Raw genomic sequence first — 144179 nt, forward strand, 5'->3', positions numbered from 1 at the left:
CCCCCCGGCCTCTCACGTGTTCCCCCCCCCCCCCCGTACTTTCAAATTCTGCATCGCCCAGTCAGATATCCTGGTGAAAACTCTGTCATGATATCCATCCAAATTCAACAAAACTCTATGGTTGGATACTGGTTATAGCGTGAGATTTCATATCTGTACTTTGTTGTCTCTTTGATTTTCATTTTGTTGGTTTCACATTTTCAACCATCATGAGATAACCGATGATAATCTAGCAGGGTACATCAGGATTTGAAATGTTTTCACTTGTTCTGTATTTTTGTAAATTTTATAAATACATGTATTGGTATTTAACTTTTCTCAGTGTTGGGAGATCAGTCAAAATTTCTGATTTAGAAATTGGAGGGTACTCAATTTTATCATGGTTGGCAGGGGGTGAGCGTTTCCCATGAAAATCCTACGACCTCCCCAAAGGCCGTAAATAATGACTGCTTCCAAAGTAAGTTTATCGACCATCATTTGCAGGGACATGGTAAGGGAGGATCAGCACTTCACAGGACAAGTTTACCATCCAACAGAAAATCGACATACTAGATTTGGACAGACATTGTGTACAAGGACGTCAATAGATTGAGTGATACCATATGATTTGTTCCTTAAAGGCCTGTGTCGGCGTCAGATTGTCTTGCAAGGAAAATTACTTACTAGATTACAATTTCAATGGAAAACAAAAGGCTTTGACACTCCATAATCCTCTTACATACTAGAACAAACTTGATCCCTGGGATCAAGTCCCTGGCCTTTAATGACACTGGATTGAAGTATAGAAATCTCCGTATCAAGTGACCTTACTCATCGTACACCAACGCGTTACCTACAGAACGACATGCTTTTATTGGTTAAAGTCATGCGTAACACCGTCCATATCTTGGCTATATTTGACAAGGTACAGCCCGAGGTAGAGTAGCAAGTGTTCTGTCAGGCTGAACGCCCCCATGCGGTCACATTGTTGTGTTGAAAACTGCACACATCCATAATACAGTTATATTTACAACTTTCACTTTATTCTCACTGCATGTTGTTGCTTGTAGGATAAAAAGACATTCTCTTCCTGCCATCCTTAATTAAAAAATTACGACTGCTCATTTTCTTTGACGAAGATCTGAGCAAACACAAGCGAGTGGGAAAGAGTTCGCATCACATTTTTATTGGTCAAGTATACACAAATTAATGAAAGTCTTGCAGGCACCAAAAAAAGCGAAAGTAATTTTCACTTAAAAAGTTTTCCTCCTAAAGAACAATGACATAGCACATAGAAAAAGACGTGGGGACATTTTCATGGGACACGGGTAGCAATGGCAGAAATGGAACCCGCTTTGTTGTGACGTAGTCGTTTAGAGGTTTTCTATGAGATCTCTCTCTCCCTCTTTAAACCTCTGCGTATCACTGAATGATTCGCGACCGTTTGAATCTAGCAAAGAACGATTGCTTTCCAGAGATCCCCCTTATTCTGAAGCTATTCCCTTGAAATCGTGATTATAACGAAGAAACAAGGTATTGTTTTTCAAACAGTTGTATGGTCTAACTGCTTATAATCAGACAGGTTCATGATACACCTTGATGTGGTGACATTGCTTTGTTTCAGATTCTATTAAACAAGTTTCCAGGGAGCAAATCGCTCTCGTTGTTACCCGTCGTCATTCAAAGGGCATTTTGAATCGCAACCTGGCTGAGTGAGCTTTTGCGGGCGGCCCTTGAGTTTAAGATAGCTGAACAGCAGTAGATTATCCCGGCTACATTTCGTATCAATAACATGAGCTTCATAGGCACGGATAAAATCCAGTGAAGCTGAATAGCTCTTTAATATATCAAAGTTAGCAGTTTAAGTAGCCCGAGAATCCTGCACTTTTATGACTGTCAAAATTGTGCGGATAAATTTGACCATGAAAAAGATACACAGAAATTAATAAAATGCAATGCCACTCATTTGAATTCCTTGACCAATTCAAACAATTTCTTGACCATAGCTACTTCTTTCACTCATTTCCACGATTAGAGCCTCAAGAGTCACATACGGTATGTTGAAAATTTATTTGAAGTGAATGACACTCAGATCCCTGAGTTTTTTCTCGTGAGTCACAAATTATTAAACAAATTGTTATGTAAGACATCTTTTACTTATAGATTTCTTCAAAATTGGGGATTTTTTTTAGTAATGGTGAAAATATTTATTTTTAGTGGCGGTTTTCTGAAGTTTATCAGCATTGATGGGTTTAATTTCTGATGAATAATGTTAACAACGGTAGTACAAGTCACCTGCGTTGGTACTGGTTGAAACAATCGAGTACAGTTCATAGGTTAGGAAAATAACTTTCTTTAAAGAATCTGTACTTTGCTCTCTTCGATTCACTGTGATACGATTTATAATCTCGAAATTATGTTAAGACTATCAAAGAGTCAATGTTAAAATAGTAATGGCGAAGACCAGTTTAATGTTAGCAACTTGTAAACCGTTCTCATTAGCGATGAAAGACATAATATACTGAGGAAGAATATTTTGTCTCCATGAAATTATGTTTACTCACCTTAAAATCCCAAAGAATTCGGTAGGTGACTTAGTAGTCAGCTCGGAACGGAACACTTTATTCGACTGTAGAGTTTCTGGGTTTGGACCTTTTTTATTAGGAAACGTTTGTGGCACTTCTGATAAACGAGGTTATATACAACTTAAATAATTTATCACGATGTGGATAAGGAACTGGTCAGTTTCTTCGGCCTGGGGGCGGTGGATTCATGGGGTCTCCCTGTTTGTGACTTTGGTGATGGGGGTCATCATGTTTTTGAAATGCCCAATAGGGGGGGTCAGTGTGTTTTTTAATTTTAACACGGCTTATAATTGCGTAAAATGCATTGTGCAAGCCACAATTTTCATCATTCAGTTGCATTTTTCAGTTCGCGCGCGCCCTTCGGGCGCATAACTTTAATAAAAATAAGACATATTTTTCAGACCCCCGTGATAGTGCAAAACTTTAATATATCAGACATATATATCTGAGATATCTGTATGTTTAAATTTTTTCGGCGCGCTCTCTGTACATAAACCTTCCCATCTATCAATGAGGGTAAACTGAAAGCTATTGTCTCTTTGATTTTTTTAATTTCTGATCTCTTTTGTATCAAATTACTTTAAACCTTGAATAATGTTGAATATATGTAAGGGTTTGAAGCTTCAAAGATTAAAATATATGTCAATGAAGATATTATTGATACGGAGTGACACGTAAGTGAGGGCAATTGCTGTTGTGCCCATGAAAATTGGGAGGGTTACTATTTTTATGCGAACGCTTTTTTCGCATAGCGTCATTGTGAGAACCGCCACCTCTCATCCTGTAATTTCCAGCCAGTACCTAACAGGAAATAAAGGCGTCGTCTATTCTATCAACAGTCAATCAAACCAGCCATATACATAGATGCCTTAATAGGAAACAAAGACATCGGCTGATTTAGAAGAGCCAACCGAACACTGCCATGGCAAACAATTACTTCAAGGGAAGTAATGACCTCATATTGTTCTGAAGAGCCAACTGAACGCAATTATTCTAAACGATTCCTTAAAAGGTGATCTTAAAGGTGTTTTCTTCTACAAATGGGCGTACCACTAGATCCAGAGACATGTCAGACTAAGTTTGTTGGTAAAACGAGAAGTATGGTTGAGTAAGTTTCTGAGCACTTTGAAACTCTGCCCTGAATGTTCTTGAATTGAGCTTCTCTCGCATAAAATTGATATGAGACAAATCTGACTTGCTCATTCACAGGCATAAGTATAGTATTTCATAATGCAAGCATTGTGGCGTTTACGAGTGTCGACATATGTTGTGAGCTCAGACAACTATTCAGTTGACGAAGTTGTTGGTCAGGAATCAAGGATAACTAAACATTCATGACTTCCTTATCCTCAGTGACGATGGATATGAATAGAATCCCAAAAGCGGAATCATAGTCAATCATGAGTATTGTCAGTAATAATTTCTGTGATAGGTAGGTTTGAATTTCAATAAATATATTTTACTAAATCACGAGCTAACCAATGTCATTATACATGCCTAAAAACTGCTGCATGAATGCAAACCGAATATGGTTTAAGGGAAACCCTCACCATGGAATTTATGTTCACATAATTGATAAAAAAAATCATATAAAGCACATTTCGATTATCTTTTCAGTTCAAGCACGGTTTTCAAGGCGTTCCTAACAACGGGAACAAGCAATGAGATTGAGAATCCAATTCAGACAAGTAGATAGAAATAAAGTTTCCATGTTGCAAATTCGACTAGCAGTCAAGCTAACCAGTCGAACGCAATTGACCGCAATCGATATTTTGGTGACAAATTCTAGCTTTCGAAAGAACATTCCCAGATAGTGATAAAATCCGATGCCCTAATAGGAAACAAAGACATAGTCTGTTTTTGAAAAACCAACCGCACACTACAATGGCAAATAATGTCTTAATGAAAGCAAAATATCACTTGTTTGAAGAACCAATCAAGCAAATGATACCAAACGGTACTCCTATAAAAGCCTGGTTCTTCGAAGAAATGGGCATACCATTATAAACACAAAAACATGCCAGAATAATTTCAAAAGTTCAGGTTAGACTTCAATAAATATTGGATATGAAAAATCAATAGGGTCATTCAGTCCAGATGGTCATAATGTTTGAGTTAATATACGGACACTTTAAAATACTACCGTAAATGTGTTGGCGCTGCTGTTATTAAAGACTGATCACTACGGGAAAATGACCTACCTATCGTTATGTACAGAGCCACCACCGTTATCAGCTGCGTTATTGCTTTTGTCAATAGCAACATATTTTCTACATGGTTGAGCCCAGAAAGAGAAGTTTAGATATCAGGTTTTATATAAAAAATGAAAGTATAGGAGTCAATGTGGTGAAATGTAAAAATAAATACTGTTGTGTTTGTTTTTGTCAGAACTGCTTCGATCGGCAGTTTGTCGAACCATTGAAATCTAAATTTTACTATAACCCAAACGGGATTCGAACCCCCACACACTCACGGCAACATCGCCTAGCTGATGGTAAATACAGCTGCAAAATGCCCCAAACTGAGTACAGCTGCAAACTGAGTACAGCCAATATCGCGCAAGGCATGTTGATGTCGCTGAATTCCGGGTGTACAAATATTAAAAAGTGAATAAATTACGTAAACATTCAACGATCAAAAACAACACAATTGAAGCACATATCTCAAGATAATATGTGTAATTATTTATATTAAAAGCGCCATCAGTAAGCACAATGAAGCGAGCGATGTGGACGGACCTGTAAAGAATTGCAGGTGATGAAAAAGCCAGTGTTATCAAAAGATATATTCGGCTTGTAAGTCGCTGACGTAAGTCTGTACAACGTAAAATTTAAAAGGGGGACTTCAAAAAATTAATACCGTACAATTATAGTGCAATACATCAAGATTTTAGGTGTAATTTTTGTATCAATAGTTAAAGAAATAATAATCTTCAAGCGAGTGATCTGCACGGACCAACGAATGGTCAAAGACGGTAAAATGCCATTGTTTTCTATGAGGCATGGTTGTGATAACATACGTCACCAAACCACGACAATAACATGACTATTTGAATAAAAACTAGCCCAAAAAGAAAATAAATGGAAAAACACCAGTGTATTACATTATCTGAAGACGATAGATATAACATTTACATCCGTAGCCTTAATGCAATGAATGTCTTGGAGCAAGCCATCAGTCCGATACCGGCGAAGAGTTTACTGCTAGTAAAATGCCACTGTTTTCTATGGGGCTCTAGTTATGTGCTATGCCGAACAACGACAAACTGCAGTACAAAAGTAAAATAACAATATTTTAAGCACATGATTGTAGTAGGATGTCTCAAGATCTCAAGAGTGAATTTTCTTGTAAAATATTTATGAATGAAACAAAAAAATTAAGCGGGCGATCCCCAATGTACCGGCGGGTCCACCACCCCGCCCCCTCCAAAATCATAGTTTTCTGTGGGCAATTTTCGTGATATTCATCTACACTTGCAATACTTAAAACACTCCGGTTTGTTTTTCGAATCTTCCCCACAGAACGGAAGGAAAAAGACACTCAGTCAGATGTTAATCATAACCAAAAAACCGGCCTACTTTTCTTGTACTAAGTGGTTTCCGGGCTTAAGAAGCAGTGTTGCTGTACACGATCACTATATAATCGCCTCCCTTTGTCAGAAGGATATTTATTGAATATAAATAATTTATTTCACGTCTGCGTAAAATACTTATATGAACGTTTTTCTTTTATATTATGTATATAGTAAGTTAGCTTACACCGGCTACGCCGAGAACAAATAACAGCCCCCAAACTCCGTTGTGGATAAGGGACTGAATTAAGTTGCTCGTTCTAAGAGCCGAGTGTTGTCCCGGGTATTTTCTTATTCGAGCATTGTGGCACTGATGAGTGTCGGCATGTAATGTGGGCTCAGACAACTACTCTGGTTGACGAGGTTGTCGGCTACCTCGGGATCAAATCAAGTATAAATAAGCTGTAAGCATCATGACTTTTTCATCCTCGGCGACGATCGATTTGCGCATGTCATGGAGGTAGGACAGACAGTAAGATCGCTCGTGCAATGTTGTTCTTGTTTTCACGAACAAGTGTCTTCATATAATTGAAAACCTTTGGATATACATTTTGAAGCACTGTTTGACAACACCAACTAGTAAACGATGCAGAAGAAACCAGCGAAGAAGCATGAAATAACTAAACTGAGTACAGGTAGCGACCACAGTTCCGGGCCACAGCAAACAAAGATGGCTGACGCTGGAGACTTTTATCCGCATAGCCCGACGGAAAACAAAGACATTCAAACTCAGCTATCTGGAATTCTTCGAACTCTGTCAACTCTGGAAATATAAACTGAACAGATTGAACACAGCTTAGTTAAGGTACAAAGGTCAGTTGATTTTGTCAACATATTTTCCCGAAAACTTTAGCAAGCAACTGGCCGACTTTCTATCAAACGCCGATCACCTGAAAGCTGAAAACATAAGCTTACAAGGACAAATTACTAACAGAGAGAAAGAGTTACACAGTACCCATGAAGAATTACAAGAACAACAGCAATATGACCGCCAAAACAATATCGAAATTCACGGTATTCTTCAGCAAAATGATGAAAACACGGATGATATTGTTGTCAAAATTGCAGCGACTGTAGTGTCGATGTCACTAAAAACGACATAGTCATTAGTCACTGTTTGTCAAGACGCCAAAATCACAACAGGGAACAGTCTTCGCCACCACCACCTATCATCTTTAGATTTGTCAGGAGATCTACAAGAAATCAACTCTACTATGCTCTGTGTTATGGACTCCAACTCACAAGATCACATTATCAAGTACGATTGTTCTTCATACACTGTCGACGAGTTTAATCAAGGTAAAAATCAAAATGACAAACTTTCAATTATCTCACTATTCTATTTAAATATTAGATTTCTTCGTAAGCGTTTTGATGACTGTCTTGATTTGCTGAATGTATTACACCACAATTTTTCCGTAATTACATTGTCAGAAACTTGGTTGAACAGAAATGTAAATCAGTCGCTTTTTCAATTGCCATCATATCAGCTGTACACATGTAGTCGAAAATGTGGTCAGGGTGGAGGTGTGGCAATGTACACCCATTTCTCACTTGCTTACTCACAAATGGTTAATTTGCATATTGCAAGCTGTGAGTCGCTGCGCAACTCGTCAAAGTAAGAACACAACACTCGAATATGACGCGGTATGCCCAAATGTCGTGAAATAACCCCTAAGTATAAACTTGAATTTATGAGAATCCTGAAAAGAGCAGGATCACCTGCTGACACGTTGGCTGGAAATATGACTAAATACAGACAGACGTTTTCCTTTATTTATAGTAAATACAGGCAAATAGAGAGATTTTTTTGCCATGTAAAAATAGTGCATCTACAGGCAAACACTTGCTGAATTTGTCTTTATTTATCATAAACATATAACTGTATCTACCTGCATTTGAATTCGCAGAAAATACAGAAAAAACGAAAGGTCAATCATACAGACTGCATTTTAGCCTTTTCACGCACGCATTGAAAACAAACACCTAGAATACATGATGGCTTCAGGGGGACATATGGGAAATCTGTTAGACATTACTTGATTATGAACTAATAGAAACTATTTTTCAATGCGACAATTTAGCAGTTGCAAGACATCAACATCAACTGCGCAGGGAAACTCATCGGGTTTACTAAGCCTACATATTTCACTGAAAAAATAGGTTCCCAGCCAGGACGAATATATACCTCCTTTCAGTGTTATCTCAATTCCCGTATTCTAAGCTTCTCACCAAGCTTCAACTTGACCGGTAACCATCGATGGACCTGACCTGTCTTATTTTGTTCTTCACTGCAGCTTATATTTTTGTGAACTTAAACTTACCAACCAGTTGCTTGACTTGATATAACTTTGCTAGAGTGTTGGTGGGTAGTTACCGGGATAATTAGCTGAGCAGCAGTGTGTTCTCAATGTCATGTATTTACAATTAAGGAAATGACGTTATTAAAACTTTATTCGATATTCCCATACAAATGTTATCATAGAAAGTCACTACAAAATTGATGCCTTCTTTTATCGACAAGAGTATGCGCTATTGTTTTTCGTTATGAACTTTGCACAGGTAAAACAGTCTAACATGTAAAAATAGAAAGAAAGATTTCCTGATTTGGACACAACAGTAAAGCAGGTAGACGTATTTGTCATTAGCGAATATATGCTACGGCGCCTCCTTTTTCTTATTACACTGTATGAACTTAGTACTAAATCTCTCGCACGCCACTAAATCGTGATTCCACGGTCGAATAATAAAGTATTATTAGTTTTGAAATAGAAATAAAAACAGTAATGCAACGACCACGTATTCTTAACAGTCCCTTTTTGGATTTTGTAAATGCTATAATTTTGTCACAATTTGAGGTATTTCTCCTGTCTTTAAAACCGGAAAAATAGCCAGTATAGTTCGAGATCGTGTTTACTAGAGGGACGGGTGGGTCGATATTCGCCTGACTACTGACCCGATTAAGAAGTTCGGGAGTGAACTTCTTCGCTGTTCTTTGTTTGTTACCTTTACGAGATGTGATGGCCACTCCATGTCAGCTTCTTGACACTTCTTCCACGGTAAGTTCAGTCACAGTCGCCATATCAGCAAAACTGCTTGGACAATCATTTTGTTGAAATCATGCCCCTGTGGAAATTATGCAGGCCAGTGTACTGACGTCTGTACTTTGCATCACCACATTGCGAAACCGTACAGTCTAACTCTTCATCATAACACACTAACGGTAGAGAGAACTTAACTCTACAGTGGAGCGACTTGACGTACGAGTGCATTTTTACCAGTTTTGAGCATTTGCTATGTAAAGGAACTACTTTGCCTGATACGTCTTCACAAAAAGTGTAGCACTTTTTAAAAATCGACGTAACTAAACACGACAAGGACGCATTTATGTAGTTTACGCTTGCCGTTGCCAGTCAAGCTATGTGAAACATGCCGTGCTGAATCTGTCAGTAGGTCGTTGTATATTTTCGCAGCTAGCTGCAAGTACCAACTTTTGCGTACTGTAAACCTCAGAATTGCAGAAATTGACGATGGCTTTGCCAAAATATATATTGTATATTATATATTGAAACATTGACTGGGAAATCGATCTGAAAGTCACCGTACACATAAGAATGTAAGCCGTTTGCACCATTATTCAGCATGAATGCATATTTTTAGGATCTCTTTGCGCTAGAAGCTCACGCGAAACTCAAATTTGCTTGATTGCCAATAAGATAAGTAAGATTATGATACAAGATTTTTTCCCTAGCGCATAGGATAGTCATCTCTTTTGCGTAAAGTTGCGAATTAAAAACACAAAAAACGTGGCAGTATTTTTTGGCCAGTTGTTACCTTCAAACATCGGTGAATTAAGATTGTCAGTATCAAGCTGTTCAATAAATACAGAAAAATCTTCTAGAGGCTTCGAAATCACAAGGTACGGCGCCCTGTCAAAAATCAAAGACGCCAGAGTCAAGAGCGCTTGGCCGAATCCCCACTTTTAAAAAAGATTGATTCAATAACCGAGCTAAGCAGTTACAATTTTCTGACATTGAAGTTGTTGACAAACTGTTGATTCCCTACGGTTCAAAAAGCTCTCCTTGAACCTTCAATACAATGCGCTTACTCATTTTAACAGGTGGCTGACGAAGTCATAAGCCACTATTCAGAATTCAATGCAAATGACTTAGACTGTTAAACTGTGAAGAAATCAGTATTGTAGAAAAATAGCATGAAAGATTTATGTCCTAAAGATACAATCCCGTACATTCCATATTCATGGCGCCAAGGCAGGTCGAACTCGCTTCTACTCAGCAATAATCCTAACCATCTTGTCTAATGTCTGACAATATTGACGGTGTCGGTCACGATGTTTTCCTGCAGATGTATCCATTGTTGTTCATAAAAAAAATTCTGCTTTTTTGGGGGGCTTCTCGATTGCTTCGTTGAACCTGACCCTTCATGTCTGTTCTCCGCAGTAGCAGACTTCATTTAAACGTAAACTAGCCAACTAATGGCTTTGCTTAAATTAACTATACTCGCGTGAAGGCAGGCATTTACATTTACTCGGAGGATTTGCCGAGGGTTAATTCATTGATCGATCAACGACAATGAACACAACAGTGTGTGCTCAAGCATACATGTATTTCTTTACAATGGCAATGAAATAACGTCCTTCAAGAGTTCGTCGAGTATCAAATACATTGTCAACATAGACAGTCACTATACAATTGCGACTTATTTTTATCGACAACGGTATGCTCATTTGTTTTCTTAACGAAATTCGCATAAATCAAACAGTCTAGCCTGTAGCATTCAGAAGTAGAAAGAGCGGTATCCTAATTTGTATAAGATAGCTGAGTATGTCAACAAATACGATAGCATTTGAGTGCGCACAGCTCTAAACAACGATGCGCCCTTCATCGCCACACCGTTTGAAAAATTACTACTATGTCTCTCGTATCCAAGCAAACAGTAGTCCATGGACCAATACCAAAATTATGGTCAGTAAGAATACGAAAAGATAGGTTAAAACAATAATACGATGACTATATAAATTTCAGATGTTATGTTTTCATATGAATATATTTAAGTGTTGCAATTTTTTGTCACAATTTAGGCTGTTTGTTTCTCCTTCAGCCCAAATGAACGACCGTTATAGTTCAAAAGAGAGTGTTCACTAGAGTGACGGGATGTTCAATATTCACATGACTACTGTGTCGATTAAGAAATACCGGTGTAAATCTCTTCACTGTTTTTGTTTTACATTTTGGAGGTTTGATCACCATTCCATGTCAGTTTCTTGACACTTTTTCAATGAAGAGTTCAGTCAAGGTCACCATATCAGCAAAACTGTATATGGGCAATACTTTGTTCAAATCCGACAATTTTAGTAAATGACATATATCTCTGATATATTAATTTACTGCGCCTAAAGGGTGCGCCAAAAATATTAAAAATCCAGATATCTCTGAGATGTATACATATCCGATATATGAAAGTCATGCAGCTGAATAGCAAGCTAAAAATATTGTTGATATTTTAAAGAAATGCGCCCGAAGGGCGCGTCCAAGACTTTTTAACATACAGGTATCTCAGGTATATATGTCTGACATATAAAGCTTTGCACTAGGACGGGGCTCTGATAAATATGTCTTATTATTATTAAATTTACACGCTTGAACGGCGCTCCAAAAAATGCAACTAAATGATGAAATTTGTGGCTGGGAAAATACATTTTTCGTAAGTTGAAATTGAAAAACACACTGACCCTCCCATTAATATTGGGCATTTCAAAAACACGGTGACCCCCCTATCACCAAAGTCAAAAACAGGGTGACCCCCCCCCCCTGAATACACCAACCCCCCAGGCGGAAGAAACTGACCAGCCCCTTAGGTCAGAATTTGAAAGGAACAATCAAGTTCACCAAAGTTAAAATTCTCAAGTCTATCTCAATGTCATCACCCGTGTGTAATTGGTTTTGTAAGTTGTTCCAAAATGGATGCACCAGTTGTTGGGAGAAAAAGATGTTTACTTTTGCCGGTAGGATTTCTTAGTTGATGCATGTATGTTGAAATCACTCAATGTATCTGGTGTATGGACAAATGTAAACATCGGTTGCATGTTTTGTATTTTAGTCTATGTCATCTATTCTTCATAAAAAAAAACAAGAAAAGTCAGCCTTGTGCATTTAAAAGATAACATATTTGTCAACAATTAAACTGCCTTGGCGGTTGATTGTCTTAAAAATTGTAACTAAAGTTTAAATCAGCCTGTAACTATTCAATTTGATCTTACATATTCACCCTGATTAGATAGTTTTTTTATTTTTTATATATAATGTCTTTATTTAGCAATTAGAGTTCGATACAGTGTTCTACAAGGAACATTACAAGTCAGATTTGTGCATGTAAAAGATAAGATATATTTATCAACAAATAAACTGCCTTGCCGGTTGATAGTCTTAAAAGCATCACTAAAGGAGAAAGCGGGCTAGAAACTAATCAAATTGATATTACATATTCAAAGTGATCAGATCGTTATTATTATTTTTTTAAAATATAATCATGTTTTTATTTGGCAATAAGAGTTCGGTACAATGTTCAAAAAGAAACATTAAAACTGTAATGGTCCCGAAACTGCATAACAGATGTCGAAAATTCTACAGAGCAGAATAAAAGGAATAAGGTCTAAAGACAAAAGGTTTTTCCAAAATTCAAATAAATCTGTTTTTAGCTCACGTGTGTAAACACGTGGGCTAATGTCATAGCGATGTCTGTCTGTCTGTCCGTGTGTGTGTGTGTGTATGTTAGTGTGTGTGTGTGTGTCTGTCTGTCTGTCTGTCTGTCTGTTTACACGATAACTCAAAAACGCCTGAACGGATTCAAGTCAGATTTGGTACACAGGTACCATATGCTACTTGCAAGAAGTGATTAGATTTTGGATAGTGTGGCTTGCATATTAATGAAGTTATGCAATATTGTTTTTTTCCGTACAATGGTTTCCCTATGGAGACGGTAATGACAGTGTAGACATATATCAAGAAATACTGCACCAAATTTTATGAAATTTTTCACAGATGACAGTCTCAGAACATTATGATGATACTGTGAGTGTCATGTCAATTATCTTCTCATTTGCATATTTAATGAACTTTTGTTATTAGTGAGATAACTCTGAAATTTCTGCACGAAACTTGATGATACTTGCAACAAATATTGATCTGATATATATCTAATTATACTTAGAAGCATTTGGCAGTGTCAAGTTAAAAAATAGCTCATTTGCATATTTTATGAAGTTTTGTAATTAGTGATATAACTCCGATATAACTTCACCAAATGTGATGAAATCTGCTGCAGATACTGATCTGACTGATATCTAACTGTAGTGTAAAGCATTTAGTAGTGTAAAATTAATTAAGGGTTCATTTGCATATTTAATGAACTTTGTAATTAGTGATATTACTCCAAAATTACAGCGTTAAATTTGATGAAACTTGCTACAGATGTTGATCTGATAAATATCCAATTGTACTGAGAAGCATTGACCAGTGTCAAGTTAATAATTAGCTCATTTGCATATTTCATGAAGTTTTATAATTAGTCATATAACTCCGAAATAACTGCATCAAATGTGATGAAAACTGCTGCATATACTGATCTGACAGATATCTAACTGTGTTGTAAAGCATTTAGTAGTGTAAAGTTAATTAAGGGTTCATTTGTATATTTAATAAACTTTGTAATTAGGTATATAACTCTGAAATTACGGCACCAAATTTTGTGAAACGTTCTACAGAAATTGATTTGATAATATTTAATTGTGCTATGAATCATTGAACAGTGTCAAGTTAATTTAGGTTTATTTGCATATTTAATGAACTTTGTAATTAGTGACATTACTCTAAAATTACAGCACTAAATTAAATAAAACGTGCTACAAATGTTGATCTGATGGATATCTAGTTGTCCCATGAAGCATTGAGCAGTGTCAAGTTAATTAACAGCTCATTTGCATATTAAATAAAGTTTTGTAATTAGTGATTAAACTCTGAGAGTACTGTGCGAAGTTGAAAAAACCTGCTACATATAGTGATAACATATATCTTTTGTTCTGTGAAGGGTACTACTATTAATGAACCTGTTGTAAAACACGTGAGCATATTCAGTTCATATCTGGTTTGTTAATACTTTGGATAGCGTAGGTACAAAGCAGATACTTGTAAAATAAACTAAAGCAAACTTTTGATCTGGAGCTACAATAAAGAAAAACACAATATTCTGTTATTGTGTTAATGAAATCTATGAATCGAAATATTGGCAAGTTAAGGAGGGACTTGTAACCTAAAGCAATAAATAGCTTGATAGGTAATATTGAAAAAACTTCTTGTTTACCAAATAAACCGAAGAACGGTACCAAAAGTTTCCAATTCTTTGAAAATTCAGAAACAAATGCTCACACGTCGTCTCAGAATCCTTACGGAGAGAACACTTGTCCAGGGTAAAAGCTTCACACCATTTGGAAGAATACTGTAAAAAATCATGAAATTGAATTAAGATAACTTCCTATAGGTTGAGATGGAGATTTTTTGATTATCCAAAATAGATTTCCTGACCAGTGAAGCGAAGTGTAAGTCTTAAAATGACGAGTTCACATGTCTTCACAATATCGATGTATGAATCGTTTGGCAAGGAAACTGCTATAAAAATTTGGATGGTAAAGTAATCACTCTTTGTGAAAGAGAAAAACATTTTCCTTTTACATACACAAAGTCATATTGCCTACGCATCTGATAAAGTTGGGTGTCTTTCAGAATACGTTTCCGTTGTTTCGGAATGAGATTGCAAAGCCTTCTCCATTCCACAAACCAAGTAGTCTTGATATTCAGTTTTCCTGACAGCACTGCAGGTGAGAGAAAGTCGCCATGGTCATCAACAAGGTCATTTAGATGATATTCAAACTAATCCAGTGTGGATAAAAATAGTACTACCTTTGTTAGAAATGTTGATATTTCCCAAAAGGATTTTTTGAGGATACCTAAATGACTAGCTTTTGGCGTATTACAGCAACTGCCACCTTCTTTGTGCCAAACATGATAAATTAATCGATAAAATAGTGGTTTTGCGTCGAAATATATGGAAAACTGGAAGAGTTTCTAAGGATGAAATGGAAAATTAGAAAATCAGATCCATAAAAGCATAGCCATCTAAATGGCAAAAGCTTTCAAACGGGTAGTCGTTGAATCGCACAGTGTACGAATCTATGAAGCACAGAATCCATAAAGGGGGACAAAAATGTCGGGCATCTTTAGACCTTCACGATCATAAGTTTCAATTAGTATGTGGGCCTTTTTATTCTGTCAGACCCATTATTCCATAACAACTTAAAATTGCTCGATTGACCGGTGACTTATTTCTTTGATATTTCATACATATGTCGGGGGACAATGAATGCGATATGTTCAGGAACCACATGTCAAACCAGGCATCACATTATGATCGTAAGTTCTCAAGGATCAGCCGATTACCACATATCAAAATATTGCTGAAGTTTGGATACGTGAATATTAGCGAATTAGAAGACAGAAACTAGTGTTGTTAATATTTAACCAGTGCAGTTGACACACTGTTTTACAAATAAAGCGTAGAAATATCTTTATGCTGTCTTTTAACGACATTTTTGGGTACAGATCTAATAATTGGTCCCAAGCCTTGCCTCTTTTATTCCTAAAAAATATCAAATATGATATTCTTGAAGTTCTCGTTCAAATTGCAAAAAATGAGAATTGCTGCACACTTTATCTGTGTATTAGTGGTAGATACATGGTCAACAGTTAATTAGTATTTGTAAAAATAAAGTCAACATTACTAATAAATGCTAACGGGCAACAAAAGTCTAAACATTGGTCAGATTGCCTTGGAAAAATAGCTAATATACCATATTGTACACAAAGTATTGCACGGAACCTTCCATTTCCACAAGCAGCCTTTCATTAACAAGTTGCAGGATATATTCACATATCGATTAGAGTGTTTCATCTCTATGGACAGCTAACCTTTCAGCTTGGTCAGATTATTAATCACTAACTCTTTCATCTGTGGATTGAAATATGGCAATTTTGTATGTAAAATTGCTTAGAAATTTTGTTTTGGAAGGTTTTTCTTTCTTTAAGCTTATATTCTTATTGTACATTTATGCAATTTCGTACGTCGGAGTCAAATAATGGCTTCTATACAAATCCCTGCTTTGATGCTGTTATATTTGGCTAAAGGGTTTTAAAACAGATATACATTATCTGATGCCACAATTGCCACAAATAGGTATGTGGTTGGAAGTTTTCCCATTTGTCTATGATACTGCAGTGATTTTTTAAATGTGTGGCAATTTGGGTCAGACTATAATCATATAGGTGTGGCATCATCGTTGACAGTGGAAGCCCTAAAGAATATCCATTATCACATGTTAAAAACTATCTATTGTTGATTGACCAATTAGAGTGCTCAATTCAGGGTGTCTTATTTACTCGTAAAGCCTTGGTCACCAAATTCCAGAAACGAATGACAGCGCCATAGAAAAGTACTGTCCAATCAAAAGTGAACATGTCATATTCTGTAGACATCTGGTACGTTTTAATATTCAAATTTGGTAACATAGCGGAAACCAGCTGCAACACAAAATCTGCTGTGGTACAAACATAAACTAATGTGCCCTAGGGCATTTAAACTAATGTGCCCTAGGGCATTTATAGGATGTTCCATTACATTGGAAGGCTATTTCACAAATAAAAGTTTTAATTCATATCCTAAACATGTTACATTGACAAAGGGGACGGTTGACGTAAACACATTGAAAACGAAAATATATCAGTTAGGGGCGATAGTTTTTAAGTCGGATAAAACCCTCGTACTCGGGCTCTTCTGGTATATAAAGTCCAACCCTACGATAAAATGTCGAGGCCGCAGGCCGAGACATTTTATCGTTGGGTTGGACTTCATATACCAGAAGAGCCCTCGTACTCGGGCTTTATCCGATACTTACATTAGTCTTCGATTGAGCAACCAAAGACCGTAGAGAGACAAAATATTGTCTTTGCATTATAAGAGGCCTGGGGACATCTTTACCTTTGTATGGCAGATTGTATCACTAATTATGATGAACTCTAGTGCATGGTATTGTATACATGTGTGTAGTCATCAGTTGCAACAGTTGCCAACTATACGTTTCGTACTTCAATGGACGGTGCATCAAAATTTGTTCAAATGCACTTGACTATGAATATCACAAGCTAAGGTCCATAAAAGCTATTAATATCGTGTATACACTCACCCTTGCTTGCCTCATATAACCATAGACAGTCGAGAAACAGGATGGGAAGCTGCGGTATTGCCTTTGAACGAACTATGCTGGAATAAATTACGTTGGATTTGCATAAGCTTACCTTTTTATAAACAAATCCAATTACCATTTAACTGTCGTACAGTTTCGCAAACATGCTTGCAGTGTGTCCTAAATACACTTTTTTCGGAGAAGAGAATAATCCCATTCAGAAGGAAAGCAATGTTTCTTTGTCGCATCTAGGAATAAATCAATCTTTAGGATAAGGGAATCCGACTTCACTCGGAAAACAACTTCATGCTGAATCCGACTTCACTCGGAAAGACAACTTCATGCTGAAAATAAATTCATGAAGTTTTTTTCACTACGAACTACCGAATGTCCAGCAGCGGCTATCGCCCAGCTGATAATTATGCAAAATCGATTCACACGTTCTTATTATTGCAAAAGAGATCGCTCGTTGCTTCTTCACAGTTCTTTTGTTCTTTGCGGTAGCTTCCCATCCTCTTTCTCAACTGTCTATGATGTAACCAAATATGAGCAAATTGTCATTGACGCTTATATTTGCCAGTTGCGAGCATTTTCCCGATTTATCTCCGCAAAAATGTTTAACACTTTTTAAACCAGATATGAACTGAAAATGCTCACGTGTTTCATTATATTGCAGTTATGTGTAAATTTTAACCTCTGCCACATGTTTGCAACTTCATTTAAAGTGTTATGATCAACATAATGAATAATATTCACCACAGATTAATTCTAAATCCAAGTATATATCCCCAATCAGGAAAGTTCATTAAAATATGCAAATTAGGAATTGGCTGAAGTAAAAATGTTAAATGACTTTCAATAATATCGTATCATATTATCTTTCACGTAAAAAGAAATTCATCAACTTTGGTCTATTCAAGACAGATAAATATCCTAAATTAGGAAAATTCATTAATTTGCAAATAAGGAATTGGCTAAAGTAAAAATGCTTAATGACTTTCAATGTTGTATCATAGTATCTTTAAAGCCGCAATAGCTGCGAATGTGTTAAAACCGATCTCAAAATATCCTGTTTTCCAAAAATTTTCTTTGAATAAGACCCATTAAAGACTCAAAAAGTGTTTACACTGCCATAAGTGTGGAAAATGGCGTGTAAATTCAAACGTTTTACCATCGTTTTAGATTTTCCGCCATTTTGTGTTGTCCATTCAGGTAAATGGCATCATGCATGTTTCTGGTATGATCATGATGTGTATGAGCAAGAAATACTGTTATTTGTACTTTTCACGTGAGGGCGCCATTTTATGGGTGCGGCACCCGTTTATTATTCAGCCTGTTAAAACATGTAGGCATGGTCCAAATCAGCGAGCAGTGATACCTGTATACACAACCTTCAGTCAGCACATCTACACGAACCAACTTAGGTTTGAAAGTAAAATCATGAAAATAATGCATAGAATTAGCAGCTATTGGGGCTTTAATGTACATGGCAAGTTGCGTCAAATTTGGTTTAGTCAATAAAGATAAATATATCTCATAAGGATAGTTCATTAAATATGCAAATTAGGAATTGGCTGAAGTAAAAAAGTTTAATGACTTTCAGTAGTGTTGTTTTAGTATCTTCAATATATGTAGCAAGATTCATCTACTTCAGTCGTGTCGATTCAGATATATATCCCTAATTAGTGAAGTTTATTAAATATGTAAATAAGGAATTGGCTGAAGTGAAACTGCTTAATGATTTTCAAGAATGGTATATAAGTTTCATCAACTTTGGCCAAGTCAATTCAGATATATATATCGAACGAGGAAAGTTTATTAAATATGCAAAAAAAGTATTTAGCTGAAGCAAAAATGCTTAATGACTTTCAAAAATGTTATATCATAGTATCTTTAATGTACATAGCAAGTTTCATAAATTTTGGTCAAGTCAAGTCAAATAAATATCCCTAGTTTCAAACGTTCATTAAATATGCAAATTAAGAGTTTGATGAAGTAAAAATGCTTAATGACTTTCAATAATGTTAACTCGTAGTATCTTCAATATACATAGCAAGTTTTGTCAATTTTGATTAAGTCAAATCAGATATATATCCCTAATAAGGAAAGTTCATTAAATATGCAAATTATCCTTATCTTTTATGTCACCCCTTAATATCTTTCAGAGCTGATATATCTTGGTGTGATCGACATTTGTAGCGAATCTCATCAAATTGTGGGCAGTCGTTGTCAATATAATATGCGTTTTTATAATCATTAATTATGCTAATGAGCAAAAAGTAAGCAAAAAAGTAAGCAAAAAAAGTAGGCAAAAACTTATCAGTTCTTGACATTTGTAAACTGAATCTATGTACCAGGTTCGATTCTGATCTGATGAGCCGTTTTTGAGATATTGAGTACACAGACAGACAGACAGACATCGCTGCGAGATATGCTCACATGTGTCAACCCGTGAGCAAAAAATGAGCTGAACACGATCATGACGTAAATATGAAGTTTACACTCGCTATTGCCAGTTGTAGATTGTCGTTGTATGTTTTCGCTGAATGAAGTCACTTAAGCGTACACCAACATTGCACATAGTCCGCCCATTTCACTCTTGCGTTAGTCCCGCCCACATAAGTCACGTAAGATATCGTAGACACCTCAACCTTGCAGATATTGTGTTCATTCGTTCGTTAGATTGTGTCCCGCCGACCTAACAGCCACAAAGGATGTCGTTAGGGCTCGTGAAAAACTGGAATCACATGCATTCATTCGTATGGTCAAATTATCATCAATCACCATGGTTTATCTCTAATATATTGCTTTCAGTTGAAACATTGACTGCCTATTACCAATCTGTGTACAGAGAATCAGGTTGAACAGGTGAAGGATCAGCACAGGCACGAAAAACTTGTGGCATTAGCAAGCAGTAACAATTGGTGATTTTAATTTCACTTTGCGCTATAAGTTCGAGGAAAACGCAAATTTACCCAGTTGCGACAAAACTTACTGTAGGAGTATCTGTTTTGCGAAAGGTTGAAATCACAAACTTATAAAACGTGACGTTGTATCATCGTAAGTCTGGCCATTCGTGACCTTCGAGAGTCCGCTAATTAAGAAAGTTGTCGGTATCAATCTGTATAATAGAGCAAATGCAGTTGTTGACACACTGTTGAATCGCTAAGAATGAGACATTCTCCTTGAAACTTCAATGCAATAGGCTTGCTCAGTTTAACAGACAGAGACGAAGGTAAAAAGTCACTATCGACAATTCATAGTAACGGATAAGAGACTGATAAATTTTAAAGAATTCAGTAAAGTAAAAGAAAATCTAGCATAAACATTTTTATCATAAAACGTGCCCATACATTCCATAATCTAACGTCACAAAAAATGCAGTCTGTGCCACCACGAGAAATTCATACTCCTCAGATATCCAGAAATGTGCTCCGTCAACAATAGAAACGAATTAGTATCGACCTGCAGACACAGGAATTTCTCCTGTGCAGTCACTAATTATGCAACCTTTTGCAACAAATAGGTGATAAAAAAAACAAAACAAAAGAAATTGTTCCCTGCTTAACAACATATGCAATCAGCAGCCCAAACGTTTCAGTCGGTCGAGGCTATCCGATGAGTGTAGGCGGCTCTGCAGCCTATACGTAACAAATTTGTAGTGGAAATGTAATTTTTTAGATTACTCTGATCAACTCAGTTGTGTATTTAGCTCTACTCTAGTATTGAGCTCTCTACTCCAGCTGATCTTGAACTAAACATATATATATATATATATATATATATATATATATATATTATATATATATATATATATATATAATAGTTATCAGTTTAAACATTGACTGCATAACAATCTATGTACAAAGGACCAGGTTGAACGGGTGTCGTGGGCCCGTATATGTAGGAAAAACGTCTCTGGCATCAGCAAGAAGTAAGAAATTGTACTTTTAGAATTACCTTGCGCTTGAAGTTCAAGTAAAAGACAAACTCGCTTGTTTGCAAATAAGTCGGATATGTGTTTTTTAAACTGACTGTAAAGTCATCTGGTTTGCTAAAATTTGCAATCATACACTTATAAAATAAGGTGGCACATTATCGTAAGTCTGGCCACTCGTGACCTTCGAAAATCGCTGTATTGAGAGAGTTGCCATTATCATGTTTGTAACAAAACTAAGTCAGTTATTAACACAGTCTGTGGATCCGCTAAGGTTTGAAAAGTTCTACTTGAACATTCAATACAATGTGTTGAGGTGGCTGACAAGGTCGAAAGTTACCATCGACAATTCATAATAAACGGCTAAAAGACTGTTAAATTTTTAAAAGAACATTGTGGCAGTAGTGTAGAAAAAAAAACTAGCATATAAGATATGTGTCTTTAAAAATACATTGCCATGTTTTCAAAACATTCATGGTGCCAAATTATGTCAAACTCCATCGCTTCTATTCAAAAGGAATCATCTAACGTTTAAACCCCCGTGCGGACTGAATCCAAAAAATCTAGCAACATATTTATATAATGTTTGCAATTTCAAAAGACGACAAAAACGCCTCATAATCTTCTTAAGACTTCAGTTAATCGCGATCCCGGGTCTTTAAGCTTTTCGAACCGGAGTTTAATGTCTGACAATGTTGACGATGGTGTTTGCTTGTAGATATTGTCATTGTTGTTCACTTTAAAACAGTATTTTTTTCTTTTTCATTGATCGAAGTTTCTTTTTTCGTATTGTGTATTGTACATTTAGAATTTAGCTTGTTATAATTTTGGGGGAAGAAAGTTATGACTTGGCACCTACGAACACAATTTAAGAAATACCGGCTATTAGTTTTGGTTAGATTCTTTCTCAATCAGTAATGAAAAGTAAGGACATACTCGTCAGCAGTGAATGAATCATCGTTTTCTTTTCAAACTTGGTTAAAATATCTGTTTTTTGAAGGAGAAAGACAAAGGACAACAGGCAACACGGAGATGTGATGGCAATAAAAACAGAACAACGCAACACTGTGTGAAGGCGCTATTGATTAACATATATTTTTAGAAATGACCATCTAATTATTTCATAATCACAATTCAGCAAAAATAGAGGTATAGTATATTAGTTGCCACGTTCTGGTAATGTATGTAGGAACCTAAAAGAATCCATTTACACAAACACTCATACATTTACCACATACACAGAGCTTGTCATTTAGTAAATGTCAATTGGGCTAAGCATTGATAATAATGCACTTTGAAATAAGTAAAACAACAAATCAAATGACTCATAATCAAAGTTAAATATTACCAAGTCCATCGTGACATATAAACGAAATATGGGTAACATCATGAAGAGCAATTTTGCATCTGTTGACAGTGGGACTGTGTATATCGACAAACGGGTAATGCACTTTGAGTTGATTGAGTGTTGCAACATGACAAGCTACTATTAAAATATTTTAACGTTCTTTTGTCAATATCGCTAGTGTAGGTGCCTTCTAATGGAAATAGTAAAACATTCTGTACGTTATTGGCACATATTTATATAATTTTATTAATTTTGAGATATAATTATCGACTGACTAAATTCCAATTGTGCCGAGTACATTTTGCCACTTGTAAGCATTTCCCTGTATAATGAAACAACTTTGCCCGATTTGTCTTAACAAAAACTATTAGGGTTTTATTAAAAAAGGTAATCATGTAACTGAACAAGACCCTGACGTAAACATCAAGTTTACACTTGCCGTTGCCGGGGAGATTTGTGAAACATGTCATTCCTTCTGTGTTAGTCTTTGCACATTTTTGCTTAAAGTAGTTACTTTAAGTTGGCGTACTGCTAAGCATTGCAGCTAGTTCGTCCTTTTCTATACTCCTTCGTTCCCGCCGACATAACACTGATAACAGTCACATAAGATCTCGTAGGGGAAAATGAAAAACTGAAACGTAATACTTTCTTTCGTATGGTCAAATTCCCCTTAAATCACCAAGATTTATCCCAAATATATTGTTATCAGTTTAAAACAATTAATTGTCAAACCGATCGGTGTACAGAAAATCAAGTTCAACTGGTGCAAGGAACCGTACACATAAGAATAGAAGCTATTGGCATCAGCAAGAAGTACTTGTTGGTGTTTTAGGATCATCCTGCCGTTAAAGTCTGACCAAAATACGAGTTTTTTATTGCAAATAATAATAATGTTCTTGAGTGTCATACAAAGTCTGAACTCATTGTAAAGCCATCTGTTTTGCAAAAAGTCGAAATCAGAAACCAATAAAACGTGGCAGTATATTAAAGTAAGTCTGGCCAGCTGTGACCTTCGAAAGTCGGTGAATCAAAACAGTTGTCGGTATCAATGTACTCCTCGACACACTGTTGAATCGCTAAGGTCTTAGACAAAGTTCTCCTTGGAACTTTCAATACAACGTGCTAACTCACTTCAACATGATGGTGACGAAGGTCAAATGTCACCATCAAATATTCATATCAAACGGCTAAGAGACTGTCATATTCTTAAAAAAACGCACTGGTGTAGAAAACATAGTATGAAAGATTCATGTCCTAATAAAACATTCCAATGCATTCCAAACATGTCTTGCACCAAATTTGGTCAAACTCGTGTGTATGCACAAGCAATGATCCGAACCATTTTGTCTAATATCTAAAAATATTGACGAGGTCTTTGCTTGTAGATATAGATATTGTTGTTCACTTTAAAACAACGAATTTCTGTTTTTCGGCAGACGTTAATTTAGATTTCTGTTTTTCCCAGACCGAAGTTAAGTTTTTTTCATATTCTGTTACGCATGTTTAAGAAATTATCCGCAATGCAAGTAATTTAGTCGGTTATGAATTTTGGCATAACGAATAAACTGGGGACGTACGAACACAACAGCTACCAGCTATTACCTTTGAATAGATTTTTCCTGCTGTGGCAATCAAATAAACGGAAATATTCGTCAGCAGCGAATAAACCGTCGATTTTTTTAAACGTACACCTTTCGTGAAATGTGTCAAAAGCATTGGGTCTATCTAAATTTGTAGATAGACATCGAGAACAGTAGTACCGGTGGATGTGTTATAATCTCGACAAGCTTGTTTCTGTGCTGGAAAAAGTTAGAATGCTGTTGAATTGCTAAAATTCAAAAAGTTCTCCTTGAATATTCAATGCAATGTACCGACTCCATTTGACAGGTGGTTGAAAGTCACCATTAACAATTCGTAGCAAATTGTTAAGAGGCTGTTGAATTGCAAAGGACATAGTAATGTAGAAAAATAGCATGAAAGAGTTATGTTCTCAAAAAACGTTCCCATGCATTCCAAACATTTCTTGCGCCAAATTCGGTCGGATTCGCGTCTACTCATTGGCAATGATCCTTACCATTAATGTCTACTGTCTGACAATATCGACGTCGTCGGTGCTTGCTTCTCATTGTTGTTCACTTTAGATCTATGCTTTTCTTTACGGAAATTTTGTTTTTACATTGAGTATTTAGAAAATCACTCGAAACGCAAAGAATTGTTATAAATTTTAAGCATAGGCGGAAGAAAAGTATGACTTGGAAATAACGAACGCAATTTTTCAGCTGCCAGCTATTGCTTTTGATCAAAGTTTTTCGCCATCAGTAATCAAAACAAATTACATATTCGTAGGACATATCCGTAGCAAACGAATCACCAGTTCTTTGGAAAAACGATTAAAATGTCTGTATTGTTGAAGAAGAAAGACGGCAGTCATTGATCCAATAAATACAGAACAGCGCCGAACGATGTAAAGGACACATGTGCGTTTTATTAACATATATCAGAGATGCCAAAACTATTAATTTTATAATCACCATTTAGCAAAAACAGTAGTGTATATAGTATATCAGTTGCCACATAATATAATCCATCCACACAAATGCTCATACATTGAAACAATTAAAAAAGTTATTTGGTGACACATGCTCAGACTTTGTCATTTAGGGATTGTCAAATTCTATACGTATTGGTAATAATGCACCTGAAATCAGTGAAACAACATATCAAACGACTTATAAGCCAAATTTGAATATAAACAAGTTAAGCGAGACATATTAACAAAATATGAGTATCATCGTCAGGGCACTTTCGCACCTGTTGACAATAGAACTATGTTTATATGACAAGCTACCAGCAATATATGTTTAACTATAATTTGTCAATTTCGTTGGTAGAACGCCTTCTAGTAGAAATAGGAAAGTGTACTGTACGTTAGTATAGACACATAGAACACGATTGGAACTAATTTGGAATAATTGGATGGTGAAGTCATTTCTGTTTAACCTGTAAATGTAAGTTCATCTGCTCTTCTTAAGTTATGCACTTTGTTTTATGAGTAATTTGTAATATCACAACATTCAGCCATTGGGCACCAAACACCTTTGAGAAATTTGAAAAAAAACCCCAAAAAACCATGAAGATCCAATTATCCAAAATTAGTTGCAATCGTGTTATTGTAATATCATGTTATTAATTTAGAGATATAATTATTGACAGACTACATTTTGATCGTACCGAATACATTATTGCCAGTCGCGAGCATTCTCTCTTAGTCCGACGCCTGGAGGGGCCCATCATGCACCATCCCATCCCCCGATAAACCTCTACATGGGGATAAACCTCTACATGGGTATTTTTGTTGTTGTTTAAGGTTCCAAGACAAGAAATTGACCATTTTAAACTAACAATTCTCTAGTGTTTAATAAGCTCAGAACCCCCATAAATTGTATATTTTCGGAAAGCCTAGATATAGGGAAACATTTTGGTTACCATAGTGTCACCATTGTTTACATAACTATCATGTGACAGGTAATTTGCATAACCTTTCAAAAATCGGTTTTCCCTATGTTTTGTTTTGATTGTGATATGTGGCCGAAATTTGTGTGAGTGCATGTTATCCAACAGGTCTTCAAAAGTGTGTCTCAGAATTTTTTAAACCTTCTTAAACAGTTTTTATGCCAGAAAAACTTCCAGAGCAGTGAATTTTACCCTAGTTGATTTCTTTAAAATTGTGCTCCAAAAAAAGCTAAGCAAGATGTAAAAAATCTGAGACACACTTTGAAAGAGCGTTGTGACAGCTTGCATTCCAGCAAGTTTGAGTCAGATATTTTGAAGTATTGAGACAAAACATAGGGAAAACCGATTTTTGAAAGGTTATGCAAATTATCTTGTCACGTGATAGTTATGTAAACAATGGTGACACTGTGGTTACCAAAATGTTCCCATATATGTAGGCTTTCAGAAATGTATACTTTACGGGGGTTCTGAGTTTATTAACCGTTAGGGAATTGTTAGATTAAAAGGGTCACATTTCTTGTCTTGGAACCTTAAGACATGCTGAACAAGAACAAATATGTTAACATTGGATATTTTGGTATGCATTCCCTCTCTAGGTTGGTTTTGATTTGCATGTACCGCGAAATATGGTGATTCGGGAAAAAAGGTTAGGGTAGGGAGAAGTATGCAACTAATGGTTTTGACGTACACCCTCCCTCTCTCTAAACCTCAATTTCACTGAGGAGGCTCACGACACAACCGCACCATTCGCCAAAACACGCAACTCTTGCAAAAAAAGGGCGACAAAGCAAACATTAATTTGACTAAATTCGGGATGCAATGGTGAGAACACCCTCCCTCTACTCCCTTCTGGCGCAATTAAGTACCTCTGGTTCTGGCCAAGCTTTAAAGTCTCCATATAAAGGGGTAAACAACGCAATCCAATGAATGTAAACAAACCTTAGCAACAACAAACAACTACTTTCCAAGAACGTAATCTGCACTTGGCAAGCGCGTTCCTACAGGAACGCTTGACTTGCGTGCCAAGAGTATGAAAATAATACCGCTTGATCTCTTTTTAAAAGTCTCTGTGTTTTTACTGTAACAAAAAGGCGTGCCCGCAAACATTCTCGAACCGACAGTGTCAGATCATGGACCCTCATCAGCTCTTCCACTATCGCTGCCTGGCTTGTTCGATATGAAATCGTAGTCCTATTACATATTTTGGATAGCCCAGGAGGGCACAGAGAAAGCATGGCGCTTGTAGTTTTTTCAGTAAAATAGAGAGATAATTGTTCCACACACCTGCTATTAATTATGTTGGGATGTTGGAAATTGCTTTGTGGTTATATGACCACTCGATTTAATAACAGCGAACAGATACGAAGTTAGCTGCAAAACGACCGCGAGTCAAGGATTATCCCCCTTGAACTGCTACCCATGCCATTCAAAGAGTGAGGTATGAAGAGAAGATACAAATAATTTACGAGAGAGAAGTATCCGCAACAGTACTATAGCAAAAACGTACATACCAAAACACAAAAATTACAGTATTGATTGAAAGTGATGCTTGCAGTATCACCAAGACAAGGAAGGTATAGAAAATATTTCAGATACTTCTTTTCAGAATTATTTTATAGAACAATATTTACAAAGTATATTTATACAAATAGACATTCATCAACGGTATATATTACCTTCGGGAGAAAATGACCATATGACTACGTGGAATGTCTTCTTTTTAAAGCTGCGCATTAGTTCATCGCATACCAATATAATCACGATATACCACTATAGCAAAACTTGCAATTGTAGTGACGAGAGAGAACTGCCGCATGGTAAATACCCTATTTTGACATTAATTTTCTTCGTAAGCACACTGCAATTAGTAAATTAAATCCATAAATCTGTCTGATTAGTTTCATTGGAAGGAAACCACAGTTATAACATTTTCTTCTGGTTAAAATACTAAATGACCAGAAAAAAATCGATTTAGAGTCATCAAATTCTATGACATCAATTTTTTTTTACTAAAATATACATTTTAGAAAGGCCAGTATCGAAGTTTTGTTTTAAAAATGTAATGTATATAACATTTTAAGCCAGTTTACTTCATCAGGGGAGAACGTTGTACTCCGTACCCCTAGCTTTTCCTTACCGCATACTATACGTGCAACTCAAAATTGACTCCAAAGAAATGTATATTACCGAATATCTCATGTTAACACTTATTTTTTGTTTAATATGTAGAATTAAATAATCGAACAACAAAGAAATGTGCTTCATGAAAAGTAAATCACAATTGTTACATGGTATTTTGGTACAAAAATTAAAATTGTCAAAAAATTCATTTTAAAGTCGTCCTCCTCTATGTACACAAATTTAGTTCGCTAAAGTTGGTGATTACCATAAAGAACAGAGTGTGAGCTTTGCAAAAATTAAAAAGTTATGTTATTTCATGCTAGTTTACTTAATCTAGGAGAGGATATAGAACCCCCTATCCCTCCAATTTTTCTTTAACTCTTTGTGAAAAGGAGCTGTACATGTCACTGAACACGACAATCACGTAAATATCAAGTTGATACCTGCCATTGCCGATAGAGTTATGTGGATCATGTCATGATCTATGTGATAATCGTGTATGTTCGCTAAAATTAGTAACTGTTACGTTAAGTTGGCGTAAAGCTCAACATTGCAGCTAGTACACTTTTTCCCCTCCGTTCCCGCCGACTTACCGTCACGTAAGATCTCGAGGGGGCACATGAACAACAGAAACGCAATCCTTTCCTTCGCAGGGTCAACCCAATTATCTTTTTTGCCAGAATACAGATTAATAGTATAGACTTAGACGATCTGTGTTCAGGGAATCAGGTAGACCTTCTGAAAGAGACAGTACATGTAAGACATGGCACCAGCAAGAAGTATAAATTTATGTTTTTTAGGATGACTTTGCGCTAAAATTTAAGAAAAAGACAAATTCGCTCAAACGGAAATAAGAAGTCTGGAATGTTATCCAATGTTTAAACTCATTGCAAAGCCATCTGTTTTGCGAAAACTTGAAATCAAAAACTTATGAAACGTGGCAATATATTAAAGTAAGTCTGGCCAGTCATAACATTCGAAAGTCGGTCAATTAAGACAAATTCGGTATCAGAAAGTGCACTAGTTCTAACCAAAGACACTTGTTGACACACAACTGTTTAATCGCTAATGTCTAGACAGTTCTCCTTAATCGTTCAGTACAATGTGCTGACTCAGTTCAACATATTGCTGACGAAGGTCAAACGTTACAATAGCAAACGGCTTAGAGACTGTCAAATTCTAAAGAAATAGTAGTGCGAAAAAACAGCACAGCAGATTTGTGTCTTTAAAATCATTCCCATGCATTCCGAACATTTCTGGTACCGAATTTTGTATCTAATGTCTAACAATATTTACGAGGTCGGTGTATGCTTGTAGATATGGTGATTGTTGTTCACTTTAAAACATTAAATTTCTGTTTTATCTCGACCGAAGTTTATTTAGATTTTTGCATTGAATAGCAAATCAATCATCTGGTATTTAGAAAGCGATTAAAACATCATTCCAGGACCACGGCCACACAAAAATTGACCAGTTTGGGATTACTACAACGTGGAGACGGGAATTGTTTCTTTGATACTATTTGTGATTTGCAAACGCAAGCGATCGATAGTGGAGTCCGCTTATGTCAACTCACACAAAAGTAATTTTAAGTCTCTGTTTTGGTGCTCAATGCACCGTCTCGAGTTCGAAAGGTGGATATGGGCTAGCATACAGCACTTTAACAAGTTGCTGTTGGTCCACGGCTGTGCTGTTTTAGACGGAATTCCAGCCTTTTACGGGCTAATTTTGACTTTTATGACTTTTCGGCTCTGCCACAACTATGGAACTTCTATAGAAAAACGTCCAACCCGCCCGCAAGCACGCTGTGCGCTAGTTTTTTCAACGCAATTTCCAACAGTTTACATCAAACTCATATTGTCAACACTTATCGACAGCTTGGTTATTAGGACCCAACACGACCAGAAATCACATCAAAATTCAACAAAACATTACCTTTTTTTCTAACTTTACCCGAAATGACTACAGCAGACCACCATTTATCTGGCGTAAAACCTCAGTCCCTCTATCTATACACAGAGGGACTATGGGTAGAAGGACTGTGGTAAAATTGTCATTGCAAATAAGAAGTCTGGAATGTTATGCAATGTTTAAACTCTTCGCAAAGCCATCTGTTTTGCGAAACGTTGAAATCAAAAAGTTATAAAACGTGGCAGTATATTAAAGTAAGTCTGGCCAGTCATAACATTCGAAAGTCGGTCAATTAAGACAAATTCGGTATCAGAAAGTGCACTAGTTCTAACCAAAGACACTTGTTGACACACAACTGTTGAATCGCTAATGTCTAGACAGCTCTCTTTAATCGTTCAGTACAATGTGCTGACTCAGTTCAACATATTGCTGACGATGGTCAAACGTTACAATAGCAAACGGCTTAGAGACTGTCGAATTCTAAAGAAAAATAGTGCGGAAAAAACAGCACAGCAGATTTGTGTCTTAAAAAACCTTCCCATGCATTCCGAACATTTCTGGTACCGAATTTTGTATCTAATGTCTAACAATATTTACGAGGTCGGTGTATGCTTGTAGATATGGTGATTGTTGTTCACTTTAAAACAGTAAATTTCTGTTTTATCTCGACCGAAGTTTATTTAAATTTCTGCATTTTATTCTTGACCGAAGTTAATATTGTCATATTCTGTATGGCATGCTTATGAAATTATTTGCAATGTAACGAGTTGAGACGGTAATAAATTTTGGTAAAAGGGAATAGATTCTTGATTCTGGACTTACGAACACAATTTGATAGCAAACAGCTATTGCTTAGCGCTTTTTGAAGATTTTGTTTCCCTTAGGCAATCAAAAGTAAGGTTATGTTCGTCAATAGCAACGGAATCATCAATTTTTGGAAAGCGATTAAAACGTCAGTATTGTTGACGAACGAACGGAAAAGACATCAGGCATTATGGAGCGATGATGGAAATAATGGAAATAGAAATCAAACCACGTAACACAGTGTGAAGAACAGGGGTGCAATCGATTGGCATATTTCAGAAATGCCCGAAATATTATTTATAATTTCCATTCAGCATAAATAGAGGCATAGTCTCCTAGTTGCTACCCTCTGGTAATGTTACTCGGCACACAGTAAAATTCATTTCCACAACCACTCACAGATGAAAACAATTTAAAAATTACTTTGTCGATGCACCATTATTATGGCGTACAACTTTACATTGCAGATAGTGCGCTCGCATCCCGTCTACGTTAGATCCCGTCGCCATAGCAGTCACGTTAGATCTTGTAGGCTCTCATGAAAAATAAACAATAACATCCTTTTTCGTGTTGTCAAAATACCCTACAATCTTTATGGTTTTTCTCAAATATATTGTTACCAAATTAAACATTAGCTGCCAAACCGATCTTTGTACAGGGACTAAGGCTGGACTGTGGAGGGGACCGTACACGTAAGAATAGAAAGCCTTGGCATCAGCAAAAAATACGAATTAGTGTTTTAGCATCAACTCACGCTAAATGTTTGAAGAACAATAAATTTGCTTGGTTGCAAATAAGAGATGTTTGGGAAGTCATACAATATTGTTGTCATTAAACTTACTGTGAAGCCATCTGTTCTGAGAAAGGTAGAAATCAGAAACTGATTAACGTGGCAGTATATTATCGTTAGTCTGGCCAGTCGTGTGACCTTCGAAAGTTGGTGAATTATAAAAACATGTTCGGTATCATGATTTGGAAAACTACTAACTAAGCGCTAAGGTTCAGAATGTTCTCCTTGGACCTTCAATACAGTGCCCTGACTCAGTTTATCAGGTGACTGACGAAGGTCGAAAGTCACCATCGAAAATTCATAGCAAACAACTAGAAGACTGTCAACTTCTAAAGAACGCAGTAGTGTGGAAAAAATAGCATGACATATTGATGCCCTTCAAAAAGCATTCCCATGCATTCCGAATGTTTCTGTCACCTAACTAGGTCACACTGGCATCTATTCATAAGCAGTGGTGCTAGACATTTTGTCTAATGTCTACCAATTTTGAATAGGTCGATGTTTGCTTGTAAATGTAGTCATTGTTGTTTACCTTAAAGCAATATATTTTAACAGGTGGTCGACGAAGGTCGAAAGTCACCATCGAAAATTCATAGCAAACAAGTAGAAGACTGTCAAATATCAAAGAACGCAGTAGTGTGGAAAAAATAGCATGACATATTGATGCCCTTCAAAAAGCATTCCCATGCATTCCGAATATTTCTGTCACCTAACTAGGTCACACTGGCATCTATTCATAAGCAGTGGTGCTAGACATTTTGTCTAATGTCTACCAATTTTGAATAGGTCGATGTTTGCTTGTAAATATAGTCATTGTTGTTTACCTTAAAGCAATACATTTCTTTATTTTCTTGACCGAAGTTTATCTATATTTCAGGGATTTTTCTTGACCGCAGTTTTTATTTTATCATGTTCGGTATAGCATGTTGGAGATATTATTCACAGTGCAAAGAATTTAGTTGATTATAGATTTTGGCACAAGGGAATACAATTTTGACGCGGTATTTACGAACAAAACTTGACAACTACCAGCTATTATGCTTTTCAATAGATTTTTTCTCCTTTTCTAATCAACAGTAAGGACATATTCGTTAACAGCAAACCAATAATCAGGTATTTGGAAAGCGATTAAAACGTCATTCCAGGCCCAAGCCCACACAAAAAATTGACCTGTTTGGGATTACTACAACGGGGAGACAGGAACAATTTTTATTAGGGGCCCAAGCCTACCGGCTGGGCCCCTATTGGTTTTATAGGAGTTCAATATTTAGGGGCCCAAGCCTACCGGCTGGGCCCCTATTGGTTTTATAGGAGTTCAATATTTAGGGGCCCAAGCCTACCGGCTGGGCCCCTATTGTTTTCGTAGGAATTCAACTTTCTTCTTCTTCTTCTTTTTCTTCCGCTCTTTTTTTGTCGACCTAGAACTCAAACACCGCTTACCGCAAACTTCTGAAACTTGCAGGGCTAATAGGTACCTATGAGATCTCGTGCACCTGGGTATACAAATTTTGATTGGTCACGTGACCTGGCGGCCATATTGGATTTTCCAAAAATCTAAAAATGGCTTCTCCAGATAACCTAGGGGTCTAGTCGATTTGAAATTTTTTGTATAGCAAGCATGGCCTAAGGTCTTAAAAATTTGCCAATAAAATCGCATGCGGTCACGTGACCTTGGCCGCCATTTTGGATTTTTGAAAAATACCAATTTAATCTTTAAAAATCTTCTTCTCCAGAACCAAAACACCGATTCGACTAAAATTTCACATGTAACATCTTAAGTGTGATCTCTTTCAAGTTTGCGAAAGGCGTTTTGATCGGTCACGTGGTTTGGCCGCCATATTGGATTTTGCGAAAATTGTGATTTAATCTTTAAAAATCTTCTTCTCCAGAACCAACACACCGATTCTACTGAAATTTGATAAGTAACATCTTAAGTGTGATCTCTTTCAAGTTTGCGGAAGGCGTTTTGATCGGTCACGTGGTCTGGCCGCCATATTGGATTTTTGCGAAAATCATGATTTAATCTTTAAAAATCTTCTTCTCCAGAACCAACTCACCGATTTGACTTAAATTTGACATGTAACATCTTAAGTGTTGTCTCTTTCAAGTTTGCGAAAGGCGTTTTGATCGGTCACGTGGTTTGGCCGCCATATTGGATTTTGCAAAAATCGTGATTAAATCTTTAAAAATTCTTCTCAAGAACCAACACACCGATTCGACTGAAATTTCACATGTAACATAAAAAGTGTGATCTCTTTCAAGTTTGCGAAAGGTGTTGTGATCGGTCACGTGGTTTGGCCGCCATATTTGATTTTAGGAAAATCATGATTTAATCTTTAAAAATTTTCCTCCCAACAACCAACACACCGATTGAGCTGAAATTTTATGTGTAACATCTTAAGTGTGATCTCTTTCAAGTTTGCGAAAGGCATTTTGATCGGTCACGTGGTTTTGCTGCCATATTGGATTTTCCATAAATATTAAATTCCAAGTGCAAAGTACAGTAACTATTAGATGTTCAAAATCCTACTTTTGCAAGCTCGAATTTTGCACATAATATCATTAGTGCAAGATTTTTCAACCATGTTAACCGCTTGGGCCCCGCCAACGCTGCTTGCAGCTTTAATTAGGGCCCAAGCCTACCGGCTGGGCCCCTATTGTTTTCGTAGGAATTCAACTTTCTTCTTCTTCTTCTTTTTCTTCCGCTCTTTTTTTGTCGACCTAGAACTCAAACACCGCTTACCACAAACTTCTGAAACTTGCAGGGCTAATAGGTACCTATGAGATCTCGTGCACCTGGGTATACAAATTTTGATTGGTCACGTGACCTGGCGGCCATTTTGGATTTTCCAAAAATCTAAAAATGGCTTCTCCAGATAACCTAGGGGTCTAGTCGATTTGAAATTTTTTGTATAGCAAGCATGGCCTAAGGTCTTAAAAATTTGCCAATAAAATCGCATGCGGTCACGTGACCTCTGCCGCCATTTTGGATTTTTGAAAATACCAATTTAATCTTTAAAAATCTTCTTCTCCAGAACCAAAACACCGATTCGACTAAAATTTCACATGTAACATCTTAAGTGTGATCTCTTTCAAGTTTGCGAAAGGCGTTTTGATCGGTCACGTGGTTTGGCCGCCATATTGGATTTTGCGAAAATCATGATTTAATCTTTAAAAATCTTCTTCTCCAGAACCAACACACCGATTCTACTGAAATTTGATAAGTAACATCTTAAGTGTGATCTCTTTCAAGTTTGCGGAAGGCGTTTTGATCGGTCACGTGGTCTGGCCGCCATATTGGATTTTTGCGAAAATCATGATTTAATCTTTAAAAATCTTCTTCTCCAGAACCAACTCACCGATTTGACTTAAATTTGACATGTAACATCTTAAGTGTTGTCTCTTTCAAGTTTGCGAAAGGCGTTTTGATCGGTCACGTGGTTTGGCCGCCATATTGGATTTTGCAAAAATCGTGATTAAATCTTTAAAAATCTTCTTCTCAAGAACCAACACACCGATTCGACTGAAATTTCACATGTAACATAAAAAGTGTGATCTCTTTCAAGTTTACATAAGGTGTTTTGATCGGTCACGTGGTTTGGCCGCCATATTTGATTTTTGAGAAAATCATGATTTAATCTTTAAAAATTTTCCTCCCAACAACCAACACACCGATTGAGCTGAAATTTTATGTGTAACATCTTAAGTGTGATCTCTTTCAAGTTTGCGAAAGGCATTTTGATCGGTCACGTGGTTTTGCCGCCATATTGGATTTTCCGTAAAATATTAAATTCCAAGTGCAAAGTACAGTAACTAGTAGATGTTCAAAATCCTACTTTTGCAAGCTCGAATTTTGCACATAATATCATTAGTGCAAGATTTTTCAACCATGTTAACGGCTTGGGCCCCGCCAACGCTGCTTGCAGCTTTAATCTTCTTCTTCTTCTTCTTCTTCTTCTTCTTCTTCTTCTTCCGCTCTTTTTTTGTCGAAATAGAACTCAATCACCGCTTACCGCAAACTTCTGAAACTTGCAGGGCTAATAGGTACCTATGAGATCTCGTGCACCTGGGTATAGAAATTTCGAATAGTCGCGCGACCTGGCGGCCATATTGGATTTGCGAAAAATACCGACTTAATTATAAAAATCTTCTTCTCCAGAACCATCATACAGATTTAGCTGAAATTTTACTCATGTCATCCTTAGAGTGATCTCTTTCAAGTTTGCGAAAGACGTTTGGATCGGTCACGTGATTTGGCCGCCATCTTGGATTTTATGAAAATCGCAATTTAATCATTAAAATCTTCTTCTCCAGAACAAACACACCGATTTAACTGAAATTTTACTCATCTCATCCTCAGAGTGATCTCTTTTAAGTTTGCGAAAGACATTTGGATTGGTCACATGATTTGGCCGCCATCTTGGATTTTATGCGCATATCTAATTTTGAGCCAGCCAATAGAGCTAAAGGTCTGATTTTTGGTATATAGGGATAACTTAGCAATGCAATTTTTTTGACAAAATGTCACGTGACCTCAATGACCTTTGACCTTGAATATACGTATATGTCCATAACTCAGTAACCACAAGTGCTACACCCTTCATATTTGGTATGATGGGAGACCTTATGACACCACATCCTGTACCTCATTAATTATGCGCATATCTAATTCTGAGCCAGCCAATAGAGCGAGAGGTCTGATTTTTGGTATATAGGCATAACTTAGCATAACAATTTTTTTGACAAAATGTCACGTGACCTCGATAACCTTTGACCTTGAAAATACGTACATGTCCATAACTCAGTAACCACAAGTGCTACACCCTTCATATTTGGTATGATGGGAGACCTTATGACACCATATCCTGTACCTCATTAATTATGCGCATATGTAATTCTGAGCCAGCCAATAGAGCTAAAGGTCTGATTTTTGGTATATAGGATAACTTAGCAAGACAATTTTTTTGACATAATGTCACGTGACCTCGATAACCTTTGACCTTGAATATACGTATAAATCAATAACTCAGTAACCACAAGTGCTACAGCCTTCATATTTGGTATGATGGCAGACCTTATGACACCACATCCTGTACCTCATTAATTATGCGCATATCTAATTCTGAGCCAGCCAATAGAGCTAAAGGTCTGATTTTTGGTATATAGGGATAACTTAGCAATACAATTTTTTTGACAAAATGTCACATGACCTCGATGACCTTTGACCTTGAAAATACGTATATGTCCATAACTTAGTAACCACAAGTCCACAATGCTACACCCTTCATATTTGGTATGATGGGAGACCTTATGACACACATCCTGTACCTCATTAATTATGCGCATATCTAATTCTGAGCTAGCCAATAGAGCTAGAGGTCTGATTTTTGGTATATAGGGATAACTAAGCTTTACAATTTTTTTGACAAAATGTCACGTGACCTCGATGACCTTTGCCCTTAAATATGAGTATATGTCCATAACTCAGTAACCACAAGTGCTACATCCTTCATATTTCGCCGCCATATTGGATTTTACGTAGAATATGCAATTCCCACTGACACGTACAGTAACTATGAGATGATGTTCAAAATCATACTTTTCCAAGATCGAATTTTGCACATAATATCATTAGTGCAAGATCTTTCAGCCATGTTATCCGCTTGGGCCCCGCCAACGCTGCTTGCAGCTTTAATTAGGGGCCCAAGCCGACCGGCTGGGCCCCTATTGGTTTTATAGGAGTTCAACTTTCTTCTTCTACTTCTTCTTCTTCCGCTCTTTTTTTGTCGACCTAGAACTCAAACACCGCTTACCGCAAACTTCTGAAACTTGCAGGGCAAATAGGTACCTATGAGATCTCGTGCACCTGGGTATACAAATTTTGATTGGTCACGTGACCTGGCGGCCATATTGGATTTTCCAAAAATCTAAAAATGGCTTCTCCAGATAACCTAGGGGTCTAGTCGATTTGAAATTTTTGTATAGCAAGCATGGCCTAGGTCTTAAAAATTTGCCAATAAAATCACATGCGGTCACGTGACCTTGGCCGCCATATTGGATTTTTGAAAAATACCAATTTAATCTTTAAAAATCTTCTTCTCCAGAACCAAAACACCGATTCGACTAAAATTTCACATGTAACATCTTAAGTGTGATCTCTTTCAAGTTTGCGAAAGGCGTTTTGATCGGTCACGTGGTTTGGCCGCCATATTGGATTTTGCGAAAATCGTGATTTAATCTTTAAAAATCTTCTTCTCCAGAACCAACACACCGATTCTACTGAAATTTGATAAGTAACATCTTACGTGTGATCTCTTTCAAGTTTGCGGAAGGCGTTTTGATCAGTCACGTGGTCTGGCCGCCATATTGGATTTTTGCGAAAATCATGATTTAATCTTTAAAAATCTTCTTCTCCAGAACCAACTCACCGATTTGACTTAAATTTGACATGTAACATCTTAAGTGTTGTCTCTTTCAAGTTTGCGAAAGGCGTTTTGATCGGTCACGTGGTTTGGCCGCCATATTGGATTTTGCGAAAATCGTGATTAAATCTTTAAAAATCTTCTTCTCCAGAACCAACACACCGATTCGACTGATTTGATGTGTAACATAAAAAGTGTGATCTCTTTCAAGTTTGCGAAAGGTGTTTTGATCGGTCACGTGGTTTGGCCGCCATATTGGATTTTAGGAAAATCATAATTTAATCTTTAAAAATTTTCCTCCCAACAACCAACACACCGATTGAGCTGAAATTTTATGTGTAACATCTTAAGTGTGATCTCTTTCAAGTTTGCGAAAGGCGTTTGGATCGGTCATGTGGTTTTGCCACCATGTTGGATTTTTCATAAATATTAAATCCAAGTGCAAAGTACAGTAACTATTAGATGATGTTCAAAATCCTACTTTTGCAAGCTCGAATTTGCACATAATATCATTAGTGCAAGATTTTTCAACCATGTTAACCGCTTGGGCCCCGCCAACGCTGCTTGCAGCTTTAATCTTCTTCTTCTTCTTCTTCTTCTTCTTCTTCCGCTCTTTTTTTGTCGACCTAGAACTCAATCACCGCTTATCGCAAACTTCTGAAACTTGCATGGCTAATAGGTACCTATGAGATCTCGTGCACCTGGGTATAGAAATTTCGAATAGTCGCGCTACCTGGCGCCATATTGGATTTGCGAAAAATTTCGATTTAATTTTAAAAATCTTCTTCTCCAGAACCAACATACAGATTTAGCTGAAATTTTACTCATGTCATCCTTAGAGTGATCTCTTTCAAGTTTGCGAAAGACGTTTGGATCGGTCACGTGATTTGGCCGCCATCTTGGATTTTACGAAAATCGCAATTTAATCATTAAAAATCTTCTTCTCCAGAACAAACACACCAATTTAACTGAAATTTTACTCATGTCATCCTTAGAGTGATCTCTTTTAAGTTTGCGAAAGACATTTGGATTGGTCACATGATTTGGCCGCCATCTTGGATTTTATGCGCATATCTAATTTTGAGCCAGCCAATAGAGCTAAAGGTCTGATTTTTGGTATATAGGGATAACTTAGCAATACAATTTTTTCACAAATGTCACATGACCTCGATGACCTTTGACCTTGAATATACGTATATGTCCATAAGTCAGTAACCACAAGTGCTACACCTTCATATTTGGTATGATGGGAGACCTTATGACACCACATCCTGTACCTCATTAATTATGCGCATATGTAATTCTGAGCCAGCCAATGGAGCTAGAGGTCTGATTTTTGGTATATAGGCATAACTTAGCATTACAATTTTTTGACAAAATGTCACGTGACCTCGATAACCTTTGACCTTGAAAATACGTATATGTCCATAACTCAGTAACCACAAGTGCTACACCTTCATATTGGTATGATGGGAGACCTTATGACACCACATCCTGTACCTCATTAATTATGCGCATATGTAATTCTGAGCCAGCCAATAGAGCTAAAGGTCTGATTTTTGGTATATAGGGATAACTTAGCAATACAATTTTTTTGACAAAATGTCACATGACCTCGATGACCTATGAACTTGAAAATACGTATATGCCCATAACTCAGTAACCACAAGTGCTACACCCTTCATATTTGGTATGATGGGAGACCTTATGACACCACATCCTGTACCTCATAATTATGCGCATATCTAATTCTGAGCCAGCCAATAGAGCTAGAGGTCTGATTTTTGGTATATAGGCATTACTAAGCATTACAATTTTTTTGACAAAATGTCACGTGACTTGATAACCTTTCACCTTGAAAATACGTATATGTCCATAACTCAGTAACCACAAGTGCTACACCCTTCATATTTGGTATGATGGGAGACCTTATGACACCACATCTTGTACCTCATTAATTATGCGCATATGTAATTCTGAGCCAGCCAATAGAGCTAAAGGTCTGATTTTTGGTATATAGGGATAACTTAGCAATACAATTTTTTTGACAAAATGTCACGTGACCTCGATGACCTTTGACCTTGAAAATACGTATATGCCCATAACTCAGTAACCACAAGTGCTACACCCTTCATATTTGGTATGATGGGAGACCTTATGACACCACATCCTGTACCTCATTAATTATGCGCATATCTAATTCTGAGCCAGCCAATAGAGCTAGAGGTCTGATTTTTGGTATATAGGCATAACTTAGCAATACAATTTTTTTGACAAAATGTCACGTGACCTCGATAACCTTTGACCTTGAAAATACGTATATGCCCATACCTCAGTAACCACAAGTGCTACACCCTTCATATTTGGTATGATGGGAGACCTTATGACACCACATCCTGTACCTCATTAATTATGCGCATATCTAATTCTGAGCCAGCCTATGGAGCTAGAGGTCTTATTTTTGGTATATAGGGATAACTTAGCAATACAATTTTTTTGACAAAATGTCACGTGACCTCGATAACCTTTGACCTTGAAAATACGTATATGTCCATAACTCAATAACCACAAGTGCTACACCCTTCATATTTGGTATGATGGGAGACCTTATGACACCACATCCTGTACCTCATTAATTATGCGCATATGTAATTCTGAGCCAGCCAATAGAGCTAAAGGTCTGATTTTTGGTATATAGGGATAACTTAGCAATACAATTTTTTTGACAAAATGTCACATGACCTCGATGACCTATGACCTTGAAAATACGTATATGCCCATAACTCAGTAACCACAAGTGCTACACCCTTCATATTTGGTATGATGGGAGACCTAATGACACCACATCCTGTACCTCATTAATTATGCGCATATCTAATTCTGAGCCAGCCAATAGAGCTAGAGGTCTGATTTTTGGTATATAGGGATAACTTAGCAATACAATTTTTTTGACAAAATGTCACGTGACCTCGATGACCTTTGACCTTGAATATACGTATATGTCCATAATTCAGTAACCACAAGTGCTACACCCTTCATATTTTGTATGATGGGAGACCTTATGACACCACATCCTGTACATCATTAATTATGCGCATATCTAATTCTGAGGCAGCCAATAGAAGTAGAGGTCTGATTTTTTGGTAAATAGGCATAACTTGGCAATACATTTTTTTGACAAAATGTCATGTAACCTCGATGACCTTTGACCTTGAATATACATATATGTCCATAACTCAGTAACCACAAGTGCTACATGCTTCATATTTGGTATGATGGGAGACCTAATGACACCACATCCTGTACCTCATTAAATATGCACATATCTAATTCTGGGCAAGCCAATAGAGCTAGAGTTCTGATTTTTGGTATATAGGGATAACTTAGCAATACAATTTTTAGGACAAAATGTCATGTGACCTCGATGACCTTTAACCTTAAATATAGTATATGTTCATAACTAAGTAACCACAAGTGCTACACCCTTCATATTTGGTAGGATCTTATCATCTTAAGTATAATCTCTTTCAAGTTTGCAAACTGCATTTCGATCAGTCACATGGTTTGGCCGCCATCTTGGATTTTGCGTACAACATGCAATAGCTAGTGAAACACACAGTGAATATGAGATGTTTAAAATCCTTCTTTTCCAAGCTTCAATTTTGCACATAATATCATCACTGCAAAAAGTTTAAACCATGTTATCCGCTTGGGCCCCGCCAATGCTGCTTGCAGCTTTAATCTTCTTCTTCTTCTTCTTCTTCTTCTTCTTCTTCCGCTCTTTTTTTGTCGACCTAGAACTCAATCACCGCTTACCGCAAACTTCTGAAACTTGCAGGGCTAATAGGTACCTATGAGATCTCGTGCACCTGGGTATAGAAATTTCGAATAGTCGCGCGACCTGGCGGCCATATTGGATTTGCGAAAAATACCGACTTAATTTTAAAAATCTTCTTCTCCAGAACCAACATACAGATTTAGCTGAAATTTTACTCATGTCATCCTTAGAGTGATCTCTTTCAAGTTTGCGAAAGACGTTTGGATCGGTCACATGATTTGGCCGCCATCTTGGATTTTATGAAAATCGCAATTTAATCATTAAAAATCTTCTCCAGAACAAACACACCGATTTAACTGAAATTTTACTCATCTCATCCTCAGAGTGATCTCTTTTAAGTTTGCGAAAGACATTTGGATTGGTCACATGATTGGCCGCCATCTTGGATTTTATGCGCATATCTAATTCTGAGCCAGCCAATAGAGCTAAAGGTCTGATTTTTGGTATATAGGGATAACTTAGCAATACAATTTTTTTCACAAATGTCACATGACCTCGATGACCTTTGACCTTGAATATACGTATATGTCCATAAGTCAGTAACCACAAGTGCTACACCCTTCATATTTGGTATGATGGGAGACCTTATGACACCACATCCTGTACCTCATTAATTATGCGCATATGTAATTCTGAGCCAGCCAATGGAGCTACAGGTCTGATTTTTGGTATATAGGCATAACTTAGCATTACAATTTTTTGACAAAATGTCACGTGACCTCGATAACCTTTGACCTTGAAAATACGTATATGTCCATAACTCAGTAACCACAAGTGCTACACCCTTCATATTTGGTATGATGGGAGACCTTATGACACCACATCCTGTACCTCATTAATTATGCGCATATGTAATTCTGAGCCAGCCAATAGAGCTAAAGGTCTGATTTTTGGTATATAGGGATAACTTAGCAATACAATTTTTTTGACAAAATGTCACATGACCTCGATGACCTATGACCTTGAAAATACGTATATGTCCATAACTCAGTAACCACAAGTGCTACACCCTTCATATTTGGTATGATGGGAGACCTTATGACACCACATCCTGTACCTCATTAATTATGCGCATATCTAATTCTGAGCCAGCCAATAGAGCTAGAGGTCTGATTTTTGGTATATAGGCATAACTTAGCAATACAATTTTTTTGACAAAATGTCACGTGACCTCGATAACCTTTGCCCTTGAAAATACGTATATGCCCATACCTCAGTAACTACAAGTGCTACACCCTTCATATTTGGTATGATGGGAGACCTTATGACACCACATCCTGTACCTCATTAATTATGCGCATATCTAATTCTGAGCCAGCCTATGGAGCTAGAGGTCTGATTTTTGGTATATAGGCATAACTTAGCATTACAATTTTTTTGACAAAATGTCACGTGACCTCGATAACCTTTGACCTTGAAAATACGTATATGTCCATAACTCAGTAACCACAAGTGCTACACCCTTCATATTTGGTATGATGGGAGACCTTATGACACCACATCCTGTACCTCATTAATTATGCGCATATGTAATTCTGAGCCAGCCAATAGAGCTAAAGGTCTGATTTTTGGTATATAGGGATAACTTAGCAATACAATTTTTTTGACAAAATGTCACATGACCTCGATGACCTATGACCTTGAAAATACGTATATGCCCATAACTCAGTAACCACAAGTGCTACACCCTTCATATTTGGTATGATGGTAGACCTAATGACACCACATCCTGTACCTCATTAATTATGCGCATATCTAATTCTGAGCCAGCCAATAGAGCTAGAAGTCTGATTTTTGGCATATAGGGATAACATAGCAATACAATTTTTTTGACAAAATGTCACGTGACCTCGATGACCTTTGACCTTGAATATACGTATATGTCCATAACTCAGTAACCACAAGTGCTACACCCTTCATATTTGGTATGATGTGTGACCTTATGACACCACATCCTGTACCTCATTAATTATGCGCATATCTAATTCTGAGCCAGCCAATAGAACTAGAGGTCTGATTTTTGGTATATAGGCATAACTTGGCAATACATTTTTTTTGACAAAATGTCATGTAACCTCGATGACCTTTGACCTTGAATATACATATATATCCACAACTCAGTAACCACAAGTGCTACATGCTTCATATTTTGTATGATTGGAGACCTAATGACAACACATCCTGTACCTCATTAAATATGCACATATCTAATTATTGGCAAGCCATTTGAGCTAGAGATCTGATTTTTGGTATATAGGGATAACTTAGCAATACAATTTTTAGGACAAAATGTCATGTGACCTCGATGACCTTTAACCTTAAATATAGTATATGTTCATAACTAAGTAACCACAAGTGCTACACCCTTCATATTTGGTAGGATCTTATCATCTTAAGTTAAATCTCTTTGAAGTTTGCAAACTGCATTTCGATCAGTCACATGGTTTGGCCGCCATCTTGGATTTTGCGTACAACATGCAATAGCTAGTGAAACACACAGTAAATATGAGATGATGTTTAAAATCCTTCTTTTCCAAGCTTCAATTTTGCACATAATATCATCACTGCAAAAAGTTTAAACCATGTTATCCGCTTGGGCCCCGCCAATGCTGCTTGCAGCTTTAATCTTCTTCTTCTTCTTCTTCTTCTTCTTCTTCCGCTCTTTTTTTGTCGACCTAGAACTCAATCACCGCTTACCGCAAACTTCTGAAACTTGCAGGGCTAATAGGTACCTATGAGATCTCGTGCACCTGGGTATAGAAATTTCGAATAGTCGCGCGACCTGGCGGCCATATTGGATTTGCGAAAAATACCGACTTAATTTTAAAAATCTTCTTCTCCAGAACCAACATACAGATTTAGCTGAAATTTTACTCATGTCATCCTTAGAGTGATCTCTTTCAAGTTTGCGAAAGACGTTTGGATCGGTCACATGATTTGGCCGCCATCATGGATTTTATGAAAATCGCAATTTAATCATAAAAATCTTCTCCAGAACAAACACACCAATTTAACTGAAATTTTACTCATCTCATCCTCAGAGTGATCTCTTTTAAGTTTGCGAAGACATTTGGATTGGTCACATGATTGGCCGCCATCTTGGATTTTATGCGCATATCTAATCTGAGCCAGCCAATAGAGCTAAAGGTCTGATTTTTGGTATATAGGGATAACTTAGCAATACAATTTTTTTGACAAAATGTCACGTGACCTCGATGACCTTTGACCTTGAATATACGTATATGTCCATAACTCAGTAACCACAAGTGCTACACCCTTCATATTTGGTATGATGGGAGACCTTATGACACCACATCCTGTACCTCATTAATTATGCGCATATCTTATTCTGAGCCAGCCAATAGAGCTAGAGGTCTGATTTTTGGTATATAGGCATAACTTAGCATTACAATTTTTTTGACAAAATGTCACGTGACCTCGATAACCTTTGACCTTGAAAATACGTATATGTCCATAACTCAGTAACCACAAGTGCTACACCCTTCATATTTGGTATGATGGGAGACCTTATGACACCATATCCTGTACCTCATTAATTATGCGCATATCTAATTCTGAGCAAGCCAATAGAGCTAAAGGTCTGATTTTTGGTATATAGGGATAACTTAGCAATACAATTTTTTTGACAAAATGTCACATGACCTCGATGACCTTTGACCTTGAAAATACGTATATGTCCATAACTCAGTAACCACAAGTGCTACACCCTTCATATTTGGTATGATGGGAGACCTTATGACACCACATCCTGTACCTCATTAATTATGCGCATATCTAATTCTGAGCCAGCCAATAGAGCTAGAGGTCTGATTTTTGGTATATAGGCATAACTTAGCAATACAATTTTTTGACAAAATGTCACGTGACCTCGATAACCTTTGCCCTTGAAAATACGTATATGCCCATACCTCAGTAACCACAAGTGCTACACCCTTCATATTTGGTATGATGGGAGACCTTATGACACCACATCCTGTACCTCATTAATTATGCGCATATCTAATTCTGAGCCAGCCAATAGAGGCTAGTGGTCTGATTTTTGGTTTATAGGGATAACTTCGCAAGACAATTTTTTTTGACATAATGTCACGTGACCTCGATAACCTTTGACCTTGAATATACGTATAAATCAATAACTCAGTAACCACAAGTGCTACACCTTCATATTTGGTATGATGGGAGACCTTATGACACCACATCCTGTACCTCATTAATTATGTGCATATCTAATTTTGAGCCAGCCAATAGAGCTAGAGGTCTGATTTTTGGTATATAGGCATAACTTAGCATTACAATTTTTTTGACAAAATGTCACATGACCTCGATGACCTTTGACCTTGAAAATACGTATATGTCCATAACTCAGTAACCACAAGTGCTACACCCTTCATATTTGGTATGATGGAGACCTTATGACACCACTCTGTACCTCATTAATTATGCGCATATCAAATTCTGAGCTAGCCAATAGAGCTAGAGGTCTGATTTTTGGTATATAGGGATAACTAAGCTTTACAATTTTTTTGACAAAATGTCACGTGACCTCGATGACCTTTGCCCTTAAATATGAGTATATGTCCATAACTCAGTAACCACAAGTGCTACATCCTTCATATTTGGCCGCCATATTGGATTTTACGTAGAATATGCAATTCCCACTGACACGTACAGTAACTATGAGATGATGTTCAAAATCATACTTTTCCAAGATCGAATTTTGCACATAATATCATTAGTGCAAGATCTTTCAACCATGTTATCCGCTTGGGCCCCGCCAACGCTGCTTGCAGCTTTAATTAGGGGCCCAAGCCTACCGGCTGGGCCCCTATTGGTTTTATAGGAGTTCAATATTCTTCTTCTTAGGGGCCCAAGCCGACCGGCTGGGCCCCTATTGTTATTGCTCGAGTTCTACTATTTCTTCCTCCTCTTCTTCTTCTTCTTCTTCTGCCGTTTCTTTGTCAACCTAGATCTCTTAAACGGCTGAACGAAAACTTCTCAAACTTGCAGGGGTAACAGGTGATGGGTAGTACTCGTGCACCTGACCCTTGAATTTTTAATTAGTCATGTGACCTGGCTACAATTTTGAAATGAAAATGTTTTTTACTGTCCCATTTCCATAAAATTTGACCGATCCAAAATCTTTTCGCAAACTTTATAGGCAATACTACCTAGATGCTATATAATAAATTTCAAGGAAATTGACCCGGCAGTTTTTGAGAAGAAGATTTTTAAAGTATTATTTTCTGATTTTCAATGACCTTTGACCTCCCTATACTTCTTCAGCTAAGCTACATCAATGGCTTAATCTGGCCTATGTAAGAGTCATGTCTAATTCTGGGCAAGCCAATAGAGCCAGAGGTCTGATTTTTGTACATAGGGATAACCACGGAAAGCAATTTTTTTAATAAAATGTCACATGACTTCCATGACCTTTGACCTCAAACATACATATATGTCCGTAACTCAGTAACCACAAGAGCTACATCATTCATTTTTGGCATGATGGGAGACCTTATGATGACACATCATGCACCTCATTAAATATGCACATATCTAATTTTCGGCAAGCCAACATAGCTAGAGGTCTGATTTTGGTATATGGGGATAGTTATGGGATACACTTTTTTTAGCAAAATGTCAAATGACTCAGATGACATTTGACCTCAAATGTACATATATGTCCATATCTCAGGAACTACAAGTGCTACATCCTTCATATTTGGTATGATGGGAGACCATATGGTGCCATATGCGGTACCTCATTAAATATGCACATATCTAATTCTGGGCAAGCCAATAGGGCTAGAGGTCTGATTTTTGGTATATAGGCATAACTTAGCAATACAATTTTTTTGACAAAATGTCATGTGACCTTCATGACCTTTGACCTTGAATATACGTATATGTCCATAACTAAGTAACCACAAGTGCTACAGCCTTCATATTTAGTATGATGGGAGACCTTATGACACTACATCCTGTACCTCATTAATTATGCGCATATCTAATTCTGAGCCATCCAATAGAGCTAGAGGTCTGATTTTTGGTATATAGGGATAACTTAGCGTTACAATTTTTTTGACAAAATGTCATGTGACCTCGATGACCTTTGACCTTAAATATGAGTATATGTCCATAACTCAAGAACCACAAGTGCTACACCCTTCATATTTGGTATGATGGGAGACCTTATGACACAACATCCTATACCTCATTAATTATGCGCATATCTAATTCTGAGCCAGCCAATAGAGCTAGAGGTCTGATTTTTGGTATATAGGGATAACTGAGCAATACAATTTTTTTGACAATATGTCACGTGACCTTCATGACCTTTGACCTTGAATATACGTATATGTCCATAACTCAGTAACCACAAGTGCTACACCCTTCATATTTGGTATGATGGGAGACCTTATGACACTACATCCTGTACCTCATTAATTATGCGCATATCTAATTCTGAGCCAGCCAATAGAGCTAGAGGTCTGATTTTTGGTATATAGGGATAACTTAGCAATACAATTTTTTTGACAAAATGTCACGTGACCTCGATGACCTTTGACCCTGAATAAACGTATATGTCCAGAACTCAGTAACCACAAGTGCTACACCCTTCATATTTGGTATGATGGGAGACCTTATGACACCACATCCTGTACCTCATTAATTATGCGCATATCTAATTCTGAGCCAGCCAATAGAGCTAGAGGTCTGATTTTTGGTATATAGGGATAACTTAGCAATACAATTTTTTTGACAAAATGTCACGTGACCTCGATGACCTTTGACCTTGAATATACGTATATGTCCATAACTCAGTAACCACAAGTGCTACAGCCTTCATATTTGGTAGGATGGGAGACCATATGGTGCCATATCCGGTACTTTATTAAATATGCACATATCTAATTCTCGGCAAGCCAATAGAGCTAGAGGTCTGATTTTTGGTAGATAGGCATAACTTACCCATACAATTTTTTGACAAAATGTCATGTGACCTCGATGACCTTTGACCTTAAATATACGTGTATGTTCATAACTAAGTAACCAGAAGTGCTACACCCTTCATATTGGGTAGGATTGGAGACCTTATGATGCCACATCATGCACCTCATTAAATATGCACATATCTAATTCTGGGCAAGCAAATAGAGCTAGAGGCCTGATTTTTGGTATACAGGGATAAGTATGGGATAGAAATTTTTATTGACAAAATGTCACGTGACCTCGATGACCTTTGACCTCAATATACATATATGTCAATAATTCAGTAACTACAAGTGCTACATCCTTCATATTTGGTATGATGGGAGACCATTATGGTGCAATATCCGGTACCTCATTAAATATGCATATATCTAAATCATGGTTTGGCCGCCATCTTGGATTTCATGGAAATCGTACTTTAATCTTCAAAATTGTTCATTTTCAAAAATAAACCACCGATTGAGCTGGAATTTTACTCATGTCATCCTTAGAGTGATCTCTTTCATGCTTGCAAAAGAAATTTTGATCTGCCAAGCGTTTCTGCCGTCATATTTGATTTTGCGTAAAACTTACGTTTACAAAAAAACCAACAGTAACTATGAAATCATGTTCAATTTCCTTCTTAACAAGATGCAAAAGATTTTACCAAGTTCAAATTTTGTACACATTATGATCAGTTGAAGAACTTCAAAACAATGTTAACTGCTTGGGCCCCGGCAACGCTGCTTGCAGCTTTAATTCTTCTTCTTCTTCTTCTTCTTCCGCTCTTTTTTGTCGACCTAGAACTCAATCACCGCTTACCGCAAACTTCTGAAACTTGCAGGGCTAATAGGTACCTATGAGATCTCGTGCACCTGGGTATAGAAATTTCGAATAGTCGCGCGACCTGGTGGCCATATTGGATTTGCGAAAAATTTTGATTTAATTTTAAAAATCTTCTTCTCCAGAACCAACTTACAGATTTAGCTGAAATTTTACTCATGTCATCCTTAGAGTGATCTCTTTCAAGTTTGCGAAAGACGTTTGGATCGGTCACGTGATTTGGCCGCCATCTTGGATTTTACGAAAATCGCAATTTAATCATTAAAAATCTTCTTCTCCAGAACAAACACACCAATTTAACTGAAATTTTACTCATGTCATCCTTAGAGTGAACTCTTTTAAGTTTGCGAAAGACATTTGGATTGGTCACATGACTTGGCCGCCATCTTGGATTTTATGCGCATATCTAATTCTGAGCCAGCCAATAGAGCTAAAGGTCTGATTTTTGGTATATAGGGATAACTTAGCAATACAATTTTTTTGACAAAATGTCACGTGACCTCGATGACCTTTGACCTTGAATATACGTATATGTCCATAAGTCAGTAACCACAAGTGCTACACCCTTCATATTTGGTATGATGGGAGACCTTATGACACCACATCCTGTACCTCATTAATTATGCGCATATCTAATTCTGAGCCAGCCAATAGAGCTAGAGGTCTGATTTTTGGTATATAGGCATTACTTAGTATTACAATTTTTTTGACAAAATGTCACGTGACCTCGATAACCTTTGACCTTGAAAATACGTATATGTCCATAACTCAGTAACCACAAGTGCTACACCCTTCATATTTGGTATGATGGGAGACCTTATGACACCACATCCTGTACCTCATTAATTATGCGCATATGTAATTCTGAGCCAGCCAATAGAGCTAAAGGTCTGATTTTTGGTATATAGGGATAACTTAGCAATACAATTTTTTTGACAAAATGTCACATGACCTCGATGACCTATGACCTTGAAAATACGTATATGCCCATAACTCAGTAACCACAAGTGCTACACCCTTCATATTTGGTATGATGGGAGACCTTATGACACCACATCCTGTACCTCATTAATTATGCGCATATCTAATTCTGAGCCAGCCAATAGAGCTAGAGCTCTGATTTTTGGTATATAGGGATAACTTAGCAATACAATTTTTTTGACAAAATGTCACGTGACCTCGATAACCTTTGACCTTGAAAATACGTATATGCCCATACCTCAGTAACCACAAGTGCTACAACCTTCATATTTGGTATGATGGGAGACCTTATGACACCACATCCTGTACCTCATTAATTATGCGCATATCTAATTCTGAGCCAGCCAATAGAGCTAGAGGTCTGATTTTTGGTATATAGGCATAATTTAGCAATACAATTTTGTTGACAAAATGTCACGTGACCTCGATAACCTTTGACCTTGAAAATACGTATATGTCCATAACTCAGTAACCACAAGTGCTACACCCTTCATATTTGGTATGATGGGAGACCTTATGACACCACATCCTGTACCTCATTAATTATGCGCATATGTAATTCTGAGCCAGCCAATAGAGCTAAAGGTCTGATTTTTGGTGTATAGGTATAACTTAGCAATACAATTTTTTTGACAAAATGTCATGTAACCTCGATGACCTATGACCTTGAAAATACGTATATGCCCATAACTCATTAACCACAAGTGCTACACCCTTCATATTTGGTATGATGGGAGACCTTATGACACCACATCCTGTACCTCATTAATTATGCGCATATCTAATTCTGAGCCAGCCAATAGAGCTAGAGGTCTGATTTTTGGTATATAGGCATAACTTAGCAATACAATTTTTTTGACAAAATGTCACGTGACCTCGATAACCTTTGACCTTGAAAATACGTATATGTCCCATACCTCAGTAACCACAAGTGCTACACCTTCATATTTGGTATGATGGGAGACCTTATGACACCACATCCTGTACCTCATTAATTATGCGCATATCTAATTCTGAGCCAGCCAATAGAGCTAGAGGTCTGATTTTTGGTATATAGGCATTATTTAGCAATACAATTTTGTTGACAAAATGTCACGTGACCTCGATAACCTTTGACCTTGAAAATACGTATATGTCCATAACTCAGTAACCACAAGTGCTACACCCTTCATATTTGGTATGATGGGAGACCTTATGACACCACATCCTGTACCTCATTAATTATGCGCATATGTAATTCTGAGCCAGCCAATAGAGCTAAAGGTCTGATTTTTGGTGTATAGGTATAACTTAGCAATACAATTTTTTTGACAAAATGTCATGTAACCTCGATGACCTATGACCTTGAAAATACGTATATGCCCATAACTCATTAACCACAAGTGCTACACCCTTCATATTTGGTATGATGGGAGACCTTATGACACCACATCCTGTACCTCATTAATTATGCGCATATCTAATTCTGAGCCAGCCAATAGAGCTAGAGGTCTGATTTTTGGTATATAGGCATAACTTAGCAATACAATTTTTTTGACAAAATGTCACGTGACCTCGATAACCTTTGACCTTGAAAATACGTATATGTCCATAACTCAGTAACCACAAGTTCTACACCCTTCATATTTGGTATGATGGGAGACCTTATGACACCACATCCTGTACCTCATTAATTATGCGCATATGTAATTCTGAGCCAGCCAATGGAGCTCAAGGTCTGATTTTTGGTATATAGGGATAACTTTGCAATACAATTTTTTTGACAAAATGTCACGTGACGTTCATGACCTTTGACCTTGAATATATGTATATGTCCATAACTCAGTAACCACAAGTGCTACACCCTTCATATTTGGTATGATGTGTGACCTTATGACACCACCTCCTGTACCTCATTAATTATGCGCATATCTAATTCTGAGCCAGCCAATATAGCTAGAGGTCTGATTTTTGGTATATAGGGATAACTTAGCAATACAATTTTTTTGACAAAATGTCACGTGACCCCGATGACCTTTGACCTTGAATATACGTATATGTCCATAATTCAGTAACCACAAGTGCTACACCCTTCATATTTTGTATGATGGGAGACCTTATGACACCACATCCTGTATATCATTAATTATGCGCATATCTAATTCTGAGGAAGCCAATAGAAGTAGAGGTCTGATTGTTTTGTATATAGGCATAACTTGGCAATACATTTTTTTGACAAAATGTCATGTAACCTCGATGACCTTTGACCTTGAATATACATATATGTCCATAACTCAGTAACCACAAGTGCTACATGCTTCATATATGGTATGATGGGAGACCTAATGACACCACATCCTGTACCTCATTAAATATGCACATATCTAAATCTGGGCAAGCTAATAGAGCTAGAGTTCTGATTTTTGGTATATAGGGATAACTTAGCAATACAATTTTTAGGACAAAATGTCATGTGACCTCGATGACCTTTAACCTTAAATATAGTATATGTTCATAACTAAGTAACCATAAGTGCTACACCCTTCATATTTGGTAGGATCTTATCATCTTAAGTTAAATCTCTTTGAAGTTTGCAAACTGCATTTCGATCAGTCACATGGTTTGGCCGCCATCTTGGATTTTGCGTACAACATGCAATAGCTAGTGAAACACACAGTAAATATGAGATGATGTTTAAAATCCTTCTTTTCCAAGCTTCAATTTTGCACATAATATCATCACTGCAAAAAGTTTAAACCATGTTATCCGCTTGGGCCCCGCCAATGCTGCTTGCAGCTTTAATCTTCTTCTTCTTCTTCTTCTTCTTCTTCCGCTCTTTTTTTGTCGACCTAGAACTCAATCACCGCTTACCGCAAACTTCTGAAACTTGCAGGGCTAATAGGTACCTATGAGATCTCGTGCACCTGGGTATAGAAATTTCGAATAGTCGCGCGACCTGGCGGCCATATTGGATTTGCGAAAAATACCGACTTAATTTTAAAAATCTTCTTCTCCAGAACCAACATACAGATTTAGCTGAAATTTTACTCATGTCATCCTTAGAGTGATCTCTTTCAAGTTTGCGAAAGACGTTTGGATCGGTCACGTGATTTGGCCGCCATCTTGGATTTTATGAAAATCGCAATTTAATCATTAAAAATCTTCTACTCCAGAACAAACACACCGATTTAACTGAAATTTTACTCATCTCATCCTCAGAGTGATCTCTTTTAAGTTTGCGAAAGACATTTGGATTGGTCACATGATTTGGCCGCCATCTTGGATTTTATGCGCATAACTTATTCTGAGCCAGCCAATAGAGCTAAAGGTCTGATTTTTGGTATATAGGCATAACTTAGCATTACAATTTTTTTGACAAAATGTCACGTGACCTCGATAACCTTTGACCTTGAAAATACGTATATGTCCATAACTCAGTAACCACAAGTGCTACACCCTTCATATTTGGTATGATGGGAGACCTTATGACACCACATCCTGTACCTCATTAATTATGCGCATATGTAATTCTGAGCCAGCCAATAGAGCTAAAGGTCTGATTTTTGGTATATAGGGATAACTTAGCAATACAATTTTTTTGACAAAATGTCACATGACCTCGGTGACCTTTGACCTTGAAAATACGTATATGTCCATAACTCAGTAACCACAAGTGCTACACCCTTCATATTTGGTATGATGGGAGACCTTATGACACCACATCCTGTACCTCATTAATTATGCGCATATGTAATTCTGAGCCAGCCAATAGAGCTAAAGGTCTGATTTTTGGTATATAGGGATAACTTAGCAATACAATTTTTTTGACAAAATGTCACATGACCTCGATGACCTTTGACCTTGAAAATACGTATATGTCCATAACTCAGTAACCACAAGTGCTACACCCTTCATATTTGGTATGATGGGAGACCTTATGACACCACATCCTGTACCTCATTAATTATGTGCATATCTAATTCTGAGCCAGCCAATAGAGCTAGAGTCTGATTTTTGGTATATAGGCATAACTTAGCATACAATTTTTTTGACAAAATGTCACATGACCTCGATGACCTTTGACCTTGAAAATACGTATATGTCCATAACTCAGTAACCACAAGTGCTACACCCTTCATATTTGGTATGATGGGAGACCTTATGACACCACATCCTGTACCTCATTAATTATGCGCATATCTAATTCTCAGCCAGCCAATAGAGCTAAAGGTCTGATTTTTGGTATATAGGGATAACTTAGCAATACAATTTTTTGACAAAATGTCACATGACCTCGATGACCTTTGACCTTGAAAATACGTATAGTCCATAACTCAGTAACCACAAGTGCTACACCCTTCATATTTGGTATGATGGGAGACCTTATGACACCACATCCTGTACTCATTAATTATGCGCATATCTAATACTGAGCCAGCCAATAGAGCTAGAGGTGTGATTTTTGGTATATAGGGATAACTAAGCTGTACAATTTTTTGACAAAATGTCACGTGACCTCGATGACCTTTGCCCTTAAATATGAGTATATGTCCATAACTCAGTAACCACAAGTGCTACATTCTTCATATTTCGCCGCCATATTGGATTTTACGTAGAATATGCAATTCCCACTGACACGTACAGTAACTATGAGATGATGTTCAAAATCATACTTTTCCAAGATCGAATTTTGCACATAATATCATTAGTGCAAGATCTTTCAACCATGTTATCCGCTTGGCCCCGCCAACGCTGCTTGCAGCTTTTATTGGAATTGTTTCTTTGACACTGTTTGTGATTTGCAAATACAAGCGATTAATAGTTTGAGTCCGCTTATTTCACGCAACACAAAATTAACTTTAGATCTCTGTTTTGGTGTTTTAGCCGGCTTAATGCGCCGTCTCGAGTTCAAAAGGTGTATATGGGCTAGCATACGGCATTTTAACAAGTAGCTGCTGGTCCACGGCTGTGGAGTTTTAGACGGAATTCAAGCCTTTTACGGGCTGATTTTGACTTTTATGACTTTTTGGCTCTGCCACAAATATGGAACTTCTATAGAAAAACATCCTTACCCGCCCGCAAGCACGCTGTACGCGAGTTTGTTCCACGAGATTTAAAACAGTTTACATCAAAATTACAATTTCTCATCACTGATCGATAGCTTGGTTATTAGGGACCCAACACAACCAGAAATCCGCTCAAAATGCACCAAAACATTACCTATTTATAACTTTACCTGACATGATTATAGGAGACCGCCTTTATTTTGGCATAAAACCTCAGTCCCTCTATGTATTTACAGACTCGAGGGACTATGGATAGAAAGACTGGTAAAATTGTCGTACGAGGCTCATTGCGGGAGCTGTCGACGAGTCATGTTTTACGCTAGAAAAATGGCGGTCTCAAAGTAGTCGTGTCGGGTAAAGCTAGAAGAAAGGCTGATATTTCAAGTCAATTTTGAGCCGATTTTGGTCGTGATGAGTCCCATTGAGGGAGCTGTCGATGAGTGTTGGCAATTTGTAATTTGGATCTTAGCTTTTCGAAGTATCGTCGTGTTTATTTGGGGTTTTTGTCCGTGTTTGATTGATTTATAATAATATCGTTAGCATGTCTTTTTCGAAATTTATTGTTGCTTGTGTTGAAGACGCCGTCGTTGCGTCCTTGGTGTTCGTTTCGTTTAATTGTGAAGTATTGCCTTCACCAATGTATCTTTTATGATATTGTTTCTTCGAATTGATTGAGTTTTGTAATCTTAGAATTCGAATTTTTGGATCAAGATATGTTGACAACAGTAGCCTGACTTAATGTGTTTCTAAGTCCATGTTAGATTGCTGTGTTCTTGTAACGTTGTTGTTAGAATATTTAAACTGTGTTGACAACCGTCAGTGCATCATTGGTGTTGTCTGTGCTTCAACCTTGTGTCGAAGACGCTGTTAAAGCGTCGTTCTTGTTCGGTTGCTTGTCAAGTCGTGCCTTCAACAACGATGTCTTGAATATGTAATTATATTCACAAACGTAGAAGACAGGACGCTGTTGGTATATTCTAGTCGGGGACACAAAATAGAGGCATGGTCTATCAGTTGCTACCCTACATCAATGTAACTCGGCACACAGTAAAATTCATTTCCACAACAACTCACACATGACAACAATTTTAAACTTACTTTGTCGATATACCATTCTTATGGCGTATAACTTACATTGCAGATAGTGTGCTCTCACCATAGCAGTCACATTAGATCTTGTAGGTCCTCATGAAAGATAAAAATCGCATAATTTTTCCTGTTGTCAAATTACCCTTCTGTCCCTATGGTTTATTACAAATATATAGTTACCAAACTAAACACTTACTAACTAAAAAAAACGATCTGTGTACAGGGCTCAGGTTGAACTGGTGAAGGGGACCGTACACGTAAGAATAGAAGGCCTTGGCATCAGCAAAAAGCACGATTTTTTGCCTCACCTCACACAAAAAGTTTCAAGAGCAATAAATTCGCTTGGTTGAAGAGACGTTCGGAAAGTCATACAATATTGTTGTCATTAAACTTACTGTAAAGCTATCTGTTCTGCGCAAAGTAGGAATCAGAAACTGATAAAACGTGGCAGTATATTATCGTTAGTCTGGCCAGTCGTGACCTTCGAAAGTTGGTGAGTTAAGAATATGTTCCGAATGCTGATTTGGAAAACTACTGACTATGCGCTAAGGTTCAGAAAGTTCTCCTTGAAAATTCAATACGGTGTGCTGACTCAGTTTAACAGGTGGCCGACGAAGGTCGAAAGTCACCGTCGAAAATTCATAGCAAACAACTAGAACACGGTCAAATTCTAAAGAACGCAGTAGTGTGGAAAAAATAGCATGACAGATTGATGTCCTTAAAAAAGCATTCCCATGCATTCCAAACATTTCTGTCACCTAACTAGGTGACACTGGCGTCCATTCATAGGCAGTGGTGCTAGACATTTTGTCTAATGTCTACCAATTTTGAATAGGTCGATGTTTGCTTGTAAATATAGTCATTGATGTTTACCTTAAAGCAATACATTTCTTTATTTTCTTGACCGAAGTTTATCTATATTTCAGGGATTTTTCTTGACAGCAGTTTATTTTATCATGTTTGGTATAGCATGTTGGAGATATTATTCACATTGCAAAGAATTTAGTTGATTATAGATTTTGGCACAAGGGAATACAATTTTGACGCGGTATTTACGAACAAAACTTGACAACTACCAGCTATTATGCTTTTGAATAGATTTTTTCTCCTTTTCTAATCAACAGTAAGGACATATTCGTTAACAGCAAACCAATAATCAGGTATTTGGAAAGCGATTAAAACGTCATTCCAGGCCCAAGCCCACACAAAAAATTGACCTGTTTGGGATTACTACAACGGGGAGACAGGAACATATTTTATTGGAATTGTTTCTTTGACACTGTTTGTGATTTGCAAATACAAGCGATTAATAGTTTGAGTCCGCTTATTTCACGCACACAAAATCAACTTTAGATCTCTGTTTTGGTGTTTTAGCCGGCTTAATGCGCGGTTAGGGCAGTTATTAATATATTTTTACCAAATTAAACACTTACTAACTGAAAAAAAACGATCTGTGTACAGGGCTCAGGTTGAACTGGTGAAGGGGACCGTACACGTAAGAATAGAAGGCCTTGGCATCAGCAAAAAGTAAGGAAACATAATTTTCTTGTTTAAGCATGCTGCTTGGAGTAAAAACAACAATCGATGTATGGTTAGAAGGTACACCTAATGTTATTTTAATGCAAATATTTTAATTGTGGCAAGTTACCTATAAGATGAGGCCTGTCATCCATCCATCCGTCCATAATTACATACATACATACATACATACATACATACATACATACATACATACATACATACATACATACATACATACATACATACATACATACATACATACATACATACATACATACATATTTTTCATCCCATGGTATTTTTCTGTATTATATGTCATCGAAATTATGCGGCTTCGCGAAAAACACGAGTATACGATGAAGTCAAACAGAGAAAAATACCATGGGATTAATATTTATCACATGAACAGTCTTCTTATTTTTCTTTTGACGTAGACCCGGGGACGTAGATTGATCAAAATTATAGTAACAGATTGCATGAATTTCGTCGCGATTTATGCGTTACTTACGCGGATTACTTTCATTTAAAGAGTAACACGGTCCGTCACTAAGGAGATACTTTCATTCATAAATCCCATCAGGCTGACATTTGATACATCCAATGGTATTTCCACCAATCAAACATACGGATTCGGTCACGTGAACGTGACAATCATTGTCTCGCGCTGTACCGATGCCAAGGCAAGTCAACCATCGGTGGACATAACATTTACGTACACCACTAATGTTGTGTCCACTGTACGTAAATATAAAATACTATATCAAGCATTTTACCAAGTGTCCCGACCCACTTTTCCAGAGTTGTCTGTGAAAAATGTGAACCGAGTGCTTTAAAATAGGGCTGCAAATTCCTTCTAAAAAATTGAAAAACCAAGAGAAGTTGCAGGACAATATTTTGAGCCCTTTCTAAATAAACAAGTATTCATTACATTCCTTGCGTGCATTCCACGCCTACGTTCACAACTATGGCATACGTCTTGTTATTTCTCTTTAAAGGCTTGAATACGCCTCAGGCTAGAGTATATAGAGCACTTCAAAGAAATCGCCAAACCTTCTTTAGGACACCTCAGCTAATTGACAAACAAATCTTACCAACTAGTGCAAAAGGCATGAGGGCGTAGTGGCAAAGTCTGGCATACAAGTGCGTAGGGCTCCATAGTCTCCTAAAATTTACCATTATTAATGGATTTTTTTCGGTGATGACCCGACGATTGTACGGAGACGCAAAAGCCATTATTTGACTGAAACTTTAATATGAAGATGTAAGAAAAATGTTTTGAAACAAGGGATTTACGAGGTCGAGGTCATGTCAACATTTTACTCCACAATCTTTAGATCGTTTCCAGCCAGATTAACTCGTCTAAAGAGACAACGGACGTCCCTTCTTACATATGTTTGTTTTCTTGATCGCGATCATAGTTAGCACTACTCAAGTACTTGTCTATCGAAACAATTTGAAAATTTCTAACTTTATCAAAACTAGAAAGTTTACTTTCGAAACAAAATTCTTTTATCCATGTTTGGTATCGTCGAACGGCTTCCTCCATACGGCTTTTGACCCAAACTCAAGCTAGTTTTCTCAATGCGTATTATATTTATTTCTGCTGTCAATTTCTTTATCCATACTATAATTTCGGTATGCTAACTTATACGCGAAAAGAAAATATGAGATGGGAATGGTAAATGCGAGCATAAAACTCGTTTGCAAATTTATAAAGGATTTTCAAATTCAGCGATCATTTTCTTGTGTCGTAACGGTACACTATGATTCATTTCGACAGCTTGAAGCATTTTTGCTGTACATGGAACGTTTTTCAGTTACATTGTTACAATAACATAGTTGCTCTGTTTTCTCGCAATGATCCGTAAACAATTTTGACAGTTTTCCCTGTATCTGATTCGTTGCGTACATTTTGCTTGAACCATTCCATTTATAGAAAGCTTCAGGAAACTTGTACAGTCCCAAGCATAGAAATGTACTTTTCATAGCTTATACTTGAAACGATACATCTCCTGTGAAAGAAAAGCTTTCTGGTGTTGAAGTGATAAACTTTAGTGAGGTAAGGCCAGATATAATCTAGTCCCTCCAAAGCACGCAAGACACCTTCGTAAGATGATTGTTCCCTTCTTGGCCATAGTTATTTATGCATGAATAACTGCATTGTGTATAGTGTATTGATTCATCTCATAAAATGCCTTACAAAACTTGAAAGACATATACTAGTTCACTTGACTGAGAAGCAGTATACCTGAAGAAGAGCATCCCGATAAGGTTATCTCCCTCGAGATCTCGCCCTGTCATCTAACTCAGCTGAAAACACTGGTAAGTTATAGTTTTCTGCTTCCAGTTTGACTTAGATTGAGCGTTATCCCACCTGTTGTTTGCTAGTGTTGTTATGAGAAGAGTGTAAATGCAATATTTACGAAACAGGCATGTTAGATTTCAATCGTTTCAGAACCGTTGATCAGAAGGTTCGAAAATTGACTGAAAGTTACATCGAATTTATCTATGAGGATGACATTCAAAGAGCGAGTTTATTTTATATCTGATATTAGCTACGATGATCAAATAATATAAACTGATATTTTTCATTACTAAACCTGCAAAATATAAAGACTGACGAAACTTAATGTTCTGGTTGGTCTCGATATCGCAACAAACTACAGCAAAGTACTTTAGACTTGCCGAAAGCATGTTTGCAAACATTCAACGGCATATATCATAATGCCAAATTTATTCCAAAAGCTTGTAATCCAACGTCATTGGTATGTTTGTTCCATACAGTATGCTGAATCGGAATAAAATGATAATATTGGATATTTAAGGAGAGGTCGAACGAAATTTTGACTTGCGCTCCTATTATAGTAAATTAAAACAAAAACAGGTGTATGTATTGCTTCTATATCAGCTCATACACAAGGTACACAATCATTAAATCACGTCGAGGGTATATATGAAAAAGCGTGGATAAGGTCTTCCAGAAGGTGTATGCAAAAACCGCATGGTAAATCATATAGTTTTGCCACTAAGGTTTTCTATGTCACGAAGAAAACAAGTGTAGTGTTACTAATATACAAGGGTATACATTATGAACGTTCAAATATGAAGGACACTTGACTCGTGAAGTTTAAGACGGCAATTGCATTTTTGTTCATGTGTAAAATATTCTTCAAGTCTTAGGTGTAAAAGTATAAAAATCGTAACTTTGACATTGCCTGCGCTATCGATGGTGATCGGGTAAAGCATAGCATATTTAGCAGAGACGGGTTTTAAACATGGTTTGATCACTTTTCAATTTTTTAAAAGTGATGTGTTATGATGACTAAGGTAGGGACCTTTTAAACAAAGTTGTAAACATGAACTTGTTCTTCGTCTTTTAAAAAGTGCATAATTTCTTCATTGTATGAGCGATGGAATGTGATGTTGATTTGGAACGGTGTTTTTAGTTCTGACCGTAGATGAGGTTTTACTTTAATTCGGTTTGCTCCTCAAAATCAATCTAAATGTTTTACAAGTGAAAACCATTGCTGACATTGTTTGTATTTGCAATGCGTTAAATATTTATTCATCAAACTTAATTTTGGATGTTATTAAAAGCATCCAGCATCGCTTATACTGCATACAAAACCTATAATACTTAAGGCGATACCGAAGGATTCAACGCGCGCGCTATCGCTAAGGCAGGCAGTGTTTCAAATGTGTGTTATTGCATGTTAAAATCGTTACCATTTACATAGCCTTCTTGGCACTATCACCTTCTGCTCTTGTGCAAATGTTTGAAAGCTTTCCAAGTCGGCTAATTTTCCACCTGTTAAAATGAATTTCGGCAGAATTGTAGACACCGCCAAGATAAATAAGGCTACTAATGCATTTTAGACAATTCTCAATGATTTTTGAGATATGACAGGAATAGAATTTAAAATTGTACGAAATTACAAAGTAAATATTGCCATTTCAAATCATAGTGTTTGTTTCACGGCTGTGAAGAAGTATGTCATGTATCACTATGTAAAATTTCAGGGGATTTTAGAGCAAATTTGGAGTGGCTTAATCTTTTAAAAAACATGTAATGCTAATCTGCATATCTATGACGTCATGCGTTTCCATGGCCGGCAATCATGCGTCTGCTTGGTTTTGGTGCCATTGTTTTGCATCTTCGGGACAAATGCACAAAAACTCTTATTTGCGTGGATTTGACAAATTTTCCTTAGCAAGGGATGCATTGATACTTAAATCTTTTAATATTGCCTTAAATTATTAGCATCTCCTGTAGATTGCTTTTTGGTAGCTTGCGCGCAGTGTATGCAATTTCAGACTATCTCTGTTAGGAGGGAGGTTACGATCACGTTGTAGGCCAAGACGAAAGAAATTGTATTTTGCTTCATCCTGCATTGGCTTTGCCCATACAAATCACAGATATATTTGTGTTTTCAGTGTATAAGAGTCATATGCACTAGAACTCAGTGGGCTTAATAAGCCCCGACAGTTTGAAAAAGTCTGCGCACAACGGTTTTGGAGATCTAGTATGCAAAAAAGTAACGGAAGAAGAAGAAGAAGAAGAAGAAGATTAAAGCTGCAAGCAGCGTTGGCGGGGTCCAAGCATTTGGAAACACTGGCAAAAGGTACCAGAATGATAATGATAACACTCGAATGATAACACTCCAATGCTGATGGGTATTGCGAACAATTAAATAAAAGGGTGTCGCACTTTTGGGTACTGATTTATAGGAACATTTATGATTCAATGCCAAAGGTCGTGTGAGTCTCTTTAGGATTTTGGAAAAAAAAACTTGTTCCAAACTATATCCATTTATACAAAAAATCAGACCTGTTGCTTTGTTGGATAGAATACAAAAAATGAGAAATGCATATAATTGACGAGGTACAGGTTGTGATGCAATAAGGTCCCTCACTACTGACTATGAAGGGTGTAGAACTTGTGGTTACTTATTTATAGGGATAGATGCATATATGAGGTCAGAGGTCACCGATGTCACATGACATACCCTTGGTCGCATACCTGACATTGTTCAATTGACACATTCTCGGACTCTTGTATACGCCAGGTTCATATGGCCGTTGTTTTGCTGCAGAGGTATAGGGCAAGTCAAAGGTTATTGAAAAATGTGAAAAATAATGCTTAAAAAACTTCTAAAAAATTAACGTGCCTCTGGCCTTGAAATGTGGCATGAAAAAGCCTTATCATAAAGTGCTAGAAATGTTGTAAACAAAACTTCGATTGATGAATTTTTAAGCAAATGAAATGGATTTAAAAGTTTCAATTTTTAAAGATTAAAATTTAATTTTTTGCAAAAGCCGATATGGCTGCAAAAACACGTGACCGATCCAAATGATTTTTGCTAACTTGAAAGTACCTACACTAAGGATGATAGGAGTAAATATTCAGTTCTGTTGGTGAATTTATTCTGGAGAAGAAGATTTCTAAAGATTAAATTGGTATTTTTCGAAAATCCAATATGGCCACCAAACCACGCGACCACTCAAAATGATTTGAGCAAACTTGAAACTAGCTACACAAAGGATGATACTAGTTAAATTTCAGTTCAATCGGTGAATTTATTCAGGAATCGGAGATTTTAAAGATTAAATTCCTATTTTTTAAAAAATCCAATGTGGCCGCCAAACCACACGACCAATCCAAATGATTTTAGCAAAATTGAAACTACTAACACTACGCATGATTCGCATACAATTTCAGTTCAATCGGTTCGGGAGAAGAAGATTTGTAACCGTGAAATTGGTACTTCCGAAAATCCAATATGGCGGTCAAAGTCAGGTGACCGCACACGATTTTATTTGCAAATTTCAAGACCATAAGTAATTGTTTGCAGTACAAAAACTTTCAATTTTACTAGACCCTAAGGTCATTAGTACAAGCCTCTTTTAGTTTTTAGAAAATTCCAATATGGCCACCATATAATGTGACCAATTACAATTTGTTGACCAAGGTGCACGAGTACTCATAGGATCTATTAGCTATGCACGTTTGAAGTGGCTGCGCTCAGCGGTTTTTGAGATCTACGTGAGCAAAGAATTGCAGTGGAAGTAGAAGAGGAAGAAGAGGAAGAAAAAGAAGATTAAAGCTGCAAGCAGCGTTTGCGGGGTCAAAGCGGTTAACATGGTTTCAAGTTCTTCCATTGATGATAATATGTGCAAAATTTGAGCTTTGTAAAGTCTTTTGGTTCTTGTAAAGAAGGAATATGAACATGATGTCATAGGTACTGTAAGTTTCACTGGTAATCGTATGTTTTACGCAAAATCCAATATGGCGGCCAAATCACGAGACCGACCCAAAAGTCTTTTCCAAGCTTCAAAGAGATCACTCTATGGATGACATGAGTAAAATTTCAGCCCAGTCGTGTGTTAGTTCTGGAGAAGAATTTTGAAGATTAAATTGGTATTTTTTTTGAAAATCCAAGATGGCGGCCAAATCACGTGACCGATCAAAATGCCTTTTGTAAACTTGAAAGATATCATACTTAAGATGATAGGAGTAAAATTTCAGTTCAATTGAGTTCAATTGGTGCGTTGGTTCTGGAGAAGGAGATTTTTAAAGATTAAATTGGTATTTTTCGAAAATCCAATATGGCGACCAAGGTCACGTGACCGCATGCAATTTTATTTGCCGATTCTTAAGAACTTAAGTCTTACTTGCTATATAAAAAATTTCAAAGTGACTAGACCCCTAGGTCATCAGGAGAAGCCATTTTTAGGTTTTCAGAAAATCCAATATGGCCGCCAGGTCACATGACCAATCAAAATTTTAAGGATAATATGCACTAGTACTTATAAGTACCTATTAGCCCTGCAAGTTTGAGAAGTTTACTTTCAGCAGTTTCTGAGATCAAGAGTGACAAAAAAGTTACGGAAGAAGAAGAAGAGGAAGAAGAATATTGAACTCCAGTAAAACCAATAGGGGCCCAAGCCGCAAGGCTTGGGCCCCTAAATATTGAACTCCTGTAAAACCAATAGGGGCCCAAGCCCCTTTGGGCATAGGCCCTAAATATTGAACCCCTAAAAATGCAATAGTTGTCCCTATGTACAAAAATATATGAAGGGTGTAGCACACGTGGTTACTAAGTTATGGATATATATTTATATTTGAGCTCAAGGGTTAATGAGGTAACATGATATTTTGTCACAAAAATTGTATTCCAAACTTATCCCTGTATTCCAAAAATCAAACCTCTAGTTCTGTTGACTAGCCCAGAATAATATATTCCATAATTAATGACCGACAGGATGTGGTGCCAAACGGTTTGACATTATTCCAAACATAAAGGGTGTCGCACTTATGGTTACTGAGTTTTCGACATATATGTATATTTGAAGTCATTGAGATCAATTGACATTTCATCAAAAAAAACTTTGCACTTATAGTTAACCATGTGTATCAAATCTCAGACTTTTAGCTCTATTAGGCAGCCTAGATTTAGATACACTGGACAAAATACTTGATATACATTCAGTATATTTACGTATATTGACGCGTATGGAACACAATATATATTAATTGTATATGCAATGTATACCTTTGTATATGGAACATTACAATATGTTGATATGCATAGCGTAAATCTATGCAGATCAAGACTATACATAATGCAGATCTTTGCACAACGAGTGTACACTGTACTAATGCATTTATAAGCATACGTACGTGTATTCTTAACGTATTTGACACATGTACAGAATCAGTATATGTGTATATATTGTTTATATCAAGCATTTTGCCCAGTGATATTTGCATAATTAATCATGTACAGGAGGTAGCTGTTCATGTGACATTTTGTCAAAAGTCTTGTTCCCATAGTTACCTATGTATACCAAAAATCAGATCTCTAGAACCATTAGGAACCTTATTATTAGATATGTGCATAATAATGCAGTGCAGTTTGTTGCCTGGGTCAAAGGTCAGAGGGCATCGCCGAAATTTGGGTGTACAATTTGGTCCCCAACTGGTCATTGTCCATTAGACAATAGCCCTGCCGGACACACACATAGGTCAGAACAAGACATTGCCTTAGCTTACCCACAATGGTATAATACAGGTCAAAGGTCATTGAATATGAAAAATAATACTTAAAAATCTTCTTCTCTAAATCGAAATGGCCAGTGACCTTGAAATTTACCATAGAGGACCCTTGGCCTCTGGTCTGCAAATAGTGTTAAAAGCACTTTGATCGTTTGATTTGTATACAAACGAGATGGATTAAACGTTTCAGTTGAAGATTACAGCTTGGTAATGTGACCAGTTGGCAAGGTAACGACATGGAAAAAATATGTAATCTTTAAGTTTAACCCATGTGCCCAATAATAAGTTATTTGGGACGATGGTTTTTGAATGGCAGCTATGATACAGACACGTTGGTCAAAGGTCATTCAAGGTCATCCTAAAATTGTCAACATTTTTTTTGCCCTATTCTAATTCCTGGAAAACACGAACCATACCTGTAGCCCCTGTTACTCCTGAGATATATTGCTTTTGCATAATGAATATTAGTTATGGAAAAATAGCAACGTAATCACTTAAAAAATCTTGTTCGAAAATTCGGCAATTTCAATGGCCTTGAAATTTGGTATGAAGCATGCATTTTATGGAAACGTCCCCTAAAAGTATTCTTAACGTTTTTTATATATTCACTTTTATGCAATTTAGAGAGAATTCAATATTACAATTACAAAGGTGGCTGACAGGTCACATGTCAGCCACCTAAAATTAAAGTGTCAGGTGCACTAGTACTCATTTCGCCAATTAAGCTCTATAAGGCCGAGAAAAATAAAGTTTCTTTCTCATATTTGACATATTGCAAAAATAATGTGGTGGCGTGTTTTTGCTCTCAATATTTTTGTATTCTTCAACCAACAAGAATACGCAAAAACCAATGCAAACAATATAGGAATGAATGCAGAGATAAATGCACAGCAATTTTTGTATAGCAACATTTCTGCGGTTTTAGTGCAGCAATGCACGCTTTTGACAGCATAATATAACAACGACGTATGTGTCCAGCTCTGAATGGAATATAAGCGTCAGTTATTTTGTTTACAGTTCTGTTTATACAGCACTCTGTTATGCACTATCGTCGCGGATTTTGTGTTGACTTTTTTGATTTTATTTCCCCGTGAGCAGAAAAAAAAAAAGTTGGTGGGGCGGGCCTGAATTTACGAGCAAGCGGATGAGAAACAAAACTTTTATTTTCTTGGCCTAAGTTTGAAAGTTACACATTAGCGGTTTTTGAGTTATAGCCCGGCACAAAAGTTACGGAAGAAGAAGAAGATGAAGAAGAAGAAAGCTGAATTCTTGAAAATACAACAGGGGCCCAAGCCCACTTTGGTTTGGGCGAGGGCGTGGGTCCCTTATAACAACATTGGAGTCGCCCATCAGGGCTCTGGCCCCTAAAGATCCAGAATAAATACAACAGAAGCCTGGTTCGCATAGATCTTGGGTCCGTAAAGATCAAGAGTATTTTACCATTTTTCTGGTTTGATGTAAGAACGGCTGGCCCTGCAATTGATGAGCACAACTCACGGCTAACATCAAGACATCTATATCAGGACTGCATATGACGCATGTTGACCACGAAGCAGCAGTCTTGCGCCAGCCTCCCCAACACGGTAATTCAAGTGCCATGGTAACATCCATGATATCATCTGCAGATTGCAAACTGTAGCATAACTCACCATTGGTAGCATACTTTGTGATACACTACTGGCAATCTGAGTCATATCCTTTCCATGATTCAAACAGAGAGAGTTAGAAAGACTCCTTATTCTTACCAGAGGTAAGATACCTTTCATAGGTGCGTAGCATATTTTGAGTTCGTCTTGTGATCCGGCTCTCAGTAAGGGTACCTGTTGTTTTCCTTCGTTTTCTCTCCGCATCTTTTATGGACTGTTCTTTTACTGATCGATGATAAAGTCAATTCTTACTATCGGGTCCCGTCTTTGTTTCCGACGTCTGCAAAAGATACATCCCTCGGTGGTAATATATGTATACTTGGCGTTTTGCTGCCGAAATGGCGGTGGAAGAAGGATTGGACCGCAGGAGTCGCTTTTTAGGAGAAACGTGTTATTGACCATCACTGTCAAGTTTTGTCTGCTCACTTAATTTGCTTGTTTCTCTTGGCATTTTTATACCTGAGTAAGCCGGTGTTTATCTGTGAAACGTTGATAGCATACATGGTGGAAGCCCGCTCGATCTCGGCATTCAGTGCTTACCTGCAGTGCAACTTCCTACTCCAAACCATAAGAATCCTACCATACTACCGTACATTTAAGCAATTTTGCCAATGATTTATCTTTGAAGGAATAAATAGGTTACTTTCTTTCGTCTTCGCATATCGGCAAGGGCGGCCATTTTGTCTATGTAACGTATTTATGGATTGAACCGTGTGTAACGTCTTTGCAGTCGTCAATGAGAACGTTTGGTGCTCTCGAGAAGATAGCTATTGACCTTTTTCCCTATTTGCATTTACTTCGTTTAAGGGGACTTTTTTGTGGAATTCTGCGCTCCACCCCAGCAAACTAGATTGAAATCAATATTTTCTATATCTTTTAGTTTTTGTCATTTGCATCGTTTATAAAATCAGGCTCCATTTAATTGCATTTTGAAACGATAGATATGGTGGGCTAACAGACTTTATCATATGAACTGGCCCGTATCTCCACCTGTGTGACGTACACCAGCACAGATAAGAAATCCATATTACCCCTGTTGTACGTCATCAACCGGAACTTTTTTCCTGCAATGGTACCGTTCATACATGCACGTCGATCGCGACACAGACCGATTTGTCGTGATCGATGCCGTGCTCTCATGGCATTTTGACAAAAAGGTGACCCGATAAATCAAGATATGGAAACATAGAAGGCATGTCCAACGAAATTTCGAGTCGCTAAAGCTTTAGCTATTCCCAAGAATCGAATGAGGATACCGTCGATCGTTTTAATGGCTCAGTAACGTCACGGCTCCAATCATAAGGCTCAACGCAATGTGGACGTCGTCGTACCTGGCGATCGCCAAACGACGTCGTACCTGGCAATCCCGGTTGGCGATAAACCCGAAAGATACACCTCAACGAAAGTTCAACTTAATAAATGAGTACCGTATAATCTTCGGGAAAGCGACATAGAAGGCACAAGCATAAAGTCATTCGACGAACAATGATAAATTTCCTTCATCACACAAATTATTCCGTTGTTTCTCGATCGGAATCAAACCTGCAGCGTAAGGCTGTAGTGAAGACATAAGCTGTCGACCTGTAGCCTTAACTCTGCTGTAAAGCGCTGTAGAATCCGATGTATTTCGAAAGTTGACTCGGACAACACTCACAACAGAACAGAGTTCCCGTCAAGTAACAAATTTGGATGTACCTACGGGCGATATATGTGTCACAGCAAACATCAAAGTCCGTAAGACGAAAACATTGACGACCGAGATGGCCACCGTCGGATACCGGTGACGGCAGTGCCCACTACAATCGTACACTCTGTGTGTCATTGATCTGCATCTTTCGGGCTCGCCAAGGTCGTAAACTTGTGATATTTTAAAGGCCACGGCATCCTTAAGAATGATAACTACTGTTACGATCGTGTCATTGAATTAACTTCAAAAATATAATTGTAAATATTCTAAATAACTCAAAATACTATCATTATCCGCGACGCTAGCGCGGTGAAAGCTATGTCCGCCGATGGCAGACTTGCCTTGGCATCGGTCCAGTGCGAGACAATGATTGACACGCACACGTGACCAAATCTGTATGTCTGATTGGGGGAGATACCATTCGGTGTATCAAAATTTAGGCTTAATCGGATTTATGAATGAAAGTATACCTGTAAACATTTGCACATCTCCTGGGTGACGGGCCGCTTTACTCATTAAATGAAAGTAATACGCGTAAAAAAACACAAAATTGCGATAAAAATTATGCACTTTGTTACAATAATTTTGATTCATCCACATCAAAGAAAAATAAGAAGACTGTTCATGTGATAAATATATAATCCCAGGAATTTTTGTCTGTTTGACGTCATCGTATACTCGTGTTTTTCGCGGAGCCGCACAACTTCTCGCCTTCGGCTCGAAGTTGTACGGCTCCGCGATAAACACTCCTATACGATGACGTCAAACAGAGAAAAATACCATGGGATTATATATATATTTATCACATACATAGACCCAGTTATCCCTATAGTATGACGTCACACTACAATTATATGACTACGATGAATCAATATTACACATGCCGTGGATATGGGACCCGGACTTCTTTTAAACGTAAACAAAAAAAATCAGCTGTTCAGAACTTATTTTCAAATTCTTGGACCGCAAAAGTGGGACGGCAATGAAGCACAAGGAATATGGAGTATTATAATATATGTGTAAAATACAAAATACCGTCATACTAGAAGTTTTCTTAATGTATGTTTCTTTGTCGTTGATTTTCGATTGAAACGTTTGATTTCTACACCACTGACAATTTAATACGCAATGTTGCCGACATTTTGTGTTGTCTACCTCGTCAAAAGAGCCCGTGTCAATGCATCGTACAACATAATAAGCATAGACGATAACCTAAGGGACGATTCAGAATTTACTGCCAGGGGGGTGGAGGATTTGAGGGGGGGGCCACCCATTTTTCCCAAGAAAATTTAGGGGGGCCAGACAAAAATACCACAATCTTTTAGGGGGGCCAAGGAAAAAAAACATCAATTCAATATTTGCCCAGAATTTCTGATCTCTACAAAAGAGCACTGTAGACGCTACCTGGGTGACAGATAAACTCAACATGTTTAGTTAAACTCCTTTAGCTGCCAAATTCGGTAATATTCACAGTGGTTTGTTTTATGCATCTACTGCAGTATCTTGTTCTCCTCCCTGAAGCGTTATGAAATGTCCAGTATTTAGCGTGTCAATACAAACCATACATTGAACAGTCAGGGTTGTTTTTGTTGAAAAGAGATCTCAGATCAAGTCCAGACTAGAATTCATTTATCAACAATAACAATGGTCATTTATGTTCACACTGGTATGTTGCTAAATACAGCATTGGGTGTTCTATGTAGTGATAGAATAACAAACAAATGCTGATACACAGAGATGAACATTGAACAAATGCTAAAAATTACAGCAAATGTCTTTTTAAGGTTGGGTTTACCTTGTAGCTTGTAAAGCAGTTGAAAGTTGCATGATAAAGAAGTGTTAATTTATGCAAATGTATGCAAATCACCTGATTTCTTGGCTTCTTTTGCCTCCCAATTTCAAAATTTCCAACGAATTTAACTCCACTCCGGCTGGGTCAAATTTTCTGAAATTTCACATTATGTTTTTAAATGCTATATAACACAACAACTATCAATTGGTTTTGTTTGGCAATAAAGGTCTTACATTTTTAGTAAGAGGCATTTGAATAAGAGGCATTTTAATTTTGCTGATCATGATTTTAATCAATTATTAGAGTGTCAGTCTTTAAACCCCTACAATTTTAAAATGAAGATGGATAATGCCAAGTAAAATAGTTGTTTTTTTTCTACATGAATACTATCCTTTCAAGTGAAATATTACATTTCAGAAATTACTGTCTAGTTTTCGACTTAAATTAATTTTTATCATTAATACAAAAATTGAGGTTTTTTACCCCAAATATACACCCACTTCATCCTTTGAGTAAACTACTGCTACTGCTACTCTTCTTTTCTGCTCCTTTTTTCTATGTTTCATTCTCATCAATTTTACCCTTTCTAAAATTTTTAAATGTTCTACATAACTTTTTACAGTGCTTACATCTACTATAAACTTTTTTGAAAATAAATTTATGGCCGTCTCATCTTCAAGGTGCTTTTCAACGAATAGGTTTTAATGTTGAAAATAAAAATATTATGTATTACTGTCAAAAATATATGGTGAAAAATTTACAAAAGGGTTGATTTTCCAATAATCCGTATGTGCATCCAGAAGATCATGTGGCACTTCACCAATGCTATGGTGTCGGATTGTTGAAATTTACACAAGAAACAAGAAATTTGCTGTAGTCCAAGAAGTGATCTCAGTGTGTATGAGGCTAGGAGAAATGTGGATAGGCTTACACATTGTGTATTGATGCTAATACTTTTGTGTCCCATTCATTCTGATATGTATAATCAAAGATTTCACAGTGGCGGCTGGCAGAAAAGGCAAAAAAACAAATTAACATGTATTGTTTCGTGTCATCTGAAAACATGCGCATCATGACTATTCTAAAATTAAAGTTTGTTAAAAAAATTTGAAATATGAATGCTCTGTCAATTTTGAAAAATACTGCTGACAAAATGTGAATTTTGACTTACACAGGGTTATCTGCATTTTAATATGAACATTGGATTGTGAATGGAATGAGCAGAATAACATGTGAATTCATGTTTTGGATAAGGTGTTTTGTTCAAGAAATGTTCTAAAATATTCCTCAGCATTGTTGCTTTCAGTGGCAGCAACTTGGTTTTATGACAACCAAATTAGAAAAAAAGAGAAAATTAAAAACAAGTTGGCTTTCACCAATTTTAATTCCTAATGTTTAAAACTTTCACCGTGAGTCTGCAAATATTCAGCATCATCAAATGAAAATGTATGTTGAACGTGTGCATGTACATGTATATCTCACTTTCCAGAAATATCTGGATATCTGCAAATGATGTACCATTAAACTTCAAGATATATATCACTTTGCCAATTATCTGCTCCTCTGATTTTCTGTTCACCATTTCTAACTGACATCTTTGCTTGTCTTTGTGTGCATCATATGTATCAGTGAGACATAACGAAAAAAGTATTCATATTTAGTAATTAACTTTTCTTCAGAAATTTACAACCAGATATGTTTATTGCTACCCTTTCCAAAAGTGTGCCACTTGCAGTCCCTGCAAATCATTCTTTTTATAGTCACATAACCCTGAAATGATTTGTTATATCATCGATTAATGTCCACTAGGCCCTACAGTTCCTGCAACTTGTTAGACTAGATATTTCTATAATGTACCGTATAAGCATGCATGTATATATTAGGGGGGCCATGAAAAAAAAAACAGGAAAGATGAGGGGGGGCCATAGATTTTTTCTATAATTTACTAGGGGGGGGGCATGGAAAAAAATCACCGAGAAAATAGAAAATCCTCCACCCTCCCCCTGGAAGTAAATTCTGAATCGTCCCTAAGACAAGTATCAATCATCCCTGCAGCAGTAAGAATGTTTTATGAAGCAACATTGACGGGTCTCAAGTTCAACATTACGATCACTTCTGCAGCGGCAGTCAACGAGTCGAGCCGAGGAAGCATAGAGCGTTCATAATTTCTGACAGCAAGGACTATACTCCGGACTTGAAACACATCAGAAGAAATGCTAATCTATTTTTCAAGAGCAACGAGTTCACAAGGTTATCAGTGCTTTAAGGTGCAAGCTATTGTTTTGTCCAAGAGTATGCATTATGTTTCTTACATCGTACCTTGTTGTTGAACTTCCATCGTCTCGCATCTGAGCTTAGACAGACTCGTTGGTCATAGTCTTTAGCGATTGAGTAGGCGCCGAACGCTGTTATTCATTATATTTAAACAAGCTCATTTTATTCATAAAATATTTACATACGATTTATAATTCGTAAAACATAATAATTGGTAATAAGCCATTGCCATAGCTTAGCTGCAGAGGTATAGTACAGGTCAAGGGTCATTGTAAAATGTGAAAAATAATACTTTAAAATCTTGTAGACACGGTGGCCCCTACACGCCACGGAACTCTACTACTTTTGAATATAAACTCTAATTTTTCTTGACAATATCTTTAATATTTGTAAGAGATTTTATTTCTCCACCGCAAACTTTTAATTTTGTACGGGCAACTTTATCTTAACATTATCTTAACTTTAACTTCTCGAAAGTAGTTTTAGTTTTAACCATAAACAAAATATGTTTCTCAAAATTTTTTTTTAGTTTGTAAAACAAAAGTAAAAATTTTTCAAGATAACAAACTCACCTACACGTCATGGAAATTATTACGGGGAAACTTTATTTTTGGGGTAAACTGTTTTTAAAACTTTTCACAAAAACACTTTTACTTTTAAAAAATACTTTAACTTTGAACAAAATATTTGTTTCTCAAAGCGTTTTTTATTCGAAAAGAAGTAAAAATTGTTCACAGCAAGAGTTGAAGATTTTTGCTAAGCGCGAACTGAGTTACTTAAATGACATAACCTTATGTCTTTAGAGCAGAAAACTTAAATTCTTAAAGAAAAGTTTTATTTTTCCAAGAGTAAAATTAATTTCTTTATGGAAAAAAGATTTTCTCAGAGCAGCAAATTGAAATACAGAGAATAAAACTTTTTTCTCAATGGCGAGAAATTATTTTCTGAAGACAACAAAACTAATTCTTTCAAGACATATTTTCTACATATGAGTGTGGTTTAAGAATTTGGTAAATCTGAACTGAGAAAGAACGAAAAAGGAAGGAAGAAAAAGTCAAACTTACTTTTCTTCAGAGCGAAATTTATTTCTGAGAGGAGAAATATTTCATGTGAGGGCGCAATTACCTATAATGCATAGCAAACTCTTTCTAGCGAGAGTAAACATATTTTTGGGAAGAGTAAAACATTTTTCCGACGAGCAAAACTTTATTTTAACGGCGGCGGAAGTTTAAGTATCCCACCATGCAACACCCAAGTTTGATGACCCAGAGTCTCCGAGACAACCACGACTGACTTCATCGGCGATACAGGCACGCCAGCCCGGCCTAGCTGCAGTACAGTACCTCGAGGTTTTACCTGGGTATTTGGGTCGGACGGTTTGCCGTACTGTAACTGCAGCTAGCCCGGCCCTACCCTGCCTGCGTACGATGCTGTGTGTTGGGGCCGTATAACGCCGGGAACACACAGCATCGTATGCAGGGCTATGGGCACGGGCACGCAAACGAGTCAGTTCAACAGTTGCCACTTGTCTGAGTCCCCGAAGAACGGTTTTGTGTTTGAGTGATTCGTCCTGACTGCAGACGTTGTGCGACGGGATGGACCGCATTGGGTTCCTTCATTAGCTCTGCATGGGCTGTGTGTTACCGGCGTTATACGGCCTCCCACCACATAACGCCAGTAACACACAGTCCTGCCATGCAGAGCTATTCCTTCATCAGTTGCTGTGTTTAATGTTATGTTGTGTGATAGTCATCTTTTCTATAAGCCAGATTCGTAATTGATAGAGTCTTCGACTGAAACTGAACCTGGCCCGCCAGATTTGACCACAGTCGCGCGTGGTTCAATACAGTAGTTGTGGGTCCACAGCTGCAGTGTTTTCGGACGGGATATGCCTTTTACGGGCTGGTTACTTCACAGTCGCCCGTGGGCTATTCAGCTCTGGGACTATTCGCCCCATAGACGAGTGTACAGAAGCGAAGGATTTATTTATTTATTTATTCAATTACCTTTGAAACGGTTTAAAAAGCAAAAACTGCAGAAAAAGCAGTGTCATTAAGTACAAAACAAACACACACAAACAAGAAGACGCAAAGGAAAAAGAGTCCATCTTTAAACACGAATCAATGTCGAGTCTTTAAGGGCAGTATGAGTCTTGAAGGGCAGTATTCCTCATATTCCAGAGAGTTTTTATGTATGTCTTGGTCAATTTTGAGACATTTTCTCCCAAGTTGTGGTTTATCTCCCACAAGGTATTGCTAAATAAAATATTGAACCTAAAATTCAAGCTCCCAGAGTGGAACTTATTTATAACAGTGCTGTTACCAAATTCTGAAAACACCTCATTTAAATGCAGGTAAAAAGAATTTCTCTTATCAGTGAAGTAATTACATGTAAAAAGAAAGTGGTAAGTGTCTTCTATTTCATCACAACAAAGTTTACATTTTCCATTACCTTTATAATTTGCCCAGTTGAGTTTATATCCCTCAAGGTCGATAGAGTTTGTTCTAATTTTAAAAAATAAAGAAACACCATGATGATCTTGAGGATCATTCACATAATTTCTCGTGTAGTATCTTTTTTAATCCAGGAATAGTGTTGCAAGGATTTCATATTCTCAATGGTTTGTTTGAACGAAACCAAAACATAATGGTTATTGATTGTTCTGAACTAGTCAGCCATCTTGCATTCATTGGAGGGTCTGATTGATAGAGATGATCTAATCCATTGTCAATGAGAGTATCATGTACATACTTTGGCCAATTCCATACCAACTTATTATTACTTTGATATGATTTATTGAGAGCAATAAAGACTACTTTGGTCCACCTATCATTGTCCTTTTTTGCAATCTATCTATAGGTAATTTACACGTGATCTATCAAGCAAATTGTGAATATCCATCCAGCCCAGATCACCTAAAACTGCAGAGCTGGCAACGTTTTTATTTTCTTTAAACTGAAATTTTCCAAATTGGTCTTGTAAACTCCTCAATTTCCTAATGTCTTCCTTACTTTTTAACAACCATACACTGCTTCCATAGCTGATTGATGGTAAAACAATATTGGTCCATAGAACATCACCATATTGAAAACGGTTAAAACTATTATGGTGATTAATGAGTGATTTACAGTATGCAATCAATTTCATTCCTTTTTGTAAATCATATTAAAATGTTCATGATCTTTTAATGATCTTGTGATAGTCACGCCTAAATAATTATATGAATTGGTTTCTTTCAATATTAAATCACCTAATTTCCAAACTGTATCTTTAGTATGCAAAGGTATGAGATATGAGGAGTTGTTTCTCGCTTCTGTACACTCGTCTATAGGGCGAATAGTCCCAGAGCTGAATAGCCCACCAAGCGACTGTGTTGACTTTCACGTTTTTGACCCCGCAAACCACACGTGAAAGTCAAAACCAGTCCGCGACTGTGGTCAAATCTGGCGGGCTCGATTCAGTTTCAGTTTCTATAAATTACGAATCTGGCTTCTCCTCTTAGAAAAGATGAATATCACACACATTGGCTGTGTGTTACCGGTGTTATGTGGTGGGAGACAGTATAACGCCGGTAACACACAGCCCTGCCATGCATAGCCCTGCGTACAGGTCTGTGTGTTAACGCCGGGAACACACAGACCTGTACGCAGGGCTATGCCATCCAGAGCTAATGAAGAACCCCAATGCGGTCCCGTCGCACACCGTCTGCAGTCAGGACGAATCACTCAAACATAAAACCGTTCTTCGGGGACTCAGACAAGTAGCAACTGACCCGCGTGCCTGTAGCCCTGTGTACGATGTTGTGAGTTCCCGGCGTTGTACGGCCCCGACACACAGCATCGTACGCAGGCAGGGTAGCGCCGGGCTGGCGTGCCTGTATCGCCGATGAAGTCAGTCATGGTTGTCTCGGAGAGCAGATCGTCCATGTAGCCGACACGAACACAACTGTCTGATACCAGCTACCAACTCGGAGACTCTGGGTCATCAAACTTGGGTGTTGCATGGTGGGATACTTTAACTTCCGCCGCCGTTAAATAGTTTTGCTCGTCGGAAAAATGTTTTACTCTTCCCAAAAATATGTTTACTCTCGCTAGAAAGAGTTTGCTATGCATTATAGGTAATTGCGCCCTCACATGAAATATTTCTCCTCTCAGAAATAAATTTCGCTCTGAAGAAAAGAAAGTTTGACTTTTTCATCCCTTTTTCGTTCTTTCTCAGTTCAGTTTTACCAAATTCTTAAACCACACTCATATGTAGAAAATATATCTTGAAGGAATTAGTTTTGTTGTCTTCAGAAAATAATTTCTCTCCATTGAGAAAAAAGTTTTATTTTATTTCAATTTGCTGCTCTGAGAAAATCTTTTTTCCATAAAGAAATTAATTTTACTCTTGAAAAATAAAACTTTTCTTTAAGAATTTAAGTTTTCTGCTCTAAAGACATAAGGTTATGTCACTTAAGTAACTCAGTTCGCGCTCAGCAAAAATCTTCAACTCTTGCTGTGAACAATTTTTACTTCTTTTCGAAATAAAAAACGTTTTTGAGAAACAAATATTTTGTTCAAAGTTAAAGTTATTTTTTAAAAGTAAAAGTGTTTTGTGAAAAGTTTTTAAAAACAGCTTACCCCAAAAATAAAGTTTCCCCGTTCAGAAATAAAAGTTTGCTGTGGAGAAATAAAATTTCTTACAAATATTAAATATATTGCCCAGAAATATGAGTTTATGTTCAAAAGTAATAAATTTCCATGACGTGTAGGTGAGTCTGTTATCTTGAAAAAATTTTACTTTTGTTTTACAAAATAAAAAATACTTTTGAGAAACATATTTTGTTTATGGTTAAAACTAAAACTACTTTCGAGAAGTTAAAGTTAAGATAATGTTAAGATAAAGTTGCCCGTACAAAATTAAAAGTTTGCGGTGGAGAAATAAACTCTCTTACAAATATTAAAGATATTGTCAAGAAAAATTAGAGTTTATATACAAAAGTAGTAGAGTTCCGTGGCGTGTAGGGGCCACCGTAACATTGCCTGTTACCTTGAAACTTGATGTGAAGGAGCCTTGCCCTATATTTACAAATTTTGCTAACATAATTTTGATTACTTAATTTTTATGCGATCGGGGTGGATTTTAATCTTTCATTTGAAGATGCCCGCTGGTTCATGTGACCAGTAGGCATGGCAACGAATATGACAAAATTGGGTCTTTGAGTTTTACCCATATGCCAAATTACAAGTCATTTGCTTCAATGGTCATTGAATGGCAGCCATGATGTGTGAAACTAGATCAAAGGTCAGTCAGGGTCATCCAAAATGGTCAACAAAATTTTGGTCTTATATTGACTTTTATGAATCAGGAACCAAACCTGTAGACCCTGTGGTTTTTAAGGTACATTGATTTTGCGTAATTAATTAGTGATGGGGAAATATTAATTTAATCACTTAACAATCTCTTCCTAAAAAACAACAATGCACTGATCCTTAAATTTGGCATTGGCATCTTAGTACCATACCTTAAAAAAGCTATTTTTTTATTGGTCAAACTTAATGGTAATTAGATGGCATAAAAAATTAAATGCAAAATGGCAGTCAAGTCACGTGACCCATGCAACTACAAATGGCCCAGGCACGAGCACTCATGAAGGCCAATAATCCCTGTAAGTTTTAAAAATTTACAAACAACAGTTTTTACACTTTTAAGGGGGCAAAAATCTGCGGAAGAACTCAAGTAAAACCAATAGACAGTTGGTCTATTGGAACTCAAGTAAAACCAATAAAAAGTACAACTCCAGCAATAACAATACGGGCCTCGCCAATAGTATTAGGGCTTTGGCCCCTAACAAGGGACCTCGCCAATGAGGGCGTAGGTCCCTAAACAGTAGAACCCGATTAGGCCAAAGTAATTAAATTCTTTGTTTTGCGTCCACTCTAGATGGGAAAAGGTACGCGTCTAAGCGGGTGAAAAACACACACAAGAAAATTAAACAATGTAATTTGATTGCAGCAAATAAAAAATTGTAACAAATTTAAGTTCAGAAAAGCTAAGCGGTTATGTCCTAAAATTTCCTATTCAATTACACTGTGTGTGTTTTTTCATGAAAACCTTAAAAACCTAGGCGGGTAGGGACGCAAAACAAAGAATTTAATTACTTTGGCCTTAATAACAATAGGGGCCTCGCCCATGAGGGCTTAGGCCCTTAGTGAACAGGAAGAAAGTTGAACCACAGTAAATAGTATAGGTGCCCCCTCAATATTGAATTCCTACAAAACCAATTGGTTTTCATCCGTTGGATTTGGGTCCCTAAAAAGTAGAACTCCAGCAATATGATGTCAAACTCGTCCAATAATCATTTTCATTCAAAGTAATATATTATCAGGTCCATAGGACATTTCAGATTGACAAATTAAAAAGGGCCATTCTGAACAACTGATACTTAGTGGTGCTATCAGGTGTACGGAATGGGTCAGCGTACCCTATTAGCATGCTACACCCATCAAGATTGGTCCAAGAATTGTCTTAATATTGTAAAAAGTACAATAACATTAAAGCTACAAGTAACTACCCGGGCCGAAGCACTTGCAAATACTGGCAAAAGGTGCCACAATGAAAATCAGTAACCCTTTAATAAGGTGCTTCATTCGGTCAAATTTTGAGCATGTAGCACTTATTTAAAGGCATTTACAGGTATATTTGTGAAATCAAGATGAAAGGTAGTGTCGGCCTGTTGGATATTATGGCAAAACTTTTTTTTTTCTAAATTTCTTCTTTGTACTAAAAATCAGACATCTAGTGTATCGCCTAGCCCAGAATAAGATATGCACATAATTGATGAGGCACAGGATGTGACACCACAAGGTCTCCAATCATACCAAATATGAAGGGTGTAGTACTTTGTCTACTGAGTTATGGTGACATATGTATATTTGAGGTCAATGGTCATGTCACATTTTGTCAAAAAATTGTATACGACAGTTATCCCAATGTATCACAAATCAGACCCCGATCTCTATTGGTTAGCCTAGAATTAGATATGCACATATTTAATGAGGTAAAGGATGCCGCCATATAAGGTCTCCGATCATAACAAATATGAAGAGTGTAGCACTTGGGGTCAATGAGTTATGGGACATATGTATAATACAGATCAAAGGTCATTGTGGTCATGCGACTTTTGTCAAAAATTGTAGTCCATAGTTATTCTATGTACTAGAAATTAGACTTCTAGCTCCATTGGGAACCTTATTATTACATATGTGCATAATTCATGGGGTACAGTATTTTGCCAGGATCAAAGGTCAGAGGGCATCCCAACATTTCAGAGTAGACTTTGGTCTTCTGCTGGTCAATGTTCATAAGACAGTAACTCTCCCGGGACACTTACACTGGTCAGAATAAGCCATTGCCATAGCTTAGCTGCATAGGTATAGCACAGGTTAAAGGTCATTATTCTACAAATGTTGTTCACAGTAATTTGATTGATAAATTTGTATGCAAATTAGATTAATTTAAAAGTTTCAATTGAAGATAACTGCTTGGTCATGTGACCATCGGCATGGTAACAGAGAAAATAAAAACTGTTTTGAGTTTTACCTATGTGTTGAATTGCAAGTCATGTGATACAATGGTTTTTAATAGGAGCCATGATATGTTAAAGTAGGTCAAAAGTCATTCAAGGTCATCCAAAAATTGTGGTACTTTTTTGGTCCCGTACTTAAGACTATGCACTAAGAACCAAACCTATAGCCCCTGTAGTGGTTTTGCATAATCAATTAGTCATGAAAAATATCAATTTAATCACTAAATTGAATCCAAGCTGGTAGCCAGAGTGCACTAAAAGTAGGACTGAAATACGAACAATTAAATCAAAAGGGTGTACATGACCCACTGTATTGAAAGAGTCATATGCACTAGAACTCAGTGGGCTTAATAAGCCCTGGAAGTTTGAAAAGGCTGCTCACAACGGTTTTTGAGTTCTAATATTGCTAAAAAGTGACGGAAGAAGAAGAAGAAAAGAAGAAGATTAAAGCTGCAAGCAGCATTGGCGAGGCTCAAGGTCTTGCACACACTGGCAAAAGGTACCAGAATGATGATGATAACTCTCGAATGATAACACTCCAATGCTGATGGGTACTACGAACAATTAAATCAAAAGGGTGTCACACTTTTGGCTACTGATTTATAGGAACATTTATGATTCAATGCAAAGGTCGTGTGAGTCTCTTAAGGATGTTGTTCCAAATTTATCCATTTATACAAAAAATCAGGCCTGTGTCTTTTTTGGAAAAAAAAAATTGTTCCAAACTTTTTTTATCCATGTATAAAAAAATCAGACCTGTTGCTTTGTTTGCTAGAATACAAAATGAGAAATGCATATAATTAACGATGTACAGTTTGTGATGCAATAAGGTCTTTCACTACTGACTATGAAGGTTGTAGATTGTTGTTACTTATTTATAAGGATATGTGCATATATATGCATATATGAGGTCACCGAGGTCACATGACATTTTGTCTAAAAAATTCCAACCATAATTATCCCTTTGTCGCATACCTGACATTGTTCAATTGACACCATCCCTCTCGGACTCTTGTATACGCCAGATTCATATGGCCGTAGTTTTGCTGCAGAGGTATAGGGCAAGTCAAAGGTTATTGAAAAATGTGAAAAATAATGCTTTAAAAATCTTCTTCTAAAAATTAACGTGCCTCTGGCCTTGAAATGTGGCATGAAAGAGCCTTGTCATATAGTCTACAAATGTTGTAAACAAAACTTTGATTGATTAATTTATATGCAAATGAAAAATGGATTAAAAATTCAATTTTGTAAAGATTAAAATGGACTTTTTTGCAAAAGCCGATATGGCTGCCAAACCACGTGACTGATCCAAATGATTTTTGCTAACTTGAAAGTACCTACACTAAGGATGATAAGAGTAAATATTCAGTTCTATCGGTGAATTTATTCTGGAGCAGAAGATTTCTAAAGATTAAATTGGTATTTTTCGAAAATCCAATATGGCCGCCAAACCACGTGACCGCTTAAAATGATTTGAGCAAACTTGAAACTAGCTACACAAAGGATGATACGAGATAAATTTCAGTTCAATCGGTGAATTTATTCTGGAGTAGGAGATTTTTAACATTAAATTGTTTTTGAAAATCTAATATGGCCGCCAAACTACGTGACCGATCCAAATGATTTTTGCAAATTGAAATTACTAACACTAGGGATAATACAAGTAAAATTTCAGTTCAATCGGTGCGTCGGTTCTGGAGAAGAAGATTTTTAAAGATTTAATTGATATTTTCGGAAATCCAATATGGTTGTCAAAGTCTGGTGACTGCACATGATTTTATTTGCAAATTTCAAAGACCATAAGTAATTTTTGCAGTACAAAAAATTTAATTTAACTAGACCCTAAGGTCATCAGTAGGAGCCATTTTTAGTTTTTAGAAAATCCAATATGGCCGCCATATAACGTGACCAACTACAATTTGTTGACCCAGGTGCACGAGTACTCACAGGACTCTATTAGCTCTGCACATTTGAAGCGGTTTTTGAGATCTAGATGAGAAAAGAACTGCGGCGGAAGTAGAAGAAAATGAAGAAGTAGAAAACGAAAGCTGAACTCCTGTAAACAATATTGAACCCCAACAAATACAATATGGGCCCAAGCCCCTTCGGGCCTTTGACACCTAATTAAAGCTGCAAGCAGCTTCATGGGACCCAAGAACTAACAAGCACTGGTAAGAATATGAATGATAACACTTGTGGTTACTTATTTATAGGCATATTTGTTAAATCAAGATGAAAGTTCATGTGTGAAGGTTGGGTATTTTGGCAAAAACATTTTTTCCGAATTTTATCCTTGTATACCAAAACCAAGACCTCTGCTCAAGTGGCAAGCTAAGATAAGATATGTACATAATTAAGGAGGTACAGGATGTGGCACCATAATGTCCAATCACACCAAATATCAATGGTATAGAACTTTTGGTTACTTTTGTCACAAAAATTGTATTCAAACTATCCCTGTATTCCAAAAATCAAACCTGTAGTTCTGTTGGCTAGCCCAGAATAATGTATATCCGTAATTAATCACTTACAGGATGTGGTGTCAAACGGTTTGACATTATTCCAAATATGAAGGGTGTCGCACTTATGATTACTGAGTTTGGTATATATGTATATTTTAAGTAAAACTTCATTGAGATCAATTGACATTTCATCAAAAAACTTTGCACTTATACTTAACCATGTGTATCAAACCTCAGACTTTTAGCTCTATTAGCCAGCCTAGATTTAGATACACTGGACAAAATACTTGATATACGTTCAGTATATTTAACGTATATTGACGTGTATGGAACACAATATACGCAATGTATACACAATGTATATCTTTGTATATGGAACATTACAATATGTTGATATGCATAGCGTATTTCTATGTAGATCAAGAGTATACACAATGCAGATCTTTGCACACCGAGTGTACACTGTACTTATGCATTTTATTAGCATACGTACGTGTATACTTAACGTATTTGACACATGTACAGAATCAGCATATATGTATATATTGTTTTGTCAAGCATTTTGCCCAGTGATATTTGCATAATTAATCATGTACAGGAGGTAGCTGGTCATGGGACATTTTGTCAAAAGATCCTTGTACCTATAGTTACCCATGTATACCAAAAATCAGACCTCTATCTCCGTTTGGAACCTTATTGTTAGATATGTGCATAATTAATGCAGTGCGGTTTGTTGCCTGGGTCAAAGGTCAGAGAGCATCGCCGAAATTTGGATGTACAATTAGGTCCCCTACTGGTCATTGTCCATTAGACAATAGCCCTTCCGGATACTTACATAGGTCAGAACAAGACATTGCCTTAGCTTACCCACAAACGTATAGTACAGGTCAAAAGTCATTAAAATATGAAAATAATACTTAAAAAATCTTCTTCTCTAAATCGAAATGGCCTGTGACCTTGAAATTTACCATAGAGGACCCTTGACCTCTGGTCTGGAAAAGCACTTTGATCGTTTGATTTGCATGCAAATGAGATGGAAATAAACTTTTCAGTTGAAGATCCCAGCTTGGTAATGTGACCGTTTGGCAAGTTAACGACATGGAGAAAAATACCGTCAAGGAAAGTGTGCTAACATTCGATTTGCCATTCGAGAAATATTTAAACAAGGAAAAACAAGAATAACAAAAGCAAATAAGGCCTCCAACTTAGGTACTGGAGGTCATCTTTAGGAACATGCATATCAACTTCTATAGCAATGGGACAAGCAGATCCTAAATACATATAAGCAAATGTCAACAACAAAAAATAGACAGAGAAGGCTTGATAAAAAGAAAAGGTGGGAGTGGGTAAAAAATGTACAAGGATCTGTAAAAAAGTAACGCTACCTCATCAATCTTCTAGACCCTACCCCCCTCCTAAATATTAAATGTTCCACCTCTTGGTATTACATAGGGTCAGATGGCAGGAAATGTACTTACAGCCTCGGGATTTTTTAATTAATACGATGAGTGTTATCATTCTAACGTGAACAGCACTTAAGTTAGTTATAGATAGTGGAATACCTTCCACTGTGGGCGGTGATTACAACATCTGGAATTATCCTGGATCCAAATTTCTCATCAGTTCTTGTATGTCTTATATAGAAAAGTTGCAAAAATTGGTCCGCAATGAAAAAATTCACCTCAGCTTTGTTTTCTGGATCAAATTTTCCTACAAATTGATACCAAATATGACAAAATTATGTTCACAGCCTTCGAAACTGTCTCACAACATATCCTGGGTTGGTGTAGGTCATTTAAGATCACAAACTGAGAAAATTACCTACAATATACAAATTTGGGGGTTTCCCAACACTTTGAGCAGAAAATTTATCTAATAACATCCTTGGGACTTTATACCAAATTACAAAGCTATCAAACAAGTAATTTTGAGAACAAGTTTTCTTGACCAAAAATGACAATATTGTCTTAAAAATACAAATTTGTATATTTCAGGACAATTTCCACATATCTAACTATTGTCATCTCTGTACATCTTGTGTACCAAATATAAAAGCTGTCTATCCAGGAGTTTTAAAAGAAAATACTGTTTTAGATTTTTTGACCAAAAATTACAAAATTGCTCCGAAATTACTATTTCGGAGTTTTTGTCCTAAGTTCAACAAATTAGAAGAGTAACACCCTCGCAAAGATCCAACCAAAATTTAGAGCAATTGGGCTGGCGATTTCAGGGAAGAATAATTTTTACTGAAAATGAAAAAAATCAAAAAATTCAGCAAAAATACAAAATTAAGGATATCTTCAATTATTCATAAAACTGTATAAGGTTCACCTAAGGTACTTGCACACAAATTTTCAAAGCAATCAAAACAGCGGTTCCCGAGTTATTAATTCTTGACCATTTTTACATTTTGTAAGCTCATTTTCATACTGTTTGCAATGCAGATTTCATTTGAACAAAATCCCATCTATAGCCCAGGATGCATCAACACACCAAATACCAAGCTGAAACGTGTAGCGGTTTGCGTGTTTTTGATGTTGACATACATACATACATACATACATACATACATACATACACACACACACACACACACACACACACACACACACAAATACATACGCCATCAACTTCAGCTTATACGATAAACTCACATTGGTAAACCAAATGTGAGCTAAAAATATGTGGTCTTTATAATAAGTTTAACCCATGTGCCCAATAATAAGTCATTTGGGCAAATGGTCTTTGAATGGCAGCCATGATACAGAAAAGTTGGTCAAAGGTCATTCTTGGTCATCCACAAATTGTCAAAAAAATTTTAGCCCCATGCTAACTCCTGTAAAATAGGAACCATACGTGTAGCCCTGTAATTCCTGAGATATATTGCTTTTGCATAATGAATTAGTTAAGGAAAATTAGCAACGTTATCACTTAAGATTTTGTTCTAAAATTTGGCAAGGTTAATGATGACCTTGAAATTTAGTATGAGCATTTTATGGTAACATCCCCTCAAAGTATTCTTAACGGTCTTTTGATATATCCACTTCTATGCAATTTAGGGAGAGTTCAATATTACAATTACAAAGGTGGCTGCCAGGTCACATGACCCATAAAAAATTAAAGGGTCAGGTGCACTAGTACTGATTTCGCCAATTAAGCCCTATAAGGCCGAGAAAAATAAAGTTTGTTTCTCATCCTTGACATATTGCAAAAATGATGGGGTGACATGTTTTTCCTCTCAATTTTTTTTAATTCTTCAACCAACAAGAATACGTGAAAAAATGCAAACTACATAGGATTGAATGCAGATATAAATGCACAGCAATCTTGCTTACGTAATTTTGTATAGCAACATTTCTGCGTTTGACTTTTAGTGCAGCAATGCACGGTTTTGACAGTTACGTATATGTACAGGTCTGAATGGAATCAGTTCATAAAATCATTAAAACAGTGGTTGTTACGAAATTAGTTGAGAAAGCTTATACTACTCACTTCACTGAGCGCGCCACATGGTAGAATATGTAATGTAAATATTTAAGAGAATGGGACCAGACTCGATTAGCATATAGCTATTTTTCTGGATCCATATTTGCCTTTTGCCTATTTTCAGTTTTTGTAATAATGAACTTGTCAAGATTTAAAAAAAGGTAATAAAATGAATTGAATTGAATTGAAAAAAAAAATAACTTAAAAACCATCTCTCTAGGAAGGCATACGGCGTACAATAGTTCTATTTCTCATATTTAAAGGCCTATTTGTGACATAGAGGTCAAAAGTCATCCTGGTCATGAGACCTTTCATAAAAACTTTGGTTCCGTACCTCTCCCTATGTACCTAAATCAGACTTCTAGCTCTATGGCTCGCTCAGAATTAGACATGTATTTCGTTAATGTGGTATATGATGTGGTACCATAAGGTCCTCAATCCTATTAAATATTAAGGATTTAGCATTTGTGAAAACGAGGTCAAAGGTCATTTTTGTCATATGGTATTTTGTCAAAAGGCTTTGCTTGCATACCTATCTGTGTGTACCAACCAGATGGTATGAACTGAATATGCTCACGTGTAGTATTGAGGACAAGGTCGAGTTGTTACTATGATTGGTTGACCGAATGGCAAGATCATTAGAGAAACTAGTGTTGGAATATAATCGTTTTGGTTTTTGGTATATATGGTGTTGCAAAACCTGGATCAGATTTAAACATGTACTGCCTGTAGTCGTCTTGATTATTTACACCAAATCTCTGCTGGTCACCTTTAATGAAATCTTCATATTCATCCCAATGATCAATTATATAGTTTACAGATTGTAATCTAACAGCATAAAAAGAATCTGAGTTCCAAATAGGCCTTGACTTATAGCCCTAAAAAGACAATTGCCATCTCCCTAAATACAACCTTTCTATAAGACTTTGGTTGACATTGTCTTTTATGTTTGAGATGAAACTTTCTCTTTTCAATTTTGGCCTGTGTGCTTAATTTATATGCCCTCATTGTATTGATGTATTCAACTTGTTACAGATGTGATAAGATTCCTTCAGATTTATCAAGTAGTTTACAACAAGTCATCGTTGATGACATAGTCCCCACTTGTTAATGGGTACTTTGATTACAGGTCCTCAGAGAGGATAGAGTCCTCTTCATTAGGTCTGTGATAAAAATACTTTGATACAGATGGCACTCAATGGCCAAGAACGAGTCCATAGTGATGAAACATAAAACCAATATAGGCCACTATCCTTAAGGTCATTACATGAGTCAACCGGGAATTAGTTGACAGGATGTTGCAAAACATTTTTTCATACTATCCTAACACTAATAGATTATCATCGGTACCATATTTCATAAAGTTTAATGCAGTATTTACAACACTATGAGATCAACATCTGTATCAAGTTTCATTAAATTTGATGTTGTATTTGTGGATATATCACTCTAATTAGGAAAGTTCATTACATATGTAATTACAAATTAATTAAAATGACACTGATAAATATCTTTTTTGCTGTTAAAGCAATGTGAGCTTAACATCTGTACAAATTTCATGAAATTTGATGCAGTATTTCTTGACATATCAGCCTTATTATTAAACTTCACTAATTGACATGATACTGCTACATGACGTGAAAAAAATTGACAATCGTATGTATAAAATAGGTCAATGTCCTTGTACCAACTTTGAATAATATTGGTGGAAATATGTCTGAGTTATGGCTCTGTACATGAAAAAATCGTAACAAAATCGCCACCACGCAGCGATATTTTGATCTTACTGTTTAAAATAGTGTCAATGACACTGTCCTCCCAGAGATACTAACTAACTACTGGTACACACATGACATGCATTCTTACAGGTTGACTAAGAAAATTCCATTGCAAGTCCAAATTAATCTTATACCCCAGCAATATGAAATGCTCCATCTCATAATGACTTTTACACGTCTGACAGAAAACAACCCTAGGATCAAGACTATCATGTTTTACAGCAATCCAACTAATACTTTGGGAGAAAATGATTTTTTGACAAAAAATTGGAAAAATTGCCCCAAAAATACAAATATGAAAATTTCACCACAATTTGAACAAATTTGACAAAGGTCAACCCTAGGATCATACATACAAGTTTTCAAGGCAATTGGATGAGTGCTTTCAGAAAAGATTTTTTGACAAAAAAAACCCGAAAATCGCCTGAAAAATACAACTTTCAAAATATTACCACAATTTGAAGAAATGTACCTTAAGTCACTATAAAGAGCCTGCATACCAAGTTTCAACCAAATCTGGCCAGTGGTTACAAAGTTTTAGCAATTTGCAGGATTTTTCCTTTTTTCCCTTGCATATTTTTGACTTTGACATGTTTATTTTAACAAATTCACATCTCCACCCCTCGATGTACCAGTCCATCAAATACTAAGATGGTAGGTGCTGCGTTGACAGACATACATCCGCACATAATAACTAACATACATACATACATACATACAGACAGACCATAGACCCTCCAAAAAACGCGGGTCTACGGACAGACAGACAGACAGACAAACAGATAGACATGCATACATGCATACATTTATTTTAACAGCTTTTAACCTCAAACAGCCGACCAACTTGTCAATATTAGCTTGATCAACTTGATACTACTGCTTATAACAATATAAATGAGAGTTAATTACATTCTAATTAAAGTAAACAAGACTTGCTTATCAACATTTACGTCATAAAAAACAGCATATCTGTCAGGTTATAAAGAATCTTCAGCTGGTTATCTTTATCAGTATTTCATCCTGTTAACCACGCACATTTTAACTTTCAAATTAACATTGCAAGTAAGTTCTGTTGAATAAGTTGAGCCTGTAGGTACTCAGAGAAAGCACACAGAAGAGACAAATGTTTGCAACTTAAGAAGTTCAAGGTTATCAAAAGCATTATAGGGAATCATGTAACACTTTCATTGCACTGTTTACACAGATTGCATAATTGCTATAAATAGCACATGAGGAATCTTACAGTCCAGCTTTACCATAAAAACCCTATCACTTTGACCACTCTTTTAATTGATCACTCTATTTTTTTCCTCAAAAGTAATTTTATTTTATCCTTACCAAGTCAACCATAAATGGAAATTGGAACTTTCTCTATCTCTATTTATTTGACCAACCTATCATGACAAACTATTATGAGCAATTTCTTTTAGATAACATACAGCACAATATATGACGGTTTAGAATATGTCAAAGTTGGGATTCAGGAAAGTTGCCTTTACATGTTTTAATCCTCCAAGATGGTAGGCATTTCACCATGAACTGTCAAAAAAGTTGAACATTCTAATAATTCTACACTAAAATTATTTGGCTTTGTTGATTCCTAATTAATTCAATTATTTAAAATCATATTAATTATTTTTTTCTGGGTGAATTGATAGGGTTTATACAGTACAAGAGTTACATACAATGTAATTCAGTTAAATATCAATTACCATCTATTATTGCATCATTCCTATAAATAACACCTCAGCCTGGAACATCACAATTATAATCTGCTCATTCACACAGGCAGTACTTGACTTTGAATGAATGACCTACTACATTTCACCTGTGTACCAAATTTGAAAGCATGACAAAAAGTACCACAAAATTTGCAAATTTCAGCTTGAGTTCACAGAGTCATCTTCAGGTCACTCCTAGGAACCTGCACACCCAATTAGAAAGTAATGGCATACACAGTTTCAAAGAAGATTTTTTTAACCAAAAATGGCAAAAATTGCCCAAAAATACAAATTTGCAAATTGTGCCATAATTTTGATGAATTCTATTTTGAGTTTTAACAAGGTACCTGCACGCCAAATTTTAAAGCGATCCAACCATTGGTTTAAGAGGAAAAGATTTTTTACTAAAATGGCAAAAAAAGAAAAAAAAATTCATTAAAAATAGAAAGCATCAAATATTGACATCGAATCTATATGGTTAAAGGAGTTGGGCCCTAGGTACCTAAAACCCAAATATGACAATGATCAGATGAGTAATTCCTGAGTTATTGATTTTTGACCATTTTCCCTTTTTTTCTACCTCATTAGCATATCTATGGAACTAAAGAGTTTATTTTAACAACGGCACATCTACATCATATATGGCATCACTACACCAAAAATCAGCTCAATACATGCAGCGGTTTTTGAGTTTTTGCGTTGGACGGACAGACATCCATACATACATACATACATACATACATACATACAGACAGACATCTCACATACAGACTTTTTTCAACCATATAACCTCCCAATTGCCATATATGTATGGCAAATGGGAGGTAAAAAATAAACACGTATATGTATGACATAAGTCAATGTCCAGGTACAAACTTTGAATAAAATCAGTTGAGACTTGTAGAGTTATGGCTCTCGACAAGAAAAAAAACATAACAAAATTGCCACCATGTGGCCATATCGGACCATGTCGAGAAACAATCAAAGTACACATGTATACTATAAGTCAATGTCCTTGTACCAACTTTGAATAAATTTGCTTGATACATGTCTGACTTATGGTTCAGGACATGGAGAATTGTAAAAAAAATGGCCACAAGGCGGCCATATTGGATCGTATCACAAAACAAATCAATGTGCATATGTATGACATAAGTCAATGTCCTTGTACCAACTTTGAATAAAATCAGTTGAGATATGCCTGAATTATGCCTCTGTACACGAAAAATCGTAACAAAATGGCCGCACAGCAGCCATATTGGATCATATCAAAAATAAATTGACGTGCATATATACGACATTGGTCAATGACCTTGTACCAACTTTGAATAAAATCAGTTGAAATCTTTCTGAATTATGGCGCTGTATATACAAAAACATCGTAATAAAATGGCCGCCTGGCGGCCATATTGGATCATATCACAAAACAAATCGACATGCATATATATATAACATAAGTCAACGTCCTTACAAGTTTGAATAAAATCAGTTGAGATATGCCTGAATTATGGCTCTGTACGCGACAAATCGTAACAAAATGGCCGCACAGCAGCCATATTGGATCATATAACAAAACAAATTGACGTGCATATCTATGACATTGTCAATGTCCTTATACAAACTTTGAAAAAATGGTTGAAACATGTCTGGGTTATGGGGCTGTACATGAAAAATCGTAATAAAATGGCGTATGGCCGCCATATTGGATCATATCACAAAACAAATTGACATGCATATATATGACATAGGTCAATGTCCTTGTACCACGTTTAAATAAAATCGGTTGAGATATGCCTGAGTTATGGCTCTGTACATGAAAAAAATCGTTATAAAATGGCCGCCTTGCGGCCATTATTAGGTCGTCTCACAAACAAATTGATGTGCATATCTATGACATTGTTCAATGTCCTTGTACCAACTTTGAATAAAATCGGTTGAAACATGCCTGAGTTATGGCTCTGTACATGAAAAAATCGTAATAAAATGGCCGCCCTGCGGCCATATTTGATCGTATCACAAAACAAATTGACGTGCATATGTATGACATAGGTCAATGTCCTTGTACAAACTTTGAATAAAATCGCTCCAGGCATCTTGAGATATCGGCGTGAACGGACGGACAGACGCACGCACGCACGCACGCACGGACATAACCAAACCTATAAGTCCCTCCGGACGATGTCCGTGGGGACTAAAAAGATACAATCTGTTTCACTCAAGATTTCCTGCACAAGTTGTCCTTGTATTCCTTTATGATGGATTATTAGATAAAACATCAGGAATCAATAATTATATCTCTGTATGTTGTCTATATATATCTTGTAGCAGTCACAGTAAGATTAAAGCAAGTACTCAAATCTTCCATATTTAATATTTATTTGATTCTTATTATAGCTAGTGTGATTGTTAAATGTTAAATGTTAAGTAAAATGTGAGCCTTCTAACGGCCAAATGTCTGAGCGTTCTGTGCATGAGCCTTGTAACGAGCAAATATTCAAATGTGAGCCTTCCACCGGCCAAATATGTGCCTTCTGACGGCCGAATGTGCAAATGTGAGCTTTCAAACGGCCAAATGTGAGCCTTCAAATGGCCAAAAGTAAGCCTTCAAGCAGCCAAATGAATCCCTTGGGTAGTGTAGCAGGACTTCGTCTTATAGATGTAATCTGTAAAATAAATAATAAAAAATTTGAGTGGCAGTATGTGCAAAAGTAAAGTTAAAAATTAGCTGTTTAATTACAAAGATCATCATATGAATGCATTCAAGATGCATTCTTCTCCTTCAAGTCTTCCAAGGCTTGAAAACTTTGCGATGAAATCCTCAGTTTTGTTCATCATCTTATAGGTGAAATATAATGTGTTCATCCATGAGGAAAGATAACATTTTAATAACATAGGATTGAAGGGAAACTTAAATCCCATATCAAGAGTAACTGAATTTCGACTATTCCACACTGTGTGTTTTACAAAGGAAGTAATACAATGAATAATGTCAGATGTTGCGTTATTATCATTTTTGATTCCTGCAATTGCTAATCTTTTGATATTGATATTTTTATCAAAGTTGTTTTTTCTGACAAGGAAAGAAATACGTTTTTCCCAAATTTCTTTTACATATTTACACTTAAATAAGATGTGTTCAAGTGTTTCTGCTTGGCCACAAATATGGCATTTCCCAACACTTAAATGGAAAGTTTTGGCCAAGCTGCCTGTGACTAGGCCTCTATGGAAAATCGTCCAATTTAAATCATTTACTGAATTGCTAAGAATTCCTGTTGAATTAAGACGACTGAATAAAGTATCTTTGTGACTGCCATTTATTATTCACGAATTTCCAATAAAGTGACTTGGTTTTGACATCACTTTTTGTCAGACCATAATTCTCTAAGTCTAAAATATCATAGATCTCTTCATTTTGGATGATAGAAGGGATAATTTGTTTCCCGAAATCTGGAATAGCATTGAGAAGTGTTTCATACTCTGCGTTAATTTCCTCTTCCACACGTCTATTTGAACCTCCTCTAATTTTTGCAATTATTTTCCAATGTTGAAGCCAGTCATTCCTGTTATTATACCAGATGTCCTTAAGCCTTAAAATTCCACTCTTTGACCATTTTTTATAAAAGAGCACACTTCCTTCATTCTTAATATTGTCATTATACAAAAGAACTTCACTAAGAAGATTCTGTTTTGATATTGGTTAAATTCACTCATGTAAGTCTAAATGACTTCCAGGTATTTAACATATCCCTATATACCCTTGGGCTTTGTTTGTGGTTGACTTTAAAATTGAGATGGAGATAGTGATAATCACTATTCAGTTTATAGTAGAGCGGATAAGTGAGAAAATATTTCAAATTGTGATACAAGCATGAAAACTGGCATGTAGGCACATTTTAGGTCACGTTTTAAGAAAAAAAAGCTAGCCACGAAAAAATCCAATATGGCGGTCATTTTTCAAGATGGCCGTCAATTCGACTTCCGGAAAAAATGAAATCATTGATGATTTGGGACATTATCATCGGAATTTAATAATTTTAGTGGCTATACCCATGTTTTCAACTGTGTTGAGTCTATTTCAGATTATAATTTTGTGATATTGTACACTCTTGAGTCAGACAATTACTCTGCCAGTGAATTACAGCACAAAAAGTATATTTAAAGGGACAAAGTTGGCCATTTTTCGTCAATTTTGTTTGATACGAGACACTACCGATTTTGTTTGACATGCTGAAAGATAATGAATGGGTGACCATGCATATATTAGACCCCGTTTTAGACACGATACATGAAACGAATGCGAAAATGAATTAATCGTCATGACCATTAATTCAAATTCGCAATGGTTTCATTTAATTTGTCTAAAACCGGGGTTGAATATATGCACTGTCATCCATTTTTTCTGTATCTTTCAACATGTCAAGCAATATAAGAAGTATCTTGCATCAAACATAATTCATGAAAATGGCCAACTTTGTCCCTTTAATGTTAAAAAAAAAAATAAAAGGTCTTCACTTCCCAACATCATTTTTGCTATTTTCGATGTCCTTAAGACATACCAGAATTCTATATGTCTGTAAGTGTATTTAGCTTACATCAAGCGATGGGCGAAAATGTAAAATGCTAATTAACTAGCCCTGTTATTCTTTAGTTAGTTGTACTTCAACTGTCAGGATCGGAGCCAGCCTCGGAGAGCTGAAAAAATTATTAACGGGCTATCTTTGTCAGTGATACGATATAGTGAGTGGATCAATGTTGTTTTTATGAATCGATATTGCTTTGACCCTGATCATGTGATATGGATCCTAAGGAAACCAGTTTTATCTTTGTGTGATTCGTTGTCATGATATTTTAGGACCAAATTGGGGCCCCTTCATCAGTCGCTTCAATGGTGTTTGGTTTGACATTAGCTATTGTTTAGCAAAAAGATTGCTAGAATCTTTATGTTTTGGTCTGGCTGTTACGTGCTTTGTTGCTACAGACAATTTGTTTCAATTGTGCTTGTGCTTCGCTTTTCTTGGAAGAGAATGTCTTTTATGTTTTTATTCCTTTTCTATGCTATGATATTTTTTTCAGAAAAACTGTGGCCCGTGTTTGATCGCCATAATTATTTTCAGTTTCCTATAAAATATTTTTTGATTAGGATGGTTTTGATGAATGGACCAAAGGTAGTTGTGTGGATAGGTTTTGTTGTTGCGACATGATTCTTATCTTATCTGGTATAGCTTACGTTTTGTTAACTTCTTTTCTGATACAAAATATTTCTGTTTTTCTGTAATCTTGTTGTTGAAGTTATCGTGCGAAGGAATTGACCCCTTTTATGAAGTCCCCATTTTTGCTGCATGTGTGAGTATATCTAAAGAATTCATCTTCAACAAATCCCTTGAAAATGTTGTTTGGTTGGCAGGAACTTTTCAATAAATATTGGAACGTGCTAGTCGGTTTTTGTGGATTTTAGAATGGAGCCGTTCTGTTTCCATATATTTGTTTATAGTATTCTCCGTTGAATTCAAATATATTTTGTTTGAGAATAATCGAAAGTAGGGCTTTCACGTAGTTTTTTGTGTTTTTTTTACATGGTTTGTGTTGGGTGGTGCTATTTTAGAGTCCACCACAACGACCACTTTGCTTATGGCATCCTTTTGTTGCTCATTGTGTGCATTGATACCACCGTTACGTCTAATATTATAAAGATAGGGATTTCTGGTATTTTTTATTCCAGCTTGTTAAGGAAGCCTTTTGTGTCTTTGATATTTGTTGATAGTCTTTGGACTATTGTTTTCATGAAATAGTCTAGAAATTCCGAGATTTGAGTTTTTTGCTGGAAAGAGCAACTCATAAAGATTGTTCCTTCCGGTTGGGTTTGTGTATATTGGTAGAAGATACCATCATGGTGTGCATATGTTTTTCTGATGTGGGTTTCAAAAGGAAATTCTGCTATAGAATGATTTTAGTTACTTTCAGCTAGTTTTCCTATTTCGAGATATCCATTGTCAGAAGTGACCACATGGACTTATCTATGAAAACATGTCTGATTGATTGATTCTCATGATATAACCCAATCTCATGATGCGCATTAATATGTTAATATCTCGTAAGACTTTTTTCCATGTGGGTATTTTGGAGTGGGAATATATTTCAAGCCTTTGCTTAATGTTTTGATTCAAAATTTGTTAACATTTTATTTGAAAGATTTGTTGATATATCTGAAGTTCTTTCTCATTTCTTGTTTAGTTTAAGCATCCATTTTTAAGGACTTTGTGTCTTTTTTTGCATTTCACGTTTCTTGCTTTCTTTGTTTGAGAAGCCTTTTTTCATTTGTTGAATTTGTCTGTTTGTTGTTATGTCTTGGTGTGTGCACTGCCGGACACGTGGTTTAGTGCGACGGTAGCTTTCTTTATAGAGGACGTGGTGACCTATATGAAGGCTGGTTGGGTTTTTTTAAAGGAGAGAAGGTTAGTTTTTCTTGCCTTTGAAAGCTAGCCTATAAGTTTTTTGCAGATGTACTTTCGTTTTTTGCCTGGATTTGCTGTTAGGTCAATACTTTCGCTATACCTCATTGACAAATAAAAGAGTAATGACGTAACAGCTAAAGTTTTCTACACAACAACCATAAAAGCATCCTAATCAGACAATGTTTGATAAGAAACTGGGCCCGATTTTCCTGGAAAAAAGCCTATCATAGCATGCAAAAGGAAGTAAAACATGAAAGACATCTTCGTTCGAAAAAAACAACCACGAGGACAGTTTAAACGAACAACAGCAAATTAGGCAACAATCAGATCACAACATAACGATTCTAGCATATCTCTTTGATGAACAATGATTTTCATCAAACTGAATATGCGGACATAAAAACCATTCGAGCGACTTATGAAGGGGCCTCGCTTTGGTCCAGAAACACCATTTAGACGAATCACACAAACATAAAATTGTTTGCCCCAGAACCAAGATCACATGACGAGGGTCAAAGCACAATCGATTCACTAGTTTCTTACCACGTTTACCATTGTCATGAAACCCTACTTGGTTTACTCTCATACCATATCACTAAGAAGGGTAGAAACAATGTGTGTTGCCTTCATTTCAAGTTCCACACTGTATCTGCTTTCCAAAGGAAGGGAAATAAATCTGCATGGTACACATGGAATTGTCTTTACGGATATCTCTGACACCAGTCGAACACTCACTCAACAACCAGCATAAGCCACTGATGAGCGTCTTGCAGTTTGAGAAAAGTTTCTTGAATATAGGTATGATAGAATGAGCACAGCTAAACATATGAATGATGCAAGATTTGACCTATTTGCAAGCAGCAATGATCATACAATTTAATTCATCCAATTCAGTTGATATTCATATAACATGCCAAATGTGGTGCATATCAGGCGAGTCATAAATGGGGATAGGAAATTTATAATTCGCCCAGTAGACCTATACACCAAGAGAATGGGGATTGGCAATAACAAGGTGACACTTAGCGCGTCCATATCCTGTTGCTGAAAGTTGTCAAGAGTTGACAAAATGTGGCTGTATAATAGAGAATGTTCTAGTAGATGTGGCTGTTATCGCAGTGGTCTGATTTGCACAGTATCATACTTTGAAATTCTTCTGCCAAAACTAATATCAAGTTTATGTTGACAAGATAAAGTTTTCGTATTTGGTCTGAAAAAGTACACAACAGTTTTTAAGGGTTGGTTATGGTTCCGTGAATGCTAGTTAAATAGTAAAATTTTATATGTTTTCCATTTTCGAGAAGGACTGAATTACAAAATATACCTTTAAATCCTGAAAGAACAGTCTCAGGCACATACAAACATACAATTTGACACAAACTTCACTTAAATTGGTAATGGATTTTTTTTTACTCAAAGTATATGGATTTGCTTAGAAGCTCTATTGGAAAATAGCCACCATACAGCCATCATCTCAGACAGACAAAATCACAAAACAAGCCTTTTTAACCTGCATTTATGCCATAAATATTGTATATAGATTTGCTTGTAAGCCCGCTAACGCCATGTAGCTACTATCTTGGATGACAAAGTCAAAACATATACATTTAAAACATGCAATAGTAGTCTCAGGAACATAAAAACATGATACAATTTTACGCAAAAAACATTGAAACGGATAATAAATTGTGTATTTTATGCCTTACAAACTAGTATATGGATTTTCATGGACGCCATATTGGAAAATGACCACCATTACGGACGCCATATTGGTTCGACAAAATCACAAAATATGCCTTAAGACCTGCAAAACCAGCCTCAGGCACATAAAACATACAATTTGACACAGAAACCACTTAAATTATTACATTCTGCTTTTTATACCTTAAAATATTTGCACAGTAGCCATATAAGAAAATGGCTGCCATACAGCCGCTATCTTGGATTTTCTGGTGGCTAGCATTGTTTTTTTACTGAGTGATACACCATTAATGGTTGTGCAAAGTTTCATGCTTGTATCATAAAATGAAATATTTTACCAAAATACCACTTACCTGCTCTAATATTATTGTAAAATTACGCTATGATATACATTGATAAGCTGGCCCGTTTAGGAGTCCCTTTATCTGGATTTTTCTAAATAATTTCATAAGCCACTTAAATTGGAGTGCATAATTTTTTCTTCAATGTCGACGACTTTTTTGCCACAATCATCATATCTTTAAATAAATATGCCCCTTTTTATAACTTCTTGTTTGCCTCCCCAAATAAAATTCCATAATTTACTATTTGTTTCATTAATAATTTCAATACTTGGTTACGTGATCAAATGATGCTAGGTACCATAATTTTGATGCAGCCAGCATATTAGCTACTATTTCCCAGCCTTTAAAGGACAAATTTCTGGTATTCCAGATCTTTAGGGAGTTCGTAAACTTCTCCATCACTCTTTTCCAGTTTTCTCTAAATGTGTTACTATTTCCAAACCAAACTCCTAAGACCTGTCAAAAACCTTGTTTGAAAAATTGATCCCTTCCACTGAATCAGTACGATTTTCAAAACTTCCAGTCCTTAAAACTGGATTTTTTCTTGTTCAGTTTTGCACCTGTTGCTTTTTCATATTTGTTAAACTTTTTCAACGACTGTGTAATGCTTTCTACATTTATCAAGTATAGAGTTGTATCATCTGATAACTCTTAATTTTTTCCTCCTGTTCGTCTGGCAATATGAATCCTGCTATGCTGTCATCTTTACGAATATTTTCGGTTAGTACTTCTGCTGCCAAAATATACAGTAATGGTGATAAGGGGCACCCTTGTCTTATGCCCTTATGAAGTTGAATACTGCGAGAAAGAAAGCCATTGCACTTAATTTGCATGTAGTATTGTTATAAAGAATTTTTATCCATTTGATGAAGTCAGTGCCAAGGTTGAATTTGTCAAGAACTTGAAAAAGAAAATCTCTGTTTAGCCTGTCAAAAGCTTTTGTTTGGTCAAGACTTATGACAATAAGAGGTTTATCAGTTACATTTGCATTCAATAATATCTCTAGTAAAGACAACATTATCATTTATTTCCCGCCCGGGGATGTATCCACATTGATCTGGGCTGCATATTTTGCCAATTACCTTCCGCACCCTATTAGCAATTACTTTTGCAAGAATCTTATAATCTACATTGAGGAGACTTATCTCCAATTGTTTAAGTCTGCCTTATCTCCCTTTTTATAGAACAAAGAAACTAAACCTAGTTTCTGGCTGTTCGTCAATTCCCCTGAATTAAAGCAAGCGTTATATGTTTCAATTAGGTCAGACCCTAAGATATGCCAGAAGCATTTATAGAATTCCTCTAAAAGGCCATCAGAACCTGGTGATTTGTTTTTGGCCATTGACTTTAAAGCGTTGAGTGCTTCTTCCTGTGTAATTCGACCTTCAAAACTCTGTTTATCTTCATTATTTAAAGCAATGTTGGTTTTATCTATTAATTCCCTCTGTAGTATGGTGTCAACATTTTCTTATTTGTAAAGATCTTCATAAATTCTGCTTGTATGTCAAATATAGAATCTATATCAATGAAAATTTTGCCACTCTTGTCTCTAACCTCCTTGAATAGTTTTTCTTTATCTCTGTGTTTTTCTAGATTGAGGAAATATTTTGAAGATTTCTCTCCTTCAACCTGGACTATCTCATTTCACAGCGCCCTCAAACAGTCGATCTCGTCAATCGATCGTTTTCACGTGTCAGACGTGGCGTTAGCGAAAGCTCTATCATAGACAACCATGTAACAGAAAAATTAAAACTTTGATAATTTCATTAATATCCTAGCCACGACCACCAAAACGTTTCCAGTTCTTGCCATGTAAATCCTAAAGCTGTGTATTAAACTTGGTTGACATTCTTTCGGCAGTTCTTGAGATATCAGGTATACAGACAGACAGACAGACAGACAGACAGAGACAGACATCGCTAAACCATATGCTCACGTGTGTGACACAAGTGAGCAAAGAATTACACCTCCAGCCCTACTGGCTTGCCCAAAATTAGAAGTGCACATAATTAATGAAGCACAAGGTGTTGAACCATAAGATCTACTATCAAACCAACTGGTTACCGATTGATAGGCATATTATTACATTGAGGTCAAAGGTTACCAAGGTCACATGAATTTTTGTCAAGAAAATTTTCTCCCATGGTTATCCCTGTTTATCAAGAATTGGACAGCTAGCTGTATTGGCTGGGCCAGAATTGGATATGTGCATAATTAATTAGGTATAGAATGTGCTAGTCAGGTGAAATTTTGTTAAAAAAAGGACTTTATTCCGATACTCTCTCCCCGTGGACCTATATCAGACCTCTAACTCTATTTGGAGGCCAAGAACTTGATGTTTGCCAAAATAACGACGCGAAGACAATGCCAGGTACAAAGGTCAGGGGGCATTCCCTAAAGTTTTAGTTCACCATTTGGTCTCCTACCTGTGAATTTACTATTTTAGAGTTCTTTTAACCTCTTGGCTCATTATCATCATCAATATGATCACCTTTATGTTCCTTACACAAATGGCAGGATAACAATTTGTCTTTCCCTATTCTGATTTGTAGCCAATTATGGGTGCGGAGCACAGCCACATTTGGAACCAGACATCGGACACAATTTTCGTAACCTTGACTGATAAAAATAATCGCAACACAACACAATTCATCAAGAAAGACGAAATTGTTGACATCTGTACTCCTTGGGGTGACAATACACTGTTCGTACATAAAGACGAGCTGAGCGATGCACTGGTAAGCTACACAGCACGTGCAAACTACGATTTTATAATTAAAAAGGTCGATGGTAAATTCAACATAACTTCGCCTGAGGACTCTTCAGTTCGCAACGAGCACGGAAAAAGAAAAAAGAAAGCTAATGCCCGAAACAAGAGGAGATGAATAATGACCCACACAAGGTGACGTTGAATATCCAATTTTGCTATAAACACATCACAAGGAAGGCAGTCCTTTGAATCGAGTGCATTTGATCTCTTGTACTCTTCTTTGTGGAACTGGTGTATCTACATATTTAGACAAAGATATCTGCAGAAGTTCTTTAGTAGGCCTTCAGTAGATCTTCAAGGGATATTTGTAGACAGAGATACTAAGCTGTTCATCTACTTGTAATACTTAAACCTCAACTACCAAATCTCTTTCTGCTGGACAGTCATATGTGAAGTGGCCACCTACACTTGTCTAATTGTCATGTACATTTGTCTCCTGGTATCTAACCTGATCTACAAAGTATGACAATAATCTTTCGCCTATATCTACAATTCATATGCAAAGTATTATACCTGTTGGCCACATGTTCTTACGTTTGACAACAGTCTTGTCTCTATCATTTTACTGCCTCTATCATTTAACTAATGTGCTTAAGATTAGTGTTACATTGGTTAATAAAAATCACATAAAGTCATAATGTTACTTTTATTGAATGTTAACATATGTTACACCAAGATATCAATGTGATAGATAAGTAAAAAATAGTTTCTTTAAAGAAGGTATAGAAAAATAAGTATATTTTTAATAATACTTTCTGTTATACAGGTGAAAAATATAATTACATTTAATTCTTAGGTTATTTGATTTCAAGTTCCAAGTATGTTTAAACAAACAGCCAAAAAACATCTTTTCCAAAATGCCAGTTATTTTTGATGACCAGCTGAATGAAACATCTCACATTGCTTTTCGCAACAGAGTTTCCATGGAACGCAAATATTCTTTTAAAGAACCTATCCTCATTTAAGTTACTACTAAATTTTAGTTACATTTAGAGGATTTTGCAGTCTACTAAACCGATCTATTATGGATTTAGAATTTCTTATTTGATAAGATTATAAGTTTTAAGCTTTTTAATGTAGGTTTTTATCTTGCTAAATATACAATGTAGGTTTTGATCATATTTTTAAAGATCTAGGATTATTTCCTGTTAGAGTCGAGGTTCTACTTGTTCTATAAAGAAAGAACAGTGAGTGTTTGGAATATTAAGTAACAGGTATATTCAAACTTCAGTTTAGCCTTTAACTTACTCGACATAAAAACTTACAATGGTATAAATATTTAACATATTTTGAACTAATTTGGGACAATTGGATGGTGGAGTAATGTCTGTTTAATCTGCAAATGTTAGCTGCTGTACTTTTCTTGTTAAGTTAAGTTTTATGAGTCATTTGCAATAATGCAACATTTCATTTAACTACAAGAAACCTAATGCTTTTGAGAAATTTGAAAAAAATATGAATATCCGATTATCCCAAACTAGTTCCAATCGTTTTATTTGTAATCACGTTATAAAGTTTAGATACGAAAATTTTTTATGATATAAAATATCACAATGATGAAATGCCATGGTCCTGTCTGATGATAATATGCAGTATACTTTCACGTTTCTATCTTAAGTTCAATTATTGATGTTAATATGAGCCATTTTGATGATTGTGCTTTCTATTCAGCTCATCTTCATTTAAAGCATGTGCATTGCATTATCTGTATTGTCTATGAAATATATGGTAACATGTCTCTGCTTAAATATAAGATGGGTTGGTGATACCTTTATATTTAGAAGTGAATATTTTTCATTAAATTTAGGATATTAATATAATTCATGTCGTCTTCAGATTGATTTATTTGTAATTGTGTATTTTTCGTCAAATGTTACTCGAAAATGTGTGATAGTTATGGAATGCCTTGTTTGCAGTAGTGCATTTTCATCGAATCCTATTGTCTTGAGATACCTTTAAAGGGCTGGTGAAGAGTAAAAATAAATCGCTGAAAAGGTTGTTTTCACTCGTTAATAATGCTTGGAAAGGCAAAAGCAAAAAATTTCCAGTAGGAAAATGGTTTAAGAGCGTATTTACTGGAAAAAAGTGCATTTTTTGAAGCTAAGTCACATTTTGCCGCGAAAAATCAAACCCGGATGTATGACGTCAATAGGGGGACAGCCTATCTGCATGATCTGTGGTTGCGTGTAACATGTGTAATACGATGGCGACTAGAGTAGTCGATTACCACGACCAAAACAGTGTCTATTCGTCCTCTGAGGACGAACAAATGTTATCTAGATTTTGGACTGTACGCGGTAGCTGTAAGTCTCTAGCAAATTGTGTCAGTCGTACTGACAATACGCTCGCTCGTAGTCGTACTGTCCGTATTACGCTCTATGGTACTGTTTATGGTAGTCCTTCACTGGCCTCAGAGAGAATGCTCGCTCGCACTGCCTGTATTAATCATACTGTCGTCTCATGTCAGTCCTGACAAGACGATATAGACTATAGGCTACGCTGATAAAGGTTGAAACGGCTAGGCTGTCAGGGCCAAATAAATCGGGGTTGTGAAAATTTCCGGCCGAAACCTACTACGTGCCGAAACATTGAGAAATCGGTGGAAAATGTGTATGATCTGTTGCTAGTGTTCTAGTGTGGTGTTTTCCGAATCCAATCATGTATACAGCCGAAAACTTTAAATCATTGACATAGCTTTGACATGAGATTCAAAACCCTCAAATTTATGCCCGTATAAAACTTGGAAAATTGTTCTCCATAATACTGTCTCAGTATTTCACAGTACATTTATATTCCCAGCAATCTGTAAATGTAGATTGACCGACTGTACTGTGTCCAAGGTCACGCCCTGCCACGCACAGTCAAACATTCTACCGCTCACGTTTTTAAATATGAATTTCTGATATTTTTCACAGATGACTTTCTTCGATAATTTGAGCTTAGGTGTGTTGTAGTTGTAACTTGTACACTGAATTCGTCGTCGAGTGTGAATGGCATGATCCCGGGCGTATGAGATCGTTTGCTGTGCAGTAAATATACGATGTTGCACAACACATTGTTTGGCCACATAGAAATGCTTGGAAAGCAAGCACAGTAGTCGTCGTTGTCTTTGGTTACCGAGAACTCGTGAGGTAGAACTACACCACCAAAATAACCTAGCCAATCACTAGTTTTCTTAATAATCTTATAAATTAGGGCTTGCCTTCTGGAAAATCCGTGATCGTATTCCGTGCGATTGGCAAAACAATCGGCAAGTGTTTGCAATAAAGTACGCTCGAGGCTACAGGGGTAAAATTAATCCGCTTTGCTTCCACAAACTTGGTCCATTTTCTGGCCAGATTTTCATCCTTCGCCCATTGAAACAATTTTGATTCTGAATGAGAAGGATGCATAGAGACACAACGCTTAGCAGTTCTCTGTCCCTAGCCCTGCCTTACAACTTTTCACAATGGATTTGGTGAATGCATGCAAAAGCACTGGCGTGAATAGCTAGCGTCAGCGATCGATGTCCTCGGATGACGTCATACCCGACATTTGCCGAAGATTACCGAAGATTTGTATCTTCGTATCCAAGGGCGTCGCTAGGGCCTTTATTCGGAATTGGGAGGGCAGTTTTGAAAAATTCCAATGCTGATGTTTTTTTGACCATTTACATGTAAGTCGTCAAAATGAACAAGCAATAAAATTTTCAGTTTTACTCTTCACCAGCCCTTAAAAAGGTTTCGTTTCATCAGATCATATGCTAAAATGTGTGATGGTTCAGGCACAAAATGTGAATAGATGGATATTGGGGCGTTAATTGGTGTGTTCACGCCAATAACTAATGTTTGCCTTGAAGTTAGTTTTAGACACTGAATTTTTGCGATAAGGAGGTGAAGTTTATTCTTTGGCGTTAAGGTGTGAACGGGAAGCGATTCAAAACCACACGAAGACAAGAAATGTGCAGTTGGCTGAAATAATCTTTTACTTTGTGTGCCGAATTCGATTTCTTCACTTTGTCACGTGACTGGGTGAGTGGATTGTACTTTACCGGTATATCCATGATGATAAGTTTCCACAGTCATGTAAAAGGTCCTCAGGAAAAAATTGAGACGTACATGTACGGGCCAATTGCTTGATTTGCGTTGAAAGCTAACTTATTGCTCTAACCTAGCATGTTTAAGTGTCTCTCGCATCGTTCTCGTGGCTCGTACTGCGCCTGGAACTCTTGGCAAGCTACCGACATCCTATGCTTCAATATACATGTAGGCTAGTATGCAGAACATGCAGTTCATTTGGTGATTTTGTAGAGACACATAGCCATCTCTCTTACAAACTGTTAAATCAAGGTTACAACAGAGAAAGACTTGTCTCTACATTCGAAGGCTTTTTGGCAGGTATCACAAGCAGAAAATGTGTTCCTTTTCTCCTTATATACCAAAATCAGACCTCTCGCTCTATTGACTTGCCCAGAGTTGACAAGTGCATCATTTATGAGGTATAGAATGTGGCACCATTAGTTCCCAAATCATACCAATTATTAAAGGTATAGCACTAGTGGTTGCTGATTTATAGTTATGTATGCAAAATTTAAGTAAAAGGTCATCAAGGTCATGCGACATTTTTCCAAAAATCTTGAGTTCAATAGTTATCCCTGTGTAGCAAATATCAGCACTTTAGCTGTACTGGCTAAATTAGAATTGTATATCCGCATAATTAATGAGGTAAAGGATATGACACCAAAAGGTCTAAAATCATGTCAAGCAGTGAAAGGTGTAGCACTTTCGGTTGCTGAGTCATGGAAGTACAAGTATACTTCAGGTCAAAGGTCACCAAGGTCATGTGACATTTTGTAAAAAATAACATATTCCAGAGTTATCCATCCCTATGTACGGTAAATCAGACCTCCATCTCTATTGGTAAGCCAATAATTAGATATGCACATAAAAATGACGTCCAGAAAAGGCCATCATTAGGTCTACCACCATACAAAATATGAAAGGTGTAGCATGTTTGGTTACCCAGTTATGGCATGTAGGTATATTTGAAGTCAATTGTCATCAAGGTGACGTGACATTTTGACAAAAAAATTAATTGGCATAGTTATCTGTATGTACTGAAAATCAGACTTCTCGCTCCAATCGTAAGCCAAGAATTAGATACGTGAACACTTTATATTAGGTACAGGATGTGCTATCATAAGGTTTACCATCGTACCAAATATGAAGGTTGTAGCACTAGTGGTTACTGAGTTATCGACAATTATGTACATTTGAGGTTAAAGGTCATGTAGGTCACATGACATTTAGTAAAAAATTGTATCCCATACTTATCTCTATGTACCAGAAATAAAACCTAGACTATCATTATTTGTTAGCCAAGATTTAGATGTGTTCATAATTTAATAATGAGGTACAGGATGTGCCGTCATAATTAAGGTCTACCATCACACCATATGAAGGGTGTAGCATTTTGAATTACTGAGTTATGGACAAATATGTATATCTGAGGTCAAAGGTCATGTACGTCACATGACATTTGTCGAAAAAATTGTATTCAATAAAGGTCCCTATGTACCGAATATCAAACCTATATGTCTATTAGTAAGCCAAGAATTAGATATGTGCATAATTAATGAGGAACAAGATGTGCCATCATAAGGTCTACCATCATAACAAAATGTGAAAGAGGTAGCATTAGTGGTCACTGAATTATGTCCAAATATGTATATTTGAGGTCAAAGGTCATGTAGGTCACCTGAAATTTTGTCAAAGACATTGTATTCCATAGTTATCCATATGTACCGAAAATCAGACCTCAATCGCTATTTGTAAGCCCATATGCCTCCTCCCTACTGAAAACCATGGTCTATTTTTAGCACTACTGCAGTATGTCTAGTCTAAATGTGCTGAGAAGGTCGTGGTCGTTCTCATGGTGACTATCAAAATTTTCATACAACTCTGAGAATGAAACAAGTTGTCAATAGATCACCAAACTGTTGAGTATCACTGTTGTCCTTTAGGCCAAAAAAAGATGTTTTCTGGTCACCGCCCGCGTTTGTCATTTCAGAACCTGTTTGTCATGGCAGTTTTTGGGGTTACATACTAATCAGCACCCCTGTTTGCATGTCCAAAAATGCTAAACAGAAAACGGAAGTATTATGCAGCCAGTGATAAAAGACAATAACTGTTGTATCAATAGTGCCAAACCAGCATTGTTAAGAAAAAAAAGGAAAAAAAGAAAACCGCGTCGCCGCATCACTTTTGCTGAATGTCAAGGACCAGAAACATTTTTGGTGGGGGGGGGGGGGGGGGCTTATACCTGTTTCCTTTTGGTACTAGGTGTGTAAGTATTCACATCAAATGACAAGAAAATTCACTTCATGGGCAGAATCTTGAAAAACTGCTTTTTCTTGTCTGGTTAATGAAAAATAATATCCTTAAACTAAAATATGCATGGGCTACCAGCCATTGTCACTGGGCTACCAACTTCAGAAAATGGTAGCCCAAGTGGACTACCAGGGGAAAAAGTTAATTTCGAGCCCTGATATATATATATATACTTTGTTGTTGTTGATTTCGCAAAACCTTTGTTGTATTTTGATGAAGATCCCAGTTGATATACAATTTCAATAAGGCTTACTTTACATCCACCCATGGTCACTTCACAAAGTGGAGTGACCCCCAGCTGGTTGGGCACTTCCATTACCTGTCAGTATGTATACTGTATGTGCCACCAAATGTGGCGGGTATTTCAGCAGCTTGGTCTAAAATGGGGTATCCATTCAATTGTAAACCAGGGTCTAAATGGGGTTGATTTTTCAGTGCCACACAAGAATGAATTCAAACTGTCCATTCCTGTCTAGTCAGCAGGATTCCAAGCTGCAATAAATGAGCATCAATACCATTCTGTGGCAGGGAACCATGAAAGAGACCCCTGGCTTTAGCGAAAGTTATTATTGCTTTGGTTTTAAAACACCTTCATTACCAGTAATTGGTCTGAACTCCATATATGGAAGATTATTGTCCAATAAAAAATATCAAAACAAAGTGGCACTACTACTAGTATTTATTATGAAGGGTTGACCATGGCCACATAAATTAGCAGTGCATTATGGACGAATGGCAAGGCTTCTTGTAGTTCAGAATTAAAAACAGAAAAAAACACCAGTCAGACTGTAACTGTAGATAACTGATGATTTTCAGAAGCTGGACCAAAATTTGGTGAGGGGAAAGATATTTTCTTTCTCCTAAATTTTGTGGTATTTCCAGAAATCATTTTTCGGAAATCATTGCTTGGCCAGCAACAACATAGCCGTAAATGCGGTATTGTGGTAGGCTTTGCCAGAACTCAGTAATCAAATGCCTGCCTTTTATCCCCAGTATGTTTTGCAAGCTTTGACAGCATGACCTTTGACCTTGGTCAAAGGTCACAAAGGCCTAAAATGGGGTCATGAAATAACGAGATTTTAGGTCTAAAATGGGCTTTTGATTTTTTACGTGCGGCTGCACCCCCTACCACTTCTCTGAGCAAGTGCCCCTCCCCCGGGGAGTGACCACAGGCATTCGACTCAATGCAAGCAAACCGCTGATGATAAGATCAGTGACGGGCGCTTGCATTGACTCCGAGTCGAAAACCTGTGGTCACCCGGTGTGGTCACTCCACTTTGTGAAGTGACCGTGGGCGGACGGAGAGCAAAGCAAGCCTCCTTATTGAAATTGTATCCCATTGGGATGAATGCTTGTGGGAGTTACCATGGATGTCAAAATGCAATCTATATTTGTACAGTCATGCCGTGATTCACGCCCTGGACAACTTTTAAGACTGGCCAGCGCGCGGCTGCACTGCATTGACGAGCGATTGTTATGTGCGGAACCCGTTTCCATATAGGTGACATGTAGATTTAAGATAATGTGTTCTTTGAAATGCTCGTATTTACGAAAGGTGAAGGGACTTACTTGTTTCCCCACGGAATTCAGCTCAGAGGGTGCCCGCTGCGCTATCTTACCTTTCAATATTTAACCCCGACGCTTAGGATGCGCTGACCTATGACACGGGATAACGCCACCAACGTCAAGCAATCCGATATCAATGCCTTAATGACACTCCCCTCCTATGGCAGGGATGAAAAGGGTGACAACAACTCAGAAAAAGAAAAAGTTACAAAGCCTCAGAAATCACACTGAAAATGTATGGGAAAAAATCTTAAGCAAGACGTACATATCGCAAAAAAAGAGATATAGGACTGGTCAGTTTCTTCGGCGCGCAGGGGGGGGGGGGCGGCCGGTGGATTATTTTTTGCCGACGTCAAAAAGTGGCTGACCCCCCCCCCCCCCAATTCCAACTTTCGGAAACAGGGTGACCCCCCATTCCAGCTTTCGAAAACAGGGTTACACCTCACCCCGCGCGTCAAAGGTAAAACAAAAGGTGGAATAATAATTGAATAATTCCGTGTGTGTATATATAATTTATACATTCAGTCATTCTGTGTTTATATGAAATTGTTGTCATGTCAGTTGTAAGATAGGAACTTAACAGTGTCAATTCTAAAGTTTGAATACAGTGTTTTGAATTAGCTGTGAATGTACTCCACTCCTTTTATGCATAACCAAATGTCTAAAACTGTTGTAAGAAAAATGTGATTGTGAAATAATAGTGCATGTTGCTTTCTAACACTGAATATATTTAAGTTTTGCACTAAAATGTCTCATTATCATTAAAGTTATGCGCCCGAGGGCGCGCCGAAAAATGCAACTGAATGATGAAATTCGTGGTTGGCAGGATGCATTTTAGGCAAGTATTAGCCAATGTCGAAATTCAAAAATACTGCACCCCTCCCCCTTTTTAGCATTTCAAAAACATGGTGACCCCCCATCACCAAAGTCAAAAACCGGGTGAACCCCCATGAATCCACCGCCCCCAGGCCGAAGAAACTGACAATTCCCTAAGGAATACAGTCAGTGATCATTATTATAATTTTGTTGCCGTAACTCCATGTATCATATGTAGCGATCTGATTTGTTCGAGATGTGAAAAGAAACGTGGTATATTCGCACGGATGGCACACGCACGAGCTCTCGGCAATAGCAAAAATGCCTTTTTAATGTTCAATATACTGCTATATAAATTTCGCCAAATTGATTCCCCATGGTCTCCTTTTTTATACATGAACAATTTCGTCAATCTTCAAGTTATCATAGTTCAAGAAGGCGCGTTTACCGTTTGGCTTACTCTAAGTTGAGAAAAGGACGAAGTTTTCTCCTAACATTTCTGATCCTATGATAGGCGAAAAATCTTCGGATACCCTTAACTGTGTATTCTTCAGTACTTTTCAGGACTTTTGCAGTACTTGATCCCTCTGCTTGAATCATTTAGCCACCAGTGGTTGTGGACGGGTCCTGGCCTTCGTAAGACATGTAGCCTACCCTCTCAAATTTGATGATGTCGCCGTCCATGTCTAGTTGCTCGCTTATGAAGATTTTACTCTGTCTTCTGAATCCTGCCAGGTCTCGTTAGGATTTTGGTCGATGTTATAGAACATTAGGTTTTCTAGATCTCGTTTTATCCTCTCTTTGACTCGATGTCGTCAACTACTCTGGTCAAGTTGTCAACGTTATAATCAGCTTTGTGTTTTCTTCTGCTACTCTAGCACAGTCCTGGGAATCACTTCGTAGATTTGTTGTACATCTTCTTTCAGTTCGTCAACTGTGTCATGGGCCCGTTTTATCGAATTATTAATATGTTTCTTGGGGTCTACTTGGGGTCTATAGTATACGTAATTTCAAATCTCGAATTTTACGGATAACGTCAGCCAAATCAAAAGTTTCGTCGATGTTACTGGCGTCATCTAGTGAGCTGGACCGTGATCTCAGTTTTCGCGCACTTGTGATGTAGGTGATTTTAGTCTGCCTTGCTGTTTTTGGAGAGCCTGCAGGATTAAATTCCACGTCTCCACATTTCGTAAGCAGACACTTTACGAACACATATTGCTACAGTTCTGTGTCTTATAACGCCATGATGTCAGACTATGTTGTACGATGATCAAACTTCGACGAAAGTTCGTTTTCCTTTATCCCGTCAGTACCTTCAAATGTAGATAGCTCTACCAAGAAGGATAATTACCTGGAGTAGCATTGTCTCAGTGACGGAAAGTGTCGCTACCGTTCTGAGCAGCAGGTCCACTACAGGTAGCCATTTTGCATACGCTGGGCCAGTGAAGATTGAAAAGTGGCCAATTTCGTCCTCGCCTAAGTTCTACTCCTACACCCATAGTTGCCAATAGTGGAGCCTTAGTCACTCAGCTTACGTTGTTCAAGATTTTTGTAGAAGTTGGGAGATTTCGTCAATATGTTCAGGAGCGATAGTGATAGCCTGCCGCACAGTCGAGATCAAGATCGTGCCCCATACTCAATTTAAACTTATTTGACATGGACTTGAAATTAGCGCAGTCCTTTTCCGCTGCCGCAAATAGATGGATTCTTTGTTCCTTATAAGCAGGGCATGTAGTAATAAAGTGATATTCATCTTCAATTTCATTATTTCGAAACAAGTCATAGGTTCGTTAATACACGGGTACTTTGTTATGTACATGTATTCGTAGCCGTGGGTCCATCGCTGTGGTGTTTTCAAAGGTGGTGGTGGTAGCTGGGTAAATAATCGTGAAAGTCAAAACGAGCCCGTAAAAACCAGGATTATCCCGTCTTAAAACACCACTTCTAGATCCGTGGTATGCATTTGAAAAGTGCTTTTCTCTATATGCATATCACAGCGGCCGTTGCCTTGTATCGAACCGCAAGCTACATGTAATGTGGATGCATATACCTGCCCCGAGAGGTACAAACTACAGGCTCAGTCATACTTGTTTTGCGCTTATGCAGTTGCATGCGGCGGAAATTACCGAGGAAAGCGCGCATGTAGTGGACGATTTGTTGAATGTTGTGGGGTATTAAAGTGGAAGGTACGAAATGGGGAGAACTGAATATTAGACATGTGTAAGATGAATATGAAAGACAAAAACGGCAAGGGAACATATTACTGGAGGAACTTGTCTGGGTTCGGAGGTTTTGTCATAGGTTTGGTTTAAATGCGCCTCGAGAGGGATAGACTTTAACTTTTGCTCAAACTCTCTTCAATGAAATCAACCATTCTCTTGCCAAATCTACAACAAAAATTGGGGATCACTGCGCAAAGTGGAACAACAGAAACAAATTACTCAACATTTTGCGATATTTGAAACGCCATCACGGTGTTAACTCTATGAGAAAAAATAAAGTTTGGATTTTCGAAAAAACCAAGACAGTGAAAATTTTTCTTTCTCTAAGAGCTTTAACATGAGCCCCCACAAGTGGTAGATCAGAAAAGAATTGCAGAAATTTGAGTGTCCAAATATCTGTCCCCGAGGTGCATTCTACCTTACCTCGGTCTACTTTAAATATCCTGTAGCATGCAAGAGACTGACTGCTGATGGACGTGGGGATACTTATCCCGTGAATCCAAATCTGATTTAACTTGGATGTAGCTAGATGGCGACATTTGCAACTTTGCTTGCTCTGTGTTGTCTGTTCTCGACAACTGCAGTGAGGCGACCATCGTTCAGTTGGTGCGAACAGCAAAATCGCGCAAAAGTAGAAATTTAAACGTCGCTACCTCTACCTCTAATCTCAATCAGATTGCATAGATCCTAGAAAAAGAGGACCCATCATGTTAAACCTTAAGCTTATCGTGATACAGTGTATCGCAATTGTAAAAAAGCAGAACAGAGTAGTGGTTGAAACGGCCAATGATAAAGCTAAACTCAAATTCAAATTTGGGCCACAATTCCACTGGGTTTCAAAATAGGAGAACATACTATTCATTCAGAGTCAAATTTATGCTACAGTTTTAATAGCGTCCTCGATCTTGCCCTTTACAACTCACGCAGGATCAAGACCGTGATTTCCATCAACCGTGATTTCCATCAACTGCGGTAGTTGTCTGAGATCGGTATCATTTTGAATGTGGGCCACACAAAGTAATGGTCACCTTTTCTTGCCATAAACAGCAACCTAATGTTCATGTAATGAATAAAGAACCCCCTCGTGTGAGATTTCTGAACATTAAACATATTTGGAGTAATTTCATGCGTATTTACATCTTGCAACTTTGACAACATGTGATTTTACAGTTATTTGTTCACAATGACAACACTTATGGTGGCTATAACAGCCATAGCTGGGCCGATATCATCCGCAGTGAATCTGCGCTACAGGGAAGCTTAGCACTCGCATCGTTATAGAAGGCAAAAAAGTACTTTTAACAAGATCGCTATATTTTTGTCAATGTCGAGGTGAAAATAAATGTGTACGCCCTACGTGTTTTTTTCTCTTCTGTCGTCGCCTTATCCAGTGTAGGGCAAAGGAAAACCCTGCTTTCATAACTGGTGCATTTGTTGATATCATTGTCAGATTCATTGCAGCTTCGAGTGAAAACTATAGTTTCAAAGTATTGAAAAGTGTACTTCGATGGATATTTCACAATTTACTGTACAGGCCGTTTGACATCACGTATTGAGATGTAGTTATTTCTCGACTTTGCGGATTCTATCGCCCCTCATTGTGGAGCCAATGAGATAAACATAGTCGTTGAAATGACCGATCGTGCTGATAACCTCCACAAAGTTTCCATACAAATTCAAATTCCTTACTGGGCCACCGTCTCGTTAGGATTCAATATCAGACTTTATCCTACATATATTCTCTCTCCGGGTGAGGGGAAGGGGATTCATTCCACAGTTTTAGCGCCCTCCGTGCCCTTTGAGGCAACACTCGTCTCGCACGCACGATTCTGCCGCTTCCACCTGTCAGGGTCAAAGGGGCCTCCAGTATTGCAGGTATTGCTTGGATAGTAGATCGAAGCCCCGGGATCGAAATGCGGGGCCAACCTCACTAGTGGTTTAACGAATGGAAGGTCTGACATACCAAATCGGCGAGAAGTCTAAATCACCAGAACAATCCCACCCTCAAAAATAATAACATCGGCCGGTCAAAAATACGTATACCTTCAAAGATAAAATCTTTACTCAGGTACATGTATTATATACATTTGACTGATACATGCAAAACTTTAGGCGAATATTTACTGTCAGGCAACTTTATAGTACTACTACTACTACAGGGAAGCCAAGAAAAAACAAAACAAGCATATAAACAGACAACCAAATAAATAAACAAACAAAGATAGAAACAAGCATACAAATATACCATATCATAGAACATTGAATAAATAACAGACATACAAATACAAATGTATACACACACGCATATAATTAGATTACACACACACACACACACACACACACACACACACACACACATATATATATTATATATATATATATATATATATATATATATATATATTTATATATATACACCCCGGTATGTGTGTGTATTTAGCTACACTCTAGTATTGAGCACTCTACTCCAGCTGATCTTGAGCTAAACAAGTGTATAATATATATATATATATATATATATATATATATATATATATATATATATATATATATATATTATATATATATATATATAATATACATATATATAAAACAAAGCAGGTCAAGACGCACCAACTCAGGACACCAAGCTGTTCATTTATAAAATTTATTACACCGACGTTTCGTGGGAGTAATCCCACTTTATCAAGGTTAAAACAATAAAAAAAGGCGAGCAGAAAACTGCCCCGCTTTCCTTCGAACCCAGAAGTCGAATGGTCAAAGTGTGGGTATATATATATATATATATATATATATATATATATATATATATATATATATATATATATATATATATATATATATATATATATATATATATATATATATATATATAATATATATATATATATATATATATATATATATATAATATATATATATATATACACATGCAACATATGCAACATATTCAACATGCCACGGCATTACCACTACTCATATGTACCTTTCAATGCACTGAAATACAAATTTTATCACGCACCCCAGTCAACTGAATGGTCTGTGAGCAACAGTGTTGACAACTGGAGCTCTTCTCAATGGTCTGCTATGCCGAAAGAAACTTGTGCTTGCTTGTACAGCACATATAAAAATAAAATTTTCATGCTCCACAACATGTAATTGGCTGCACAATAAAGGATCAAAGTAAATAAATTGTGGAATAGTGCATCCTAGATGAAATACTGCTATATCTCTTGTTTCAATTTTTTGTTGATGCAAGAGTTCAATTCAGTTCAATTACTTTATTGTCTACAAATACAGTCATGTAGAAATTTGCCTTCAGGCCCATCAAATACAAATTAAATAGTAGTACAAATAGCAAGAGCATTCTATAAAAGGGACACTATAGTACTGTGAAAAGGTTTAAAAAACATAGAAAATAGCAATATCGATACAAAAATTGAAACAGAAACAACTACTGGAAGTTTAAAACAACTACATGGAGTTTGAGTTTTAAAAATTGACACTGCTGATGAATGAAAGAAATGGTTTTAGTTGAAGATGTTTTTCTTTGCACGAAGGACCCCATAACGTCTCCCTGATGGGAGTTTCTGGAAGTAACTATGAAGAGGGTGGTCAGAATCATTAACAGTGTTGTACGCTTTCCTTTTCACTGCCAGATGGTGAAGGTTTACGAGGGAATTTTGACGACAGCCAATAATTTTTTCTACCATCTTCACAATACAATACCTCTGTTTTTTTGACACTCAACTTGTCATACAACAAAATAATATTATAGGTTAAAACACTCTCAATGAGGGATCTGTACCGTACAACCCCAGTTGTATAATATTTTTGACCCACATTGTACGATTTGAGTTTCCTGAGAAGGTATAATCTTTGTTGGGACTTTTTCACTGTATAGTCAGTATTTTCATTGAACGTGAGTTTCATCTTGAAATAAACCTAGGTATTTAAAACATGAAGCGACTTCATTGTCGATTGTGACAGGAGTAAAATCCGGGCAAAACTTTATGACCACAAATAAGCTCTTGTTTTACCAATATTCATATCCAAAAAAAAATATCTATGCACCAGTTCTTTAAAATTTCAACATTATGGAAATGTTCTTCCTTATTAAGTAACTCAACAACAGCCATGTCATCAGCAAATTTAAACAAACAAGATATTGCAGTTTTACACCTCATGTGATCTGTGTTATGGAGCACTGACATTCAGTACAATTTCCTCTAACATGTGGCCATGAGTTGCCAAACTTTGGACAGCAAGTCTTGTCAATCTCTCAAACATTTAATGCATATTTAAATTATTTATCATGAACCAGTAAATGTCTCTTCACTTTTGCAGGAGATATAAATCCTTTACCACACACTTGGCAATGATGAGGTTTTTCTGATGAATGGATGTTCCATCGATGACTGTTCAAATTATTTGTACATCTGAATGATTTTCCACAGTGTTCACATTGACAAGGCCGTTCACCTGAATGAACACGTTTGTGAACGGCCATATTGTGCTTATCGCTAAAGGATTTCCCACAAATGTCACACAAATACAGTTTTACCTTAGCATGTACTCTTTGGTGTTTCAAGAGATTACCTTTCTGTGTAAATGTCTTATCACATTCAGAGCAAGACCAGGGTTTCAAAGTAGTGTCACCACTGTGGTATACTACCTGGTTATTTTCAGCAGACTGATTTATACTTGAAGTACTTATGACAGACCGGACAACTGTACGGTTTGATACTTGAATGGGTATTGAAATGTTTTTCAAGGTTTTCTTTTCTTTTGAAAACTTTTCCACATTCTTCACAAGGATAGGGCCTCTCATACTTGTGGCCTCTCACATGCATATCAAAGCTTTTTTTCCTTCCAAATGTTTTGTCACACACATCACACTTATACAAGGCTTCCTTGTCGTGAATTCTATGATGCTGTTTTAGCAGTTCTATTTTCAAACATACTCCCACATTCTTTACAAATCAATGACTCTTGAGAATGCATATTCCTTTTGTGCATAAAAAGGTTATGCTTGTTATCAAAAGCTACTTTGCAATCTGCACAGGGTAATTTCTCAGTTTATGCACTCTCTGTCTGTGCTGATACAGTTCATCTTTTGTGGGGAATACTTCATTGCACAATTTACACTGCTCCAGAACGGCATGCATCTTTGTGATGTGAAGTCTTTAACTCAAAGTTCCATTGAAACTCTCAGCACATTCTGGGCATTTGTAGATTTTTTCAGTGGTGCGGGAAGTTTTTCTGTGATTCGACAAGTCAACTTGAACTGCTATCTTCCTTTCATGCATGTTCATGTGCTTGACATAGTTACCTTTCATTCTGAAAACTTTGTTGCAGATTTTACACTCAATGGATTTCTCTAATCTGTGCCTCTTCATGTGACCCTTAAAGCTATCCTTCCGGCCAAACCATTTCTTACACCTTTTACACTGATACTTTAAATCTTGGTCATGGATCTTTCTATGCTCTTTCAATGATTTGTACTGGTTAAATTTTACACCACATTCTTGACAGCTCCATACTCTTTCCTCATGGATCTTATCTCTGTGTTGGGTAAGTAACCGATTTGTAGTAAATGACTTTTTGCAAATCTCACACTGGTGTGTTTGCAGCTTGAAATCTTCATTGTAGACAGCACACTCATGCAGATCCTTTTCTCTCTGTGTATTGGCTGATTGTTCAGTGGATGTTTCTTGTGATTTATTGGCAGATGTTGTACCATTCTGTTTTGTTTGCTGTAGACCTTGACAATGAACTGAAAGATGGTCCTGCAGAAGACATTTGCTGCCAAACCCACAGTTGCATTCAGTACACAAATATTTTTGTTTCTCATCACAGTTACTGCTACTATGACCTTGAATTTTGTCACCATGCTCTTGATTTCTGTATTTCTGCAGCAGATGATTCCTTGGAAAATTTTGTCCATAAAATTCACATTTGAATGACGCCTCTCTCCCATTGATGTCTGTTGGATTTCTACTCTAATATGTTTGTTCTGGTCTGTTTGAAATTTGGTTTTGTGGGCCACAGCATCAGTGTGATGAGTATTGTTACCAATGTCAATGTGTGTGTCCCTTGATAAACTCGGATCATCCTTGATGTCTGGTATATTCATATCTGCAACACAGTTACCCGTTTCAAAAAGGTGTTGCTGATTCAGACTTGCAGGGCTCACTGGTTGTTCTTCCTCAGCCATATTAATACAATTTTGGTTCCTGTGAACAGCCACATGATTGCTCTCTGTTAAAAGTTCTGGAACACCTCCTTCATTCTGGTCTCCATTTTCTATCTTACATTCGTCTTCTCTGCTATCAGCCTCTGTGTTTACACTGCTCATCACAATTTCTTCATTAGCTGTGTCCTCCTCATAGGGGTCATCATCATCATCATTCCCATCACTACCACTGTCAAATACATCAACATCATCACTGCCTACTGTGACATTTCTGTCTTCATCATGTGTATCTTTCAACAACTTACTGGCATCAATATTGCTTCCACATTTCAGCCCTTGTTTAGTGTCTCACAGTACATAGTCAGCTTCACTTGTATAGTGTTGCATTTTTGGTTCACCCACCAATTCATTCCTCCTACAGCTAGTAGGTAAGGTGTATACAGACTTGTCAGGAAAATCAGATGCATTATTGTAAAACTTCTCCTGGAACTGTGCACATCCAGTAGCAAGCTGCTTAAATTTCAGTTCACTCGATACTTTCAGCAATTGCTCAACATTATGCATAGTAATAGTTACCTGACCAGTGTACATAAAGTCTAGCACATCTTTCACAGAGTTGGCATCCATACCAGCAAAACATTCCCTGATTTTGTCCTTGTGTGCATTTGAAGTAAGAACGGAGGTCAACATTGGACTGCAACTTGCTAAGACTGCCTGGTGACAAGCAAAACTTTGCCCCTCTGCACAAAACTCAATGTCTGTATACAGGGACTGTTTTCTGAATTCATTCAGTCGCGTAAGAATTGATGAAGATAGGTCTTCTACACTGTAATCCAGTTCCATCGGTCTTGTTGTCATGGTTACAGAGATATCTGGTTTTTCAACTTGTATCTGATTCAAGCCTAGAAAATATCAGAGAATATTCAGTTAGCAGCGCTGAAAGATGCATTCACAATATCTAGATTGTAAAAAGCAATTATTATTTACTTTTGTCTGCCTGATTATCTGAAATAGGGCAGCATGTCCAAACCATTAACTTCACAGTGCACTCTTGTATCATCAACAAACATAGTGTCAATCACATTTAGTTTAATGTTACAGGCCAGAGTGAGTGTACGTACAGCATTCAATGGCTTCTATGGGCCTTAACTTGTAATGTTAAGTGCATTTGAACACATTTTGATGGATGGTATAGTCCATCAAATACAAAGGCAAAGTATGCAATGGTTGGCAATTGTTGCAATGGAAACACAAATATACAACAAATGCAGTCAGGTGCATCAAATTAGTGAAACGGCACCATTTTACAAGTGGTATAGCCACAAACTGATGACGTCAAATCGCCGTAAACAAAATACCGTACAGCCGCCTTGTAATTATGGCACTGTGCATTGTGTATGGCAATTTGACATCATCAGTTTGTGGCTATACCAATTGTAAAATGGTGCCAGTGATAGTCATACAATGGAGTGTTTCATCTAGGCTGCATAACTCGCCCTTTAAGTGTACTGCGCCAAGCAAATCATAGAAGGGGCAAATCATGGCACACTGCACTGAGCTGGCTGGCATATCAAATATCATGGGTGTAAAACTTTGATGCATTTGACCCTCATCGGCACCTGTTGGTGTGGCTAAATCATATAATGTACATGTCGCAAGAACATTTATGAAAGGGACTAATTTTAGTTCAATTTTGATACTTTTTTGAACTGCTTCAATAAAATGCTGTTTAAACAATACCACATGTTAATTACTGTACGCTGATTTTGCATATGAAAGCCCATCAGCCAGTTTAGAGTATGTTCACAAAAGTTCATTGCCCTAGCTAGATAGGTTTCTGTGTCACATTATCTCTGTACTTTTGAGGATGGGAGACAAACAGAAGTTCTTGTGCTTTATATGAATGTCAACAACAATATGAAAATAATTCTGGTATGGAAAATTAGCGCAAAAATGGGAGTTTTACTGAAACATGTTCAATTAAGTGAATGCCGTGGCACAAGACTGCGTGCAATGAAAGTGGGGATGATATAAGCACACAGTAAAACATGACAAACAAGTACATTATTTTTTCAGAAGCTACAAAAGATTCCTTTATAACTACTAAAGACCTTTTCTTGCTTTGTGTAAGTGCACACAGTTCAGTTAAAAGTGAAAAAATCCATTGAAGGAACAGTGGAAATGGCTAACTGTTGTTATTATGTTTGTACATTAAGCTCTAGGAAAGCAAACATTTAGAATATTACAAACAAACATACAGAATATTGTAGCATATAGAATATGCTACAATTTTCCATGAATATTAATGCTTATGAATACTAATGAGCCATCTGCCACTGTACATTCACAACAGAGATACTCAACTTTGTTGATTTTTGAAAAACTCTTAGAGGATGGTGTTTACAACCAACAGCTTGGATTGTGTAAGCAACATTAAAACTTACATGTAAAGACGTGATTATATGTTTCAGTTTATTCCCAAAAAAATTGTAAAATCCCCCTCTGCAATTCCTGTAGAGGGGGACCAGTCCCCCCTAGGTGTAGCATCTTAGATGAAACACTCACAATGAACCATACCAAGGTAAAGATGTCCTGTTGTGATTTGTACTATGGGACATGGAGTTAATGTAAACAATACCAGTATTTGGTGATTAATCAAGTAGTCAACAGCTTATTATTGGCTTGGAGGTCTTTGGTTGCATTTCCGTAAATTATCACAAACATGTAAAATTCTGACTCACAGTCACTCTACTGACATTTCACAAAGTTTATACTTTTGCTGCTAATTATTTTTTATAAGGCATACTTTTTGCCAATGATAACTTCATTCAAACAAATTCCATTTACAATTTAGCATGCACCATGCATGCATTACAGTTTAGCATGCACTTACACACCAAATACAAAGGTGTAATGTGCAGCGGTTCTCAAGTTTCTGCAATTTGACCAGAGAATTGAAGAATGAGATAAATTGGCTTTTGACCGAAAACAGCAAAAATTGTCAAAAAAATACAATATTGCATGTTTTATCACAATTTGAACACACTCAACTAAGTTTGCCCCTGAGAACATGCATACCACGTTTCAAAGCAATCAGACAAACAATTTTAGAGAAAATTATTTTTTTCACCAAAAATGGGAAAAATTGCCCAAAATATACAAATATGAAAATTTCACCACAATTTGAAGAAACTCAACTAAGGTTGCACCTTGGCACATGCATACCAAGTTTCAAAGCAACCAGAATTCAGAGAAAATGTTTTTCTTTACCTAAAATGCAAAAAAATGCCCAAAACTACAAATATGAAATTTCTAAACAACTTTAACAAATCAGACAGATATCAACCCTAGGATCAAGCCATTATGTTTCAAAGTAATCAAACAAGAAGTTAGCAGAAAATGATTTTTTGACCAAAATGGGAAAAATTGCCCCAAACTACAAATAGGAAAATAAATCTGACAGAAGCCAACTCTAGTATCAAGCATTGAGCTACATTACTGAGCTGCTATGTGTCTATGTGATACCATGCAATCTCACTGAAGTGTCTGTGAGGGCTGAGATCATTGCCCATGCCAGTTGAGGCGTACTCCTCAACAACAGTGTAGTACACTCTGTGGCAGAGGGAGTGGTACAGCGGCAACAGTCGCTTATGGCTAGAATAAACCATGGATGTGCCAACTCACTAGGCCAGCAGATAGCCCCGAAGGCTGTAACATAACACTAGCAGGGGCTGTCGCGTACGCCCATCTACGGTCACTCCACAAAAGTTGTGTAACTAGCTGTGTGGTCCACAAGCATTCACCTCAACGCAACAAAACGGTCACTGATGCAACCAGTAAGAATAGTCTTACTATACTGGTTGCATCAGTGGCAGTTTGCTTGCATTGAGTTGAATGCCTGTGGTGTGCAGGTCCGCCTTCGACAAGACATAGTATACTACCGTATATAGAGCTATAAAAAAGCTCCATAGACAAGACTGTAGCCAGTGTGTAGACTGTCAACAGTCCCTTGTCAACATGAAGTTGTGCCTTTTCTGTCTCTCATTGGTGTAGTCTCTCACACATATGATGGTGGGGGGACTCAGAAGTGTAGCACCAAAGGTGCGAGCTGGGCATTTCTGCAGGTGCCTGGAGTTGCCAGTGTAGTATACCATGGAGGTAGCAGAGGCAGTTCCAGCTACCTCCATGATTGAATGAATGAAAAATGAATGAATGAATGAAATAATACCTAACAAGAAGTTTGGGGCCAAAAGTGGGACTAACTAACGATTAACGCGTCTCAGTGTTCGACATTAAACATCTAAGGTATTCATCTATCGAAGGACGGTAGTTTTTTGACTGCATGCGTTGATATACGTGGATTTACAGGATTCCGGAGGGTTCTCCTTCTCTACCACAGTCCCTCCACACAGTCCCTTCACACACGTCACACTGTGATACTACACTGGCAACTCCAGGCACTTGTGAAAGCATTAGGGCGCTCGCAGATTGCGCCTTAGAGGACACTTTTCTTGCGATTCCCCCACCATCGTATGTGCGAGCATGGATGTACATCCATGGTGCGAGAGACTACACCAGTGAGAGACAGAAATGGTGCAAGTGACTTTGACTGTCGACAGTCGACAGGGGTCCCGTGGCGGCTGTGGTACATACCGCTGCATTGAATTGCTGAGCGACTTTAATGTGCGGAACCCGTTGCCATAACGGTGACATATAGATTGAAGAAAATGTGTCCGTTAAAATACTCGTATTTACGAAAACTGAAGGGACTAACTTACCTTTCCCACGGAATTCAGCTCCCTGCTGGGTGCTCGCTGCCCCAGCTGTCTTTCAATAAACGCCTGTGATGCGCTGACCTATGACACAAGATATCGCCACCAACGTCAAGGAATCGGATATCACCGAATCCGATACAGTCGTTATGGTGAGTATGGTCCCTTGTTGCAGTAGGCGCACGTTTACGATATTTTTGGCTTCGTAGCGTGGCGACTTGTTGCTTTAGTCTCGGTGTTCGCAAAGGCGGCGCCGTAACCTCCATAAATGTAATAATCTCCATAGATGTAATATTAACCATAATTGTGACAAAATCAACCACAGTCAATCATTTGTAATACACAAAAATAACCATAAATGTAATAAAACTCAACTATAAATGTTATAAAGTTCAACTTGTACGTGATCATTTGCATATCAATGCCCTGTAATGTTATTGCATATTTTCCTGAAACTAGGTTTTCTTTCCGAGAACACAAAATTACTTTTTCAAGTGAACAAGCTTTTTTACATTTTGATTAATAGGTGAAGCTTTACTTTCTGAATCTCACCAAGATCTTGACTTTATATGGGCTTTTCTAGTATTCGTAGGTACTATTGAAATGATTATCATTGAAACTGCTGTAAAAAAAAATATTGTTATTGGTGTTTAAAGGCCGCCCAGCTCAACTCTTTCTGTTGATAAAGATATTGAATCTGTTTTCGAATCAGTGTACCTTGAAAACAAAGGAATTATGGTCTTCGGGGATTTTAACATGTCTTCTTTTGTGGTGGTAGGGGGTTTTGACATCCACGAACTTGACATTCAAAGTAACTCGTCAGAATCAAACGGTTAATCGTAAGCTAAAGTGCCATTCATATCCAGAAGTGAATATACCGTTTTACTGTTCATTTTAGTTTCAAAACTGTAGCTCTATTTACAGAAAGTTCGTAAACTGCCACAGTTTTACAGACAACTGCGTGTAGTTACATCCATATTCCTATTCGGAAAAACCAACTACAATTTAGTATTTCACCCAATTCGTAATTCCCATTTGCATTATTGATTACAAATAAGGTTGGCCGCAAAAGATACCGCGCTGAACGTGTCATTCTTAATTCAGAAATAGAATGCTAACAGAGCAAATTCAAGATCGAAATTTGGTCCAATTTTAATGTAAATGGTCAAGTGAACCGATGAAATCATGAAATTTGCCCATATTTCGATTTTCATTCTCTGATTTCAGGGTGAAAAAAGGTTGGCCGAATAATGTCACGGATTGATTGCACGACAGGTGTGCTAATTAAAGGCGACCAATTTCTGTACTTAAGTAAAGCGCAACGATTTGAATTGCATTGAATGGGCTGCCCAGGACAGGTATGCCGGGAAAGATGTTGAATTTTCCCGTATAGAAAGCGCGTGGATTGGTATCGCTGTCAACGGGCAGCAGACCACAGGTACGGTGTGCCCGGAAAAGGGTCAACATTTTCCGTACCAAAGAATACAGGTTGGCGGTCAGCTAGCGAAAGCTTTAACCCAAGAAAGGATTGACAATCTGTCATACCTAAGCTCCGTGTAATTGGATGACTCTGAGTGGGCATCTTTCGAAAAGTACTATCTTTCGTACCTAAAGTGCAGGATTTTCAATGGTCTTGAAGGGACAGAAACGAGCAAGTATGCCGGTGCAGTAGTACCAATCTCCGGTCAGAAAAGTAAATAATGACAAAAAATGTACAGATTTTATTCTACGTCTACATTTGCCGCAGATGGAAATATCTATATGTGCCAAACATCCATTTCGACTGATTTTCTTTTTTAAACGAAATTTCCCTTTCAATAATTCAGCAAAAATTAAATGGCGGAAATGCCTATTGATGTGTGGGACTGGCACGGATCTACTGGGATTTTAATATCTTTCCCTGAGGCAGTTGACGCCCGTGGTAATAGAAGCTTAAGAAAGTCTCGTACTGCTCCTGAGTGGTCAAACCAAGTCTTGATAGTACGGATGTATATTGTCGTATATCGGGCATTAGGTGAAAAATGCGCTGGTTAAAGTTTGGCAATACAGACCACTAAAATTGACGAGGACTAGAAAGTCGGGCGGCAGGAATTTGTGACACGTGTATAATAGTTGCTCAGTTTTTCTGGGACCTAACTATTTGGTTTTGTTTATCATCAGAGTTTGTTGTCAAACATTTAAGGTTGTTTTGGTCACACCCTGTTTTCAAATCTTAACAATTTATCCCGTTCAAAAAGAAACTGAGATGTCATTGACGTTCATAATGCCACAAGTATCTATACTTGGTGCATTGCTTGTATTAATTATAGTAACCACTTGACACTAAGAATTGTCAATTCATCATATCATTTGCAGATGACGCCATATTTCTTGTTTCCGACAAGTAGTTAAATACCAAATTTATTAATGTTAAAAATAATCTGAAAACAGAAGGAAAATTGGTGTCTAACAAGCACATTATTATCAACACTATAGTTAAATGAATCAATGACATTCATAACTTCATAAAGGAGATGGTTCATACAGACACTGATAACTTTGACCTATAGGTTATCATTGTAGGTAGGTTCACCATTGCTACCGACCTATATATGACTGGTACAACAGTATTATCTAGCCTAGCCCATTGAAAATAAAAAGTTCTAAATTGTTTCTTTACGTCCACATCAGAAACATACCCCATGCACACTAACTAGTTTTATTATAGTATCCTTTTACCGCATTTTAAATAATGACTGTCTACACGTTTGGAGTTTTACCACAGGTCACAATCTCTATGCCTCAGAGCGTTTTCAGAAACACGCAATGGAAACTTAATCTTGACACAATTTCACCTCTATCTACTCACGAGATGTACTGGTTACAAGCTGATTAATGAAATCACGTTTTCAGTTCATATTCAGCTAACGATATCACTCGCTATAAGTGTACATATATACTAAGTCTTATGAATTGATTTAAGAAATTAAGTCTCACCAAGACGCACTGATCAAGTATCTTGATCAAATACCCAGTGACAACGGTCTTCACGACTTACACTACAGGGGAGTTTAAAAAAAAAACTCGAACAAGAATCAAATTACACTTTGCGTGTTAAAACAGTAAATGGTACAGTACTAATTCACTGTCAAAAGCTCAGTAACAAAATGCTAGATGCATCAAGACGAACAATTACTGTATTAATTATGGTGGAGCAATGTTTTGTTTGGTGATATATCATATAAAAAACAAAACGCTTTTTAAAACATAACATTTATTCGACCTGGAGAAAAAAAATACTTGCGGGAATCAACAGTGTCTCCATTGCACTATTGAGAAAATGTGGCGCATTCTTAAATCTGGACAGTTTCACCGATTTCAAAATTCTCATGAATAAAGATACGTGATGATTGAATGTGTAAGAAGCGTCATAAGAAGTCTGATATTCAGAAATAATTGTCATCAGATTTTCTTTGATTTGATGTTCAAGGTTAAGTGATAACATCGAGGATACAATTCAGTGAGGAGTAAATCCGGTTGATTAGCTGATTTAAATGAAGCTACCTAGGAAAGCGAATAATCAAACAACACAAAATGAATACGCTACAGGCCGATGAAAGGTCATTTAGTTTTGATCGAGACTCAAATCCAAGGAACATTTTGTCGATAAACAGAAACATACAACTGTAACATTATGACTGTTTACGGTTATATTGTTTATAAGCTCGGGAGATATCGTTATGTAGCAAAAAGCGCGCAATCTGCATTATCAACGGACCATTTCAACAGAAGTCCTTCAATATATTTTATGCTTTTTGAAATTTACACCACATTGACCTACGCACGTTTTGTAAAGTGTTTAGTTTGAACTCAAATAGAGTTGAAATACTCGCCGAATGGCACACTCGTATTTTATACCGTCGCAACTGAACTTTTTCCATACAGTAAAAGATGTGACATATCCGCCAAATCATTTTCTGTATCAAGAACCAATTCAGCCAACGAATTATCTTTCTCTGCTAAGCCTGTTACAACTCGATCTTTTTGCGGAAGAATAAACAACTGATTCGCCATGCTTCATCGACAAGCGTTAAGTGATCGACACAAAACACCAAAAGATCTGTTCAAATTGCGTGAAATCGTTGCATCAATTTTATCTGTTTTAAACCGTTGCGGTCTGAAACACGGAGAGAGAGAGAGAGAGAGAGAGAGAGAGAGAGAGAGAGGAGAGAGAGAGAGAGACAGACAGACAGACAGACAGACAGAGACAGACAGACAGACAGACAGACAGAGATCAGACAGAAAGAGAGACAGAAAGAGACACTGTAACTATATCATATGTACACGAACACTATGCAGAATCAACCAAACAAACAGGTCCAAAACATTGCATCAAACCACAGGCGGCCCATACACTATTGATAAGCTTATTATTGAGTTTTTCTGTGTCACTGTCAGTCCCTCTCCTTTTCTTAATGCTCTGACTGATCGTAGTAAATAAAATAAATGACTATATAGCCTAACCTATAGCCTCTTGACTCTTTATTTATTTCACACCCCATTACAAGGAAGTTTATCTCTCATATACACATCTTGTAATTAATTAGTCAACACAACTAATTATGCTAATCCGTGGCTTTATCATAGGTTGGTCAACATTGCAAAGATAGAGATGTTTAGTAACCTTTCCTATCTTTCGCGATGTTGGCCAACCCATAAAATCCCTGATAAGTCCACGGATTAGCATAATTAGTTGTGTTGACTAATTAATTACAACATGTCTGTATGAGAGATATACGTCCTTTAATGGAGTGTAAAATAAATAAAGAGTCACAGAGGCTAGGTTAGGTTATATAACCATTTATTTTATTCACTCCGATCAGTCAGAGCATGACGAAAAGGAGAGAAAAGATAGAGAAAACAGTGAGAAAAACTCAGTAATAGTTTTTGAGCCGCCTGTGCTGCCAGCCGGCAGAAAGCTACAGATGTGCCCCTGTTAACAGCCGATAACATTCCGTACGCAAAGTGCGTGGATTGGGGTGGCTGACAGCCTGCATCAGGAAAAACGTGTGCCCGGTAAACAGCCAAGAACATGCCGTACGCAAAGTGCATGGATTTGGATGGCTACCAGCTGGCAGCAGGCGACAAATATGGCCGGTAAACACCCGAGAATATTCCGTACCCAAAGTGCGTGGATTGAGATGGTTGTCAGTCAGCAACAGGCGACAGGTGTGCCCGATAAACAGCCGAAATATTCCGTAGGCAAAGTGCGTGGATTGGGATGGCTGCAAGCGGGCAGGAGGCGACAAGTGTGTCCGATAAACAGCCAACAATATTCCGTACATGTCAGTCTCTGATTTTTTTGCAGAGTCATCCAAGTCAAAATATGCTTTAAATAGACAAAAATATACCATTTTTTTCTGCGTCTATATCTGTCGCAGATTGACAAATCTACACCTGCCTAACATCGATTTACATTATGTTTCTTTTCAAAACGAAATTTAGCATTCAATGAGTCAGCAAAACTTAACGAGCTGATTGCCCTGTAGGACTATTAGCGATGTGTAGTGTGGTACTTATACTACAGGGGTTTTAATGTGCGGCCGCAGGCAGAAGTTGACAGCCTCGATGGTGGAAGTTTCAGAAAGTCTTGTACTGCTCTTGAACCATGGAAACAATATTCTATGAAAATATAATCTAGATAAAAAAAAGACTTGGCAATGAAATATTCTGGAAAACAAACTAAAGACTTTAATCAACGCTAAACAAACCGCTGGTAGGACATATTCAGGCAAAAACGTTCCGATACTCCTGAAGCGAAAATGCGGAGTAGGAACACCAACTTTGCTGCCATTGTCGGAAGGTAATAATGTTAAACATGGCACGCAATGTGAAAAATTGAAGATCACAAAGTTTGAAATTGTTCTGATGTCACTAAGAAAAACTGACCATCTTTTTCCACACTATGCCCTTTACGCTATTCGCAACCGTTAACACAAGTGTGTATGTCACGATGCACCAGAAACGAACCACAGATGTTGAGGAGTTTGGGCGGAAGTTCAAAGAATTCTAAACTCTAATTGAAGGAAAACATTTTTGTTCTTCTATAAAATAAGAGTTTGAAAATCTGTGAAAGTTTTCTGTAGGTTTCAAAATATGACATCAAGTTTTTTGTCACTGTGGTCTTGCAGTGGAGGTAAAAACACGAGTAACGACGGGATTCTCAATTAGGTCTTTATTAGTATTTTCAATCGTAATAAGCTTGTTAAAAAACATTCTTTGTGACATAGATCCTTGAACTCCTCCATAGTTACCGCACGTTTACACAGTTTATGACTGTTAGGCTACAACATCTCAAGGGATAATATTTATTCCATATTAATAACGCGATGAGCATATCTTTGACGAGATGGGTATACACATCATAGTGATGCTTATCTACAGCCAGGGGTTTGCTATCTCTAGACGGCTAAGTAAATCTAGACTGAGTATGTAAGTAGAGATATATGGACTGTACTTTCCGTGCACTGCACGAAATTAATACAGGTTTTCCTAAGTAAGTATTTGCAATCAAAATATGTCTTGCATACATTTTCCTCTGAGCGGAGAAAAAGTTTGTTGAGTTTTGTTGTTTATATTGTTTGATTTTTTCTTTTCTATCATTACAGGGCAAAAACCTTTGCAGAACAAGTAAGACAGCGGACAAACGCTGCAACAGCATGAAATACTTGTGACAAAATGACTGTCATTGTTTCAAAATAAACTAACGCACATGAAGGACTAGATCAATGCATTGTTATGCATAGTAGTCTGGGACAGTTCAGTAATGACAAAGTTTGGTAATTCTGAGAATAGTTTTTATGTTTTCTGAATAACAGTTCAACTTCCAATTAATGACGAAATCTCCCCTTTTCAAGGTTAAATGGTTGCGCTCCCGTCAAAATTTGAAATATGTTCAATAGAATTTCATGAAAACCAACTCTGTTCTTATAGGTTTTATGTACTACCCTCTTTCTGGGTAACATACACTACATTTTTGCGGGGAAAATCGTTAGCTAGTAGGTACAGGAGAGCCACGGTAATGCAAAGCGTCAATTTTATGAATGGTTTGGTGACATTTGGGAGATAATATCTTTAGTTCCTTGGGAAATAAGATTACTTTGAATTAGCAACACTGAGTCATCTTATTATTCGTGTATTCTTGTAACAACGAAAACGAACAGTCAGCATATTATTAACTATAAATGTATTAAACTAAAAGTCCTTCGTGTGTCTCAATGGATCTCGATCACCCACAGTTTCAGTTTCGCCTAAAACTGCTTTGATATTGCGGATATACTATCTTAGCACTGTCTTGTGATTTGAACCTTATCATAGCAACAGTGACAGATAAATACCGCTGAAATGATCAAGAGATTAACCCCTGCGAGAATTAAATGGAGACTTTATGCCTGGAGAAAGTAGTTTACTTGCCGGAGTGGTTTGTATTTACTAACTACAGACAGAAACATGGATGGGGCCGTTCACGTGATGTTAGTGAAGAATAAGTCGAGGTAGGATTGCCCATAGGGTCTAGCAAAATTATCCGTCCTAAAGGGTGGGGGTAAGAGTGAGTAGTAAAGAAAGGGTGGTCAACTGGGATGAAGTAAGAATTTTACACCCCATTTTATTCATTTATCTACATGAAGCGAAGGAAAATTAACCATCCATGTAACTAAAGTATGACCCTGACCTATATACGAACTCACGCACGCGCAGCAGTGCATTGTCCTGAACTAAGCGGGAAATTCCCTGCTGAGCATGTTTATACATGTACGGGAAATTCCGTGTGAGTCATCACCATCAAACTAGCCTATATAAAGGAGCCCCGTTGTCAGTCCGACCGGCCGGTCGCGGAGTCCAGCTGATGTTGAACACGAAGTTCCTATCGGTACGAACTAACTTTCATATCCATTCAATCCATAATATCGTAGATATCGCTCCAGAGGGGGACTAAATCCTTCTTGTTTTTGTATTTCTAATGCCCTGTTTGAATATGTTCTGAATAAGTTCTGACCCGGGGCCTCCTCGTTCCGAAGGGTTGCACCTTTTTCTTGTATTTGTGTAAGCAGCTGTTTATATTGAACTAATAATGTTTATATTTCTCTCTTCTCTTTGATACTCCCGTTTTCCCTTGTATTACATCAATAACACACCTGGTATAGGAGTTAAGGCTAACAGTACCGGAACTGTCGGAATTGCTGCTATTACAGCAGAGCTTACAAGAATTCCCTTAGTAATATTGAGAGCCATATCAATTCGACCCATTAATTTATAACTTCGTCGATATGCAGCACTTGTTCTTTCTATGTAATCAGCCAATTGTTCAACGCTTTCAACAACTGAGATGTGCATTTTTACTGTATATGTAAGGGTGATAAAAAATAATTGTAGTATATAGAAAGACAATATGGCAGAAGGAGGAGAAGATATACCACTCCAGGATTTAGATGATGCAAATTTTAATGACGATGATGCTACTGATGAAACAACTTTTTCCTATGATGATAATGCCCTTGCAGAAGCCGATCCTTTCCAGGCTGGCTCACGCGATAGCCCGCAGGTGGGTCGTTTGGATGAACTTAGAGTAGGAAGCAAAATATATAAGGTTAGACAATTCTTAGACTATAATAAAATTACTGATCCGGATGCACTAAATATATTGGCTACGGAATCTGAGATTAGGGATGGAAAGCTGTATTATAAAAACCTCAAGCTGTCTAAAGATAGAGGAGGTGGATTTTATAAGCTGTCCACATTAAAGAGAATAGAAGGAGGACATGAATTTGTGAGAGAAGTATTCGAAGAGCACTCAAGCGCAGAGCCCGAAATGTGAGTCGTGAATTGCATTCTGAAGATGTGATAACCGATAAAATACCGGTTGAGAAGATGACGCCAGAAGACATGGGTATTACAAAGATGAACTGACATTCTTACGGCAAATGCTCTGGTAATGCAGATAAAATACAAGCTTTTGAAAATAAAATCGAACAATGGAACAATCTAAACCCTGAATAGAGCTATTAATGATGAATTAAGGATTGCGAATATGCGTCTTGGCGAGCTTAACAATGAAAAAGTTAAAATAAGGCTAGAGAAAAGAGAAGTTGAAAAACAGTTAGAGGAAATTCCTGTAGAACACACCCAAGCAAAAGTAAAAGCTGAAAAACTACTAGCTGAACTCATAACAAGAGAAGCTAAAATTGACAATCGAATTGAATATGAACATGATAAGATCAGTGAGGCACGTGAAAGTCTGGCTACGACTAGGTCTCTTCGTGATGTAATTTCCGATCCAGAATTGTCACTCAGGCTGAAGCTGACAGAGTTATTTAAACGAAATGGTATTACAATCGCTGCATTACTTACTGCCCTTGGAATGACAATATCAACAATTGCCCTGGCTGTGACTAGAGGAGGGGGAGGGAGAGCAGCAAACACAGGGGTTCAGGTCCGCCCAAAGTATACACAAAAGCGAAAGAAATTGTAAAGCAATTTGGTGAATGGTTAAAAACATTGGCCACAAAAAGTGCTGCTGCAATACCCGGTCTAATCGGTTCCCTCGTCAGTTTTCTATTAAAAACAGCAGGATCGGTGGTCGGATTTGTCGGAGAACAGCTATGGATATTTTTAACTGGATTAACATTAGTCATTATAAATAAAATTATGTATTAATATATCACCCCCTACGGAATCGGCATGTTTGGTGAAAAGAATATTGCAAAGTTTCTTTCTAAAAATAAAGACCTGTTTGGTTTCTCTGTCGAATTGGAATGGTGCAAACTTCGGCGGGTAAATCGCCATATACTTCGAGCAAATCCAGGTGTCCGACTCAAAGATGATAATCTGTATCATAACATATTAGCTTTCGTGAAGGAATGTCAAAAGACTAACTTCTTTAAGCGACTAGAATTCATAGCTGTATTCCAGGATACTGAGGATGACCAAGAGGCTCATCATCTCCAAGAATATTGGGTCCTTCGATTGATTCGCGACACAGGCAATCGATTTATCTTTCAGGCAGACGGAAATATTTACGTAAAGATGTGATTTTTCTTCTAAGTCATTATATACACGAAGTGAAATGTAAGATGTGATTTATTTTCTTTTTTTCTTCTACTATATACATTACACGAAAAATGGGGTACGATAGAACATTATCACCGACTTTCACCAACCGAATACCGAATGGAACAAAGTCAGAAAGAACTCATCACGTGATTGCTCATAATCCAAGTGAGGCAGATCCAGGCCAGACACTTATCATACGATGTCCGAAGTTAGAAAGCGGAGTACTCTTAGTTCCAGATACTTTCAACCTGGTTTTTGATCTCGAAGTAATGGGAGATGAAAATAACCGAGTAGTACAAAATGTTGCAAAAATTTGGTGGAGCGTATGAAACTCACATTTGAGGGTCAGACACTTTTCGATTTGAATAAATAAACCTTATTGAATGTTATCGCGATCTCTTCAAACATAAAAAGGAGAGAACGAACATGACACTGTACGGAATTCAGAACGAAAATCTAAGAAAATTAAGAAGCGGTGCGACCGATGCAGATGCCGCCGTCGTGGGCGATAAGTTACTTTTCGACACATATAAAACAAAATATGCTATTCGTCTCACTCATCCCCCTCATAACAGGCCATGGAGTTGCATATCCAAAAGCGTTAGGGAGTCATATTGAATGGGAAATTACGTTGGCACCCGCCCCCCAATTACTTGTCAGTAATAACTGATTACAACCAATTATAAATTAAAAAACATTCAAATGGAATACGAGACAATTTCTGACCTCGATCTCGCGAGGTCAACTGCTGGTTATTACAACGGTGGAAAAAGTTACCTTTACGAGCATATACATTATTTTAGAACAATCCCATTCAAAGAATCGGACACAGTTATCAATGAAAATATAAATGTACCACGACGTAGCATTAGAGGTATCGCAATACTCTTCACTAAAAAATCTGAATAATGAGAACTGAACACTGAATTTTTCTTAACCCATCCATTGAATCTGTGTCTGTATCAATCGAAGGCATTGCAAATAAAGTGTACGCTCAGAAGATGATACCAAGACAATTTTGGCGAGAGGCGCGACGGTATTTTGCTGAAGATAAAGATTGGTGTGAAATTGATATAGATGAAGTCGATTATTTGAAGAATAAATTCTGTCTGTTTATCGATCTGCGTAGCTTTAAAGATATTGAATTTCATGGAAATGGTTTAAAAGTAATGAATACAAAGGATGGAATTCAACTTGAAATTCTGAAGAAAGACACCTCAACTAGGGTTGGCGATGTCACTCACGATGACAATATATTTGCCCACATTTATGTTATCAGTGATGCCCTAGTCTCTATTGAAAATAGTAGATTAAAGTCTTTACAATATTAAACCATGACCCGTCGTCCGTCCTATCGGCCATGTTTCTGCCAACCATTCGCCCGTGTCTGGATTGTATAACTGCACACGTTTGATATCATTTGGCGCCATCATGATTTTACTACGCTTTTCACTACGGATTTCTCCAGCCTTTTTCCGTACAAACTGTACAAACTGTGCCGGCTCCGGCTTCTTCCCAGTTTCAAATAGATCTTTATAATCTTCAAAGTTTAAATGTTTTCTAACACAAACATCTTTCACCCCTTTATTTTTTTTCGTCTCCGAAGTTGGAGTTCGAAAAGCATACACTTTCGAGCGTATGCCGACAATCAAGAATAGGTTCACCATTCAACTCATCTTTAAATTTACCTATCACTTTTTTATTAATCTTCGGAAAGTTGGGGCGATTGCGGAGCTCATCCCACTAGTATCGTAGATGACTTCTCACCATTCTTTTCCACATCTTCTCGGACTATATCATTGAAAGTTACGTCCGGGTCCGGGGAGGGTATTGGTACACTGTAAACAAACTGTCAGTATCCATGTAGGCTAATCGTATTCCAGGGAACTGGGCCCGAAAGTAATTGTAATGCGTCTCATACATAAGCAGCTTAGAAAGTTCCAGTACTGCGGCGCCGATGAAAACTGGTTTTACATATCTATGCTCATCCGTTTTCAGTTCCAGTAGGGCACTGTCGCAGGAATCGCCATCCTCTTCGGAAGTTATGAAAGTTATATGTTTCATCTTTGGATTATACTTCTGAATCTTTTTACGTCCACTATCCGTGCCGTTCCAGTCCGAAACAAATTTAAAGTCTCTGTACTTTCGAACATCCTCTATTGTCTTACCGAACATTGCATTATTCATCAGCTTATAGAAATTCTATTCAAAATCTGTCTTCCCCTTTGCCCTCATTTTAGTGTTAAAGTCAATATATTTCACGAGACATGGAGCTTCATCGAAAGCAAGCACCCGATAAATCTTTTTCAATCTCATTCCCATCCGAAGATAGAATTCCAGCAACTTGTAGTGTAAGACATATCTCTCTCTATCCATCACACTTGTAATCAGTCGACCGCCCTGCCTCGGAAATTCATAGTGATGCGGCGCTAATGGCAAATCGCTGTGTTCTTCATGTAATTCGGGGGATATTCTAAGTCTACTTCTAGAAAACTTGGTGGAAAGGTGGAACCAGGTCCCCACGCTCCGCCAGCTCCGCCGTCTCGGGCCCCCGCTCCGCCGGCCCCATTCCTCCCACTCTTCCATCGTCATCCAATGAAGTCCGCCCGTAGGCATTGCCTGACTCATTGCCCAGCCGTAGAGATTGTTTGCATCGAGATATTTTATTTCGGTCACCGGCTTCTCTGGATCGTAATTCCCGCCGGCGGGGCCAGCGTAAGCAGGATGATTTGTCTGTAAATAATGAATATTACACTGGCTGATACCTCCTCGTATTCCCCGTTGTACGAAAGTCATCTGCTCAGCATCTTGAATGAGTTTAAAACTTATTACCCGTGTAAAGTAACATAGCATCCCATGTCAAGCCAGGCGCTGACATGTAATGGCCGGATCTAACTTATATGCTTCTAAACATGTGTCGACGAAATTTTCAAATATATTTGCAAGAAGTAGAACGTCAGTCTCACAATAGAATTCCATATAATCACGAATCGTCTTACATCCAACTTCGTCCCATACTCGCAAAGCATGTTCGTAATCAGACTCTGAAATCCCCTCTTCCGTCAATTCGCTATAAAATTCCCCCCTCTCCGGGAGCTCCCCCTCTCCCAGTCTGTCAACCGAGTCTAAATATTCGTAGGGGAAGAAACCTTTCGCCCTTTGAATGTCCGGGTACGAAAGTGGGGCCGCCGTCCACCCATCCTCCGGCACAGTTTTTGCCAACTTCGCCAATGACCCCATCATCAGCTGAGCACTGTCCATAAACTTTATAGAAAAGAAACGTCTCTTTATCTCCCTCTTCCCTCCGGCAACAACAATTGAGGCGTGAAAAATAAATGTTTTCGAGAGACCCATAATTCCTCCATTGCTCGTCTTAGCTATGATTTTAGGCTCTGGTCCGGTACCCCCATCATCTCCTTCGGTAACGATTTCATGTAATTCTTTCAAAATAAAAGAACCATCGTATCCCTTGAGGTTGTGAAAGTAGATAGGAATGGTTCTCGACGGCCGGCATCCTTCGCAATAGAAGGTCGCCTCCTCCTTCACTACTCGGTATCCTGCCGGCTCTCCACATGCAATACAGACTGGATCACATCCGTCGCGCCGGTAATTAGAAGGATCCCTCATCGGTATTATTTTCCAATAATACGATTTAGAATAATACTCGCCCGTTCTTTCATATCCTTTAGAAAGTCTGTAACACAGGAGAGACCTGTGAATGTTCTTTTACCATAAACAGTGGGTCGGCCCGGGCCTCGTTCCGAAGAGGACTCCCCACCCCGTTCCACCATAACATACGAAAGACAAATTGGAATGTGTCGGCCGGTCCCCTTCTCAATAATTGCCTCAGTATCTGCATAGACGACGTAGGGAGAAGGAACCTTCTTCCGATGTCCTTCGAATTGACATACTTCCTTAGGAAAACCTGGCTGGGCAGTGTCTGTTCCACAGTACACCTGATGTTTTTCTAATTCTTCTGTTGACTTAAAACCTCTTTTACAAACCATACAAATACACTTCCGTCTGCGCTCATTCTTTCGATTAGTACGAGAATTACGAAGGCGATTTTCCGCAGTAATTGGTACGAAGTGAGAACGGCCGCCGTCTTCGCCAACTATCAGTAAGATATTTGCTATTTGATTCCTATCGGCTTCACCTTCGGAATGGGCACTATATAACACAGTTATGTCGGACGGGGGAGCGGGATCATTTTCGTAGATCTGAAATACTTGAAGTTTGATGCCTGGATTTTGCTGCTCGAAGCGCCTGAATACAGTCAGATCGGCGGGCGTAGGAAAGGGAATACCTTCCCAACAGTAGTCAGCCATAAATGGGGCGTACGTATTCCATTTTCTCCTTACCTGACCACATTTCTTTTCACGAAACTCGGGGTCGGCCAACTTTAAACTTGCTACGATGGCGTATTGAAAACAGTTCTCGCTGCCCGAAGGTAGCACCAGATCGCTAACACAATGCTTATTTTTTAACCATCGGGAAGTTGGACTGCGCCAGCCCCCGGGCCAGCCCCGAGTAAAACTTCTACTAGAATTACTTCAAAATTAAGTATCTCCTCGAGAACGAGACCAGAACCCTCAACATTTTCAATTGTATCAAGCATACGATCGTAGCGATCTATTAATTGTTGCCCCACATCCGATCCCGATCCTCTTACATCTTTTGTGTATGTATCATTTAATTTAACATACAATGAACGCGGTTGTGTATTACCAGTTTTCGGATCCGATAATTTGACTTCCATTTCGGTATAAACAGAGTACATCTTTCGTTCCGAATGGACCATACCTTCAATATCCACCAGCTCCCCGATATCCTTGACTCGCTTGACTTCAGGAAATTCTTTTCGTAAAACTGCTCCCTTGAATGCTGTATGTAATCGACGGGCCATAATAATCTTTATGATATATACTATCCTAAAAATTTTTAAAATGAAAAAATAATTATTCTATGATAGGTCATCAAAATCCACTATAATATTTTTGGCAGCATTTATTTGTTTATATATCTCGCCTAATCTTTCTAAGTCGACTAGTTCTTCCACATCTTGAATTTCTGGTTTATTAGGCGCAGCACAAAATATTAATCTCTCAACAGTGAAAGAAAGAGCACGCTTACTTAAGCGCGGTTTTAAATGCTAAGAATTCTATCTTACTACCTTTTCGGATATTACGAGGTACAATAGCAGGATTTTCTCGGACTGGCAATGGACTCACTGTTTTAAAACCGCAGTCAATTTCTTGAACCATATCAATACATGTAGCGAAATCGTGAGCCCCTCTCCCTCTCCCTCTTTTAAACTGAAATTAAAATACGCCACTGGCTGAGGCCCCTCGCTACCTCGCTTCTGATACACTTTAGATGGATTGTAAAATCCGCAGGAATTATTCTTGGAGTGAGCGGCCAGGCTTGCAGCATAACTTTTAGCAGTAGATGCATCGAAACTTTCACCTAGGGTACGGAATATTATTAAATCGGTAAACTTTTGAAGACTCGGTTGCCAACGAACACACACCCCATCGCATGTAGCAGGATCACCTCCGATCCATATTTAGGTTCGATGTTGAAAACCACTTCTAGCTCACTGTCTACATATATAATAGGATCTACCAAAGATTCACCAAATATGAGTTTGCCGTCACTGATTTGAATATTCTCTTCTCCGGTTTCAAGTATTTTTATTGCAGTTGAAATAGAAAGGATTGTCATTGTCTTATCGTATATATCTTAATAAAAATAATTAAAAAAATTTTTTTCTATGATATAGTATCCTAAAATGTCATACATATTCATAAATGGACAACTGGAAGTGGTAAGAGTTACGATGCAGTAAATTTGGATCCGTATCACGTACCAGAATTTGACACTAGTTTTTCCAGCAACATTGCCGACTTTTATAATGGGCGTGTCACCCACGTTTCGATTGCCGATTTTCAGAACCAGTTTATAGAACATACGCTTAGTTTACAATGTCAGGCTGGGCTCCCTTCAGAACAATACATTATTTGTGACTCTTCCATAATTCAACATCTGACTTTTTCTCGAATCCGGGGCGTTTCCACGGAGTGGGAAGAAAAAAAGATTGTTTCTAGAGCATTTGACCATTTACCCAGTTTCATTATCATATTCAAAGATATGCCTTGGGATTATTGCAGGCGGAATGTGTTGACTCGAGCCAGGTCGTACGAAATAGCCGCCTTAGAAGAACTAGAAGAGATTCACAATAAGTTCAAACAGACTTTCTTAGAAATTTGCCACGACTACAGACTTCCATGTTTGGTAATTCGGAACGCTCTTACCCCCCTCGTTCTCAAGAATATACTTAATCCAACAATTGATACCGAGACAGTCGGACCAGTAGAATATCCACGAGCTTTTGACTTTGGAATTGCATGGAGCGGCGGCAGCCAGGGATTTTTAATAGACGGTTTTCCGAAGGTGAACTTGAAAAAGCGTACTTCCCACCTGGTCAAGAACAACTAGAACAACCTCGAGTCTCACTAAAGAACCTACACAAACTTCTTAACGCTTGTGAATCTGTGTGTGCTTATAATGCTTCGTTTGACCTACGAGCACTTGACATTATGAAACCCTACGGTTCTGTAACACCGGACTTTGAAGTTACTTGTCTATGGCTCATGTCAGTTGTGTACATTATACTTCAACCAGAACTTATCGATAAAGCTGAAAAAGGGGGACTCGAAAGAACGGACTGTGGTAACATGAGAAGTCGTTTTGAAGATCTTGCAAACTTAATATGTTCAGGAACTGAGGGGGTACCACCTCATCCACATACGGCCGAAAAAGATGCAGTAAGTGAACATTACTTACGACAGTACATGATAAATACTTGGCCAGGTGGGGGGTGGAAGTGGGGTGGTAAACTGACACTTTCGGCTTTCAAGAAATTAAGACTTTTTCCATGGTACTTATTGAATAACTTTCGTAAATACTTACGTTAGTACTTACGTAGTACTTGACAAGTACCATGGACAGGAACTTACGAAGTACTTACGTAGTACCAGCACAGGAACTTACGAAGTTCTAATAACATTTTCCTCCGGCTCCCAACTATTGAAACTTTCTGGATAACCTTTCCATTTTATCAGATAATATTTCTTTCCTCTAATTTTTTTCGTCTTCAAAATTCGTTCTACTCTGTACAGCTCGTCCGAAAGGGCGCTCTGAAGTTCATCGGAATAGAAAGTGCCGAGTATTTCCTCTCCATTCAGATCTTTTATTTTGTAAACTGGTGGTGTTCCCAAGCCAGCTGCGTACACAACTTTTGAAACTACGAAAATCTCCTCTGTCCAATTTGGCAAATATCCTTTCTTAAAAGTGGTCTTGTATTTTGTAATTCGGACACGTTCTCCCGGCTTGAATTCAGGGTTGGCTCCCCCGGCTGCCAACTCAGGACCGAATAGTGTATAAAATGCCTGCCAATCGTTCTCCTCTGTTACGTCCCTGGGTTTCATTTTGATACTTCCGTGTACGTGTTATTGTAATTCTCGAGAAGGTGGGGTAGAATAGAAAGCCATTCTCATGTCTGTTATATGTAAAGTATTTCCACATCATCGTCTTGAGGGTTCGATTAAAACGTTCAACGACGCTAGCTTTTTTGTCACTGTAGGTGTGAAACCAATGAATGCCTGACTCCTGGAGCCACCCCTGCATTTTCTGATTAGTAAATTCCCGCCCCTCATCTGTCTGAAGTTTGTCGGGCCTTCTCCCAGATTCTTAATCACGTCTTGTAGCGCCTTCAACGTATCATCAGCCGTTTTTGACTGTATCGGCCTGGCCCAGGCATACTTACTGAGTACATCGATTACTGTTAGCATGTATCGAATGTTATGATTCTCTTTTGCAAATGGGGGAGGGAATTCCACGAGATCCGCTTGCCATTGAGAGTCTATCGATGTTACAAAAACGCGTCGGCCGCCCGAACCCCCACGAGTACGAGGTACCGGTTTATGTAGATTATAAGTTAGCTGAGTTTTTAACCACTCCTGCACCTCTTTCTTGGTCACTTTCAGTCCGCTGGCCCGTGCTGCGTCATATAATTTTTGTACACCTCCAAAACCAGTTTTCGGGTTGTAATATAATTCTCTAAGAGTGCCTTCAGCGGAGCCTTCAGCTTCCATAATTGTTATATTATACGAATAATTTTATGTCGTACGGTTGCCGTAAACGAAATACTAGTTTACTGAATGGCCTACTTTTCAATTGCTTGATTAGGCCCACGGCTTCCCGTTCTGACACCTCCATTCCATATTCTTTTATAATAGTTTTGTTGTCTATCTTGTTCGGTGTGTAAAATAGTACTAACATCTGTATGTTTTCCCTGAATGGTTTACTAATACTAGTATATTGTTGAGTCAGAACCCAGACAGATAATCCGTCGTGCCTTGCGCTGAAACCAAGTTGGACTAAAACGTTACTGCGCTTCTTCATATCTTTGGACGAGGCGCAGTCATCGAGGATTATTAAAGTGTTCGTTCCAGCCCATTCTTTATGTACGTAGGTTAATGTATCATCCACTGCATCGAGTCCGACTGGAAATATAAACACATTATCATCGGTGAAAATGAATCTTCTATTATACGCTTTATTATTCATGAATGTTGGGCAAATGAATATCACATATTCGAATTTCCTTAAGTACGGACCGGTGAGGAGGTCCAACATAAATTCTGTTTTGCCAGAATATGTCGGTCCAGTTATAATCATGTTGAATGGTGGGGTTACGTATATTGACATTTCCTCTGGATCTATATACTGTAAATTAATGAATCTCTTCTAGTTCTTTTAAGTTACTGGTTCGAGTTAGATGAAACCCAGTCACATCGACAGCATCTGAATGAACTATATAGTTAGTGACTTTATTCCAGTACCTACAATAGTAATGAATATTGCTAAAGATAACAAACCAATTTTACCATATTCGTGAATAGGGTCTGCAGATGCTGCCCGTTCCGGGGAGGGGAGGGGAGGGGACCGAATCCGAGTCGTGTCATTGTGAGGTGACTCTCCGGGCTCGTCTTGCCACTTCACAGGATCTCCCCCCTCCATCTCGTGTACAGCACTTTCTCGAACTTCCGTGTTTATATCACCGTTCACCCCGAAGGACATAGATTCTGTAGCGTATTGCAATTCATTATTATAACCTGAGATCGCCGGGCCCGAAAGAATGACCATCTCAGACGGTAAGAGAAGTAAATTTGGTGAGACTGCCATATCAAGTTTCACACCAGTATTCATTATTGTGTCTTGATATCGCCTATAACTAATTACTTTGTCGGTATTACGAATTTCATCTTCGAGGAGAACACCGAATTCTTTTCGGACTTGCTCTGCACTGCCAGTATCGCCCACTATGGTACTACGAATATTTGCTTGTGCGCCAAGTATGCAATATACGTAGGCTTCAAGGCTTTCATTGAGGCGGGCGAGACCGGCCTTTGTTAGTCCCGAGTCTCCTTCAGAGGAATGAAACTATTGTATTGTCCCTCCGATCCATCATTTCGGAAGAAATAGTAGTGCGGTCTGTCTTTGTCGGGCAGTACATGTTTTTTTCTTTCCAAAATGGTATGTGTATAGAAAACGCCACTGTCGGCGGAGAGGAAAAAGTCCCGACCGTTGTATATCGCTTTTGGCTGTCGAACAGGCCCACGATTAGTGTAATATTCATATCCATAACCAAGACCTTTATTTTGACCTTTTCGATAACGAAAGTCGGACTTCGTTGGACTTATATTTCCAAATTCTGTACATAGAAGTTCATATTGGACGAGATTGTA

General features: G+C 37.4%; 1 long non-coding RNA gene across 1 annotated transcript; it reads left to right on the forward strand.

Annotated features, from left to right (window-relative positions):
• The first annotated feature begins 6599 nt into the window (after positions 1–6599).
• LOC139116032 (uncharacterized) lies at positions 6600–104158 on the forward strand. Its single transcript, XR_011548221.1, has 2 exons — positions 6600–7434; positions 102121–104158. It is a non-coding gene; the product is annotated as an uncharacterized lncRNA (long non-coding RNA).
• The last annotated feature ends 40021 nt before the right edge of the window (positions 104159–144179 follow it).

The sequence above is a fragment of the Ptychodera flava genome, chromosome 17 (assembly GCF_041260155.1).
Source record: "Ptychodera flava strain L36383 chromosome 17, AS_Pfla_20210202, whole genome shotgun sequence".
NCBI classification, from domain to species: Eukaryota; Metazoa; Hemichordata; class Enteropneusta; family Ptychoderidae; genus Ptychodera; species Ptychodera flava.